Source organism: Arvicanthis niloticus, chromosome 29, assembly GCF_011762505.2.
Source record: "Arvicanthis niloticus isolate mArvNil1 chromosome 29, mArvNil1.pat.X, whole genome shotgun sequence".
NCBI classification, from domain to species: domain Eukaryota; kingdom Metazoa; phylum Chordata; class Mammalia; order Rodentia; family Muridae; genus Arvicanthis; species Arvicanthis niloticus.
The window spans coordinates 23497167-23602557 of record NC_133437.1 but is presented as its reverse complement, the minus strand read 5'-3'; the positions used below and the strand labels follow the sequence as shown (position 1 = coordinate 23602557).

The 105391-nt window shown below is 44.2% G+C and overlaps 1 protein-coding gene across 2 annotated transcripts; it reads right to left on the bottom strand.

Moving 5' to 3' along the window:
* Positions 1-699: 699 nt before the first annotated feature.
* Positions 700-70333, bottom strand: Mrps27 (mitochondrial ribosomal protein S27). 2 transcript variants are annotated; one of them, XM_076927272.1, is made up of 11 exons: positions 70211-70303; positions 66892-66969; positions 56076-56146; positions 53879-53937; positions 18138-18252; positions 15099-15177; positions 13845-13960; positions 9069-9171; positions 6133-6275; positions 3843-4013; positions 700-1561 (listed from the first exon to the last, which is right to left on the bottom strand). In XM_076927272.1, exons 1-11 carry the CDS (start codon positions 70281-70283, stop codon positions 1322-1324), a joined length of 1248 nt encoding a protein of 415 aa, XP_076783387.1. In that variant the 5' UTR covers positions 70284-70303; the 3' UTR covers positions 700-1321. The 2 variants fall into 2 exon arrangements, with proteins under 2 accessions (XP_076783387.1, XP_076783386.1); XM_076927271.1 differs by lacking the exons at positions 53879-53937; positions 56076-56146 and having other exon boundaries at positions 70211-70333.
* Between the last annotated feature and the right edge of the window lie 35058 nt (positions 70334-105391).

Below are 105391 nucleotides of genomic sequence, written 5' to 3'. Positions count from 1 at the left end.
GTGCTTGATCACATGTGGGCGGGATGTACGTGGACAGGAAGTATATCAGGATGTATGCTTGTCCCTGATTGGACCTGATGGGAAATGCAGTGGCCTTGTGGGTATGCCTCTATAAGCCTTAGCAAAATGTGACTTGCTATTTTCTAGGAACTCCGGAATGGTTCTGGCCAGAGCCCAATATCTTGGCTAGTATGAAAGATTACTTCAAATTTGGCTCAAAAATTGTGGAACTCAGGTTTAACACCATCCTCTCTTCCTTTTCTCCTTTAATAGAAATGTCTGCTCTAAAGTTGTCTATGTGTGCACATACACACATACCAAGGCTCATTTACACATTTGACAATGTGTGGAAAGTTATCCTGATATGCTGAAGTCAGGGGATAAGGGTTTCCCACCCTGGGCCAAGTTTCTCCCCCAAAAGCTTTTACATTATGTAAGTGTCACTGTGGATACGTATAATCAGAAATCTAGTGAGCTTTTGGTTTGGAGACCTGTGCTGGACTTCTCCCAAAGGGGAAAGAAGAGGGCAGGACATGATGGGAAAGAGGTAGTGGGACTGTGTGAGCATGCAGGGCCAGATCACCAGGATATTAGTTTTGCACTCGTGAGGGGGACTATGGGCACAAGGTCTCAGGTGTAAGGGTTCTTGAGGTGACCAGAGTGCCAAGGAATGCCACAAAATCACACTATGCAATAGGCCACATGGGAAAGATTTATTGGGAGGCAGGTATCAAAAGGCTGCCTCTGAGCAGGGATGGGAAGCAGGCAGTCCATGAAGCTGCAAGCTTTATAAAGGCTTACTATATGGTGCATATGCACAGGGAGAATATGAGACCAGCGTTAACAGTGGAAACGTGTCACATTTGACGGCTGGTCATGCTGCGTCACTGGACGTGGGCTAAAGGAGCACCTGGCTCTGGAATGTGGGTGGGTCTCAGTTTACCAACATCAGGACCTGAAGCCCGATGCTCCATGTACATGGGCAGGAAATCATTCAAACACCTGTGCTACAGACCCGATTCTTCAGCTACAGCCTCCCGTCATGCTCACCCACTATTTCCAGTCTGTGCCCAGGGCTCCACTGTAAGCCTTGAGAGCCCCTATAAGAGATTTAGCTGGTGGCTTCAGCCCAACCCTTTGCCACTTTCTTAGTTCCTTGGCCCTTGACATCTAGATGGGCAGACAGTGTCCTGGCATGTCTTGGCATACAGCACATCTTGGTTTTTGGGCTATGCACAGCTTCCTGTAAGAAGAGAAGAACTGGACAGCAGAGGCCGAGCCCCATCCTGTCCTGGCGGATGCTGGGATAGCCTGGGGCACTTTAGGCTGTGTTCTCTACGGAGCTCAGAGCCTGGTACTCTTGCTTTGCCTTCTCCCTCTGTTCCTGTTCCCTCTGGATCAACTGCATCCGCTCCAGGTGCCACTCACGAAGTTTCTGCTCGTAAGTGGCCAGGTCCTCGGCCTCACAGGCGGGGAGTTTTTCATTTACAAGCTGGGTGGTCAGAGTCAAAAGACTTTCGGACTCAACTCTGTTCAGCTCCTGCAGTTTAGACCGAGAGGCCTGTTGGAAACAAAGGGAAAACAAAAGGTAAAAGACAGGCAGGAGAAAAGAGGACAGTGAGAACAACGGAGTCCTCCACTCAACAACTGTGCCATCTGCTTGCAGGAAAAGGTGCCTTACACCTCTCCTCCAGGTGCAGCTGCCCCTTGCTGGTTCCCCAGCTCAGCTGTTAAACCAAGATGCGCACAGTGCAGCCCAGTACACAAGATCACCAGCTTGACTCACAAAACGCACCTGCCCCTCTACTCCCTGCTTCACTCATGTTCAGTTCTTATTTAAGCCACAAGGTCTCTCTCCACTCAGGCCCGCTCCTAACTGAGTAGTGAGGATGCAATCAAGATGGCAGCCTGGACTTTGGAACCCTGCCTTTTCATTTAAGTGACTTCCCCTGGTTCCTTTAAACAGATGGAAATCATTTCAGGGATTTCTCACTAATGCTAAACAGCTTTCTGGAGTGACTGAACATTGCAGGCCTCCACCTGCTGTGCTCCCCACAGGTCAGCCCTTACCTCCACCTGCTGTGCTCCCCCACAGGTCAGCCCTTACCTCCTGCCTGCTTACAGCTCCATCTGAGATGGCAGCCTGGTAGGTCAGTGTAGGATTCCGGAATACGGACTAAAAGCATTAATCTATTTAAGTGCTTCAAGATGCGGCTCACCAGAGAGCAACATTTAGGGCCCCAGCTGCAGCTGAGCTGCACATGTGTTCTCACCCCGAGGTGACTTAGTGTACAGGATAAAATCTGGTCAGGCAGAATGGCGAAAGGGGGACAGACCGATGAGATCCAAGGAGCAGACTGAGGTCTGATTATAAAAACAGACCTAAACAGATTACCTCAGACTAATGAAAATCAAGCAACAGGAAGAATATGTAACCTGGAAATGATTTCTTTCTGACATAATTTTCCAGGTAGTCTGAGGCCAAAGAGATACCCAGGGAATCTCAACTGTGAGGCCGTTGACTTTTGTCCAAATCCCAACTCAGTGCTGTGTCCTGTAAACGGAGACTCTCCCACCCAGGCCTCCTGTGAGGGTGAAGGAAATGGGGGAGGGAGGTTGCAGCTGCTAACATAGCTAAGGTCACAGATCACAGGCTACAAACATTCATTTCTGTTCTCTCTTGAATGCTCAGAAAGTGTCCTGTGGAAGTATGAGGGCTGCAAGTTAGTGAAGGCCGGGTTTCCATCCTCTGAGATGCAACAGACAAAAAAAAAAAAAAAAAAAAAAAAAAAAAAAAAGAGTCAAAAGTCAAAAACCAATCAAAACTGTGTATACAAATGTAAAAAAGCCAGTCAAAACTGCCAGCTGCCAGTGGCCCAGCAGCCTTAGGCAGCATGAGTGTGGTGATGTTTTCTTCTTCTTCAAGCTGTGTACACTGACAGGCAAAGTTAGGAGAAAGGACTGTGTATCAATTCTCTACTCTGCTTTGTTCTTGGGGTATGATAGGAACATTACTCTTTTTCTTCTGAGTTTCAAATTACAGGAGAGAAGCTAAGCAATGGCTTCCCGTACAGAAGAAGTACTGGGAAGAAGTACAGAAGAAGTTGCCTAAAATGCAATGGGATCCTGTTATAAGGATGCCTGCCATTGCTGGTTCAGAAGAACCAGACTTACAGTAAGAGTCCAGTTCTCCTACCTGCCGTGAAAAGGTACAGAGGAGCGGCTGGTGTGGGTGGGAAAGTCTCCTGCTCCTATAATGACGTCATAACCTGAAAGTACTTCCTTCTTTTTGTATTAAGGACAAGAAACAAAGCAGAGAGCAGGCTCATGGATTTTCTTCCCTGACTCTGACAGCAGTGCATTTGGGACAGAGCTCAGCGCCCGCCCGTGTGAGGGCTCAGTGCTGTTCTGGAAACCTGTCCACAGGCAGTTGTGTCTCTAATGGCCCTGCTGAATAGCACAACGCTGTCAGGTACGAGCCATAAGCCATGCCTGACTCTTATCTCTGCTGTAAGTGTGACTGATGTCTGTCTAACTGAGTGTCCAACCCAGCACATTTGGTATACTGCAGAGAAATGACCGGCCACTTTCCACTGAGTGGGAATCAGGCTGTTGTTAACAGAAGGCTTCATCTACCCATCATGCACCAATGAGGGACCACTGGGGATGCCATGCTGCCCCAGGGAACAGAACCGTGATTGACCAGCTCAAGCATGAAATCATAAAAGTCCCACTGGTTTCTTGAAAGGCCATGGCCTGTGGGAAACAATACAACCGCAATTCTTGATGTGAGTTTGTGTGAGACTGATTCAGGAAATGGCTCCATTTTGACTAAGAATCACCTGGAACCGCTCCAGGTATCGGGGAAGTTTGGACTGTTCTGGTTCCTCAATGTCAAGCTGCTCCACCAGGTTGGCTGAGCCCAAGCTGTCTTCACCTTCCTGGGGCTGTGTCTCTGAAGCCTGGCCATCTGGGGACGTCACCACCTTCAGGACTTCATCCAGCACATCGAGCTACAGGGCACAAGAGCGTCAGGATGACATCATCTGTTATAGTCTGGACTTTGTGCAGGCCAGAGACAAAGAAACAAGGGGGACCCCCAAGACTGAAGATGATGTTGAGGGGATAGCTAGGGGTTACTGAATGGCAGTTCATGCATGAAGTGCTAGGTTCAAATCCTCATGCTGCACACAAGGAAAAAGAAACAAACATAAGGATTACATTTTTATAACTGAGCAACGCCCTCACCAGTTTTCAGTATAAAACAGAAGCTACAAACCTTAGCTAAGGATGGATCACCTGTATGAATGAATCAGCACAATGGTAAAGTAGGTTTGTTTTTAATTAACCAGGTAGGAACCCAGGAATTATGTTTGATGGGCTTTAAAGGACCTCTCTCACTTTCATGTCTTTCTTTGGAGTCAGCCAGGAATTGGGACAAAGGGAAAGAAAGACCACCACAGACCACAGACAACAAAAGGCTACTCTGAAAGCACATTAAAGCTGCTGCATATTGGCAAGGCCCCCCCCAGAGCAAGATCCCAGCTCACAGAGTAGCTATAAATTAGAGGTCAGCCTAATCCACATAAGCTGCTGGCCACGGCCAGAGATGCACACAGAAAATTCACTTTAATGAGGTGGTTGTGTGACTTAAATAGTAAGCAACTGCAAACATGGGGGTTCCTTCTTTTCGTTCTCTTCCTCGTCCACTGTGTGGTACAGCTCCCGTAACTCATGCAGGGTTGGTCACCAGAGGTGGGAAGGGAACAGCAGCAAGGCCTGCATGAGCAGCCCACCAGTGTCACAGCAGAACGAAGCACCTACAGGGCTGCAAGGCCTAGCTGCTTCTGACCTTCACACACAGACTGGGTATACAGCACATTCTTAGTGACATCCCAATCACATTCCTATACATTAGAATAAAGACAACGTAAAGTTGGCGAAATGAGAAGGAATGTATCCCCAGCAAAGGATTTATGTATCATTTTGTGGGTTTATTTTTCAGTCACCAGCACTGAATATCAGCTTCGAAGTGTGTGTCCCTTGGTTACAATGACTGGGAAAGAACATTAATGACATCAGTCGGTGTCAGCATAATGTGCCATGGTAGGCACTGGATTGACTACCTCATGATGAAATGAAAGCTGAGGGGTGAGCCTCGGCTTTCAGGGTCAAGGCCACACAAAAGAGCAGCTCCAAGGCAACCTTTCATTCTGATAAGACCACATCTGGGCCTGTCTCTGGACAGAACAGTGGGGATGGGAGGGACCACTTCGACTCCATGTTGGGTGGAAGGCCCGCTGTGTTTCCTAGTCTAAGCTCAGTCTAGTGAACTGTGTCAAAGTGCTTAGGTGACTATGAAATGAACTTTGGCACGGGGGGGGGGGGGAGGATAATGAAACAGGCAAACAAAACACCTTGAATATTGACAGAACCATGTGACATGGATTCAGTATTACACATGTACTAAAGGGCAGTCCAATGGGAAGAAAGTAAGATGGCATCTTCTCTGGTACCCAGATCCTGTGTGGCAAGATGAGGAGTGAGAGGTGTTTGTGTGTGTCTGCATGTGGGCATCAACTTTATAGTCTAGGTTAGCTAGCCAGCTTCCAGCGGTTCACATCTCCCTGCTTCCCATCCTGCCATTACTGGACGGTAACTGCACTCTGTGCCTGGCTTTGTAAGTAGGTCTGGGGATCTGAACTCCGGTACTTGAGCTTGTGAGGCAGATACTTTACCAACAGCCAAGGATAATAAAGAAAATTGCTATGTAGTCTCTCTGTACTACATGAGGGATAAATCCATTAAAATTATTCAAGTTTTCTATTATACCGCCATAAATTCCTTTTGGATGGGGGAGGTGGTGAAGAGGGTGGTATTTATTGATCTGAGCTTGAATTTCAAGGGAGCAGACAGTTTTCTTCTTACATAATGAGGTATGAATCAACAATAATCTTATTTTCCATTGCCTTTTTGACAGCAACATTGAAAATGCTTGTGGTTTCTTTTCATCCTTTTAAACTGAATAAATACCAATTCTGTACAAATGCAGAAAGCAGGGGAAGGAGGAGGACAATGGAAACAAATTCAAACCACCCAGCCGACCCACTGAGTGGGGGTGGAAAAACATACCGATTCTCTACACAGCTTGAGATCTTCAGGGGAGGAGGCCACCCTTTCCATCACTTGAAGGGCTCTGTCGAGGTAGCCTGGTGTCCATATCAGAGGCATGCCACGGTAGACAGCCTGAAGCCCATGCTGCAGCTCTACCTTCCCTGTGGCCAAAAAAGCAACAGAGACTCCTCAGCTATGTCTCCCCACTGTGTCTGCAGCCAAAGGCTTGGAAGGTACCAGCAAACAGCAGCCTAGACCAGGACCCTCACCATGCACACATTAAATAGAATCCTAGTGAATTTGCTTTATGCGTTTCATCTGGCTGGAGATTCACCAGGGCCCATGATATATTGGGCAGAGAAATTTTGAGAGTCTGAGAGAGCTGTTCTTACAGAAGGCTACCCTTAAGACAGAAGAAAATGATACTACGTATGTTTCAAGGCCAAAACCTTGACCAGAAAAAGCAATGTCACAACTTTCCTACTCTGAGAACCCGTGACTATGTATGTGATGAGTTTCCTACTCTGAGAACCCGTGACTATGTATGTGATGACTTTCCTACTCTGAGAACCCGTGACTATGTATGTGATGACTTTCCTACTCTGAGAACCCGTGACTATGTATGTGATGACTTTCCTACTCTGAGAACCCATGACTATGTATGTGATGACTTTCCCGGACAGGAATGTCTGACTTGTTTTGAAAAGTGTCAAGCATCCAATCTATTTTCTTTATGAAAACAGAAAAGGAACCACCCCTGCCCTCTCACTCTCTTGAGTGTTATCAGTTCTTACATCAGAGTCCTAGCTACCTTCGAGGTCACACAGCCTGATATTCCCCTGGGTTGCTCAAACTGCCATGCAAGCTATGGCAGGGCAGCAGAGCCCTCTTAGCTGATGAGCAAAGTCACCTTGAGTGGCTCGTTCTAAGTCTGTCTCCACTCATCTTTCCTGGAAAGGAGGATTGGGGAAGCTGTAGGAGCTTTGTACCAGCAGACAAAGCTTATCAGGAGATGGCTAATATTAGATCTTTAAGGTGCTTGGGCTGGACAGGGATCATTCTGGGCTGCTGGCCTGAGGTGAGTGACGCTGAAGCAGGGGCAGAGATGGAGTGTCTGATGGCATGACTGTCTACCACAAGCGACCAGGGCATCTACTCATAAACAATAGTCAAGGACATTTTCTTAGCCTCACCAGCTTTCTGAAGGATCTGTGCAATACGGCAGTCCTGAACACTAATCTGAACACAAAAGGGGAAAATGCAAATCAGTGTCTAAAGCAGGGAGTAAATAAGCAAAATGTGGTTTTAAATAAGAGCCACAGGTGGGGCGTCTGTCATGCACCTGCAAGCATGGCACCCAGGGAACGGAGATGGGAAGAGTTTGAGGCTACCCTGGGCTATAGCCAGAACTTGTCTCTAAAGGTCAAAAGCCAAGGCTGGGGTTATAGCTCAGGTGGTAAAGGCCTTGCCTCGGATCCAGGGTTCAATTCACAGCATCACACAAAGCAGGAATGCCTGTAATTCTAGCACTTAAGAGGCAGAGGCTGGAGGATCAGAAGTTCCTCTGTGTACATAATGAACTCACAGCCAGTTGGGGATGCCTAAAACTTTGTCTCAACCAACCTACAGACCAACAAGCCAAAAATCTCAAACAAACTTGCAATGAAAAAATGACAACAGGAGCTGGAGAGATGGCTCAGTGGTTAAGAGCACTGACTGCTCTTCCAGAGGTCCTGAGTTCAATTCCCAGCAGCCACATGGTGGCTCACAACCATCTGCAATGGGTTCTGATATCCTCCTTCTGGTGAAAACAGTGACAGTGTATTCACATACATAAAATAAATAAAATCTTAAAAAAAAAAAAAAAGACAACAGAACCCTCAAATCAAACAACAAAAAGAGTGAACACTCCTGTGTGAGTTTGCTAGCCAGTCTGACAAACTGACATACTAAGACAAACTAAGGTCTCTCAGTAGTTTATATTAGAATCAGCATCCAAGAATCCAAACTATATTTTGTTGGCAAAGATCGGCTTCAATAGCAAAGAACTATCCCTCAGAAAGACGGGCAGGAGCAGGGAGCAAGGAAAAGGCACTTTCCTGGAGGCCTGGCTTCTGAGAGAAGCGGGACAGCAGTAAAATAACACACATCTGACAAATCACTGCAGTCAGGAGGATGCTTTGCCCAGACCAGGTGCTCAGGCTGCTCCTCCACACAGCTCCACTTCCAAAGCAGTGGGCACTAAAGCCACCATTCCTCCTAGACTGTCCAGTCACATGGGACCAACAGGTGACTGACCTCTCTTCCCTCACCTGGAAACAAAGCCAAAGACACAGATGGTAGTTGGCTAATACTGGGACAGTATTGGGTAGCAACCCTGATAGATTACCAGAAGTTTACATATGCCATCCCTTCCTCACACTGATCAAAAGTAAGTTTTTATTACAGTTAACGGAGCCACTTCTGAGCTGGTTGGTGGTGACAGGTCTAATGACATCCCTTGACATCCCTGGAAGGCTGAGCTCCGAGGAGGAGGACTGAAAAGAACCCAGACTACGGAAGCTGTAATTGTCTAATGCCCTATACAAGGAAAGAGCTGCAGCCCTTTTCCCGTGGTCTCTGCCCTAAGAAGCTAGAGATGGTCTGCAGCTGCAACTGTGCCCAGGGAGCGAGGCTCTGTGGTATTACAGGCACAGGTCGCCTGGTCAGTGAGGCTCCGCGGTATTACAGGCACAGGTCGCCTGGTCAGCGAGGCTCCGGGGTATTACAGGCACAGATCGCCTGGTCATGCTTCATGCACAACTGGAAGGCCTCTGAGTGCTATTTTGTTGTCTATACATGTATGTCATAACTGGGAGTTCACTAGTACATGAAGTTTTAATTTTATTTTGAGACCAAAGGGTGTGCCACATCATTCCACAGAGACCAGTATGAACAAGGCTCACTGAGCTTACCGAGGAGAGCACAGCCGTACAGTTGGGAACTCAAGCCCACTGTGTTCCTTTGTTTTAGGCCAGCAAGCAATAGGGACGAACCAAAGTCTCTTTCTTCTTCCCACTGCAACAGAATACAGCAGATTAATGTCTAGCAAAGCCATAGATATTTCATGTAAAATATGTTTTTTTAAATGACACCAAACAGCATGTATTAAGATTATGAAATAACAGATTGTGTAGAAGTTATCCCGATTCTATAAATAAAAATTATTTATATTAAAAAAAAATCAGAACAGAAATGCCCTTTATATAACTAAGGACTCCTAGGTGGTGAAATCGCAAAATGGTTTTGATTTTCTCCACTGTGCTTCTTGTGATTTTCTGTATTTTGGTAATGAGCCAGAGCCTTTTACAGTCAGAAAGGAGAAGAGAATAGAGTACTCCTGACCCACACTGACCGGAGAGAGGTCACAGAGGCCCGCAGGCTGTCAGTGTTATGTTTATGCTGCTCCAGAGGGAGGGAGAGCACTAACAGCACAGCAGACATAAGACTTCTTCACAGGGTTAAAGTAAGCACCATCATTAAGTTGCTTTTAGATAGATCTGTGCCTCTTAAAAACAAACCAGGCAATCAGAAACACTTAGTCACTGTGTTTTTCAACCTAGGGTGTAAAACTGCATGTCAATAAAATTGAAGCCTTTTGAGGAGACATGAAAAAAAAAAAAAAAAAATAAGGCAAAGCCACAAGCCTCACTGGGCCTGCCACACACCAGTGACAAATGTGACTGACTGGGGCAGTCCCTGGAAGGCTGAGCTCCGAGGAGGAGGACTGAAAAGAACCCAGACTACGGAAGCTGTAATTGTCTAATGCCCTATACAAGGAAAGAGCTGCAGCCCTTTTCCCGTGGTCTCTGCCCTAAGAAGCTAGAGATGGTCTGCAGCTGCAACTGTGCCCAGGGAGCGAGGCTCTGCGGTATTACAGGCACAGATCGCCTGGTCATGCTTCATGCAGCACAGGCACCAGTTCTTGGGATTTCTCTACATTTAGGCAAATAATGGATTTTTTTCCTAGAAAAGGAAACTCCATGGTGCTTCCACAGCATGGATAAGAAAGAGCTTCTAATTAAGGACCTGGTCACTTTTCTGACAAAACCATTCTAGCTTTTGGGCATGTTCTGGAGAGCAAACGCAGGGCTTTATGCCTGCTAATGACCAATAAACTACATCCTGAAAAGGTGACATTCAAATCTAGGAAGTTTATATCTCCCACCAATAGCCTGAAAAGTAGGTCTGATGCAGAATGAATAAGAAGTCTGACTTATTTTTCTTACACTTACTTCTTTTTCGATTTAATTTTGTTTTTTGAGAAAAATTTTATTATGTAGTTCTGGCTAGCATGCAACTTGCTATGTAGACCAGGCTGGCTGGCTTCAAATATTTATTTATTTAGTGTGTGTGTGTGTGTGTGTGTGTGTGTGTGTGTGTGTGTGAGAGAGAGAGAGAGAGAGAGAAAGAGAGAGAGAGAGAGAGAGAGAGAGAGAGAGAGAGAGAGGGAGGGTGGGGGAGAGGACAATGCATACAAGTCAGTTCTCTCCTCACACCATGTGGATTCATGGATTCTAGGGTCCCAACTCAGGTCATCAGGTTTGAGGGCAAGAATCCTATTCACTGAGCCATCTCACTGTCTGAAACCTTGTTTTTCCCCTCTAGAGAAAACATGAGCTACAGTATCAGGATGCACTGGGGACTAAAAGCTGAATAAACTGCAAATATACAAGCAGCTGCTGTCTGTGGCATGCTGGGAGCAGTCACTGTTCACAGGGACTGAGATGACACAGGTGAACAACACTAATCTGAAAACCCCAAATGTCCCAAACTCTAAAACTTTGACATGACACTGCTAGCAGGAAATGCCACATCATGTGAGATGCTCTGTGTATAAATTAAGCACAATACTTAACCATCACTCTTAGGGCATGTCTGAAGTATACATAAAACACGAATCATGTTGTGTTTACACTTGACTTTGTCTCCAATATCTCACTGTGCAAATATTCCACGATTAAAAAAAATTCTGAACTCCAAAACACTTTTGGTCCTAAGCACTTCAAAGGAGACCCGACTGGTAGTGTGGGCTAGGTCAGATGCCACTCTGGCTTCCCACTCTTTCTCTACAGATATAAAATGAACTACTCACTGCTCTGATGTCATTAAATTCAACAACCCTGCCTTATCCCCGTCTTACTCCTTTTCCTAGGCCAGTTTTCATGGTTTGTGCGGTCCAATAAATTCCAAACTTTCTTTCTTGAACATTGCTAACACAAATTTGTGTGTGTGTATTTAACATAGTATGCTGACACACGTATATGATACTGCCTTCCACTCGCTTTCTCTCCAGTTCATTTGTACAAATTACATATGGATACATCAGCTCCAAAACTGTCCTGATTGAGAAATCTTTGGATTGCCTCAAAGTATCTGAGTTTACAACATGGTCAGAGCCAAGTTAGCCATTCATTTCCTCACAAAAGCCTCTTTTCCCAGAGTTCCTTTTGCTGGGAACTCTGATAGTTGAGCCCTACCTCTCTGACTCTCTAGTTCTTCTTCCCCTGATGTTTACCATCCCACAAATCCAGGGGGATTCTAGTTCCACCTCACCAAGACTGTTAGACTATCATCAGCTCCTCTCAGACTCCACGAGTCTCTAAGCTGGTCTGACCACAGCTAACCTGCCGTGCTCCGATCTCTGTCCAACCTTACAGCTGAGGACGACTTTAAGATACAAATCTGATTATAAGCTTCCTCTCCCCCCACCCCCAATTTAAAATTTAGATAATTCACTATTTTTAGGATGATAGCAAAATGGCCTATGTTCTGCACTCTTACCTTACGCCCACGGCCTCAGGCATTCTCTATGTTGTGGGGCATCAGCCATCACGATCATGGTATCTCCCTTGTCGGTTAAGTACCTGTGACTCGGTCCATCTTCCTTCAGCCTAGTCTCCTCTACGAACCTGGGTCTCACTATGTTGCCCTGGTAATAAGTCTCCAGTGCTGGGAACTCAAGCAATCCCCCTGTCTCAGCCTCTCCATGAGCATAGAAATGTGCCCAGTCTCTTTCAGCACCTTCTTGTTGTTTACCACGTTCTTTTCTGCCGGTTGGACATATGCATTTCCTTTCTAAGTAGTTAACAACTTTACCTTTCAGGTATTAACCTTGCAAACAGCCCTTTAGGCATTTCCTCTGTGCAGTCACTTTATGTTTAAAATACAAAGACAGCTCTTTTAGAGCTTTTCATGTTATAGCTGCATGCTTGTTTTGCCTACATGTGTGCATGTGGACCACGTGCATGCCTGAGGTCTGTGGAGGTCAAAGCAGGTATCTGATGCTCTGAAACTAGAGTTTTAGACTGTTGCGAGTCACCACATGGCTGCCAGGATCTGAACCTCGGTCCTCTGCAAGGGCAACAGGTAATCTTCAGCGTGAAGCCATCTCTCTAGCCCCCTGTTGTGTTTTAAAGTGCTAGACTGTAAGTAGAAATGTGTTTACTATTAAATATGTAGTATTTGGCAACAGAATGAGTAAGTGGGTTCAATATATATTAATAGCTTAAATGCAATATGTCACAGTTAGGTGACTACATACACTTGCTGTACCATAGGCCATGCCACCGAGTAAAGCACAGCATCTCAGGTTTTCAGGATATGCAATATGTCACAGTTAGGTGACTACATATACTTGCTGTACCATAGGCCATGCCACCGAGTAAAGCACAGCATCTCAGGTTTTCAGGATATGCAATATGTCACAGTTAGGTGACTACATATACTTGCTGTACCATAGGCCATGCCACCGAGTAAAGCACAGCATCTCAGGTTTTCAGGATGTGGGTTGGACTGGGTGATATTTCAGCAACTATCCAAACTGAGATTTTCAGACCTGGTACCGAATTAAGGGCAGATCACAGGCCTCAATGCCTGGCATCACCTGTTAGTGCCATGGTTATTCTGTAATACCTCTATGCCTCTGTCTTCCTATCTCTGTAGAGTTATTGGGAAGAGTAAAGGCATGACTGTGTTTACAACCCAGGAACACAGTGTAGTGGAGAGCAAGTGCTAAAGTGCTATCTGAATATCAGTTACCACCGTTCTCACCGCTGTTTTCTCAGGACAGCAGTGAGCCATCAGTCAATGTCCTACTCAAAGCAAGCCAAAAACTTGGCATGCTGCGCATTCTAGAACACAGCTGGCGTGGAGCAACTGCAGGAAAACCCTGACACACACACACACACACACACACACACACGGTCAGAATTAAATACGCTAGCTCATGGTCAACACTGGCTGCCCACCTGCTCTTTTAGCATGCCATGTCTGGCTCTCGGTGATTATTAATGACTCATTTCTGAATTGCCTGAGGTCACCTGACCTGGCTCAAGTTTCAAATTGTGCAAAAGGGGCTAGGGTTGTAGCTCAGTGGTAAAATGCTGCCCTAGCATGCAAGAGGACCTGGGTTCAGCCCCCAATATCCAAACAAAAATGGCCCCCAACCACCACCCTGACAAATGCACATAAGGGCTTTTACTTGGGAAGTGCCCAGTACCACTGTTAGAAACCAGAAACGAACCACACTGAACGAATGCTCATTTCTGGTGGCGCACAGCCAGAGCCACACATGGATTGTCCCCAGGTTCAGAGAGCAAGGTTCCCCGCCAGGCCCTCATCTACTTTACTGGGCAGTCACTGCTTGCTTTCCTCAAGCTCTCAGGCCTGTGTTAGGGCAGATCACTTACTGTGAAGTCTGTCTTCTCTGCTAGGCAACGGTATAAAACATAGAGGGAGAGAAACTGGGTGGACGGCACTTCAAAGGCTTCTTGCATCATGATCTCAAAAACCACAGATAAAGCATCTGGCAAGGAGACGAAGGTGAGAACAAGGGGAAATTAGCTGTAGGGAGCATCACCAAGTCTCCAAATGTAAACACTTGTTTAGAGTGTGGCGCAGTGGAAACCAAGCAGAACCAAGAAGTAGGAAACATGGGCTCTAGTCCTGGTTTTTCTATGAAGCAGGTCCTTGTTGAGAGACCTTCTGCACACACTGTGTGCACGCTGAATCAGGGGCTTTTGCATCAGGGACTTCAAACATGGACCAAAGCCCTACATGTCTTTTGGCTCACAGTAAGTAGCATCTTCATAATGATCAAACACTATTTCCGCCTATGAAAATGCCTCACTCAATGTCCATCAGCTAGAAGAGCTAAGCAGTGGGAGAAGAGGGACACCACTGTCATGGATGCGTCCTCACTGTTGAAGAAAGTAAGACAAGGCTAGAGGAACTCCCAAACCCTGGGTATTAATTCAAAGATTGATTCGGGAATAATAAAGAACAGTTTAAAAGAACTGAGAAAAGGCAAAGGCAAAGGCCCTTCATAAGTTATAAACCACTGAGTACGGCATACGGCACACGTACTCATTTCTACACGAGCTGGTTACAGAAAACCAGGCCCCAATGTCTCTTACTTTCCCTTGATATTCTACAACACAGACAAAAGTCGAGAAAATCAAGTTAAACAACTTCTTTCCCTCCGTAATCTGTGGTCAAGGTAGAGAATGCTAATGCCAGCACTGAAACGCCATGCTTGCTCATGCCACAGCACAGCAAAGGGTTTCAACTGACGCATGTGCTGCCAAGCTCACCGCAGACGCTCAGTTACAGAAGTGTTACACGTGAAAACTAAGGCAATTTTTACTTTATTCTTTATATTCTGCATTTCAATCAGCCTGAGAAGTGTTATCAGATTGGCCCTTAATTAACTTTCCCCCATAGTTACTTATGTATGCTGACATTTTCCGTCCCCACAATAGCAAGGGTAATATTTAAAATTTTTGGCATAAGTGATAATAATCTTCATGTAAACTTTTCTGACTAAAAGAGTAACCTAAAGAGATGTAGTTAAGCAACAAAGAAGGAGGAAGCCATCTGCATTTATACACATCATTTGGGAGCCGAAAGCCTTGTATTAACTGAATCATGATCTGGTTTCTTACCTTTATAATTTTCTTTTTTTATGAAATAATCCATCAGTAAGTTGAATGTAAAATTATCTGGAAAAATTCCATACTGAACCTGTAATAAAAGTGAAAACAGAAAGAAATCTTCTTTAATTCCATCTGTAATACAACCTTATGCATCACTCAGGATGATGCTTGGCCCCACTGAGTTAAACTATGTAACTCTCAGTGAGACTGAAGCCGTGACTCACAAGAGTGAAAACTATAATAGCCCATCATCATCATCATAGCTAAAACAACAACAGAAAGAAAAGACCCAATCCCCCTCCTCCACAAAGAGCTGGTCCAATGACTCTTCACAAGGTCTAAATGAAAATTCAAAACAGACCCTAAGGAAAAAGCATGAATTATACAGCATATGGTCTGACTTCTAAATGCCCAAGAAATGTGCCAACACTTTACTGTAAACCAAGTGCCTAGGATTCTGTTTGCCTTCATAGTTAAGGTGTCAGAATCTAAGAATATTTTAGGAATAAACAAGGATGCTTCAATGTCTGCTTCAGGGCTTGGTAGGAATTTTCCTGACTAGGATCTCAGAGTCTCAGGCCCCAGCATTGGACCTGAGATGGAGTCTTGAAGCTTTAGTGGGCTTCTGTGATTTTCATATGCACTTGAGCCTGACTCTTTACTGCCTAGATCATGGTTACAGTTCTACCAGAAATTCTTACTTCAGTAGGGATTAACCTCTCGGTCCATAGTGTCACCAACTACCAGAAACAACTGGGTTGTTTTGCCACACCCACTCCCTTGGGAGGTTCCTAAGCCTCCGCAGTGAATCCCAGAACTAAGGGAGCACGGGCTCATGGGTGGGGCCTCTGATTCTCAGAGAACTCACCCCCATCACCTTGAATCCAAGGCAGGCTAAAGCCAAAACATTTTAGGACAGTAATTCATTAGAGCTAGAAAGGAACTTTGAAAGTAACCTGTCCAAGGCAAGTGTGGTCCCACCAGGCCTATAATCCCTCAGAAGGCTGAGGCAGGATTGAGGTGGGTTCTAGAGTAATTTGGGCTACATAGGAAGATCCAACCCAGGGTACACGGTAAAATTGGCAAAACAAAGAAAAAGAAATGAGCCAGTCTACAATTTCCAACTTGGATCATGGGTCAAGTGAGGTCTCTAGGAAGGATGAAAAGGCACAGTGACGGTTTGTATTAGGCCACATGTCATTTAGGATTGCATCCATACTCACAGGCTGTACAACATCAAGAATGGACCCTGACAGAAACTGTAGGTTCTGGGTGCTAATGCTGTGTCTACCACAGATGTCCATCCCAGGAGCAGGGTGTGTCAGGCAAGGCAGTTAGTGCTGGGACAGGAGTGTGTGAGAGTCTCTGCACTTTCTACTCAGTGATACTCTGAACCCCACATACCTAGGCCCAGAAAAGACATACTGAATCAGAACAGTAGGGGTTAAGACAAGCATTGTGCGTTCGTGAGTGTGTGTGTGTGTGTACACACATACAAGGATGGGTTGTCTTGCTCAAGTTTTTACATGGGTGCTGGGGATCTAGATTCAAAATATGGGGTAAGCATACCAACTCAGCTATCTCTCTAATCCCAAGCATCTGTAAATTTAAAAAATCCCAGGTAACTCTAAGAAGGCAGCTCAGGTTGTAAATCACTTACACTCACTCAAGTTGAATTGAGAAAACCAGACAAAGTCAGAGAAAAGTATTTGCCGGACATTCCGGGCAAAACCTAAAGGGTTAAAAGCTATATATATATATATTTTTTTTTTTTTTTTTTTCTGGCCCCTCATCTGGTAACATCTGTTTTTAAAGGCCTGGAAGCAACAGAAAAGAGAGCCTTTGCTCTGCTTTTCTAGACCCTTCTGAATCTGTGTCCACCAGCATCTTCATCTCTGCATGTCATTTCTGGAATGAAGAGAACAAGAGTTCATCTCTGTCTTCCTTTCTTTCTTGAGACTGCAGCCCTGAACCTGGACCATCCTTCCCTGACTCCGTCTCCTTGAAATACAGCATCACTGCGGACAGAGGTACCACATTCTGCTCCGTGTACATCTTTTGTAGCTAGCTTAAATGGCACTCATATCCTCTACTTCTTTCCTTCCAGCTGGATTCCATCACTTTAGTTCCTCGTGTGTAGTGCTTGGAACCTCTAATGTGAGGTTTACCAGAAAGAAGAGATAGCGCCTTTATTTCTGCAAGGTAAGGATGAGATACTGTTCATTTCTGTTTTCACTTGCATAATCAATCTGCCATCTCGCACCAATGTGTACAACATATGCTGATTTGATGTGAGACGAAGTTACAGATGAAAATAATTCTTCATAGAGAAGAATCAAAGATAAATCAGTATACTGTCTGAACTCTAATTTTCAAGGTCTGGTAACACTATGAACATAATATATTTTCATAAAAATATTGTTAAAGTTCTTTAATGGCTCATATCAGTGTTTGAGTTGACTCTGGCAGTAGTAACACTCTATACCTTGTGTGCTTAGTCTGAATATACTTTCATGTCATAAAGTCAATGGAGACTGAAGTGCTGGGTGGAGTGTAACATCAGAAGGAACATAATCCGAGGAGCTCTGGGGCTTGCAGAGAAAGAGCTATAGAGCTTAGGAGAAAGGACGAATTATTATCCAGAAATAACATCTTCTAAAAAAAAGTGTAAGATGGTAAAATGGCCACTACTCACCCAAATTTTCTGAGAGGGAAACAGACAAGCAAGGCGGGGCTTAAGGATAAAGACGAAGTGACCGCCAGTGCAGCATCCCACCATGCTCCACGGTCACATGTCCTCTCTTGAGCTCTATGTTTGAAAAGAGGCAACTATGGAAGGTTTTAGTGTTTTATTTGTTGGTTAGTTTATAACCAGCTCCAGTGTACAAACAGCACTGGAAGGAATCTGAGGGGACACCTAAATAGGAAAGTGGCTTCTGGTGGTGCTGTCACAGGTACAGATAGCGGATCATACTCACTCAGGAAGCACGCGGGGAAACACTCCCCTTAGGAACAAAGGTATACAAGGGATGGCCAGGAAAGCCTCACCTTGTTAACAAGTGTATACAAGGCTTTGTCTTGTGCTCCATATTTCAGACACTGTCTAATCCAGGTGTGGATGGTCCAGTCTCTCAGGTACCAGCAGTTGGGACTGTGTCGAAATCTAAATAAAACACAAGAAGAGATAATACTTAGTCTCTTCCATCAGCAGGCCCTTCTCTTGCAGTACATACTGAGCATAGTCAATGTGACCAAAAGTCACGAGAGCCGACAATTAATAGAAACTCGAAGTTGAAACGCTTAACTGTAAGTCTGAAATGGAAAGAGAGAAGGCAAAATAATAAAAAAGAAAAATATAAATCTACTTATTTATTTGTTTCAACATAGGGCCTCTCTATGTAGTCCTGGCTGGCCTAGAACTCACAGATCTGTCTGCTTCTACCTTCTACTGTGACTACAGGTGTATGTCTCCAGCTTCCGCTTTATTGTTTATTTAATCCCCTTGCCTCAACACCTTGCTTTAATAAGAGATCTATATGGAAATGATTTGGGGAACTATTATTCATGACACTATGTAAATACATATCTTATCAGAAGAGATATGTGAAGCTGAAGTTGATACTTTGGAAATGAAGCAAAACAGACGAGGAAAAGAAAAGCAGACCAGCACAGACCTCTGAGAAAATCAGCTTTAAGTCAGACCAGTATTTCTGGTATATTCAGGAGCCCCTGGGAGAGTACTGATCAAGAAAACAAACAGAGGCTCCACAGGATCCCCTGCAGCCCCTCAGTCCATTCCCTCTTGTTCCCATAGCAACCCTCATGATCTGTGACCCGGGCAGTCATCTGGAGGAAGGCTCCTGGGACGCTACTCTGGCCCGAGTGCTCACACAGAGCCAGTGCCTGGGCGGGAAGGCTCTTCTCTCTCTTCGCCAGCATGCAGAAGATCGGACATCAGGGGCGTGTCTCAACAGTTATCTGTTCTCCTTAGGGCGGAGCTTCGTAATCCTACTCAGAAACGGGGACCTACTTAGTCCACATGATTCCCCAGGTCGCGACACTTTGTGGCCCGTGGAGGTTTACAGCGCATAAAAGCAGAGCTTCCATCAGGACATTTACTAACTGCTACATACTTCTGTGCATGACTGTACAGTTAACACGTATGTATATATGAAGAAAGGAGCCACTTTGCCTGGGTCATTCACAGCCCTCTCACACACATCTTGTCTAACAATGTAAGGAGGGCATGGCCCATGAGAATTACTAGATGCAGGGTTTGTGGCTTTGGTGGTTTAGTCTAGTTCTCATTTAAAACAGATTAGAAATGTCAACCACCTCTTTCACCTAAGAGCAACCTGGTCTCCACCTTAATCTCCTGCCTTGAACACCTTAGATGGCAGCTTCCTGGCTGTTGCTGACAGACTTTGATGTACTCTGTGGCTACACTCATGGCCACAGCCAAGCAAGTACCTTTTCTCTTATGATCAGCAAGCAACTGTGAGACTCTGAAGACCGACAGTGGGACCCACACTACAGACCCTCAGAGCTTAAATTAAAATTTCATTTCAAGCACTTTGATAATATTCCAAGGCTGGAAGAAGAAGAAAATCTTTTCTCAAAGTCTTTCTTTTTCACTCTGCTTTTAGAAACCTAAGAGACTCATTGATCATGACTGCCTCTCAAAGCTCATTTAACTGCAGCTACCCAGCTCTTAGGAGGTCAGTGACCTCTGGTCTGTAAGACCTCACAATCCGTATGTATCGCAAATGCCTAGGACCCTTTAACTAACAGCCACCATCACACCACTTCAGGAATAGTAGTAATCTATCTATCTATCTATCTATCTATCTATCTATCTATCTATCTATCGAGAGAGTTTAATATATGCTGCTCAAAGTGGAATTCCAGTCTTTCCCATATAGGCAGTAAGTGAACCCCTTTCTAGAGCCTATCAGTGTTAAAACTAAAGAGAAAGAAAGAAAAGAGAATTAGTGCACAACTTCTAGAACATAAAGGCATCAACACAATACACCAAAAAAGGAGCCAAGATTGAATGGTATGAGAATAATTCCTCAGCCAATTTTACAAGCAGTTTTGTGTGGATCTTTTTTAGAACTCCAGTAAGGGGCAGGTTAGCTTCTGAGTGGGCACCACCTAGATGATTCTGTGGACTGCTGGCCAGTACGGCAGTCAGGGAAGGCAAAGCGAGAACACACTGACTTTTGTTCTCTGCTCCACCCAGCAGGCTGGCAGGTTACAGCCAGCTACTACAGGATGCCCCTCTGTACCTGATGCCATCAGCTGAGGCCACATCTCAACAGATGTCACTGCTACTGAAGCAGCAGGCTACCAGGACCAGCCAACTGTGTGAGTATAGGAAAGATGAACAACACAGCTCCAATAACCTGGGCACTGCTGTGCTCGGGGAGGCGGGAGGCGGCTCAGCTCTATGGCTGTGCGCTTGTTGGAGGAAGGAGGCAGTCAAGCTTTCACTCTGATTCTACGGTTAGCATCCATGGCCACAGAGACCTCTGTCCCCAGTGCTAACTGGGGCTGCCAGAGCTTTTTAGAAGCTCAAACCGTGGGTAAGCCAACAGCAGGAGCTGAGACGGGTCCTCTCTCCCTTAGCCAGGTTGAGGATGGAACTGCTCAGACATTCACCTGTTTTACTGCTCACCCAAGGCTGCAGCACCAGGAGGCCAGAGAACGGAGTCATGGTTTGTCAGACAGACAGGGATCCGAAAGCCTAGGTCACCTTTGATTTCTTAGAAGGGAAGGGAAGTCACGTAAAAGAGGTCGAAAGGAAAAGGACAAAGACCAGAGAGTGACTTTATAGTTATTTGTCCCCAATTGAATCATTTAATCAAAAACAACAAAACAGTGGGCTCTGGCTGCCCTTCCATAGGCGTCGAATGCCTCATTATCTTAGAACGACAAGTGGCCACATTCCCCAGTCTTTAGGATCACAACGACACATGCTGCAGGCCTAAAGCCTGGTGCTGGGCCCACAGCCCTGCAGCAGCTATCACTTAGCTACGACACAGGCTCTTGCACACGGATGAGCAAGCTTTCCACATGGTTTCCCTGAGTATATGAGCCACCAGCCAAGCCTAGGCATACACAGCCTCTCCCTTTCCCAGTGGGTTCTGTATCCTGTGGCAACAGGCTTTCCGGATGGCCACTAAGTGAGGCAGACATGGAGGAGGGGCAGTAGAAAAGGCTGCCAAAGAGAAGATTCAGTCAGTTCCATGGGCTGAGGTGTGGAGCGTGAATCAGTTCATGAAGCCAAGTTTGTAATTATTGAAGGGTCAAATGCTTCCTCCCACTAAAAGCTAGAGCGTTGTGTGACTGACCCTCTGTGATTCAGTGTCGCTGCCTACTTTCTCATCCTAAAAAGGTAATTAGAAAGGTAATTACTTGCTTTTCCATCCTGCAAGAAATTCTGCTTTCAGAATTGTTAATTTCAGAATTTACAATTCTGAAATTCTTCGATTCTTTCAATGATCACAAATACAAAATGGAAATATCACTATTACAGATTAAAATTCCTTTGTTGCTCCCCAAATTTTATGCTTAAGGAAGTTTCAGTTAATTTTAACTTTCAATAAACATATGTTGAGCCTCTATTAAACAAATGTACCGTGTTTTAAAAGATGTCTCCCTATTCCATTACCAAAGGCTAATACAAAGCCTGCATTTGAACACCTACAATTTACTAGCTACCCTGGTGTAGATGAAACGCCTCTGATTAGATATCTAGATAGGTTTCTGAGTTGGGTTTACAGAGCTGAGATGCTCAAGCCTGAAGTCCCAGTCTGTCATTGCCACTGCACTCGAGACAGATGACAGCTGGACAGACAACCACCACAATGAAGATATAAGCAAATCCCATTGTTCCAGAAGTTTCCTTTGCAGTAAATCTCGCAGGACTTTCTGGTCATCCTATAACTTTTATATAGGTCATGTCCTTAGGTCTTCTAGAACCAGAGTTATTTATAAAACCTGCAACAGCTGGCATGGTGGCAAATACTTTTAATCCCAGCACTGCAGAGGCAGAGGCAGGAGGCCAACCTGGTCTACATAGAGAGTTCCAGGACAGCCAGAGCTACATGGAAAGACCATGCCACAAAAAAACAAGAGCCACAGTTTGTATCTGCCGGCTGGCTATCATTTTTATTCTGCCAATTTCCAAAAAGAACTTTAAAAAATGACAGCGCAGTCTGCAGGCGGCCTTCTGTGTGCTCTGTGATCATTAGCCCGCCTGGTTCTCTGCTGGCCGGCCTGAAAGGAGGCCAAGCAAGGTTACAGAATTTTAAAATACATAGTGTCAAGTTCAGGCACACAACAAAGGGACTTCTTAGCCATCAAATCTATTAGAATCTATTACACCCACAGCTTAAAGCCTGGCATTTCTCGGGGAAACACACTGATGTAAGACATACGAGAAACCACTGCACGAGAAAGGCTCCGATGGCACGTGGGACCTGGGTCACTATATCTTATATTGCTTTGTTTCCCTTTTGTTAGAGCTGGCTGCTGAGTTATCAGATCTAGATTTCTAAATCCAGGAGACAGATAACACACCCATGAAATAACTGTCCATCAATACTGGCCCTGTGTGAGGTACAATGACCCAAATTCCACCCCTGCTGGTCTAATGACCCCTCTAACTCTAGTCTGGACATGAACTCCCACCCCCACCCCTAATACAGAAAAATGTTAACTGTAGACAGACTATGTGCTACTTTGGCTCATTCTTTCATGGGACCTAAGAGAGCTAATCAGAACAAACTCTGTTGTTCTTTGATACTGAGTTTATCTGCTTCCAAAGGGCAGGCAGTATGTACGGCCAGACCAGGGTATTACGGGAAGAGAAAAAGATATTTATACGGTGATCACTTATGCTCCTGGTGGTAGTCCCCAAAGAAGAAACACTTCTTTCTCTTTGGCTACCAATTGGAACTGCACCAGGTGCCACTATGAAGACTGTTCAGTCTCTGGCACATTGCTGTTATACAGGCTCACAGGTTAGTTTTACCCTGGAAGCCTGAGGGGGTACTAAAAGGAGAGGGTTTCTGGCTAAGTGAAGCAGGAAGCCAAGGAAAACTGGATCCTGGAACTAATCTTTATAAAAACATACAACTTGTGGGAACTGGCTTGGTTTGGGCAAAGTTAAGAGAACGTTCTTCAGTTTTGAGTATGAAACCTACAGTCGAGAAGCAAGTGGGTTTAAATACATATAAACATTTCCCGATGTCTTATAAAGCAGAGGGCTCCAGACAACACTACAAAGTCATGAAAGATATAACTAAGGCAGGAAACCCATACACTGATTAGTCATGGCTACACTGGAATAACTCTGAGGAAGGGGAAGGAAGACAGAAGGGAAGGTCAGTAGGACAGTGTTTCCAGATACTCTCGGTTTACCCAAGCAGACAGGGTCTGTCTGCCACATGGAGAAGGAGATGAAGCACACAGTTGCAATGGCACAGAAGCCCACACCAGCAGACCTGACGTGGCCGCGGCGGGATTACAGATGTCTTTGGCCATTTCTGAGGGGAGAGAAGCTCAGTACTAATCTAAATTTCTTAAGAATCACATTTTTTTTTTCTCTCAGATAAAAAAGAAAAGCATCTCTCAGAGTTCTCAGCATACTGACTCTCCCAGGATGAAACAGAGTCAAATCCCTGAGGATTTTCATTTATCGTGAAAGGAAGACTGAGCTCATTTTTAGCCTCACAATCCAGAGTCAGACTATTTCTGTAACGACCAACCTCCCCTATCCCCCTACTAAACTCTTAACCCCCCCACTAACCTCTTAGCCCTCCCCATTAACCTCTTCCCCCCCACATACAATAAGCTCTTAGCCCCACCCCAAAGCTCTTAGGCTCGCTCTCTCTCTCTCTCTCTCTCTCTCTCACACACACACACACACACACACACACACACACACACACACACACACACACAGTTCTCAGGCTCTTTCCCCCATAGTCCCCTCACTAAGCTCTCAGGCTCTCACAGGCAGGAGACATGTCATCTATCTTACTGCAAACTCTTAGGTACTTGAGGATAGTGAAGTAGCTAGGTCCACTAGGGTTCACCAATGCAAATCTCTATGCTGACATTTGTGAACACTGTGTATATGGAAACAGCCATCTGCTGCCAGTTTTGAGGATCATCCTGCCTATCAACAGCTGAAGCCCGGAGGAAGCACTGCCTTTTTCCTACAAAGCAGGAGTTTCAGCTCCTGGCAGAGGAAGCACACTAACAGGAAAACACCCTTACTTATTTCCTCCCTTACTGTTTCCTTTGCACAGGCCACAGAAGGAAAGGTGACAGGTTTCTGCCTTAGGGAACAGAGGTGCTGACAGGGCTGAACCAAATGGAATGCTGGCAGAAGACAGGGTTCAAGGGGTCAAAGAACCCTCTTAAACTTTTAATCAAAACCACTCAGACTCTGACACTGAACAATGCTTTAAAAGGGAAAGCTCTGGAACAAAAAGAAGAAATCACACCCAAAAGAAGTAGATGGAGAGAAATAATCAAACTCAGGGCTGAAATCAACAAAGCAGAAACAAGCAAAACAAACATACAAAGAATCAATGAAATAAAGAGTTGGGTTTTTTTTTTTTTTTTTTTGAGAAAAAAAAACAACAAGATTGACAACTCTTATTTAAATTAACTAAGAAGAAGGGAGAGACTATCCAAATTCAAAAAAAATAAATAAATAAAAGAAAGAAAGAAAGAGAAAAAAGAAAGAAAGAAATGAAAAGGGGACATAACAACACACACTAAAGAAATCCAGAGAATCATAAGGGCGTACACTAAAAACCTATACTCTACCAAATTGGTAAATATAACAGAAATAGATTATTTTCTCAATATATACCATCTACCAAAATTAAATCAAGATTATATAAGCAATTTAAATGGACCTACAACCCCTAGTGAAATCAAAGCAGTAAGTAAGAAGGTTTAGTGCAGAATTCTACCAGACTTTCAAAGAAGAATTAATGCCAATACTCTTCCAATTATTTCACAAAACAGAAACCAAAGAAACATTACCCAATTCATTCTATGAGGCTACAGTTACCCTGATATTCAAACCACCAAAGACCAAAAATTTTCCTTATAAACATAGAAGCAAAAATTCTCAATAAGTTCCTGCAAATTTAAACTAGGAACACATCACAAAAATCATTTATCATGATCAAATAGGCTTCATCCCAGAGACTCAGGGATGGTTCGACATATGTAAACTGATAAATGTAATCCATCATATAAACAAACTGAAAGACAAAAACCACAGGATCGTCTCATTAGATACAGAAATGCCTTTGACAAAATCCAACACTCCTTCATAATAAAATTCCTGGAGAAACTAGAGACACAGGGACATACCTCAACATAAAAGGAGATTTACATTAATCCATCGCCAACATCAACTTACCTAGAGACAAACTCAAAGCAATTGCACTAAAATCGGGAACAAGACAAAGTTGTTGGCGCTGGAGAGCTTGTGTTGTGCTAGGCAGATGCTTGCCCCCCGCCCCCCATACCCTTAGCCCACTGTCATAGATGATGGGGATATCAGAGCCTGCAAGCTGGCATCTAAAACTTTAAAATGAAATGATACAGTCAGGAAAGTTAACCCCAAATTCCTCTAAGTACATTTTAATTAAAGTTCAAGTTTTGTAGAGAATAAAATGTTTCAACAATTAACTATTCTGTTAACAAATCTCATTCTTTTCCAATTTCCTAACTGCATACTGTGTGTTTCGGCAGCTCTTCCTGTCCTCTCCCATGTCTCTCCTGCCCACACCAGCTCCTCCATAGCTCTACACACTTCTTCCCCCACTTGTTAGTCCACGTCTCAGAGTTTAATGAGGACTCTCCGTTTGATCCTCAGTTTGGAACTATCAGAATTTGTTGGGCTCCACAGTGGGTATGCTTCCTCCTCCTATGTTTCCTGCTCTCAAAATCCGCTGACTGCCAACAGCAGTATGTGGTATGGCCCCGGGGCCCTTCGCCTTCTAGGACTGACTGTCAGGATCCCCTGACTACTGTGGGCGCACTTCCAGTGTGCACAGTGCTGAGTCTGTCCATGGCTCCCGTACCCATGTCCTGATTACGAAATGGAATTTCACAACCCCGCTCCCCAGCTGGAGGCTCTTACTTTCTCTGTACCCTCTTCTGCAATGTTCGCTAAGCCATGAATGGGTCATAGAAATGTCCTGTCTAAGTCTAGCCTTCAATTGTCCTTTACTTTTAGCATCTTGTGCAGCCATGGACTTTTGCCTTTATCTCCATCCACTGCAAGGAGACTGAGAATAGCCTTTTCTGGTCCGAGTCAGGGCTTGAATCCGTTCCTGTTTTCACTCTGTAAGTAGACTGCTGACAAGCAGTCATAATCGTCACCTTCACTCACCTTAGTATGAAATTCCTGTTATCTGGCAATTCCTACAGCATAAATACTTTCTAGAAATGGTCTCAAGGTGGTGAGGATGGGCATAAAGACACTAAGAACTTACTTGAGAGCTAGCTTCTGGAACCACAAAAAGGGTGCAACCACTGTCTTTGGTTTGAAAATGAAGAGAGTTTGCATACTGAGATTTGCATGTCAGTTCAATTAGTCTTCAAAAAGTTTTAATTTGCCACTTAAAAAAAGATTCCTTAGTTGTTTATATATAAAAGCAGGAAAAAATCGACTGTTACAGCATTTATTTATAGTTTTTATATTTTTATTTTGATGTGTCTGTGTAAGTATATACTACATGTGTATGTACAGGTGATCACAAAGGCCCCCAAAGGGTGTCCAATTTCCCAGAGCTGGAATTGCAGGCCACTGTGAACTGTCTGCCATGTATGCTAGGAATCAAACTCAGGTCCCCCAGAAAAGCACCAAATGTTCTTAACCACTGAGCCATCTCTCCAACCCCACTGCCCATCTGTTGGAGGTACTTCTGGGAGGGGGGAAACGAGCTTTAAGGAATGGTGCCACTGAAGGGGGATGTGAGATCCTGCCCAGCTCCTTGCTTTTTTTTCAGATCCCAGGCATGGGATGAGTGGCCTCGCTCTGCTACAATATTGATATTGTCACCAGCAACCCTGCCAGAGGCTTAAAGGCAAAGGGTCCACCCAGGCACCAAAGACTAGAACTCTAAAACTGTAAACCAGAGAAGCCTCTCTCTTTGGGAGTTTACCCCTTATGATGGTGGAAAGCTCATTAACCTGTTTCCTACACTGCCAAACGGTCAGGATCTAGATGAGGCCATTTTATAGGCAAGTCTTCTGTTTAGCTCTAGCCAGATCCATATCAAAATCAAACATTTAAAACACTAAATATCTAAAAAATATAAACAAACATAAAATGCTAAGAACAGTTTTAATGATGAATATAAATGGGCTGGAGAGATGGCTCAATGGTTAAGAGCACTGACTGCTCTTCCAAGGTCCTGAGTTCAATTCCCAGCAACCACATGGTGGCTCACAACCATCTGTAATAGGATCTGATGCCCACTTCTGGCTTGTCTGAAGACAGCTATAGTGGACTTATATACAAACAATAAATACATCTTAAAGAATGAATGAATGCAAACTTTACCTCATGGGAGGATAAAGGGCACATACAACTCTTTCTGGCACTATGACAACCACCAGAAAGACTGACTACAAATTCTGAACACAGACGAGTGGTTTCTTTAGTGATAAACCAAATACAAAAGCCTGAGTTCACTGTTGGCTAATCTTCCATAAAAACACCATGCTTCAGCAAAATAAAAGCTTTTAGCTGGCCCAGAAAGAGGCAATGAACAATCTGAAAAACATCTTTTACTGCTTGGGAAAATTAAAACAGTGCCTGAAAGTGCCAGGAGAGCCGCTTCCCTGTGACTGCAGGCGGCCTTCCAAGGCCTGTGCTGTTCGGGGATGAGTCATCGGGGATGAAGGAGAACAGTTTGGCAAAAATCTAATCTTTCCTCTAGTCTCTGCCCTCCCCCTCTTTTATTGTACAGTTTAAGGCTTTGATGGGTAATAGATAAATAGATTCCAGAAATGTTTAAACAGAGCAGTAAGAAAAACTTGGGGACAAAATACCATCACAGGAGGGTGTGTTGTTTGGCACCGTGAGCTGCAGACACTAAAGATGCAGAGACTACTTACTGATCATGGCCACACTTTGTGGGTGAGGGCTGATAGGATTATGCAAACACCTTTGTTTCCCCGAGGTCCCTAGTATAGACTAGACAAGTCACTGGGCAGGAAGGGATGGAGTCTGTCCGCAGGAGTGCGTGAAGGGGCGGCTCAAGCATGACAGTAGGAAAGTTGTCCATGTGTGCGTGTCTGCCACAAGGAATGCACTGCTCTGGGAACTGGTACCAAGTTGGGGGCGGGGGGGTGGGGTGGGGGGGGAGAGCTTTTTTGGTTTCTGGCTGTCCTTTTAAATTTTTTATTTTAATTAAGAAAAACCTGAGTGTAAAAGGCGAGAGAATTCAGTTTCTGGACCTACTTGGAATTACTTGGTGTAGCTTACTGGAGCATTTGGTGAGGGCAAGCCTTCTTTCTTGTGGACTTGATCACTTACCAGCCACAATACTTACACTGGGAACTGCCTGATAAAGTTGAAGAAACATATTCCCTGCCTGAGTCAAGGTTACCCTCTGGATTATCAAAAACAAGTTATATGTATGTGTATTGTAGACATGTACATTAGTGCCCAGAGCCCTGAGAAGGAATAAACCCAACTGTTCTCTCCTTTTCCTGAGAATCTTTTTAATTTTCTAAGGCATTAGAGATGTGAATGAGACAGGGTCCTCCTTCCTCATACAAGTTTCTACTCTTTACAACTCCTGGAATGTGTCCTCTGCAGTTAATCACCTGTTAGAGAAGTAAACCAGACCAGGGCAGGGCAGGAAGAGAACCAATAAAATTGGCTTAGACATATGGAAGGACCAAGCCTCTTTCACGGGGAAAAGCAAATGGCATAGCCACCAGGAACTTGTTGACAAGATGCTACTCTGTGTTTGATGAAAATAGGCCCTCAGGCCCTCAATAAATAAATCTTTTAAAAAGGGGGGGGGGGGGAGAGCTTGAGAGATGGCTCAGTGGTTAAGAGTACTGACTGCTCTACCAGAGGGTTCAATTCCCAGCAACCACATGGTGACTCACAACCATTGTAATGGGATCTGATGCCCTCTTCTGGTGTGTCTGAAGACAGCTACAGTGTATTCATACATAAAATAAATAAATCTTTGTTGTTGTTGTTGTTGTTGTTTTTCGAGACAGGGTTTCTCTGTGTAGCCCTGGCTGTCCTGGAACTCACTCTGTAGATCAGGCTGGCCTCGAACTCAGAAATCCGCCTGCCTCTGCCTCCCAAGTGCTGGGACTAAAGGTGTGCGTCACCACCGCCCGGCTAAATAAATCTTTAAAAAAAAAAAAAAAGAAAAAAAAAAAAAGAAAATAGGACCTGACTCACTAACTGGCTTAAGGCATTTCTCCTAAGAATTAGTCTTGTCGGTTATAAAGCAGAAGTGATAATGTTATAATCATTGGGTTACTATGAAAATCAAGAGACTTAGGCATGTGTCTGACAGCTGGAACCAGTGTACGGAGTATAAACATGTACACATCCAAGCGTAAGTCTACTTGATCAGGTACTTGATGGCATTACGTCTGATACTGCTGATCAAAATCCTTCCTAATGCCAAGTCCACCGGTCAGCTAGCCCCTGTCCCTGCAATGACGCACCTGGTACAGTCAGCTAGCCCCTGTCCCTGCAATGACGCACCTGGCACAGTCAGCTAGCCCCTGTCCCTGCAATGACGCACCTGGCACAGTCAGCTAGCCCCTGTCCCTGCAATGACGCACCTGGCACAGTCAGCTAGCCCCTGTCCCTGCAATGACGCACCTGGCACAGTCAGCTAGCCCCTGTCCCTGCAATGACGCACCTGGCACAGTCAGCTAGCCCCTGTCCCTGCAATGACGCACCTGGCACAGTCAGCTAGCCCCTGTCCCTGCAATGACGCACCTGGCACAGTCAGCTAGCCCCTGTCCCTGCAATGACGCACCTGGCACAGTCAGCTAGCCCCTGTCCCTGCAATGACGCACCTGGCACAGTCAGCTAGCCCCTGTCCCTGCAATGACGCACCTGGCACAGTCAGCTAGCCCCTGTCCCTGCAATGACGCACCTGGCACAGTCAGCTAGCCCCTGTCCCTGCAATGACACACCTGGCACAGTCAGCTAGCCCCTGTCCCAGCAATGACACACCTGGCACAGTCTGTTTATGAGGAAAGGTTTAGTTTTGCTCACGGCTCTGGAGGATCTATGAGTCTGTGCTTTGAGTCTCTGATGAGGTAGCACATTATGGTGGGAATCCATGTGTGATGGTTAGTGTGTCTTGACAACAGGATCTAGAATCACCTGGGAGATGGGCCTCTGGGTACACCTGGGAGGGACTACCTCCATTGTGTTAGTTGAGATGTGAGTACCTCCTCTCCCTGGCTGGGATCCTGGACTACCTCAGTAGAAAAAGGAAAGTTAGGCTGGAGAGACGGCTCGGCTGTTAAAGGCTCGGCTCACAGCCAGAGATATAAAGAAAAGGGGTCTGGGCAGCAGCACACATCCGTCATCCTCTCCTCCCCTCTTTTGATTTTAGTTTTATTTTCTATGTATGATTATTTTGACTACATGTGCCAGTATGTACTATATGCATGCCTAGTGCCTAAGGAGGCCAGAAGGAGGAGCTGAATTCCCTGGAAATAGAATTATGGACAGTTGTGAACCTGCCATTTAGAGTCTGGGGACTAAATCCAGGGTCTCAGCAGTGCTTTTAACTGCTGCGCTGTCTCCAGCCCCGAGACCGTGGAAGCAGCGTGTCCTGTGGCAATAGCTGTGAGGATGAGGCCTTTCCTCCTGAGTGGCTTTGAAAGAACACTTTTATTCAACAGGAGGAAAGCAGAATGGCAGGCACAGCACAGCCGTCCAAGTCAGGAAGGGAAGATGGAGCACTGGCTGGGACATCTGCACTCCCTTCTTTTAGAATGGTGCTAAGCATTGAACCCAGGACTCACATCATGCAATCTGGCAGTCCAGCCCCCATCCCTTCTGATGGCATACCCCAATGTCGGAAGGACCTTTTGTTAGACCCCACCTAGTAAAGGAACGCAGCATCTTCCAAGACTACCCCGAGGACCAAACTTTTACCTATGAACCTTGCAAGACATTCATTCAAACCACAGCACTAAGGACTGTGGTATAACTGCTCTTGGTGGTAGACAAGTTAAGATACAAGACATGGCATTATATAAAGTTTGTTCCTACTAGTTCAAGAAACTGACCCAGGCTCTTAATCTATGAAATGAAATACCTACTTAATACAGTAGAACTCTGGATTGATAATGAAGATTGTGGAGATACTCCATATAAACCAAGCACAATACAAAGCCTGCTGCAAGCATTTTCAGATACCCCAAGCAGAGCATCATATGGTAGCCATATCCAACAGGTGACTAAATAAAATGTGAGCTCTTATGACTATCTCCAGCCACATCTGTACATGCTCACTGCACACATGCAGTAAGCACCTGGCTGCCACTAGCCAACGTGATGACACAGGGTAAGGAGGACAGAAGCTTTTCAGTCCCAAAGGCTCGCACAACCAGAGCAGATGTGAGCCAGCTAGGTCAGTCATTGGTAGTGGGGTTTCCAATTTATTTATGACAGAATAGTCAAAGAGGAGAAGGGAGTCGGGCTAGGGTGACCCAATAGGGAGTGTTCTTTTTCTCTGGACTTATTTCCAAAATTCATCTCTCTTAGAGATATAATTAAGATATAGAGAACTATGTAATATTGCCGCCATTTAATCATTCATTTGCTTTTTCAAGTTTTGCTATGTAACTCAGGCTGGCTCGGTGCTCACTACACAGCCTTGAACTTAGAGATCATCAGCCCAAGTTCTGAGATTTTAGGTTTAAGCCAAAGTGCCTAGCACAATTTCTTAATTTAAAAATTTCTTAATTTGAAATTTCATAAAAATTCATAGGACCTGTTCCCATACATACACATTTATGTACATATTTATATTAAGTGTTTTATCTATATTGGAAGGTCCAAGAAATTGGGGAATGACTCCTACAAGACTAAGAAAACAACACGGCAGGAACATCTACTTAAAATGAAGCCCAGGATACTTGTGGGTAACTTCTCCCAGATGGCTGCACAAGCTAGAGGCCAGGGATGCCATGGCTTTACAGGCCAGGTACTAAATGCGCATGTGCACACATGTGCGAGCCATCTACAGGTGGGAGAGAAGGAATTAAGGACTAAAAGAGGAAAGAGAAAAAGCAGAAGGGCAGCCAGCAGAAGGCAAGTAAAACTGTCCTTATGGAATATCCTCAAGGCTGATGGGAAGAAATTCTTTCCCGAGCCTAGAATGATGTGGGCAGACGCTGGGCAGAGGACACGGGAATTTAGCGAATTCAGAATCAACCAGAATCGGGAGTAAGAATCACAGTCCTTATTCCTATGAAGCTATGGCACATAATAGCAACTGCTTCTTCTAGGAAATCTGTTCAAATTGTTCGTTCCATGAGAAGCCACATGGGATGTGACATTACACACCAGCCATGTCATTAGGTACTTTTATTTTGTAACAATTCAAGGGATTAAAACGCCTCCAAGGGTTGAGTTAAAATTCTGCTTTAGTGAATTCGGGTCACTCAGATCTGAATAAGGGCTGCTGTCAGACTCGTAAGTCTTGCTTTCTGGCTACCACCATGCTTTCCTTTAGAAAAGTGCCTGCTGCCAAGAGATACAAATGTCAGTTTCCTTCACTGAATTGAAGTGAAATTCGAGATTTAGTTGCCCTATTTAGAGCTTACCTGCCACATCTAAAAGGTGACACATTTTTGGCATTCATTCAATAATCACAAAATGCCTGTGAGAGAACAGCAGAAATGGACCAACGGCTGAGAGCACAAGCAGGGGCGGTGGAGTGTGCCGATGGTGCCAGTGTTGAGGAGGCTGACACAGGAGTCACCTGAGCCCAGGACTCTGAGGCAGGCTGGGTAACATAAAGAGATCACATCATTAAACAACACAAAGAGATAGTCAGATGAACTAAGAGCCTACTTTAATACAGTGTTAACCCACCCTAATGGGGTATTCATCACACCTGGTCACTGCCTCATGCCCAGGCCACACAGAACCTGTTTTCCAGAGGCATTCAAACCAATAACCCACAGATACTTCATTCAGTAACACAACCAACATGTCACCTTTTTAAACTTGCATATCGCTGTAATCACCTCTTCTTAAAGACAAATTATTTATCGAACAACCTTTTATAACTAAGCATATTATGACCATTTTACAGAGGAGGAGCCTCAGAACTAAAACTTTCCCAAGGTCATATAGTCAACGTGAAACATGGCAGAATTCACACTCTTCTGGAGAGAGGATCTGGAGTTCTTAGCCATGAATTTGCCTGGTGCTAAATCAAGTTAGGAGACTGGAGTGGGGTGGGGGTGCTAAAAGCTTCTATCAACATTCTACTAACACCTGGGGCTCCTCCATACCCCAGCCAGATCAACAGTTTATCCTAAGGTATATTCTAATTAAATTCATCCTATAGAAAGGGACATTTGGCTAGAAAACATGATTTGTCATTTCCGAGGTTGAAAATAGCATCAAGTAGATTGAATGATAAAGAATGAAGGCATTATCTTGTTTTACTCCTGGTCCTAGAATATAGAATTCTCAATAGGCCTATGAGCAAGGCACCTCAGCTCTAAAATTTCCACTATGATGAATCTCCATCCTAAGGACGCCACAGATGTGCTTATTGGTACATGCCTAACTCATTGTGTGCATTATGGAACTGTATGGTGTTTCCTGACAGGTGTGTATACAGTCATACAAAAGAAACTGCTATCAATGGAGTAACAGCACCAGGTAAGTAAGAGCAGGTGAAGCTAGTCCACAATTTAAATCCTTACAGGTATTAATGAAAGGACAAATAAAATCCAAGGAAGGGATGGGAGGGGAAGAACGTAGGCTGACTCAACTGCAAACCATCCTGTGGTTGAGAACAGGAGGCCTTCACATCACCCACTGATGCTTTCTGCAGAAACACACGGGCCAGACCGGGAAGCAGCGGGATGACTCATCAAAACCAGGAAATTACAGTGTGATCTGATTTTAGTCATCTGCCCAAGTGAGCTTTGAGACAATGGGCCTGCTATTCTCTCATTTTATTGGAGTCTCTCTGCTGACTGTGTTATCAGATTTTCAGAATAAGATGAACAAAGCACATGGAGCTTACAGCCTAATGCACATGTCCTTTGGTCGTTACCACTATCTGTACAGAATGAGTCACACACACTCTTCTTTGTAAGGTTGGGATTTAAGAAAGTTCCTGGGATGACTTCCTAGACAAAAGGGGTGAAAGAGTAAATAGAGTGTAAGTGAGGGACATAGGAGGCCCCGCCCCTCACGGGGAGCTACTGGCACTTAATGGCTGCTGGGGGAAGGGTGTGGCCACATCTAGTAGAAATGTCTTGGGGATAGGGGCACAGAAGAGAGAAATAGTGTGAGCAAATATACTTAAAATATATTAGATACATGCATGAAATGAATACAAGCACTAATAAGTGAGCATGAATAAATAAAGAATTGCTTGTTGACTGTTCTGCAGTGTACTGCTGAGAATGCCGTGTAACATGTTTGTTTTCTTCTGAAATAATACATGAATAGGTGCAGGGGATGCACAATCATGAGCCAGAAAAGAGAATCAACTCCAGCACCAAGGATACCTCGAATCTTGGCTTTGATGCCCACACACACTTTGTTTTCAGTGCCGAGAACTAAATCTAGGGCCAGCATAGTAGTCAAGTGCTCTACCTCAGTGGCACACCTTCACCTTTTTGTATTATTTTAATGTTTTTAGTGGAATATTTATAGCACTTATACACCAACCTTACTACAGATACATTTGTATCTTTGACAAAATCTTTTATTTCTTCTCCATTATAATTTGAGCTCTGTGAAATGAGGTTAAATGAGATGACCTCGAGGAGACTGAGTATACAAAAGCCCTGCTTGTGCGGTCCACAGATACTCAGATCATTATTCTCCTATGTCACGTGGACCCTCAATCCACAGTGGTAACCCTGTGTCTTACACTGAGAGGCCACCGAGGCTGCTCTAGTTGCCTACAATCCCCACTCATGTGACCTGGCCTGCAATAGCTCCGCTGCTCCCACGGGGATTCGTGGACATGGGTTTTATGGAAATTCTACTTCAGAACATTTCATATTTTAAGTTGTGGTGGGAATGAAGAATAAGAGCTAAATGTGTGTGCCTTTGCTTCTTATTCTTAGTTCAGGGTGGACTGGCGGGGCAGAAATGAGGAAAACAGAGGCTTTTAAAATGACCGTCTTGCCCAGAGAACCCTAAACCACAAGATGGCAAAGAGACAAAAGCAGCCGATCCACCAGCTGAGAATTCGTCCGCTCCCGAGGCTGAGCAGGGCGGGGCTGAGTAAATGCCGGCTTACCATCTCTACCATCATCCGGTTTGGTCATCCAACAAGAAGAAATGAATATGAAATTCCAGCAATAAGAAATGAACAAAGATTGGAGCTGAAGACCTTAAGTGCTTGCTTTTTGCCCGTTGACCAGATAACATTAGAACTATCTGCATTATCTATGCAGCATGGGGTTTTTATTATTTTTACCTAAAGATGTCTCTTTTTGGTAATGACAAACGTGTTTTTTAAGAAAAAAAAAAAGGCCTGGTTTTTCTCAATACACCTTTAATGGTTTTTAAATTGTTTCATATCTGGTCAAGTTGAGATTTTTAAGAATTTTTAACTTCATTTTTAATTTGTAATAAAGTTTACAACTTGATTTTTTCAAAAAAGTCAACAAACTGCAAGCACCTGTTAATAAAGGTCTTAAATAATAATAATAAAAAAAAAAATGACCGTCTTGGTTGAGGTGGATGTTTAAAGGTTTCCTCTCCTAAGTCTCAAACTGGAACTCAACACTTTTTTTTTTCTTTTTTTCCCCCTTGTCTGTCTGTCTGTCTGTTTGTTTGAGACAGGTTTCTCTGTAGCCCTGGCTGTCTGGAACTCAATTTGTAGATCCAGTTGGCCTCAAACGCAGAGAGATCCGCCTTCCAGGGGATGGGAGTGAAAGTGTGCACTGCCATGCCTGGCTTGGGACTCAATCTTAATGCCAGTGTTTCAGGAACGCGGGTCTAATGGGAGGCTCAGGTCAGGAGGGCAGGGCCTCACCAATGGACTAACAGTACAATGAAGACAGCGTGGAGTGGGTCCTTCTGCTCTCACACCCTGTGAGGAGCAATACTTTTCTGACATAAATCTAATAATTTTATGTAAATTTATGTAAAATATAGAAGTAAAAATACTTGGGTTCATCCAGAGCTGATATTACATTGTTCACTTAACCAATTATTTAATGATTTATGGCATTCCTATTTTTTATTATGTAAATAAAACTACAGTTAATTTTCTTGAGTTATGTATCTATTTCTTTATAGGACAAATTTACCAATTTAGGTTTTTAGCCAGTTGGTATATTTCCTTCTGTGAGAACAGAATCATTAACTTTTCAGTCCTTACCATTGTGTTCTTCACTTACACAGCCATTCTTTAGAATGGCCTTTTCTGTTCTTTTTTTCCCCATTGCAATGTTTATATTCCTATGATCAATAGTTTAGAACTATTTCTTAATACTATTAATGGAAAACCAATAGTACAATTAAGTAGTTTCTCAGTTTTCTTATTATTTGACCTAGCTGTAAGTCATTTTGCTACATTTGATTTTATAATTCCTAAGACAAACCTAGTTCTTACTAAGGTTATTTTTGACATTCACATCATGTTAAAAAAGACCAAGCTTCTAGATTCTAAAACCTATTTCCTTGTTGCATTTCCATGCCTTGGAGGATTTCACTTGTTAAATCTACGTCTTTGGTCTGCGTGGAGCCTGTGCTGGAGGATCCAAGCCCACCTTCACAGTCCCGCCCACTATACACCTCCTGTCCTCGGGCAGTAGCCTCCCTTTCCTTGCCGCTTGCTTTCTTCTTCCCATTACAGACCCGGAACTTCTGGATTACCACATCTACTTTGTGGCTGCTGTGGTCTGGGTGCGAGGTACACAACACAGAACACGGAGAACAGCTTACCACTTGTAACCAGACGGCTCACCACTGTGCTACATACACTACACCTACCGGACAGCTTACCACTTGTAACCAGAGGAGACGGCCCACCACTGTGCTACACTACACCTACCGGACATGTTGTTTCATCCACTTGTACTTTGGTGCTAAAGACTGAAAATGAGTACTGGTTGAGAAAGAGAGTAAAAATCATTACATAATAAAAAATTTATCAGGTAAAAGCATTTGAACTAATGGTGAAGTAGTCATTCAGAATGTTCTAAGTAATTAGGTCACTCAAAATATGCATGAAATGCTGGGCTGTTTCCAGGACAACATGCCAAGCTTCACACTATTTTCTGCTATAATTAACTAAATAATCTACACTTAAGTGGCATCTTGCATATGTTCCTGAAAACCACTTCACTAGTGTGATATTAATGCTGATCAGAAGTTGACTGAACAACTAAAAACAATGAAACCCCACCACCAACTGAGTGCACCAGGAGTGGTAGTGCATCTTTGTACTATATTATAGTAAGAACTGTATTTTTTTAAATGCACTTATTTATATGCATGTACAGCCATGCATGCAGACATACCATAACGTGTGGAAGCCAGGTGCAACTTGAAGTCAGTTTTCTCCTACTGTGTGGTCTTGGAGACTGGATTCAAGTCCTTAGGTTTAGTGGCAAGTACTTTTACTCACTGAGCCATCATGTTGGTTCAAGAACAGGAGTTTTAAAAACCTGAACTACTGAGCAGTTGATGGTTGAGAGTCTAGTATTTGAGTTTCATAGTGATGATGCAATGCAATATACCATAAGCAATGTCCATACCATGAAGACGAACAAGAACTGGATACCATCATCCATCACTTCCTTCCTGTCCCATCAATTGCCCACTGATCTACTTTCTGCTACAGCCTAAAGACAAGTAGAGTGAACTGTACTTTAGGCCACTGCTGGTTCTGGTTGCTGTACTGAGTACTGAGTACTCCATGCAGTACAGCTGCACTCAGTACTTAGTACAGAGTGCAGTACAGAGCAGTGTTCTAAGATAGAAGTACAACTGCTGGCTTAGGGGCAACAATAAACTACTTCTGCTCTTAAAATCCAGAGGACACTGAGCTATGGTACGGTCCGTGTTTGCGTGAGCTATGGTACGGTCCGTGTTTGCGTGAGCTATGGTACGGTCCGTGTTTGCGTGAGCTATGGTACGGTCCGTGTTTGCGTGAGCTATGGTACGGTCCGTGTTTGCGTGAGCTATGGTACGGTCCGTGTTTGCGTGAACCCTTTCATGCGCTGACAGGCAGACTCCTCGTGGAAGCATCTTCTGACTGTCTCCTATGGCTTCCTCTTACATTTACAAAGCGAATTCTAATAAAGCATATTACTGTGGGGGGAGAGTATTTCTCAGTACTGGGGCACAGCATCTAGTAATATGCACAGTACTACCAAAAATTCAAAATGCACCAGTGACCTAATCACAAGGCTCAAGACATAAAGCCCTCAGAAGAAAAGACAGGTTAAGTCTTCTTAGCTCACTCACTCACTCACTCACTCACTCACACACTCACTCAGTCACCAAATGCTTATTACTTCCTGCCAGCATTTGAAGATAGAAGACCTGCAAATTTTGAGGTTTAATTCAAGAAAGTTTTCTCAAAATACCGCTATTCTCATAGCTTGATGATGTCACACAGCCAGGCCCATGTGATCAGTGTACCTGGGAAAAGTGAAAAGAGGTAGCCATGCCTGCCAGAAGGTTACCACTGGCTGGAGTGATGTGGAAAGGCCTGGCATTCATTTAAGACTTGGCAGACTTTAAAAGGATCAAATCCCGGTATATAGAAAGTGCAATACTTGCTGAGTGATAACGGAGGAACCAGGAGACGTGATTCTCTATGTATGGGGATTATATGTCAGAGACACCTGGCTGGAAAACTTGGTTGGAACACCGTTAGACAGTGTAATCCTCTTCCAGAAAGACCAGGACAGCCTGGGGACCTGAGACTGGATAATCATTTTACTGCTCCTCTAACTTTCAGTGAGTGGCAGTGGACCTACTGCTGACAGGTCACAGAGCAGATGAGTCACATTGGTTTGTCACCTCAATAAGCAAAGTTGGCTCTGACAGATGTCTCAAAGTTATAAAACAACTGGGTAGTGATAGTCATCTGTCTGTCTACAATTGGGAATTGCAAATCTAGGAAATCATGAATATAACTTGTAACATCTGAGTCCTCAGTGAGACAGAAGGGGGGTTCTGTTATGAAAATCAAGATTCTGACTTCCTTATTTAGTGAGACAAGACCAGGCTCTTACAATGTAGCACTGTGTCCCAGTGTGCTCTGTAGACCACAGTGTCCTTGAACTCAGAGATCCACTTGCCTCTGTCTTCTGAATACGGGGATTAAAACTGCACATTACCACATCTGGCCCCGATACATTGGTTAATGACCTTATTTTCATTATCTTTAATGGTGCTATAAATAAAACAAATAGATGGTAGAAACAAAATCAGAAAATTGTCTGTAGCTTGGCCTAAGATAATATCCCACCACGGGCAGAGTCAAACAACAGAGGGAAAAGCAACTGTCTCTGAAGAGCCAGATACAAAGGCAGTCATGCCCACTGCCTCCCTGTCCTCCTCCAAACCACCACCAACTCCCTGCTGGAACAGTCCTAAGCCCAGTGAGGAAGAGGGACAACCACAGACGTTTCCTATAGTTCTCAAGATATGGTATTCACATGGCTGCCCTGCACCTAACTGAGAAAAGGAACCTAAGAGCAACACTCCCTGAGCTTGTACTGAGTGTAAAAGAAGATCCTCAAATAGTCCTGGACTTCCCCCATGCTCTGTGAATCTACAGCTGGCATAACTGTAGGCAGAAATGACAAGGAAAACTGTACTGAGCTGGGAGAGGGAACATACATATGGGACCAGAAATGTGCTCCCATTGGGTTCATGAGTCTTCTCTCAGCAAATATGCTTGCTTCTGAGCATGTCTCCCCAAGTGGAGCTCAGCTCAGAGCCCGAGAGACAGCCCCACAGAGAACACGGTTCCTCTGTACCGGGCTTTACCCTTCCCAGAGCATTTCCACATGCAGGGGAGAGGAGCGTCCACAGTTGTCTCTATTTACTTTAAAGATGAAGAAGCTGAGATCAGCAAGGCTTAAGCAGCCTGACAAGACTCAGACTGTTTACGTTGGTGGAACCACACATATCTTTGGGTTCCAGCCCAGTGCTTACTGCTAACCACACCACTGCCCTAGATTGATATTCTATACTTCACTATGTAATTTATTTCAAAATGCACCCCTAAATTATTCTCATTTGCTCATTAAACGAGTTCAAACAATGTATGAACAGAGGAAAACAACATGTATACAATCAGAATTTTAAATATTAATTGGCTTATAAATTTCACTCGGTCACTCACTCAAACAAACATTTACTGAAGACCAGCTATGTTCCAGTGCAGAGATTACAGAGTCACTATGATATAATCATCCTCAACACGTGAACCATAGTTGGCCGTTCTCTAGAGATATAATACATTCTGTCCACAGGAGAAGGGTCAGATTTATTGCTGCCAAAGATGAAGATATCAAAACAAATAAAAGAGACTCTGTACTATCTTGCCATAATAAGATATCAAGATTCTGAGAAATAAAGTGTTCCAATGTTGTTTTCCAAATAAGAATCTAGGGAACTCAGAATTACCACAAAATACTTGGCTAGAAGGATCTAAGAGTGGAGTCCAAATGATTATTATCTACAAAGAAAGGTAATACTAACAAATAAAAGCCAAGAGAGGAGGGTGGAGGGGGAGGGTGGGGGCACGGCATTAGAACGCCCTCAGCGATTCCCACCTCAGTAAACATGTACATCAAGATCAGCCCTAAGATGCAGCCTGGCCCCACATGTACACTCTGTCCAGAGGTGAACGCTAACTTTACATTGTGGCGGGGAAAGAGCCCATCGCTAAAGTCTTTCACTCAACTCCTTCAAATAAAGTCTAGGAGTCATAAATATGATAAACTTACAGCACTATTATCAGAATACTGCCTTAACTTGAAAACCATCCTCTATTAAAACAGCTTCCAAAAGTCCAAAGGTTTATAGACCTCTACTGACATGTGAAAATAAACCCAGGCTCTTTCTGCCTCTCTTTAAAGAGATACTGTTCTCTTTATACCATGGGTGTTCCCGGATAGGAAGGAGCGTTTTGACACCACCACAGAAGGTGACATAAACACGCCAGACATACCAGAGTGTGCTTTCAGGAGCAGCACACTGCTGAGAGGATGTAAAGCTAGCCTGAGTGGACATTTGTTGAGCTGGCAAACAATGTTTTTATGAGACTGGATGATATGGAAACAAATGTTCCCACAGGCATAGAGGAAGAAACAAACAAACAATCCAGGGTAAGGTCTTGGTCAGTCTCTAGCTGTTCGGCCTTGGAAAGGTGTCTCTGTTTATATCCTTCGTCTACAAAAGAGGGGGGTATATAGTGCCTCCCCTTGGAATCTGCAGGCTCCTCTATTAGAGGATGAAAATGAGGACAAGGACATTTGATTATGATTATGATCAGCAAAAAGCCCTATATGCTATCTGAGGTTTGTGGCAATATCTCCGAGGAGTTCAGCTACTATCTACATGTCCCTGCCGGGAGGACGATGCAGGAACTACACACTCAAACCAAGCATTTGGGAAATATGTCTGAGAACTGAGGAGGCTGTTAAACATGCTTCATAGTAGAAGTTGAGCAATGATATGGGCAGAACTGGAGACTGTTTCCTATGTCAAAGTACAACATGGATCATGGATTCTTCAACAGATGCAGTAAGAATGACTAGGGGCGCATGTTTTATGTATATAAGATATGTATAAGTATAAATCTGTATCTTATAATTAATGTAATTCCACATGAATCACATATACATGTTAAAAATCACATATACATGTTAAAAGCAAAAACATACATTAATTGTGGGTTAATTTACTGAGCTGAAAAATATCAGCTTTGTATAAAAACAGAAAGAAATGAGAAAATGTCACTTAATTCAAAGCTATTCTATAAACATTACAAGGGGCCCAATAAACGAGAAAACCACCACCACCAACAACAAAAAAAACCCCAGTAACCCAGCAAAATTCTGAAAAGGTAAAAGAAAGTTCATAGAAATACTAATGGAATATTAAGGAAAATTTATTACTAAGAATAAGTCAATCTCACTAACACTGAGCAAGACAAAATAATACATTGATAAGTCATGGACCTATTAAAATACCAAATTGTAATTTAAAATAAAAATCCAAGCCCATATGACCTCACTGGTGACGCTACTAAATACTGAGTGAATAATATGTTTTATATAAACCTTAAAAACAAAGAAGGGAATATTTCTGATATATTATATGTAGCATTATATACCCTTGATTGTCAAAAACAACAGATATGAGCAAAACAAATAAATACAATCACAGATACTATTGTTAAATAGATGTAACTTTACCTTCCCAAAGTACAAGCCTAACTTTGACACCACACAGAATAATAAACTCTGCAAGTGCATCACTACACTCTCCTATTTGGTTGTCTTATCGCTGTATTGTTCCAATTTCAACATATGTGCTGCCTAAGCAAGCACGGCCATCTTATCTCAAACTCATAGGTGGACTCTAACTCTTGCTTGTCTTCCAGATGTTAACATTCTCTTTTATAGAATGTTTAAGATGTCACACATTGAAATTACCAACCTTCAATCAGGTGTGTTTTCCTTACATCATATTCTATACACATGGTCACTATCATATCTCTGGTATTACCCTTTATTTCCAGATAGAAATACAGTGTGTTTTTCTCATTTAGACTACTGCTCTACCTTAAAAAGAAAAACGTGCCTCTGTGCACATTTCTTCATCTAACCCACTAAGCAGCAGTGATGACCCCGCCTGGCCCCTCCCTTGGACACATGACGCATCGCACATTTCTGTGTGTAGATGTAGGTCTGGGTCCCCTCTGGTCTGTCTGTGCCTTCATCGGACTGTGTGCTGACATATCACTTTTCCCCAGCACAACAGCCTAGCACGCCCTGTTACCCATCAGCAGAGCATCCCAGCAGTTCTAAGCTGTAGACATTCTATTCTTGGCCATTTATTCTTTCACTTGATTTACGATTATCTTTTTAGATTCTCAATTCTGCAAAAATTGCATTAACTTTATAGGTGAAATCTTGAATTAACTTAAACAGATTCATTTAAAACAGATAAATGGAGATATAATTGAGGTTGCCAGGACACATTAGAATACAGATTTTTTTTTTTCCTTTACAAGTTAAAAACATTAATCACCTTTTTCTAGTTTTAAAATATGGAAAATGTCTGTTTCATCCTAACCTTGAAGGCCACAGTAGATCAACCAACCTTCCATGTCACAATGGGCAACAGGAGCAGGTTACTCGGCTTCTCTATCAGGGACAGGGGAGTGCTGAGAAGAGCTTCAGCCACACGGGCTGCTGTCCCTCATCATCAGAAGAGACACACAGGTTCTCTCTCAGTTGTGTGAATGCCTGCAGCCCAGAACCCCTAGTCGTATGATACCTCTCCTGTGCTTTGATTACCTACTCAGTACCATCTGGCCAAGGCTGGGTTTAGGGAGGCTTTTACTTCTTGGGAATCACTTCACACACCCTTTGCATGCAGACAGAATGCAGATGACTCTCTGCTGCCCCCTTTTGGTCTGCTATGGCTGCCATAAAGCTTGGCAGTATGGACTTCTCTCTCCCCATTTCTGAATCCTGATGAGGCCTGGACTGTTGATGGCTTAGTAAAATCTGGCAAAGATCATTACGGAATAATGGGTTTAAATACAAAAATCAGAATTTAAAGCACAATTTCCCTGAAAGAAAAGTGAAGAGAAAAATAGTCCTTGATCTTCAAAGACAAAGCATAGCTAGTATTTAAGCTAAATCTGAGCAACCAGCTTTTAAACAGTTTCTCCAAGCTTCCTACCCACCGAGACAGGAGTATTATTTTAATATCAATTTTATTAGTGAAGAAGAAGAGGTGGAGGGTGTAACAGTGTTACATATGTTATTTATATGTTAACTATGTTAGTATATGCCATACCTGACTCTCAAGGCCTGGCACACTGACCTCAGAGACCACAACTGAACACACATTTAAAACTGCTTAAGTAAAGAAAAATCAATTTCTGACAAGTCAATAAGTAGCTGAAATATCATTTTAAGGAAGGATCAGAAATTACATTAAAAGTCAGGGCAAATGTGGATGAGGGGACAGGAAACAGGCCAGAAAGCACAGGGCACTCTTGGGACAGGAGGCCCCTGTGGCTGTGCTCTGAAAACACTGTATACATATGAGAGGTACGATTCCTTTCATTACCTGCCATTAACTCAGCAAGCTGAGAGCTGGGGTGATCTGTACCTATGAGAACACCAGAGTCTCATTTTAACATGCTCCCCAAGCCTTTCCTATCAACTGTGCCAAGGCTTTTAGCAATGAAGACTAATGACCTCCTGGAACATCACCTCTGGGCCACCCTCCCTTCCAAACCCACCTCTGCCCCCAAATATGGACCATGAAGCAGTGAGTATTTCCCTCACAGGCTGCTTAGTCCAGCACTGAAAGACTTAGTTTTAAGTTCCAAGAACACCTAAAAAATAGGGATGCTGTCTTAAAAAAAAAAAAAAAGTTGATATTTAAAGGAACAGAACAGGCCTCAAAAAAATCCTGCCTGTTTAAAACAAACATAAAGGGAAATCTATCATGAGAATCACAGCAGTCACGATCAATGAGGAGAATTCACAAAGGTCCTCAGTGTCCACTTCCCTAGACACAGAACATCTGGAGATACTTAAGAATTTATTTGCTCTTGGCCTCAAAAGTCATGATGCAACCAACTGTAACTCCTGCTCCCTCCCACAAACTCCCCCGAAGCCTCTGCTCATCTGCTCCTCTCTGACAGCCATCGTGTCAGCTCCTAGGAGCTAGCTGCAAACTCATGTGCACATAACCAAAAGGCTTTAGTTTGTCTACAGGCTTGGTTCAAGGATCCTGACTATGTTACAGTCATGAAAACAGACAATAGAAAGAGCTGTTGACAAAGAACTGTACTGCAAGAAACAACTCAGAGAACATGTGCTTTCTGAGCCTTTCAGAGCTAGAAGACATAAAGACACACAGTGCACAAACCCAGCTATCTAGAAAGTACGCAGCGATCCCTATAGCTGTCTATGACTAAACCCACGGCAAATCAGAAGCCCCATTCTTTCTGTAGTCTACTCTTACAGCTACTGCTTTTTTGTTTGTTAATCATGACAGAACAGACTGAAATTTGATAACACCATTTACGTGAGCAGTGTTTCTGAGAAGCTAAGCAGACCAGGCCTCATGCTCACAAGGTGTGAGGCTTTGGGTTAATGGGAAGGCCAGGTGTTTCTCCTGGTAGCTGGTCTCTACAGTCAGCTTTACAGGCTCCATGTCGTACATCAAACTGGAGCTTAAACTCTCTCTACCGGTCTGATATCAGGGCTTGTAAGCACTTACCCTCCACAGTACAACAGGCTGTTGTATCAATGTTGATCTTTACATGTTGGGCTTTCTTTAGGTCTGACTGTCACTCTGTCATAATTTAAGAACTCATTCTGTCTCTGTTCTTGCTACTACTGAGACCACCTCTGAAGAGGCCAGGCATAGGCAGATATGCTGACCTGCTTCCTAAGCCCCGGGTTTGAGTCAGGTCTCTGAACCCAGGCCTCTAGAACCTGTCTCGCCCACCACAGACTTTACAGATGTCACTTCAATTTCAATTCAGATTCTAAAGTTGACAAGCCTCAGAGGCCACCCACACTCCTGATTCCCAGCTGCTGCCACAATGCCAGGAAGACCTAATGGTATGCTTTGGCAGTTGTGCTTCCTCTATAGCTCTGCGGCCAGCTCTCCTCTAGCCGACTAAGCAAGGCCAGTAGGTGTATCTCCAACAGCACCTTACAAACACGTATGTGTGCATGAAAAGGTGAGCTGTCAGCCTCTTCCTGCCTCCCAACTGACTCCCACGGCAGCACTCCGGCCACGCAGCACTCCAGCCACGCAGCACTCCAGCCACGCAGCACTCCAGCCACGCAGCACCCCAGCCACGCAGCACCCCAGCCACGTTCCCGTCCTTTTCCCATCAGCCAGGGCTTCATTTCCAACCCTCTTTGCTTTCAACTTTTCATTAACTCTGTTGATTTATTTTCCCCTCCTGTGTATAACCCATCTCTCTCTCCATTTCTACCGCTGATTACTACACGTCAGATCTTTATCACTGCAAGCAGGGAAAATTAATTTCCCTTCTACCTTTAACCATTTAAATAAAGAAAAAATTGTTATTAATCTTCATGGAATACCTTTGTTATATATTTCTCAAGAGTCTATTGATGATAATTACTTTGTGGGTCATTAAAAAAGTTCTTCTTGACTAAGAAATATGCACTTACAACATGAAATTCAAAAGGCCCAAGACAAAATTCAATGAAAAATTACCCAGGAGTATTTTCTGAAAGAAAGCACTGTTAACAGCTTTTGTATGACAGTGCTTACCACTCAAAGACATCCTGTGTACACACGCATAGTACATATACACACATGTATCACAGACCATGCACACATGCCACACAAACCATAACTTGTCACCTAATAATTCTGTAACTTACCCCACAGAAAACAGAAGTGCACACTAAGCCCTCATCCTTCCTAACGCTTCTGCAATCCTTTCTCCTCCAGCTAGCAGTCTTACCCCTCAGTCGTCCCCACAGGCCCCTCTTTCTGATGGCAGGCCCCACAAAGTCAGTTCTAACCTCAACTTACCACTCAAGTTCTACCTTTTTAATGCATATTTGTGGATGACAGCATCAATCCCTCTTTCCGTTTACCCCAAACAGTGAACTTATCTATTATAAGTGGGAATTGTCTGAATTTTGGACAGTTCCGCATACAGACTCATCCTTAAGAATCTGCAATGTTTTTTATTTGTATTGATTATACCATATCCTTCCTTTGAATACAGTACAGTTTTAGTGAATTAAAAAAAAATTGTTCTTCTATCTCCTACTGGCTTTAGAATGTCCCTTATAAACAGAACAGATTCATCTTATGGGCACAGTAGTTGGTTTTTGTCCTCACATCATCTCATTTTAAACCTTGTCAGAACAGTTGTTTCAACAGAAAAAAAAAAAAAAAAAAAAAAACCCAGCTAATTGACAAAATTAATCTTTCTCTCCATGTTCCCTATATTCACTCCCTTACCCCCTTTCAAAACTAGGGAGATACAGGTAGGCGGATCTCTGTAATTTTGATGTCAGCCTGGACTACATAGCGCTCCAGGCCAGCCAAGGCTATACATTAAGGCCCTCTCAACAAACAAACAAACAAACAAACTAAACAAACAAAAAGAAAGAATGCATGTGTGGGCTGGAGAGATGGCTCAGCAGTTAAGAGCACTGGCTACTCTTACAGAGATGAAGGTCTGGATCACAGCATCCAACATGGCAGCTCATACCCAACAATAACTCCAGACTGTCTTTTAAGAACAGTTCCCTTTAACACTAACAAAATGGGATCTGATGCCCTTTTGTGGCCTCTCTGGGTACAAGGCACACATGTGGTGTGCATACATACATACGTACAGGAAAAGATCTCATATACAATATACATCTTAAACCACATGGAGATGTAAATGTGTGCATACATGTAGCTAAATATAGGATGAAAAGGACCTTATTTGACAAAAGAACTTTGATAAAGCAGAGGCAGGTTAGAATATCTGTATTATCTAATGAAAATGCATTAAAAACTATAGCCACCAAGACAATATATTTGTACACCAAATAAAGCAAAAGAGAGATCCATAGAACAAAAGGTCATATGAAAATTATTACCAAGAGGTTCAGGGCAATGTGAAAAGAGCTTACAGTAAATGGCCTAGATAAAATTAAGTGTTTTAATAAAAAAACAAAAAACAAAAAGAAAAAAACAAGCCGTTGAGTCTTATCTTCTATTCTATTTAAAAACAAACAAAACTTTAAAAAACAAAGCAAGCAAGCAAGCAAACAAATGAAAAAAACCCTCAATTACTTATAGATATAACTCTAGAACCTAAAATTACAAAATTCTCAAGTAAAATATCAGAGAAACTTATCTATGGTGTTCAGTTGGCAGAGATGTCTTAGAAGACACCAAAAACAACAACAAATCCAAGAAGAACTGGATTTCCGTCAAAGGTAAAACCTTACTTTGAAAAATACAATATGTGAATAAAAACAAAAGACTCAGGAAAAGAGTTTCAAATTCAGTCAAAAGAAAACAACCATCAAGACAGGACAGAAAATTTGAACATTTTGTCAAAGGAGGAATCATCAGGCAATTGCAAATTTAAACCAAAATCAAAATACATCAGTTCAGCTCAATCTGCCAGCTGATGTGCAGAGGATTGAGATTTATTTCGCTATGATTATAAAATCAGCTGAGTACTTTGTAAAACAACTATCAAGTTGTTTAAAAGTTAAAGGTGTATCAGGGCTGGAGAGATGGCTCAGCAGTTTAGAGCACTGACTACTCTTCCAGAGGTCCCGAGTTCAATTCCCAGCAACCACGTGGTGGCTCACAAGCATCTGTCATGGGATCGGATGCCACCTTCTGGTGTGTCTGAAGACAGCTACAGTGTACTCACATACCTTAAATCTTTTGAAAAAAAGTTAAACATGTATCTTCCATGTATGTTCCAGCCACTCTACTACAAATTTACCCAGAGAAACAAGGACACTATACAAAGATGGACAGACAGCTATTCTTGGAAGCTGAACTTCTCTGGCTGCTAGAACAGAGCCCTATGGGTGCTGAGTCATCGTCCCATTGTAACAAAGATGGCCGTCACCTCCGAGCACTCTGGCAATGGTAAGCCAGAGCTAGGGAAGCATAGGAGCTTTATTCTTGTTACTAGCTGCAGGCTAAGAGACCAGAGGGAAGAAAAGTAGACTCTAGAGTAGTAGAGGCCAACGCTTTTCTTATTACCAAGCCCTCGGGATCTCTGGGGAGGCATGAACCAAGTTTGTCCATTTGCTGTTGTCTAATACGGAGCACTGACTATAGTTAAGTATCGCAGTGAGGATTAGCCAAGAAAGAGCCACAGCAGCAGCAGTTCAAAGCTGCTTTCCTGAAAACACTCTAGGAACCGTTTGCTGCCCTCTGACCTACAGACTTAAAAACAAAGTTGGAGTTTCATAGAGACCAAGCAATACATTAACAGAAAAAATTAAGACAGCTGTAAAAAACAATCTCTAAGACCTCAAAAAGCTATTCCTGCGTAAACGTGCATGCAGCACACTCTTAAGGAACCCCGACTTTGCCCTCTCCCCACAGCCACAAACATCCCACCACCTTGCAAGGAGCCGTCACAGCATTTACGCTCACTGAAAAATGAAGCTATTTTGGTCCTCGGCAGGCTGCCAACCTAGGACCTAGAGACATGCGGGCTGCCATCTGTCCCTTCCCAGCTGCTCCTGACCTGTCATCCGTCTCCACCCAGGGACTCCTGTTATCTGCCAGGTCAGCTAAGCAATTGATGAAGGAGAGGCCATGATACAGCAGCCTTCCTCCCATTACTGGGTGGCATGTTGTTCTCCATGACAACACAGGGGTCTGATTCTGAGAAGAAGGCCCTCCTGGAGCTCCGCAGCCTTTTCTACAGAGTGACAGCAGACTCAACGTATTTGCCATGCCGTTTTTTTCTAGAAACCACAGGTCGCTTTAGAACTGTAAATTCTCAGCAGAGAATATGCTGTATAACTGGAGATTCCTGTCACCCTTCAGGAATGACCGTTGTGCTGCAGATTAAATAAGCACTTCTGATCATTGATGCCCCGGGAAGTTTAACTTCACCACCACAGTCCCCCAGATGAGCACAAGGCCAAATAAGCTGTTAAAACTGCAATTTGCAAATATCCTCACTAAAGAGATCACCAAAAGGGAGGGCAGAAGTGTGCCGGCTCGAGCTGCATGCCATCAGCGTAGCCATCGGATGCTGACACGGGGGCTGCTAAAGCTCACTATCATCATCCAGACGGTGGCTTTTACTAATGGCATGTAGTTTTGTCTCCTAAAAATGGAGACACATTCGGCCTCCATGCTCGCTTGTCTAAGTGTGTACAGTAAACATGGAAGAGTGTGTCCAGCTCAGAACCTGAGTAGCAGGCCAGGAAGGGTGGCCTTCAAGATGGGAAAGGCGTGTTCACTGTATGACACTGTATGGGCGGTCACCATAAAATAATGCTAACCCCCAGCAGGCAGTGCTCCGAAGGAGATCAAGAACACTACAGTTCTCAGTATAGACAGTGGGGTAGTCCACAAACTCCGACACTCCAGGCACTTCCTTTTATCTGTAATCCCGATTTCCCCATCACACCGAACTCTGTATCACACTCTTGAATCTTTCTCCCACAGTCCACAGTTCCCTTCGGAGCAATCAGACTCCAGCCTCGTCCTTCACAATAGACTTGCTCTGGGTGACCCTCGGCCAGCTCCTGCTTCCTCCTGGAGCTTGTGGAAACCTGCTCAGGACAGGCAGCACCTTGCCCTCAGCACTGATCACCCCTTAGGCAATCTGTCTTAGGCTCTGTGTCAAACAGAGCTACAAAGCTAATGCTTATGAAGCCTGCAGGTGACAGTAAAGGCAGGAAGCCTTCTCCCTCTCAAAAGGCAGCAAAGTCGGCAACAAAAATCCTCTGCCCAGAAGAAAAAGAAAATGTTTGTAGCTTAGTTAATTTAAAAATTAGCAGAGGGTACAAAAGTTCATAAGACAGAAGAATAAATGTCCTCCATCTACACTGACCACCGACTGGCCTTTGTGTCAGCTGCTGTTGGCTGACTGTCCTCGAGTCACAGTCTTCACCTGCGGCTGCGGCTGCTGCCTCACCTCACCGCACACCAGACACTGGTGATGCCAAAATAAAGCAGAAATATCCCCACCTGCCTCTCCCCAGCCCTATTCTCCAGACAGCGGTTTGGGGCCTGAAGAATCTTCTTACACACCCCAGCTCCAGGAGACTCACTGTACCTAACCTTTCGTTTGGAAGACAGAATACCTATCAGCCACACACGTGTCCTCCTTCACAGGGCAAGCTAGAATAAGGGAACCAAGTGTTTGCATTAAAGAAATCAAAGACAGAGTGCTTCAGGAGGGCCATCGAAGGAAGCAGGAAAACCAGGCAAAAGAGCCCACTGCTCACAGGCCTCACAGGAGGCCCTTGAGCTGTTGTGTTCCACATCCGAGCTCTCTGGACATGGGACTGTGGATCCCGTGCCCAAACTGGTTTTCATAACTGAAACCAGTTACAAGAAGTTCTGGACGAGGCAGCATGAGCTGCATCCTTGGTGCAGCAGACCCAGAGCAGGAGCAGTGTAACTGCTGACTGCAGTGAGCGCAGTTGTTAGGGAGCTGTCACAAATGTGATGTGGAGAGAGAGAGAGGGAGAGAGAGAGCGAGAGTGAGAGAGCGAGAGAGAGTGAGAGAGCGAGAGAGAGCAAGAGAGAGAGCAAGAGAGAGAGAGAGAGAGAGAGAGAGAGAGAGAGCGCAATGATTTTGATTGGTGCAAACAAGCTCTACAGACAGTGCAGGCATCGTCAACTCTACTCATAACAGAAGAAAATGCTAAGCATTACTAAGATGCTAAAATGTGATTTTTTTAAATGCTTTTTCAACTTGCAGATCTCTATAAATGTTCTCTGCAGACTCCAACATAGAAAGCAGATGGAGGCATGGCTTCTCTGGCAGAAGCAAAGGGCCCGTGGCAGCACAGCTGGACCTCTCCCTCTCTCTGGTTCTCTTTTTCCCCATGCCTCAGGCTTCTCAGAGGGCCTGAAGACCACTCCCCGAGAGAAAGTATTAACCCTTGAAAGAGCAAGCCAAACCACACCCATCGCATAAGGTCTGTCTCGGTCCCTCCCACTGGGTCAGTGTTTCTTTTAAATGCCTTACTTCAGCTAAGCTTCAGTTATAACCACAGCTGGTGCTCTGAGCACGCCCTGTTTTCAAGTCTCAGTTTTAACCTTCCCACTGACTGAGTCACCTTTATCCTTACTTTTTGAATTTTCCCTTCAGATGCAGAGTATCGCAGTTTTCAGACTTTTGTCAATGAACTGACCACCTTAAAAACCTGCAGTAACCATGGTAACTGGACCATCTCCTTTCCTTCACGTTTCCTTTCCTATCATAACAAGTGGATCCCAGGATAGCCAGCTCCCAGAGAGTAGTGCACAGCCCACACAGTCTGGATGTTTGTTGTCCCTTCAGCTGCCTCAAAAGCAGCCTTCCTATAAAGATCCCTGGTACCCTGCGATACTGGCGTGCCCACACTTTCCTATCTGTAATGTCTAGAGACTTCATACGTGCTCCTGGGATGAACTAAAAAGATGCTATGTGCCACAAGTCCTGGGAACTGTTGGAGCTGGGACTGCTACCAGTGCCCAGATCCACAGCACAAAGTCCATCAGCTTTCTCCTGGTCAGTTAAAATGTGGTGGTGGCTACAGGCTGTGACAGGGAAGGAGGTCAGCCTATGCCATGGTAGCAATAAGCATTACTCTGAGTCAGTGGTCCTCAACCTTCCTAATACAGAGCCTCATGTTGTGGTGACCCCAATCATAAAATCATTTTCATTGCTACTTCTTAACTGTAATTCTGCTGTTATGAATCGCAATGTAATTATCTGTTTTCCAATGGTCTTAGGTGACCCCCCATGAAAGGGTCATTTGACCCCCAAAAGGTTGGAGATGGAATTGCTCAGGGAGTAAGAAATGCTACAGGCAGGAAAGCCAGAAGCTGTAGGCTCTGGCTCGATATCCCTAAATGGTAGGCCAGGGTTTTTAAGGTCACTCTGAGGTCAAAAGTCCCTCTGTAAGGATGTCAGCCACAATAACCACAGAAGGCCTACGGTGAAGTCTCTGATGTCCCAGCTTAACCCCTGATCTCAGTTTCTCCAAAGGAACTCCAAGAGTAAAGCGTGTAACTTTTCATTTTTACAGACCTTTCCTGAGGCCTTAGTGTGTTCTGTACATGCTCTCAGACTGGAGGCTGGAGTCACTTAAGCAATGAGAGAACATCAATACCACTAGCCTTGCATGGCTTACCCGGACTCTTAAGACACAAAAGTGTCCACAGAGTCATGAAAGTGTTTCAAAAAAGCTGAGAAAAAAAGCTAATTCTGATAATGAAAAGCGAATTTTTTAAAAGGTATCTTAAGAGCATTTGTTCTGACTGGAGCAAATCACAGTGGCTTGGATTTAAAGAGTCTTTAAATTACACGGTTTACATGGAAACAGAAAACAGCAAATACATGAATCTTTTGTTTTACGTTATGGACTGCATGCAACTGGGTTTATCACACACACACACACACACACACACACACACACACACACAAATGCATTTGTATGTGTATGCATACACACTTCTCAGTACTACAAAAGAAGAACCAAAACCCAAGACCCCAGATGTTGAGACCAACGGTGAAACCAGAGGTGAACGTCAAGCTTACTTGTAAAGATAGTACTCTGCAGAATCTATATCTTCTCGAGATGAAATGTTGTCCACAAACTAAAGGAGAAAAAAAACATTCCTGGTTGAATACAAATGATGCCACGCCTGGTCTGGATCCTTCACTGCTCTTTAACAGATATGTACTCTTCTTATTGAAATGATGTTTCTGTGGTAGGGCTCCATTCTGAGAACCATTCACAATGGGAAAAACAAAAGATATGCCAGAGCTTCTCTTCTGTGTGTTTCTACATTTGGTCCAAGACAAAACAAACAACAACAAAGCACCCATTAAAAGCCAAACCCAAACCTTGCTCATCCGGTACTGTTTACAGACATCATCACCTTTATCTTTGTCTTTCCTCTCCATCCTCTGCCCCAAATACATGCAACACAAGGTGGAAACGGCGGAGATTCATTTTTAAAATAAATATAACTCATTTTTATTTTATGTTCACTAGTGTTTTGACTGCACGTGTGAGAGTGTCAGAAGCCCTGGAACTGGAGTCATGGACAGGTGTGAACCACCATGTGGATACTGGGAACTAGACCCAGGCCCCCTGCAAGGGCAGCCAGTGTTCTTCACCACGGAGCCACCTCTCCAGCCCTTAGAGATTCTTAACTCTGGAACAATACTGTTCAGAACATTTACAATCTAAGCGTAGGGATTCCTTTTGTAGCAGCTTTCGCTCTGATTTTACTGTTTTAGGATTGAGGCTCCTTCAAGCTATAAAATCTACTGACCATCGGTGCTGGGGACACAGCTCGCTGGTGGACAGTACTATAAAATCTACTGAGCATCAGTGCTGGGGATGCAGCTCGCTGGTGGAGAGTACCCAACCAACATTCAGGAGGATGCAGGTTCAGTCTCCAGAACTTGACAAACAGCCCATGGAAACTGAGTCTGCTCTCTACCTATGATCTAAATGAGCAGGAAATACTCTCCAGGGGTGGATTCTGCTCGCAGGTGGGAGATCACACAGGAAGACAGGATAAGAGATGAGGCGCTGTGACTAAAGCCTCATAGAGAGATTGAAGGGAGAGAAAAGGGAGACTTTCTAAAAATAACCAGGCCTGTGGGTTTGATTTAGAAATCCATTAAAGGGCAGATAACATGAGGTGCAAACACCAACCCCGAGCCTGAGAAGCAGCTCTCCTGATAGCATGCTCTGGCACAAACAGATGGCACAGGCCCTCAGGGACTGAGCCGCTCCATCTGGATCAACAGCTACAGGCTTCTGCCCCAAGGAGTATGAAGTTCAGGTTGGAACATGCACACAAAAGCTCTTTAAAGTTCCAAGTTTTGTCTAAATGAAAATCAGGTATTTCAGCCCACAGAGGGGTGGCCACCCTGAAGCCAATGGCCTCTCAATCTTCTCCACTATGGGATATGAGTCCCCAAGTCTAAAAAGTGACAGCTCAACTGTTTCTCTACTAAGAGGACAAAGAATCGGGGATGGAAGGAAAGATTCTCTCCTTCCCCTCGTCTAGATTTCGTAGCTCCTGACTGAAGGACCCTGCTCACGTCTACCAAAGGCGTTTCCAAGATCTCATCACTCTGAGGAAGATACAACCACCCTCAAACTGCAAACGGGGAACTGAAGAACACTGATGCCCAGTATGGTGACCTGGTCTTGTCTTGATGGTGATTTCAGGTGGACTTTGACGTTCCAGCCTTTCTGCCTACAAGCTGTGTGCATCTGCAAAGTTACCTCATTGTTTGTGCCTTACAAATACAACACATATCTCCCAGCTCCCGTGGAAATGAACACACATGATATATGATGAGAAGCTAGAAGAGTGGCTGCCATGGAGGTGCCCTGTGGTGGTTCCTACCAATCACTACTCCGGTTGCTGGCCTTGACAGTTCTCCTACCCAGTGGCAGTCAGTTCATCGTTAATATCTATTCTTCCATGTTATCCAGCTACTGCTATTAAACCCAAGGATATGTTAACTTAAAAAACCCAGAATAATGTAACCTGAGGAAAATAAATCAATCAGTGATTGCTAACTGGAGTCTGGTATATTTATTTCCTTGCATTTCAGCCACTACATCACAGAATATCTATTGGCAATTATACAAACATACTACACTGCGAGACGTTACTTCCCATGTGACTACTATTTCTACAGCACGGCCTGTCTATACAGTCTTGCTTGCTTCCTTCTTTGAAAGTAGGTTTAAAAATGGTCTTACCCGTGATATTGATAAAGAACTAACAGGCAACTTTCTTTCATACGCTTTGTCCATTAAGGATGCAAGATCAGCTGTGAAGACAAAGGAGAAAGAACCCTGTTTAATATACACACTTCTCCAGAAAAATCTAACAGATTTGACTCCTGCCAGATGGCTGAGAACGTTACAAAGTCAGTATCTAAACAGATGCTCATTCTTACTCTTTTTCAGAAGTTGAAGACAACTATTTAGTCACAGTTTTAAATAATGTGTTGAACTAGAGAATATAAAATAATAATGCAAAAAGTACAAATTTAGCTCTTAAAAAATGGACCGATAAGGTGCCTCTGCAAGAAAAAACAAAGCATTAGGTTTCTCAGTCTGTAGGAAAAGGAACCAGGTGTGAGGCAGGCCCGTGAGCTGTCACTACTTCTTATTCCCTAGCATGTACACCAGTCACATATGGTAGCCACTCCAAAGGTTTATAATGGTCATTTACCAAGAGACTTCATGCTAAACAAAGCAGAGAAGCCCCGCCCCTCCTCCTGATTAGCAACCTCCACCGCCCAGGTGTTGGCTCCTCTCAACAGACCCCTTGGAACTTGTGCCAGTACACTCATCTCTAGCTCCTCTCAACAGACTGTCCTTAGGACACTGAATGGGTGACATCACACTCATCTCAGACCCTAAAACCACCTTGATCCTAGGCAACAGACACTCCAAATGGTTTATGTCACATCATATCACTGATTCTCAAGCTTACGGTATTTCCTAGCTTCCCGCACTCTTAGCTCATGATTCTACCCCATTTCCATGGAAAGACACTCGAGAGCATTTTCTTGTATCAAATCTACCAGGCCAGTGCTAACTCTGTCTTCATTTGATCTCTCTATCTAGAGAGATCCTTAAGGAAATATTTATCCGCTCATCCCCACCCCACCATTTCTCAGGGTCCATTAAAACTGTCTTTTCTGTCTGTCCCTCAATGCTGGAATGCCCACCTCTCAGTAGTAGAGTATGCTACGGCTTCACGCCTGGGTTCAGGTGCTGTATTAGAGCAGCCTCTCCACAGCTGTAATCGATACACAGTTGGCTCGACGTACATCTACCCCAAATCTCACCTTTAATTCCAGACCTGCATTCCCATTGATAGGGATATCTCCATTTGTGTGTTCAACAAGCCTTTCAATCACATGTCCTCTAAATTCTTCAAGTGTCCACTCTAAATATGCTTTCCCTATCCCAGTAAAAAGACATGGCTGGCTGGCTGAAAACGCAGGAGTTATCCTTGATCCCACTGTTTTCAAACTAAGTAACTGGTCAGCAACACTTACAGGCTCCAGGTTTGAATATAGACATATTTACTTCATCAATTCCATTGCTAGACTTCTATTCTCTTACTTCCTGACCACACTTTAATGACCATTAAAGGGCCTAAGGGATAGCTCAGTTGGTAAAGTGTTTGCCAAGCAAGCATGAAGTCTGATCATCAGCACGAATGTAAAAGGACAGCCATGGTGGCATGAGCTTATGATCCCAGTACTGAGCAGGCCACAGGGGCTATCTGACCAGCCAGCCAGCTAACGTGCTGAGCACCAGACCAGTGAGCAACCTTGTCTCAAAACACAAAGTGAAAAAAACTTGAGGCTATCTGCTGGCCTACAGCCACACATGCACAGGTGTGCACATGCAGCCAGCATCATGCACACAAACACGCATGTAATCAATCACCTCACACCCACACATGCACAGGTGTGCACGTGCAGCCAGCATCATGCACACAAACACGCATGTAATCAATCACCTCACACCCACACATGCACAGGTGTGCACATGCAGCCAGCATCATGCACACAAACATGCATGTAATCAATCACCTCACACCCACACATGCACAGGTGTGCACGTGCAGCCAGCATCATGCACACAAACATGCATGTAATCAATCACCTCACACCCACACATGCACAGGTGTGCACATGCAGCCACACAAACACACATGTAATCACCTTGCCCTTACAACTGATGTTCTGTCAAGCAAGCAGGTTGAGGGAGGCTTTTAAAGATAGTTCAGATCCTGTCATTCTCTTTCTGGACCAAAATATTTTCTACTAACTACAAACACCCATATAAGATGGTGCCTCTTGCCCTTATAGTGAAAGTGTCAGGGAAGAACTGAATTCACAGACCTACACTCAGTTTACAGGACAGTTCTGTGAAAAGCATCCAGGAAATATCTAAAGGCAGGAATGAAAGGAAGACAGGATAAGGAATAAACTGGTGGTACACGTCTCAGGCGTTCTCTCGGTGAAATGAATAGCAAATCTTGAGACATTCGGACACACTCAACTGACACTTGTTCACTGGTGATTTCTTACTGTGCATTTAACTGTTTTCTCTTCTCACCTCAGGAAAATGGTCCCTATGACTTATAGCAATTGGGGAGAAACAACTTGGTAAAACTCTGAAACCCTGACTTGATATAAATAGCCTTTTTAAATGGCTATTTTAAAAGTACTGGTGATTACAGCATCTGTAAAACCCACAAATAGATCCTTAAAACCCCTTCCTATCAGGGATCAATAATACTGTCAAGTGCACTTGCTCATAATTAGATCCTCGTGCTACCAAGTCTATAATTATGAGTTAATGATCAATATGAAGAATTACTTTCCTTTCTTCAGAATTTATACTGTATTTTTAAAAAGCCAGAATCAGGAGCTACTGGCCTAATTAAAACAGCCTGCAAGGTCCTTTCCGTTGTCCTTTTCACACAGTATACAGTGTCTCACCCATCACAGGACTGAGACAGCTTGCTGATTACCTCCAAGCATGGTAACCAGATTCTATCTGAAGACTTCACACCAAGGAGCCTTCAGTGAAGTGGAATTGGCCAGGGCTTCTAAAAAGACAACAGCTGTAGAGCCCCATCTGATGAAGAACATTTACATCCTGCACATCAGAAAGGTTTGCTGCAGATACACTATGTGTCCAATCACCTTGCATCACAGAGTTGCTATGATGAGTGAGGCAGAAAACAGGGAAGAGCAGGAGAGCCAGTTAAGCAGGACAGCTGCAGCATATAGAGGGCCAGCACCGCAGGCTCCTGATGGTGACTGCCACAGCCAAAGCCACACTTCATGCTTTAGTGAGGGGCCGACAGATGCTCAAGTTCTGTCCAATAGGTTGTGCCAAAGACGTTGTTTTGTTGGGTTCTCGGCTCCCCAGGACCACTCGCTAAAGCTGAGGCTGTGGACAACACAGACTGTGGGAAACAGACCTGCTACACGAACTCTTCACTTAGCAGACTTTTCAACTACACAATGTGGAAATACGTTTACAAGATGAAACACAGGACAGTATTAAAGTGTTCTTGTTTGAAGACAGCAACAGCACTGAGGAGCTAAGGACAAAGAGGATTTATTGAGAACTTTTTATAACAACGAAGTGAACTCCCAAGGGTTTAAGACTAAATTTCCAGGTCTGACACCCAGAGTGAGGGTCATGCTCTATAGAAGCTGTAGTAACCCAGGGCATCTAACTCTATTAGCAACAGACCCAGCAGCTGATGGTGCAGCCTCTCAAGAAGACTCAAGCTGTGTAAGAACTTCCATGCAGAGGAGGCAGGATTTGGATGTGGTGTTTAAGCCCACAGACGATACTAAAAACATCCTATTTCTGGAATAAGATGAACTGTATTCCTTTAACAACCCTTCGTACCATAAAAATAAAACTGAGCTTTGAAAAAGGTAAATAGAATTGCCAGGGGCCACATGGAAACTCATACTTGGAGGACTTGTGGGAGTTAAGTGTAATGTTGGTCACCTCAGGGGATCAGGGAGATGCTGTGGCATGGACCTTTGGTTTTAATAACTAGTGACATCACAGAAAACTCAAGACTCTGTAAGAGGCGAAACTGCTTAGGAGGCTCTCATGTAGAGTCAGGCTGGAGCTGCCTGTATACTGAAAGGAGAAACTGGAACAAGGACCTCAGTTCTCTGAGGATCTGACACAGTGATCTCTGGTGCCCCTGAAGCCCTGATGTGAGCCCAAGTATACCAGGCTAAGTATTTTATTCAAAGAGAGGTTCTTTTACACAAAACCTAGAAACAGCAAACTGATCTAAACAAGAAGAAACACATCAATCATTTCCTGGGGGCCTGGGTGTGGAGCAGAAAGGAGTAAGGGTCCCAGAGGACCAGAGACAACTGCCTTTGGAGGTGGCCTGACTATGATGTATACGGTCACACAAGAGTCCCAAAGGACCAGAGACAACTGCCTTTGGAGGTGGCCTGACTATGATGTATACGGTCACACAAGGGTCCCAAAGGACCAGAGACAACTGCCTTTGGAGGTGGCCTGACTATGATGTATACGGTCATATACAGCTCCACATTTGTCAAAACTTACTGAACAGTATGCCTTAGGTATGGCTTGTTTTTATGTAAATACTGCAATAAAGTTCAAAAGAAAGGGAAGATAGGACAGAACAGGAAACAAAGTCAGGCCTAGGGCTGCATGTCTACATTCCTAGCACCCGGGAATCTGAAGCATGAAGAACACAAGTTTGAGGCCAGCCTATGTTGCACATCATAAGCCTGTCTCAAAAAAGCAAGCGAGTGAGCAAGCGAGTGAGCAAGCGAGCAAACAGTTAAAAAGGTTAGACGTGAGAACTAGTGAACTGAAAAATCAGACAGAAGTGAAATTACACAGAAAGCAACAAAGATACGTGAGAAGAAAGACACTAAGAGACACTGAAAACAGGATGATTTCTGAAAGAAACTTAATTTCCAAAAAAGTAGACCAAGAGAATGAGGTGAGCTGACATGTAATGGAAAAACACACACGAGTGCACACATAGCCTATGGATATATGTGCACAGTTTATATTGTGTGTTCGTGGTCCATGAGTGTGTATGGAGGCCACAGTTCAGCACAGGTCTCATTCAGCTCCTCAAAGCTGTCTAGGCAGGAAGTGTGCACCCACCATGCATGCTGCTCAAGAAAGACTCTCACTGTATTTAAAGGAACTAAGCTCCCCGAATAGCACTCTTAGAGAGCCCTCAGACCATCAGCACCTGCTACTGTTTGGTAGGAAGTGACTGCTCAGCCAGGCCAGAATAAAGTGCACACTGTAATCGTCCACTCTGAATTAAGGCTGGAAACGCCCGTCTGCCTTCTGGGTGGACTCTCCAGTGATCTACCAGCCCAGGGCCTGCAGAGACCACTTAGGTAGAGATGGCTGCACCATAAATTTTCCTCTGTGTTTGCTGACAGGCAGGAGGCTGAGACTGCGGTGGGGGGAGGGAATCTAGGCCTTGAGCTTTCCCACCCTTACTTCCACAGCAGCTCATGTTTCTGGACACTTGACCTTGACTTTGTTTCTGCAGCCTTCTCCTCCACTCAGCTCCATGCTGGACCACATCGTCTCTCTAAGGCATAAAGTAACAAGCAGCAAAAGCAAGTACCCAGAAACCACCACTTGGCTCTTCTGTCAAGGACTAAATCTGCAGTAACTATGGAAAAGGACGACAGGTACCCCATGAGCTGAATGACCTCCTGAGCCTTCCTAGACCGGTAGGAAGACCTGTGAGAGCCGGCGCTGCATCCGCTCCAGAGTTGGGGTGTGTGGACCTCCTAACAATACTGACTCTTCCAAGCCCTGACAAACAAAGATAAAAGCAAAAGCTGCAAGATTAACAACAGCAAAACACAAGGGATAAGACCAATCACAACCAAAATGACCAAAAATAAGTCCAGCTAGACCATCAACCGTGGAAAAAGCAGAACAACAACAAACAGAACAGGTCCTGAACCTCATCAAATTCTTTTTCACAACTAGGACAGATGGAAAAACCAAACACATCCAACACCAGCAGAAAGATGAAATCTGCAAATTAAGAGTGTGAGATGGTCTACAAAAGGTGAGTCTGCGAAAGTGTGACATGAGGAGTGTGACATGTAAGTCCTCTATAAGTGACGAAAACATGTTTAAGACATGGCGAAATGTGAATATGCAATGTTTAAGGGTGGCATTATAATTGTCTTTAAAAAATCGCCATCTTTTGGAGGTGCTATCAAAATGCATATAAAATAATTGAGTGACAGATTTACTTAAAAAGCAATCTTAGGAGAGGTACAGGGTACAGATGAAATCGAACTAATAACTGTTGAATCTGGCTTACCCCCATGTTTCTGCAAAAAATAAAAAAAATAAAAAAAAAAAAATAAAGAGTCAAGAGAAAGTACAACAGCATTTGTGTGCTTCGGTTGGGTCCTTGTTCAATTAGAACATTAAAAAATATGTTTCTAAGAATACCAGAAATTGGTCAGGTGAGTGGTGCACACACTCAATCCTGGCGCTTGGGAGGCAGAGGCAGATGGATCTCTGAGTTCAAGGCCTGCCTGACTAGCAAGGATTGTAAGGTGAGACCTGGTCTCAAAAAACAAAAATAGCAGAAGCTGGTTATTTCATGTATTCATGCGACTACTTTATATATAACAATGGCTTTAAAAACATCTTATCTCTTTGAAATATACAACACACGCACACATGCACGCATGTGCGCGGCGCCTCCCGGGACTGCTTCAAAACAGTTCAAAGGATTAGGAAGAGGAGCAGACATAAGCTGATAGCAGCTGAAAGCAGCGGGCAGGTGCTGGGGGTTCTTTACAGCATTTCTACTTTCCTATTTTACACCCTCTCGAGGTACTAAAGTGCTTTTATAAAGCACTCTCTGGTGTTACAAATCAGAATTTCGGGTGTCTCTGAAGAAAGCTAGGCACAACCTGGCCTCCAAAGCGTGAAGAACGTTCCAGCTCCTATGCAGGTGTGCTGACGTGGTGGTAATTCACTGCATATGATCTGTGCATCTTTTTGAGTGCACAAGGCACTCAGGCATCCCTGAAGCAGCCCTCTCCAGGGACCGAGGGCGGAGTCAAGAACGCCACACCCGCACTGGCGCCAATGGGGGGCCACAGGAGTAAAAGCCTCATATCGGCCCTCCTCCCTCCTCCAATCAGCGAACCCGAGCCGAGCACCTCACGGCCCTCCCAGCGAGATGTCCAATCACGGCGCTCCACATGAGCGCGCGCTCTCTGATAGGCCCGCGCCCCAGCGCAGAAGAAAGGGCGTTTCTTGCAAGGCCCACACTGCCCGACCTGCGGAAATACAAGAAAGGAGCTCCTGGAGCAGTCGGCAGTCTCCCTGCTCAGAATCAGAGCTCAACCCTTGCAAATCGCAAGCAGTCATGCTATACACAAAAATATGCATCTATGAACCAGAGGCGGTAGCAGCTACTTCCTGTTACACAATGGCAAAGGCTCCATTTTCTTCCAGGCAGTCTGAATTCCAAACTTTACTTCACATCAAATATACTCAGGGACTTACATACACAGGGGACCCAGGGACTCATCCATTCCGCATATTTCTAGTATGAATGTTTAGGAACTAGGGCAGACACGAACAGTGACAGCTGGAAATGGTAGCATTGGGACACAAACCCAGATGCAGAATCCACATCACGTTACTGAGGGAAGGCACCAGACTATATACAGAATAGGACAACGGTTCTGACTGGAGGCAGAGGAGCAGCAATGGATGTGTTCAGTAAATGGTAATTTCCTCAAGTACTGATCTTAACAGAGAAAAGACAGTTGGCTCCCTGTATATGTGTGTGTCACGGAATATCATCGTAGTCTTTAACAAACAACTTGTTTATTCATGTGACCAGGACAAAGACCTCTAGATTCCTGTCCATACACGTGCTCTAACTATACCTAACACAAGACACAGACAGTGCCTGGCCCTATTTCCTCATCTTTCCTCCACACCTAGAAAATTGTTTAACAAGAAGCTTTCCCAGAATGCATTGTTCCTTTATTTATATTTCCGCAGCACTGTGGATAATTCATGTATGGTACATGAGAATGATCTTGGCTATATAACTATCTGAAGCTACACTGGCATTATTCTAGCACATGGCTTCTAAGAGAAGAATAACTGAATTCAGAGGGCATCTTAATGTATGTATAGATTATCTGTGACTTTCACGATGACTGGATAGCTGGTACTTTCTGGACAGAAGACAGAGAAATTGTATAGCATGCAATGGTATAGCTCCCCACAAAACCCTGCCTCTGTTGGGAACCAAGCTCTAACCATAGAATGGAGACCACAGCAAGGCCAGGGAAAGCCTCATGCAGATGAATGGGAATCGGAGCTACTGGGTAAGAATCAATGGCATCTAACACCTAGCTCCTGTTTCTAATATCACTCATGCCCCATTAAAAGGAACAAGAATTCCCAAGGAAGGGCTGAGTCCAGGCTAGGGAGGGGAAAGTAATAAGCCTAGAACACACAGTTAAATGAAAAAGCAAGCGAGTGGTGAGAAAGAGAACGTGGAAAATAACTGGGAAGCATTCATATTAGCCAGGCAGCATGGGACACTGGACTCCAAATAATGACAGCAATCCCACCAATCAACAAATGTCTACAGAATGTATGGCCACTGCTAAAAGAAAAGAAAACAGAAAAGAAAGCCAGGTCTGCTGCCTAAGGGGAACACTGATGCCAACAAGTGAATATGCAGGGGTCATGGGAGGTGGAGAATCGTCACTCTGCAACCTTTACAGTATAGACTGACGCAGGCCAGAAGCATGGATGGAAAAAATGTAAAGGAAAACTTGAGAAGCAGCAGAAAATCATTACTATGTTAAAGGTCTCCCTACAAGTCAAGAAAATCAGCCAGTGTGGTTGCAGCTGAGAATTCAGATGTGACTAGGAGATCAGAGCTGACATGCCTAGTGGAGGCATGGAGACACCAGCTGTGTCCACTTCAGAAACCCAGACAGGGTCATGTCATCACAGAGTAGTCTGCATGGGGAGGCAAAACTGGGATCAAATCATAAAGAAAGGTAAGGAAGTCATAAGAAATAAAAAAGGATAAGGAATAATTTCATTGTAAGAAGACTTGATTTAAATGCAACACGAACCTGGAATGCATCCTGTATTAAAGGAGGAAAAAAATTTGATAAGGGGCATTTCAAAGTCAAGTGACAAAAACACAGGAAAAAAAGTATTAACGACTAAACTCAATAAATGTGCTGTAGTAGATGACATGCATGCATACTGACAAATATAAGACAGTTAAAAACAGCATGTGCACACCTCTCTGACAGGGACATAATAGATCACACACACACACACACACACACACACACCAGAAAGAGAAAACAAAAACAAACACATCAAAATGAAATTAAAAAGTGAATATGGGCAAAGGACAGAGAGGAACTCATAATATTTTGTCAGTTGAAAATTACTTCCAGGGGTGAGGGTATGGGAGAGTGAGGAAGAACGTCTGCTGCTCAGGCGTGAAAACCTGAGTGTGTCCCCAGCACCCACATCAGCAGGCCAGAATGGCTGGGTGCAGGCCAATCATCCCATTCCTGGGGGGCGAGGTGGGAAGTTTGCTTGGATTTGTTGGCGGCCAGGTCACCTCCAAGTTCAGTGAGAGACATTTTTACCACTTTAAACCCTGTTTCTAATTAATAAAACTAATTTAATTTCAACACACAAAAACAAAGTACTTCTTTCATACTTAAAGATAAGCTGGATTTTTTTTTTCATCAATGCATTCTTCAATAAAAATTGACTGAAAAGAGACCTTTGAGTTACTTAGACCTTTACCAAAACTATTTACTGTTCATTTTTTAAAATAAAAATGTCCCTCAGGCACACTTGTGATATCTGACTTCACCAGTATAGTACATGTGTGCCCACGCCTGTTGTCCTGTGGGTCAGGGCTGGACATGGGAAATGAAAGCGTGTAGTGGCTTCCTAATCCTGAGGCCTAAATACTTCAGTACATTTCAAAACACTACTGTAGACCACATTACTTCATTTTTGTTTCTGTTTTTATAGCATGGAAACTATGTAAGTTTTAAAGGGTTATGTTTAGATAAGTATATTAGCTCTGAAGTTAATCTCCAGATTCAAGTGTTGGATTAAAAGGCTGTGCCAACCCTTAAAAGTGAGAGTCAGACTTTAAGTTCCCTGTGGAGGGCTTCACCACTCACCTTCAGAACCTGCCCAGCTCTGCTGTGGCTGGCTGTGGCCACACGCATTCCTGAGCTCCTGGCCATCTCTGCAACTCACATTCCCAAAGGAGACCATGATAGCTCTGAAACATCCTAATGGTAGCCACAACCATCAGCTACCTCCTGCTCTTCTAGAAGAATCCATCAGAGGAGGACTTTGCTCTTATCTAACACAAGCACAGAGGAACTGTGAAGAGTGGGCACGCTGGAGGTGGGGGGGGGATGTGTAGGTGTGGGGATGCTCAGGGGTCCATGCACACAGCACTAGGGTCTCAGAGCCCTTGGAAATGTGCTTGTGGGATCAGTGATTTCTTTTAGGCCTTGGTAATTTATGCAAGGAAGGCTGCTTGCTCTCTGTGAACTATGAAACAAGGAAGAAGGGTTCTTTGAGCTCACTATCTTTCTGTGGCTTCCAAGTCTGTCTGTCACCTGGCAACGACACTGTAAAACAGAGGCAAGCTGCATGGACACTACAGTGAAGTGAACAAAAGTCAAGAAGGAACAGTTTTCACAGCCTCAGTAGTGCATCATCAAGGGAGACACAAAGACAGCTTTGGGAACGCAGGGAACAGCAAAGGTGATCCTCCATGTGTGGACATAACTCTTTTTAAGACTTAAATGTACTTCTGTGAGATTCGTCATCATAGAGGTATCTTTTATGCATGCGCCATGTGAGCATATGATACGAGGTATGTAACGTGAAGTGACCGAAAATGACAGTGTATGGCAGAACCTACCCAGATGGTATTGCTCCTTCTCTCTTGCTTCCCACTGGTGACTGTCCACGTACGCTGCAGAAAGCAGGCATCTTTTACCTAAGGGAAAGACAATCAGCTCAACAGGCATGTTTCACAGATCTTTACTGAACACAACCTCTGTTGTATTTGCAACTGCCAGCTTATGTATTTTTAAAATTCAAATGTGATACTATAATGACTCCTGCACAGTTCACAGCAACACACATAAACATCTGAGAAGCTCCACAACAGCTTTACCGGCGGACATGCGGGCCCTTCTCATCTTCTAATGTGAAAACTGAAAGCCGTTTATACTATTAAGTTACAGCTCAGCTTTTCAGAGCCCTAAAGTCTTTAGATCCCAAATAGCCTGTCAAACTATGCTAAGTCATTAGCTGGATGTGTTATGGTTATCAATTCTGAAAACATTTCCATTTGACTTGGATTAGCATATTTGTCAGTATTTTGCATAAAGCAAAGAGAAGTATATACCAAGACTTGGTATATTATTGTAATGAAATACTATTTAGCAATTTAAAAATAAGAATCAGGAAAATATTATATTAAGTGAAAGATACCAGCTTCAAATTATGTCCTACTTACATGAAGCCTCAGAACAAGGAAATCTAAAGAGAGGAAGTAGGCCACATGTCACCTAGAACTGAGAATTTGGGATTGAGGGATTAAGAGTGATTGGCAACAAGAGATATAGATAGAGTGTGATAAAAATATCCTGAGTTGGTTGGAAAGATGCTTGCACAACGCTGAAAGTCACACAACTGTGTACTTTCAATGAGTAAGTTGCACGGCATGTGAATTCTATATCAAGAGAAAGGAAAGAACTCTAAAATAAAAGGCAGATACCCAGCGACCATAACAGACTACACAAGGATTACAATCTGAGTTTTATGTCAGTGAAGAGTGACTGGAGATGACACCTAACTTTGATTTCTAGCCTCTACATACATGCATTCATATGAACATGTGCATGCAAGCATGCACAAACACACACACACTTTCTTTTAAGTAAAATAAAATAGCACACTCATCTTCCTATGATGCTTTGTGCATGTTATAAAGATCAAAGGTTTTTCCATCACTGTGCACAAACTGAGGTTCTGTATAATAATGTTACAACCAAAGAATTTCTATGGCCAGGGGCAAAAGATGAAAGGAGACCAGAAACAAAGTGGAAAATCTAGATCAGACTTAAACTTTAGTATGCATATGAATCTCATTAACATGCAGATAGTCCCTTGGTAGGCCTAGAGTGTAGAAAGATTCTGGTTATCTGACAAGTAACCTGGCAACAACATTCAAAGTGCTCAAACCACATCTGAATGAGTAAGAGGCAGACTTCAGACTCTCAAGCTTAGGTCTCAGACTCCCCATAACCTCTCTGCACATGCCATTCAAAATATTTGCTTAGCCAGGCTGGAGTGTCTATAAATTCAAGGCCAACCTGTTCTATTCAGTTTCTAGCCAACCAGACCTACATAGTGAGACCACTCTAAAACTAGAGTGTTTAAAATTTTCCCAAACTGATTACCCTTAGATCAGTTACTTTGGAGCAACAATATTCTCTAAAATAAGTACCCCCAGTAAAAAGAAATGTTTCTCCATGGAATTCCGTACTACTTTGAAGGACCAGAACTTCACATTTGGTGGCAAACATATTTGTTCCTACAGCCTTATACATTTTCTTGTCACTTCAGCCTTTTTGTTTGTTTTTTGGAAACAGGGTTTCTTTGGGTAGCCCTGGCTGTTCTGTAACTCCTTTGGAGACCAGGGTGGCCTTGAACTCAGATCTGCCTACCTCTGCCTCTTGAGGGTTGGAATTAAAGGCGTGTACCACCACATCTGGCTCTATTTGGGCCTTTAATTAAACGTCTCCAAGCATTATCTTTGTGTTTGTTTTTAAAATCAGGAAGTAATGTGATCGTGACTAGACAAGCTTTAACGGCACAATTTAACTTTTAGCTTTTGCATTGCTAATAATAAATGCTATAAAAATGATTCAGATCATGCCACATCTCTGAATCTCTTTCATCATACACAAAACGAGGGAATACCACCTACCAGCATGGTAGTTAAGGCTCACTGATATCTCCTAACTATGTCTACTAACTATGGTGCCCAGTAAGCTCCCTTCCCCTGCCCCTTCCATATGCCGGTCTCTTTGTTGTTGCCCGATCTCAGTTCATTTTTCTTCCATCTCTTTGATTATTTTAGCTGTGCTCTTTCATCCTATTTCAAGTAGACTGTTTCAAAGTCTCAAAGTGTTGCATAGACTGACGGCTCTGCCATGAATTTGTACAAGCTGAGTACTTGAATCAGGGGATTCATACACATATCCAAGTCTATCCCATGTACTTATGTTGCCTTCCTAGAGCCTCCACCTGTGGTCTAATGCAGTGTCCAAAAAGCTTTCTGTAGAAATGAAAATGGTAGATTCTAAGCTGTCCAGGACAAAAGGAACCCTACTTTTCCTACAACTATGAGGCCTACTTTTAAGTGGCTGTACACTCAGTAGTGTGAGCAAGGGTGTATTGCTTTTCTTTTTGTAATTGGTGTTAAGGGAGTGTGATTGAAACTACGCAGCAGTGGAAACAACCAAGTGTGGTTAGTTCATCCTACTCCTGGAATCTGGCACATCTTCAAGGATTATGAGGTTGTAACCACTACAAACTAGGCTTTTGCAAATACATTTAAAACATCTTCACCATGAGGTCCACTAAAAAGGGTTTGAGTAATGCGCGACTCAACTCCAGACGTCAAAGCGCTCTGCTGGTTTACCTACTTGTGGAAAACTGTAACAAGAAAGAAATGTCAGGCAGAAGTTGTGACCAAGGTCACCAGGTAAAATGAGGCTAGTATTGAAAAATTCTTTCGGGGGATGAAGATCAAGGGCTCTGGTCATCAAGTACGAGGCAGTGAGGAAAAACTTTTGCCTGATGACTTTCCAAAGAAATCGCAGGGTAAGAAAACTGTTCTAGCCCACGGAGTGAACATATTCGGGTTTTTCATGATCACCAAAGTATCTACTAGTTTAATACATTAAACTTGCAAGACATACGCACAACCTCATGTCACACAGCCTTCCTGTATGTTTCAAAAGTTTGGATTAGCGGGTACCAGCCTTAAAGGAGATGAGTTATTTCTTCCTTTCTCTGCTACCCAATACCCTAAATCGCTTCTCTAGCAACCGGATCCCAGAAGCATTTATGCTCTTCCTGGAAGTCCATCGATTCCCTTCATTCAATAAACAGCGTGCTGAGAGGCCTAACGGAGCTGCAGCGCTAAGGAAGCAGCCACCAACCTGCCAGGGAAAGGCGAGACGCGGATATTCTCCGAGCCAGGAGCATCCCACACCGCACCATGGGGGCCGACATCTTGGAGCGTACCAAGCAGGAAGCCGGTCCGGGGGTCAGATACAGAGGAGGGACAGCGCCCGCCTCCGCCGGAAGTGGACGGACCACCTTGGGCGTTTCCCCCTGCCGGGGTCCCGCAGATGGTGCGGTCCGGCCCGGAACAATATGGCTACGGTATTTCGGCCCTTGGAGCGCCTGCGGGTGCCGCGTCCTTCGCTGCATCCCGGGGTGACGGGCTCAGGCTCCGCCTGCTGCCGCTGCACTCTCGGAGGTACCCGCGGTCGCACGCCAGGAAGGAGGGAGGGTGGAAGAGAAGGGGGCGCGAGACCACAAGGGCCTCTCTCTTTGGAGAAGGCTCGTGCGCCTTTTCCCCTTAGCTGCCCGCGAGAGCAGCCCGGTTTGCTTGGGGGCTGCGAACCCCTCCGCTCGGTGCCTGGAAAGCAAAGGCAGCTAGAGTCCAAGTCCCTCTTTGAGAACATATCTTGTTTCCTTTTCTGCAAGGTTTTGGTACGGAGTTTAAGAGATGGGAACCCAAGCTGTGCCCCTTATGTTCTAAGAGACTCGAGGCGGGCGTCCTCGTCCCCCAAATTATTCCTTACCGTCTTTCTGAAAATTGTTTAACATTCTAGTGTGATACACACACACACACTTCCTTCAGTCAGCATCCAGTGACACAGGCACCCTTCTTCATTTACAGAATAGGAAGTAGACAAGGTTGTCACTTGCCCAAGGTCACAGGGAGCTGGCAGATGCAGTATTTGAACTAAAGACTTGGGTCTGACAGCTTCCCAGGACTGCCTTTCCATAAACAACTATTTTTGTTACTACTTTATCGTATCAGATCTCAGTGCAGGGTTCATCTGTTATTAATCTCACGCACAGCCAACGATGCAGAAGAAGGATACATTCCAGACTTGCTAAGCAGTGGTCAGTGATTTCTGATTTAAGGCTACTGAGACCAGATCTGAAAGGCTATCTTCAGTTCGGAGTTTCCAAACTGGAAGTCACAATGTAGCCTTTTCCCAATATCTCGTGCTTCGCTTCGCTTCGCTTCGCTTCGCTTCGCTTCGCTTCGCTTCGCTTCGCTTCTCTTCTCTTCTCTTCTCTCTCTCTTTTTGTTTTGTTTTTGTTTTGTTTTGTTTTTTGTTTTTTTGAGACAGGGTTTCTCTGTGTAGCCCTGGTTGTCCTAGAACTCACTCTGTAGACCAGGCTGGCCTCGAACTCAGGAATCTGCCTGCCTCTGCCTCCCAAGTGCTGGGATTAAAGGCGTGTGCCACCACCGCCCGGCTCGTGCTTCTCTCAAAATAAACCAAGCGAAAGTTTGTGTGCGTGTGTGTGTGTGTGTGTGTGTGTGTGTGTGTGTGTATGTGTGTGTATGCATGCATGTACCTATCTGTGTGGTGTGTCTGTGCATTGCTAGCCCCTGACTAGGTGGCAAATGCCCATTTGTTCTTCATATCTCATCAACCAGTCCATCAATCCCTACCTCCTTTCAAATGTAAGACTTACCAAGACTTGCATTCAGTAGTTGAGTGGAGATGTTTGTTTCCCCACCAGGGATACTATCTGGATGGGTCATTTAGAGGCAACCAAGCTCTTACTTGCTGGGGGGGGGGGGGGGAGAGCAAGTGATCAAAATGACTTTATTTTCTTTTTCTAATTTTTAGCTAAAAGATACCTACTCACAGATAGCGTTATGAAATTAAAGGAATTTCAGCATAAGAAGATGGCTATTGCATATAACCTTTCTGGCACCAAAGGTAATACTATCTGTTTTATTAATTCTTTCATTGTTCGCCATTTATATTTTTTCTTTGTCTCTATTCATTCTTTCAAGACCTATCTCATAGGGAAGAAAAAAACCAGAGTGATCATTTGTTTAGTTTCCTAGTCTACCATTCATCTCATACATTGCTACTTAAAGTCTACAGCTGTTCTTTTAACCCTGCCCCGGGATCCCAGGGAAAGAGTGAAATTAGCCCTCTGGCCAGTCCCCTAGATCTGTGCCACTCAGAATATGATTTGAGGGCCAGCATCAGCATCAATTGGGACATTGATAGAGACAATTGGGACATCAATAGAGATAGAATTGGAAAGGGAACGATTCGAATAGACTACATAGTTCAGGGATCCAAGTGACTGGCTTTCAAATGTTGGCTAAGCCTTGTTGAAACATAGAACTGTGATATAATTGTAGGTCAGTGAGGCCATGGTGTGGTAGTGCATTTGGCATTTTTCACACTGTAGAACCTGGGATTTACTTTGAGAAGCCCACTGTGTTTAGGGTGCATAAAAGAATCAAACTTAGCAGACTTGGCATTTGTTACGGCTGATTGGCAGTTGAAGGTCATTATATTGGGGTTTTGTCCCCCCCCCCCTTTGAGAGGTACTTCAGGAGTTAAGAGTGCCTGCGGCTATTCCAGAGAACCTGAGTTTGGTTCCTAGCACTCACACTGGGTGGCTAACAACTGCCTAGAACAGTCTAGCTTCAACCCATCTGAGGCACTCTTCTGGTCTTTGCAGGCAGAAATGTGCACATACCTATGTGCAGACATGTATGCATGCATATAATTAAAATATTTTAAAAATGTAAAAAGTACTAAAACCATAAGGATACCACTGAAATTAATCAGGTTCTTTAGATACACGCCCAGTACTCCTTCCTCTTGCTGCCAGATCCTGCTGAGCAACTGACTGACACTTCATGCCACCATCCCTCCCATCCTGGTCCTTCTCACTGCTCCTCAGGAACAGGCCTTCGCAGTCAGGGAGAGTGCTTGTATCTCCACTTGAATACACTCAATGTGGATCCACTGAAGGTTTTTCACTTTTATTTCTCTTATATATATTTTTTTTAAAGATTTGTTTATTTTTACTTTATGTATGTGGGTGGTTTTGCTTGCATGTATGTACTATGCACTTGCAGTGCTGAGGCCATAAGAGTACACTGAGTCCTCTGGAGCTACAGAGAGTTGTTAGCTGCCGTGTAGACCCTGGACACTGAACCTGAGCCCTCGGCAACAGTAGCAAGTGCTCTCAACCACTCAGCCATCTCCAGTCCCCAGGCTTGTCTTTTTATCTTGGGTATTTTGGGGCTCTCTGAGGTTTGCATAGGAAGGACCCCCTGCTGTTGTCTGATGTCTGATTGCTGAGGTCTTCAGAAGGCTGTGACAGCCATGAACATACTCAAGACGCAGGCTAAAGGTCAGCCCTGTCTACTGCACTGTCAGATGCTTATACAGTCCTGCCACCATTCCGTCATTTCAGGAGCCCACAGTGTCACTTTGTCACATACCACACTTGGTACAGACTTTTCCATCACTGTATTTGCTGATACTCCTCCGCTTCCAGGAAACATTATCTGTCCCGCTCATAGTCACGACAGATGTCAAAATGCTACTCTTCTGACTTCATTGGTTTTGTTCACATGCTAGTTCTACAAAGAAACCTGTCTTCCTGGGCAGACTTTAAACTCCTAGGGAGGAGCTGTAGCTTTGTGTGAGAGACACATCACTCTGGACTGTGACCATGTGGTAAATACTTGAAAGTCAAACTATTATGTCCTAATTTATATTTTTAAAACATGTTTTAGATTCACTGGATTAACCATTAAGAGGTGCAGGATGTAAAATCTTTGCTTTAAAATCTTTTAGCTGAGAAATTACTTAGAAATCTCTAAAATTGGATTGGTTACTTCAGATAGGGCCAGGATGGAAATGAGGTGGCTAGTGCCATTACTTCCTGGCAGTGACTGTACGGCAGGCCTCGGGCCAGATGCTCTCTGTTTATACCTTCATGTAATCCCGTGAGGTGTAGGCATCATAGTCCTGGCTTTGTGCATGAGGAACGGTGTCTCACAGACAAGGGTCTTCTCAGAGCATGTAAGGGCAGGACCTAGGTCTGCCCAGGTCCTTAGATCCAGTGCCTTGGTCACTAACTATATAGGGATTTTCTCAGACACCGAGAACGGAGTGACTTGGCTTGTGCTGTTATGTCACAAGTGTATATCAATGCATCCCTTCAGAGCCCTGGGCCTTGTAGCAAATCCTAGGCAACTCCTGAACTGACAGAAGCCCTGCCTTCAGCTTTTGGCTTCCTGCGCTGTGTCTCACAACAGTAGTGAGGAACTGTGTTCCCATAGAGCCTAGAGATTTCCATCAGTGCAGAGACATCATAGACAGTGGTGACCTGCAAATGATCCTGTCGCTAGAGAGTGCTAGTGTTTAGAGAGTTGTTGTTGTTGTTGTTTGTGGTAGATTTTGTCTTTTTTTTTGTTGTTTTCTTTCTTTTTTTTTTTTTTTTTAAACTTTTTCTGCTTATCATGTAGTATGGTTACTTTCTTGCGTCACAGTAAAGACAGGATAGCCATGAGGATTGAAGAGGAGGAGACGCTGACTCAAGTGCAGGGACACAAATTAGTCCTGATCACATGATCTAGCTACTGGCTAAATCCATCATGAAGTCCCATTCTCCTGCTTCCCCTCTTGATATCCTGCTCATTGAGAGTTTGAGGGCCTGGCCACACTGTATCTTTTCATGAGTTATTTGTACTTTGATTTATTAGGGCTAGAATAGTACTTGTCTAAATTTGAGTGTGCCTGAATATCACCCAAATAATACCAGAGGCACTGCTACCCCCTCAGTTTGTGTTTCCAGAGACTGGGGTGGAAGGTGACCCAGAATTTCCTATGACACAGTGTGCCTTACAGACCGTCATCAGTACCCACTTCTCTAGAGGGAAGCCATGACAGGAAATGCCTCCGGTCCCTCTTTGCAGTGAGCTATGGCTGGCTTCCTCTCCCTTAGGGCAGCCTCCTTACAATCCCACCCATCCTGATTGCCACCACCCTGTGCTTTCTTCCAGAACTCTATTTCAGAAACTTGGAGGAGAAGTTGACGCAGAACAAACTCATCTTGAAGGAAGAGTTGAAAACACTGCTGCACCTGTGCCAGTCCTTGGAAGATGTGCAGCTGGCAAAAGTGGTCATTTATAGGTGAGGCGCTTCCTGAGAACCCTGGGGCTTCATCACCTCTCTACCTGCCCTTCCCAGAGCAGTCACCTCTACACAGATGACTTCCAGATATCCTATGGATGTTGATCCTCGCTCAGGGGCCAAGCATAGAACAGCACCTCATAAACTACCACACAGTGGCCAGTCCCTCCAGTTACCTATCCCCTAGCTCCTCAGCATACACCAGTGTGCCTCTGGCAGCTACTGGCCACACAGGTATTTTTGAAGCCTCTTTACTTCCTCTCTCCCTGGGTCCAGTGGCCTCCTTGCCTTCCTTCCTCCTGCCTTCTGCCTACTACATCTTTTTTAGGTATTACCAGAGATTCCTTTTCCAGAAAGGGGCACTAGATAGTCCATGAAGATCCCCTTAGATTTCTGTTGCTTCGTGCTTCTCCCTGTGGTCTTGCCCTTCTCCCTCTAGTACCCCACTGTTAGCACGGTGTAAGCAGCACAAGCCCACACAGAGCTGGAAGCTGCTGAACCTTGGGGCAGCATCACAAACAGCTCAGCGTCTCCTAGCTAAGGTGATTTGTCTGACCACACTACAGTTGGCTGTAGGGAGAGGGATGCAGTGCCGGAGGGTTGGAACAGCAGGCACGTATGTGGAGGACTGGGAATGATGGAAAGTTTCTTCAAAGCTCATCTGAACAGTTAGAGATTTATCACAGACTTTTATGCAAATATGTTACAGTTTTGGTGAGTTTTTGTTTATATGGTTCAGGTGTTTTTTTATTTGGTTGGTTTTTGAGACAGAGTTTTGCTTTGTAGCCCAGGCTGGCCCAGGCTGGCTAAGAGTGTTCAGTTTCCTGAGTACTGAAATTACAAGCATGTGTCACCACACTGAGCTCTTTTTAGTCCTGGTGATTGTTGTATGAAAGATAGTATTGTCTAAATTAATACAACATATGTTAGTCTTATTTATATGTTAAGGAATTATAATTTGGTGGCACCAGAGTATTCCACCACATATTACATATTTTAATCAACTGGTCCCTGTTGTTAGACATCTAAATTACTTCTCGCTTTTCTTCAGCACAACTACCGTCGTGGTGAGTAACTCTAGAAAACGTAGGCACTCTTATTCTAGTTGTGGGTCAAGGGGTATATTAGCTAGTTTTTCATTACTATAATATAACACCTGAGACAATCTGCATATGGAGAAAGGAGATTATCTTTGATTCACAGTTTTGGAAAGTCTAGGGCGTGACACTGGCATCGGCTTGGCTCTCCTGAAGGTTCTTGGCCGTCTCACACTGCTGGTCAGTGCTGATAAAAAGAAATCACATCTCAATATAGGAGGCCATAATGCTGAGTGGGACAGACTCGGCTTTTATAGTCACTCCTCTAGGACTTGAGAGGGGCACATGAAAAATACCAAACCCCTTTTTGAGAGCAATATTCTTAGTTGGTCTGAGGACATCCCATTAGACTCCACATTGGACAACAAACTTGCAATACTTTGGGAGATAAACCAAATGCAAACTGTGACAAAAACTACCCATAAGCCGACAGGTCGTGTCGCAACACTAACTTTGCTTTGTCATTTGAGAGCCGCTGGTTATTTTCCTTACTTTCCTTATTAGTACCCTAAAGCCAGCAGATGCCTGTAATAATAACACACCGGGATAAAGAGGGAGAACACTCGGAGTGCTCGCTCTTTCTGCTTTTACATTCACCAGCACATCAGAGTGCGGCACCAGCCCTTCACTGAGCTCACGACACAACCCAGTTGCTTTTCTTTACCGCTCTTGTGAGCAGCTGGGCAGGTTGGAAGGCCTGTCTAGCCAACCTGTTCACTGTCTTCCTGAGACCGGCAGCAGGCTGCTGGGAAGGGAGGGCCTGAGCTGAAACAGAAGCTTATCCTTACTGAGTCACAATGGGGTAATAACTTCATCTCCTCATAAGCTTGCGTCAGTGCTGTTCAGTTTATGGGGAGATTTTAGATCCTCCCTTCTATTGGTGTTAACTTTATTTTGAATGTGGACATCAAATCAGGGAAACTTTTGCTTTCTCTTTTTAATCTGACACAAGTTCCTCATTTACTGAAATATTTATAGATTTTGAAGATGCCTCACATAGTGCAATAGCCAACATGAAAGAACTGTCATGTGCCGAACAAAGCTTACCCAGTTCTCACAAAACTACTTGAGTTCCTATCTCCACAGATGAGGAGGTGAAGCCCTGAGTGGCCAGTTGTCTTTCTTACAGTCGCGTAGTGTATAAGCAGAAGAGCTGGATTTGAACCATCACACAGAAGCAGTGAGAAGTCCTTCATTACTGTCCTCTCTTCAATAACTCAGTTCTCAAGTCTAAGGAAGCAGGGCCCATATTTACCGTCACTATTTGGCAGCATGTGCTTACAGCACTTCAACCCTAATGCCACTCCAGCTTTCCTCTGTTGTTTCAGCAGAAGGAGCAGTGTTTCCTAGTAAAGTCAGCTTTTCCCGCTGGTATGCTAAACCAGTTACATCCTGAAACTCTGACAGTGACATGCTCCCTTGGTCACCAGATTGTCCTCTTAGGTGCCGACAGCAGCAATGGCTGCTTACTGAAAGTAGGTTGTGCTGGTCATTGTCCAGTGCCTGACTGGCCACCTGTAGAACTCACGCCACATAGTAAGATGTCACTGCCATTAAAATTGGCCTTTTCCCAGGACTTACATTTTCAAAAGTGTAGGTTTTTTGGTTTTGTTTTTGTTGTTGTTGTTTTTTTGTTTGTTTGTTTGTTTTTATCTAACAGTCATAGCTTACATAGGCATTTCTCTGACCTTAGAAAAGCAGAGGTGATGTAAGTTACAGGTGCCTGTTGGTTGTGTGGCACCCTGTATGAGCACACAGCCACCTCTGAGAAGGCGGAGCACCTCCCAGCTCTTCTCCTTTGTTCTGTGATGGGGCCCATTCTAAGGAGCCCCTGCTGCTTGGACTCCTGGCCCAGCAGGTAGTTGCTTAATCTGGGGGATGATCTCAGTGTATATTTCACTTCTTTATTTCACAGAGTACGTTGGAGTTGGCCTCTAAAAAAACTTTGTTTCAATGCCTAGTATATTAAACTCTGCAATTCTTGATTTTATTCAAATTCTGTTTCTCCCAAACTGGGGGTTCCTTATTCTTTATTGTGCTCCCAGCATCTAGTAGCGTGCACCCTATGGTCTGTGTCTGTCCTTGTGGGTGTGTGTGGGATCAGCTATGTTTCTCACTTGCCCTAAACATTGTTTTTTGGAGAGTAGGTTTCACTGAACCTGGAGCTCAGTGATTGACTACACTGGCGTCCTGTAAGCGCTGAGAATCCTGACTGCATCCCAGACATTGGCTCCAGATGAATGAGCCTGACTTTTACATGGGTGCAGGGGATCCAGACTTGGGTGCTTCTGCTTGCTAGTTGAGATCTACTCATCCCGTGTCTGGTTTTGCTATGCCCCATCTTTTCACTCATAGACTAATCTTGATTACCAGGTACCACGCAGAAAACAGAAATTTCACCTTGGGGGAGTATAAGTTCGGACCAGTTTTCATGAGGCTGTGCTATGAGCTGGACCTTGAGGACTCTGCAGTGGAGCTCATCAGAGACAAGGTTATTGTTTTTCAGTTCCTTCCCCTGCTGATGTCATCTGGTATTCTCAGTTATTAGAAAAGACATCTTTTTCATTACGTATTTTTTCCTAGGTAAGACTTCCAGGCTAAATAAATAAGCTCTCTGCTTTTCAAATCCTTCCTTAAAGTTTGCTCACAAGGAGACTTACAGGTGTCTTTGGAGGCATAGCACAGTACAGAAACTGATGTCCTGGTATATTACCTTGGATGTGTGTGGCCACCTAGAACATGTATCCTGTCTCAGGAGTTACGACTCACCATTGATTTCCTATCCTGCATCTGCATACTCTCTTGTTTTCGTGGTTTTGTTTTGTTTGTCTTTGACTAAAGGTTGTATTTATAAGTAGTCAAGTTTTAAAATGCTTTTATATATTCTGTTTTTCTTTTTCTAAATAAAAATATAATTTTGCACACTAGTAGGATAACTCAGTGGATAAGTGTACTTTCCAAGTCAGCCTGAGGACCTGAGTTCAATCTGTGGAAGCCATTAACTGTGGAGGGAGAATCTAATCCATACAGTTGTCCACTGACCTCCATGCATGCACCATGGCACCTGCATCTGCACACATGCACACAATAGTAATAAATGCACTTTATTAACATTTTTAGTTACCATCAACCCTTTCCAATAATAATAATAATAATAATAATAATAATAATAATTTGCAGAACAGCCAGTCATCAGATGTGATTATTATTTTTATCTCACAGAGGGTGAGACTGAATAAGAAACATTATAAATTCACCCACAGCTGGAGACACTGTGAACTTGGGCCAGTGCCCATCGTGTACAGGTTACCATGTTTAGGGACTCCAGAGTGAGCTGAGCTGTTTTACCCACTCCTCTTTTTCACTTACTGTGTTCTGTACTCTTGGAATGAACCCTAGGCTTTTTATCTGACACAGGTAACCCAGGATGCTAATTTGTAATCCTCCTGCCTCGGCCTCCTGAATGGGATGACTCAGATAATGTACCACCATACCTAGCACTAGAGTTTTAAAGAACACCATCCACTAGGAAGGTGGGCATAGTAGCAAGTAGAGAAAAGTAGTTTAAGACCAGTTTCAATATTTGTTCTTGCTGTTGTTGTTTTCTTCTGAGAGAGAGAGAGAGAGGGAGACAGAGAGAGAGAGAGAGAGAGAGAGAGAGAGAGAGAGAGAGAGAGAGAGAGATAGGAAAAGAAAGACAAGGGCTAGGGAAATACTCAGGGGAAAAAGTGCTTGAACAGAACCTGGGTTTGCTCCCCAAACTCACATTTTAAAAATATCCGGCACGGTGGTGTGCGCTTACAGTCATAATACCAGGAAGAGGAGACCTGGATTCTTGGGTTTGTTTGCCAAGCAGCCTAGCCTACTTGTATGTTCCAAGCCAATGAGAGACAAAAGCAGTAACGGCAACTAAGCAGTGATATCCAAGGTTGTTCTCTGGCCTCTACATACACTGCCATACACGTGCACCCATACCCACACGTACACATGATTACATGCTAGTATGTGTGTATTAAAATCTGGAAAGTAAACTATGTCTATAGGGTTAGAATTATTAAAATCTTGCTTTTCACTTAATTGGTATTCTTTTAATATTTTAAATATTTTAATGTTATAGCTAAAAGAAAATTAAAATTTTCATTGTCATAAGTCAAAGGTATGCTTATGACAGTAAAATAAAAATGCAAGTAATTTTTAAGCCTCAAACACGGAAACTGTGTGTGTCAGGTCTGCTGTAGAGAAGGGTGAACCGAAGTGAGGCCTTGCCTAACCCGGCTTCTGTGACAGTGCTTTCTCCGTCCCCTGTCTCTTACTCCTGTCCGTGTTCTGGTCATTGTTTGCCATCGCCCAGTGGTGACTGAGACTCTGGCTCTGTTTTTCTCAACCCTCTGACTCTGTGTTCACGTCTCCCTGACTCGTACCTGAGCTCTCCTGGACTAAAACCCAGCCAGCATCTAGAGCAGACGTCGTTTGTCGTTCCTCAGTCTCGGCGTTGTCTGCATGGTAGCTCTCAAAAAGAATAAAGGAAACGTGATATTTGAATATCACGCAAAATGCTGTGATGTAAGAGAACCGAACTGTTATAAAACACAGCGGTTATGGCAACATAATTTATTCTTTAAAAATTACGATGGGAGTAAATCTTAAGTTTCTTAAGTAGATCTTAAGTGATAAATGTTACCCGATTTAGCTATTCTCATGTACGTGTTTTTTAAAACCAAATATAATACAGAGATGGTTTTGTTATTAAGATAAATAAAAGTTAAAAACAATGTTGTGAACAATGTTTTAGCAGACTATTTTCAAAAGTGACCAACTGTATTACCTGCTTGTGGCCACTACAGTTCTGTGAGACATCCTTGTCTTCCGTCTAAAAGCTGCTCTGATGTCATACTACTAGTTGGTACAGGCTCATGGCCACCCTCCTGACTCTTCACCACTCGAGAAACAGAGAGTGTCCATGCTTCTTGTCCAGTGTATCCATTCCCAAAGCTGTAACAGTGCTCAGCAGTTAAGCTTTAAAAAAATCTTTTGTATACCAGACTACTAGAGAATTTAGGAAGCTACAAAATAAAACGTGTAGAAATAAGATATGGGCCCTGTATAGTAAGTAGCTCATGCCTTTACTCCAGCAGGAGGGAAGCAGAGGTAGGTGGATTTCTATGAGTTTGAGGCCATCCAGTAATGTACATGATGAGTGACAGGACAGCCAGTGCTACCTACTGAGACGTGGTCTCAAAAAAAAAAAAACAAAACAAACAAACAAAAAAAAAACGGCATCCCCTTAATAGTTGTAACTTCTGACCAAACTGTATTGTTTCTGTTTTCTAGCATCTACAAGGCTTCTTCCTAGATTCGACGTCATTCAATATTTTGATGGATATGCTATTTACCAAAGGCAAATATGAAAGTAAGTGTTACATACAGTCTGAGGTGTGGAAAAACTCCACTGGCATAGCAGATGGGGGGGGGGGCTTAGAAGTGACCCTTAGACTCCTACTGAGGAGCCCCACTGTGACCTTGCTTAAGTTGCAAACACCTCATTGTGTGTGGTGGCACCCCAGATTATCTGAAACCTTAGCAGGTTTTGTATGCATTCTTCCTAGTGACCTGATAATTTAATTTAACATTTGGATAAGCACTATTTGACTTTGAAAAAGGGATTTTCGGCCTGTGGTGGTGCACTTGGAAGGTGCACTTGGGAGGCGGAGCCAGGCGGATTTCTGAGTTCGAGGCCAGCCTGGTCTACAGAGTGAGTTCCAGGACAGCCAGGACTACACAGAGAAACCCTGTCTCGAAAAACAAACAAACAAACAAACAAACCAAGAAAAAAGGGATTTTCATCATGCTAAAAATCTGCTTTCAGTAGGTGGTTCTGAACTGAGTAGAAGTTTGGGACCTGCCAGTGGGTGCCTTTAACTGCTGGCCTCTCTTTACTTCATGCAGGTGCACTGCAAGTGTTGATTGAAATGAAAAACCAGGATGTGAAGTTCAGCAAAGACACCTATGTCCTCGCGTTTGCAATCTGCTATAAACTGGTAAGACTGTTCCCCTGACCCTCAGGGCTCTAGGAACACTCCCTCCCTTCCCCCTGTCTTTCTCTCTCTCTCTCTCTGTCAACTTTCCATCTGGCACAAATATTTTAATTTTAAATATCCATTTTTAGAAAAATTCAAATTAGCCTTGTCAGGTCTTCTCACCATGGGAAAAGCAATCATGTTTTGCACTTTGGCAAGCATGTAGATTGTGAACACAAGAGTCAGGTTCCTGCTAATCTCTAGAGTCTCTGGTAGGTTAGCCTGTACTAGGTCTGTCTTGCTGTTGCCCTCTGAAGTCATCCCATCCTTCTGGGGTGAACTCTAAATGTGATGGCTGTCATGTATTCTTTTTGTTATTACCATTGCTTTCTATGTATGGGTGTTTTACCTGGATGCATATCTGTGCACCACATACATGGCTGGTGCCTGTGGACTAGAAGAGGGTATCTGACCTCCTGGAACTAGACTTGCAGGTACTTAGGAACCATCATGTGAATGCTGGGATCGATCTCTACAAGAGCAGTCAGCTTGCTCCTAGCACTTGGCCATCTCCTAAGCCCTGCTACCACGTAGTCTTGATTTGTTTTTATAAGCCGTTATAAACCTTTAAACCTTTCTAAGCTATAGGTTAGACTGGGTCCAAAGGCTGTAGTTTACTGACCTCAGGATGAGGTAATCCTTCCCAGTCATACAGCACTAGAACATGGGTCATTCCAAATGGTGATTCCCAGGTAGGATCCTGCTCAGGCATGCTTCCCTGGGTGCATGGCCAGGTAGGCTCCTGCTCAGGCATGCTTCCCTGGGTGCATGGCCAGGTAGGCTCCTGCTCGGGCATGCTTCCCTGGGTGCATGGCCAGGTAGGCTCCTGCTCGGGCATGCTTCCCTGGGTGCATGACCAGGTAGGATCCTGCTCAGGCATGCTTCCCTGGGTGCGTGAAGCATAGAGAATTTAGCTCTGCTGCTTAAGAGGGGCCAGAGGATGCTCTTCCTGTGTTGTATCCAAGAGGAACTTGTTTCTTTAAGTGGAGACAAGTTGAGAAACAGAGCTGCTGAGATTTCCAGTCATCCAGTTATTCCAGTCACGCCCCACATAAAGTTCAGACTCTGGAGGATTGAGTCTCCAGTCTCACAGACTCACAGAGGTAGGGCTGGTGCTGCCATTGTAAACCTGCCCTCTGTGGTGGCCCGGGGGTGGGGCTAGGTTTACATCACTGACCTGCTGATTGGTGTATCACTGAGGGGTGGGGCTAGGCTTACATAGTGTCCTGCTGATTGGCGCCTTACTGAGAGGGTGGGGCTAGGTTTACATCACTGACCTGCTGATTGGTGTATCACTGAGGGGTGGGGCTAGGCTTACATAGTGTCCTGCTGATTGGCGCCTTACTGAGAGGGTGGGGCTAGGTTTGCATCACTGACAGTGCATCACAAACAGTGCATCATCACTGAGAGGATGGATGGTACATCACTTTCTCCGATTTAAAAATAAGGTTTTCGCTGGGCAGTGGTGGCGCACGCCTTTAATCCCAGCACTTGGGAGGCAGAGGCAGGTGGGTTTCTGAGTTCGAGGCCAGCCTGGTCTACAGAGTGAGTTCCAGGACAGCCAGGGCTACACAGAGAAACCCTGTCTCGAAAAACCAAAATAAATAAATAAATCAAGTTTTCTTTTTTTTTTGATGTATCTATTTTATGTGTGTGGTTGTTTTACCTGCATGTAAGTATGTGTACCATGTATGTGCTTGGTGCTGACAGAGATCAGAAGAGGGCATCAGATTCCCTGGAACTGGAGTTACAGACAATTGTGAGCCACCATATGTATGCTGGGAACTGAACTCAGGACCTCTGCAAGAGCAACAAGTGCTCCTAACTGCTGGGCCATCTCTTCAGCCCCCTTGAATTTCTCTTTCTTTTCTCCCTTCCTTCCTCTTTCTCTTTCTTTCTTCCTTTCTTTCTCCTTCCTTTCTTTGTTTTAGCTTCTACTTTTATAGGATTCTTTTATAACCTATGTTATATTAATATTAATATTTTTAAATATTTGGCTTATCTGGAGATTTTCAAGTTGGAAATTTTCTAAAGGAAAGCCCCCCATGTTACAGAGCATTGCAGGGATAGTTAATTAACAGTCAGTTGACTTCATTGTGGGGCTTATGCCTAGAAACTAGCCCACTGCTAAACAGAAACTTAGGTGTTTATGAGTGGAAACTGGTCTGCAATGGAAATAGACAAGCTGGAGAAGAGAAAACAGGGTTGAGCAGCTACCATATAGATAGCCTAGTTTAGATAGATAGATAGATAGATAGATAGATAGATAGATAGATAGCCTAGTTTATATATATATAGATAGATAGCCTAGTTTATTTGCAAACAGTCTCTGGATAGCTTAATTTTTTCTTTTCTTTTTGAAATTATAATGGAGAGATGGCTCAGAGGTTAAGAGCATAACTGCTCTTCCAGAGGTCCTGAGTTCAACTCCCAGCATGGTGGCTCACAACCATCTGTAATAGGATCTGATGCCCTCTTCTGGTGTCTGAAGACAGCTACAGTGTATTCATATAAATTAAAAAAAAAAAGTCTTTTTTAAAAATAATAATTATATCATTTCTTCTTCCTTTTCCTCCTGCTAAGCCCTCTGATATACCCCTTTTTGCTGTCTATCAAATTCATAACTTTTTTCACCAATTGTTGTTACATGTAGTGTGTGTGTGTGTGTGTGTGTGTGTGTGTGTGTGTATACATATACACACACAATACAGCCTGCTCAGTCTGTGTAGTGTTACTTGTATGCATGTTTTCAGGGCTGACCATTTGATATCAGATAATCAGTTGGTGGCTCTTCCCTGGGGAAGACGATTTCTTCGACTCTGAGTATCTATCCCTTAGTTGCCTGTAGTTCTTTGTGTAGGGTAGAGACCTGCAGTCTTTCCTTAGTCCACACTGTCATGTCTTCTGAGCGTAATTTCAAGTGCATTCACGTAGGCTCTGGGAGATTATTACAGGAGAGCTGAGATGCTGAACGCTGTCAGCCATCTTTGCACCTGAAGGTTCACAGCACTGACTGAGCAGTCTCATCTTCTTGCAGAATACCCCGGAATCGCTTAAAATCTGTACCACATTAAGAGAAGAAGCCCTAATTAAGGGAGACATTATCTCCAGGAGAGCATCCTGTTTTGCAGTGGCATTAGCTCTGAATCAGGTAAGGCCTTGGGGCAGAAGAGATGCAAGTGGACTGGCAGGGGGCAGGACATTATTGCTTTCTTTTGTTCTTGTTTTTCATTTATTTTTTTCCCTCCAACTGTACTGTAAGAAGGTTTCATAATTAAAGCAATGCCTTCTATGCCTATGTCTGTAAATAGTGCTTTCACTTGTAACTGAACCCCAGAATGCATTTCTATTTCGAATGGGTGGGCCAACATCTTATAAAGAATCAAAGAAGGAAGCTGCAGTCTAAGGGGAATATCTTTGTTACAGTAATGACATCACATGCTTCCTGTGTAGCAGGGTTTTTTTTTTGGGGGGGGGGGTTTCAAGACAGGGTTTCTCTGTGTTCACCTGGCTGTCCTGGAACTCACTGTGTAGACCAGGCTGGCCTCGAACTCAGAAGTCCACCTGCCTCTGCCTCCCAAGTGCTGGGATTACTGCCCAGCATCTATGTAGGTTCTTAGAGAGCGCTGTAAATTAGTTCTCTCCAAAGTGCAGATGAGTAAGGTCTTGTTAGTTAGATAGCTCCGTCTGCTACTATTTAGTTGAAGCCTTAGCATCCCCTTAGACCACCATCCCCTCATTGACAGATGGAGCAACCAAGACCCAGAAAGACAGTACAACTCTGAGATTGATCTCAGTGAAGGACACTGGGACACCTGTTGTCTTAAAGAGCCCGCCTCTGAGATTGGCACATTTGCTATGCAGAAAATGAAAAGCTTATGATACAAAATTGTAACCAAGCTAAGTTATTACCCAGTTAGCAAAACAAGGCTGGGGAGCTCTTACTTAAGACTAATTAGAATAGGTATTTAGGACTTCAGGGGAGGTGTTTCCTTAATGCTGGGGAAGGCTTATGAGGATATCCTCCTACTGGGCACCAACTGGGCATGATCAATTCTGGCTTACCAGCATCCCTGTCTGTCCAAGAAAGTTGTTTCATGTCCTCCTACTCTGACAGGGACTGAGGGACAGAGACCGAAGTCTCATGTAGCTCTTTGCTCTTAGGAAGCAGAAGCCATCCCAGTAGGAACTCACATAGAGCCTCCTGTCATCGTGACTCTGAGTTGACGGCTGTGCAGGACTCTCCATGGTCGTAGTTGTCGCTTTGCCCTGACCTCAGCCTTCTCTGGTAGTGTCACCGCCTTTGCTTTTGTTTCTGCTCACTTTGAAGGCATTTGCTTTGGTGTGCTAATACCTTTCAATCATTTCATTTGAACTCTGAATCATTCTGGTTTAGGTATATATCTCTTAAGTGTTGCAGAACTTCAACTTGGCTTTATAATATGACACAAGTCTTTCCTAATATGCTTAGATTCATATGACATGCATGATCCTAGTGGAATTTTATTTGATGCCTTATATTTTTATAACTTAAAATATTTTCTGGCATGGGGCTTTCATTGGTTTGTACTACGACTACCCTACTAGTTACTCTTAAACTGAAGTTTCTGAATAAAGCCGATGGACAAGTGCTTGAAGGGGGACAGTGCCCTGTGCTGTTTCTCTGAAAGGGAGTACAGTGTTTTCCTCTAGGTGCTTTCCTCAGATTGTAGATAACTGGGTGCTAGTCAGGGAGGCAACTGGGTGAGCAGGCTCTCTCTTGTGTCCCCTGTATTGCCTCGCTAGCTACTCTACCTCATTAACTCTAAAGGCCCCGAGAAACCTTGTATTGGGGGAACTTACCTTCTATCTTAAATTTTGGCAAGTTGGGTGGAGATGCTGCTCTGAACAAGCTTAGCACCGCCTCAGCCTGCCTCAGGTCACCGTTGCAGGTCTTCCCTGTCTCGTGTCCTCTCTGCTGGTCGTTCCAAAACCATGTTGTTACTTAGTTTTCTCAATCTAATTCCTGTGACAGCAGCTACTGATAGTCAAGTTGACGTGTTTGGTTTTTTTGAAGAAAAAAAAATTTTAGTGGATATATTACCTTTAGTAGTGCTTGCTTTTCCTATAAATATGCCCAGTTTATTGGCTTTAAGGAGGAAATAGAGGAGAGGAGATGGACCCTGTGCTTTTAAATCATGCCCTTCTGTTCCTTTTGTGTATCGATTCCTTCCTTTCCAGGTGAGTAGTTCTGCTCTCACGCTGTTCTATAGTCCCAGCTGTAGGACCAGCTGTGGTCCTTTCTGGCTCGGTGGTTTATTGCTGATGCCATGGTATGCTGTCCTCCCAGCGCTCTCTACTTTGCCTACAACGTTGACTTCTGTTGTGTTTTTCAAAGAAACTACAGTACCTGAGTTCTTGGTGGCTTAAGTTGTTTTATTGCAGTTTTGCAAGGCTTGGCATTTTGAGATGGCCCTTGCTTTTCTTGAGTGTTTTGTTTGCTCTGAGCCCTGGTCTTCTGTTACACATCTTGCCCTGCTGCTGTGGAGAAGTCTGCCTGATTTCATCTCTACGGCTTGTTCTTGTTCTTTATTTTGTCCTCTGTCTCCATGAACACAGCTTCATCCTGGAGTCTCCTCCACTAACTATTCTCTCGGTTTGTTTTGCTGTGTCCTTTCCCTCTTTTATTTTAAACCTCTTTTATGCAGTTCTTACACTGATTCTCTTTTGATTACTCAACACTCAAAACTATGAATTTCTTTTAGAAACCATTGGCAGGAAATTCATGTCAGTGGGACAGAAACACTAGAATCCTAGTGTAGATGGGCAGGCTAAACTGCGGTCCTGCCGGTGTATGCCCACACTTGTTTTTCTGATCTGTGGCAACAGGATGCCAGGACACAGCCTCCTCTCTACCACCTCCTGCAAGTACAGCTTAGCCATGAACCTGCTCCACTTCTCATCCTTAGAGATTAGATTTGCCCCTTACAAGTCCCAAAGCTCCAGTCACTGGGTAGGTGCTTAGGTTGTGCTGGTGGAGAACCGCCTAGAACCTAGAATGTGGAGTCTCATTGTATAACCTCTGCCTGCTTCTTCCTCACCTTTGCTGGGTGCCATCTCCAAGGGTCCTGACGGTGCACTACTTCAGGGATTTGACACTTCACTGTTCTCATTATACCAATGATGAGTTTTGCTTTGTTTCTCATTGTCAGTCTTTCCTTCAGAGCTGGCTCCAGTAGGAGAAGGGAGAATATTTGCTTAATGCCTCCATCTTAAACCTAGGTTCAGACAGACTGCTAAAATATAGGCTGCCATGTCACTGGGTAAAACCCTTCATTGTTTAATTTTGGTTATTACAGAAATTCCATTGTTGGTTTAAAACCCTGAGGCTCCATGCGTAGGAGCATCCTGCTTTAAGTGACCTGCAGGAGCACAGAGTGATGGTGCACGCTTTGGAGTATGACTTTTGTTTTTCTTTTCAGAACCAGTTGGAAAAAGCTGTGTCCATTTTTTCTCAAATCATGAATACAGAAAGCATAGCGTGTACTAACTTAAATGTAAGTGATTTCCTTATAGTTTAAAGTGAGTTGAGATGTGCTAAAATGCCTACTGGTTTTGTCTGTGTGCAGAGACCTGGTTGCCTAATGTCATTCAGGTCAGAACAATAGCCATTTACCAAGCTTTATTCTGAGAAGTCATCATCACCACAGGGCTTCCAGGAGTTTATTAAGGTGGTGGGGGAGGAGAGAAGGAGAGAGAGGAGAGAGAGGAGAGAGAGAGAGAGAGGAGAGAGAGGAGAGAGAGAGAGAGAGAGAGAGAGAGAGAGAGAGGAGAGAGAGGAGAGGGAGAGAGAGAGAGAAAAAAGAGAAGAGAAGAGAGAGAGACAGAGAGAGAGAGAGAGAGAGAGAGAGAGAGAGAGAGAGAGAGAGAGAAAAGAAAAGAGAAGAGAAGAGAGAGAGACAGAGACAGACACCATGGCTGGACCTACAAGGTTCTTCCCCAGGCCTTGGGTGAAGCCTGTGTGCTCATTGTGTCCCATCTGTGGTAGCTAACTCGTGGCATGCCTGTGACTGGTAAGCTAGTATGCTTGCTGTGCAGTCAGTAGGCACTGAGGAGATGGTATCTATTTCATTCCTGTCACATTGTCAGTCTGCTGAGGGACATCTACCCTGTGACCTGGGCTTCTGTGCTACCTGTTTGGGGCCTTGTGTGGGTCTATTAGGGGCTGTACTCATTCAGCAAAGACATAAAACATTCCAGCTGAATATGAAAATTCTCTCCCAGAACACTGGGAGCAAATCCTGTCACTACCCCTGGTTTTAGAGCAGGGAATCAACTGGGGCAGTTTGGACCAGTGCAAACAAGGACTGCTTTGGCATTAAAGAGAGCACCTCCTTTATGCAGCCAGCCCATTTGAGCCCTTGCCTGAGTACCGAGTGTGTGTGTGCTGTGTGGAGTTGTGAAAGACAAGCTCCCAACTTTTTGTTAGGTTTATTTATTTTCTGTGTGAGTGTTTGGCCTCCATCATGTCTGTGTGCATCATGTGCTTGCCCAGTGCCTATAGAGGTCAGCCAGCAGGGCATGCTTCAGTCTGAACCCCAGCAGGTCTCCTTCACTCTCTTTATCTCCTGGGGTTCATCTTTAGCCCTGCAGCCCAGCTTTGTCCTTCCTGCACTTGCCTGTCTCCAGGCACTCAGTGCATGGGTGTACCTAGCACATATCACACTGGGGCTTACATATCTCTATTCCAAAAACTCTATTCTTGAGCCTAGCCCCTGAATTGCTTTAGAAGACCACAGATCTTGAGAGTTGGGAACTTGAAGAGGTCGAGATGGCTCATTGATTAAGAACACTTGTAGCTCTGTTGTGTGATCCACAGTTGACTCACAGGGTAGCTCCAGTTCTAGGCCCTGATGTCCTCTGCTGACCTCTGTTGCCAAGTTCTCACAGTTAAGTAGACAGCAGAGTCAGGGTATTAATACAGACAGCAGATTGTAAAGCCCAGGGTCTTCCATCTCTTCAGAAAGGTGAGACCCTTGAAACTAGAAAGGCCCTGTCTGTCATCCGGGCCTGGGATTCACTCACTACTCTTGATAGTCGTGGAAAGATCACAGGACTGACTAGCATGATCCACTACAGCTGGTCTCTGGGTTTCAGTTGCTGTTCATACCTGTCTCTTGCAGTTGTTAACAAAAATGTAGCAACTAATTTTTCACAATCAGACAATGTTTTGGTAGGAATACACCTTAAGCCTTCTGAGATGGGAGAAAATGTGTTGTCTTAGGGTTTTACTGCTGTGAACAGACACCATGACCAAGGCAAGTCTTATAAATGACAACATTTAACTGGGGCTGGTTTGCAGGTTCAGAGGTTCAGTCCATTATCATCAAGGCAGGAGCATGGCAACATCCAGGCAGACATGGTGCAAGAGAAGCTGAGAGTTCTACATCTTCATCTGAAGGCTGCTAGCAGAATACTGGTTTCCCCGCAGCTAGGATGAGGGTCTTAAAGCCCACACCCATAGTCACACACCTACTCCAACAAGGCCACACCTACTCCAACAGGGCCACACCTTCTAATAGTGCCACTCCCTGGGCCAAGCATATACAAACCATAACAGATGTCAGCCTTGGATAAGGTATGGAGCTTGTGCACATGCAAAGCAGTGTCTGTCCTCTGACGTGGGAGGAAAGCCAGCCAGCATATGAGTAGGATCGGCATGTTGTGGTTAAGGACCACATATAAAGAACCTTGAATTGATGTAAAATTCGATCCTCTGCGTGAATACAGTCAAGGAATTATCTACTATCAGGAAACTTTATTAAAATGGTCTTACTCTTTAAGAAATCCCACTTGGGAAACTTCAGATGTCCAATCTGAATTCCTCATGTAGCATATAAACCTGCTTTATCATCCTCTGGGGTGATGAGAAAGAGACAGTTGGCACTCCCTGAGGAGGCTTTCAGATCCTGGGTCTTTTGTTCCATCATGCTATTTTGAATGACAAACAGGGTTCGGCTTTCCCAAGGCTGTTCCCGCCTTGGAATCTGTTAGCAGTTTGTTAGCCTGACAAAAGGCTGTCCAGAGATAGTACACCAGTCAATGTCTGTGAGCCAGAGGACCTGCTTCCTTATTTTCCCAGCTGGTACTTGCCACATACTGCATTCATTTAGCCTATGATCTCATCAGGACACACGCATGTTGACTGCCCTGTCAGACTCAAGAGAACCACAGGCCTTCTCAGCAGTGCCACTTGACGTCACAGGATGAGTTCCCACTGTGGACACCTCTGAAAGCAGCGGAGGCCCGGCAGGGCACTCTGTGATTGCATTTGGATTCCTGTCATCTCTCCAGACATCTGGCCTGACTTTAGAGACTCATTTGGGAGACAGTTTCCCTTGCAGAGGTGCTGACAAGTGGCTAGATTGCCCACCGCACTTATGTATGTGCCAAGACAGGGCAGGCATTTAATGCTGTGAGGACCAAAATAGCCCCTCATCCTGATGAGCTGCTTGGCTTGAGATTTTTTTGTCTCTTGGGAGTTTGTTTATTGGAGGCTTGACCCTACTGTGGGCCAAATGAAATGAGCTAGGAGGCCTCTAAGAGGCAGTGCTTACATGTTCCCTATGTGAGCAGCAGTTGGCAGTTAGTGGTGGTTGGAGGAGGCAGAGGCATTTTTCTTCAGGAAATGTAAGCTACCTGTGACATAGTGAATAATCCATGCACTTGCACACTTAGTTAAACTGGGGGTGGGGTGGTGGTGGGGGTTGTTTTTTAAAAGAATGAGAAGATAGGAGAGGTGTGTTGGGAAGAGGAAGTGTTTTAGGGGGAGTGGCCTGGGAATAAGAGAAGGCAATGGAAGGTTGGATGTGGCCAAAATTCATTGTATACATGTGTGAGATTGTTTAGAGGGTGGCACTGAGGTTGGGGCGTGTGCTCTCAGGAGGGAGGAAGCCAAGCTAGGCCCCACCATCTGCTCTCTGGTTTCCTCTTTGAGATACAATCCCTGCAACCAGATGCGTTTCTCGTGGCCATCTGCCCCGGTACAGCTTGGGTTCGAGCACCTTCCCGAGCTGAGCTCGGGCAGCTCCATGAACTGGGAGTTAATAAGTGTCTTCCCTTCCTCAGTATCGGTTTTGTTGCGACAGTAAAAATGCAGATATCCCAGCAAACTGACAGGGCAGAAGAAGTGGGTGAAACAAGATAGCTAAGTTTAGGGTAGAGGGGAAACACTGCCTCTCATAGGGACCAGGGCTTCAAAAGCAGTTATACACATCAATCTTGTAATACAATATGGTATATTTTCATGATTAATTGCTATTCATTCATTCAGTAGAATTTTTTTTCCAATTATTTCTTGTATTACACATTATTTAGTAGCTGACAAAGGAAAGAATTAGTTTTACAGAAAATACTTTTGAAAATAACATATCAAATTATAAACGGTAATTAACATTGATGATGAATTCTCAGTTATTCTCATTTTTAAAACCTTTTTTCTGTGTCTCAAATTGTCCTAGTGAGTACTGATAATTAGAGGGGAAATGAGCCTGGCTTTTCCCTGTGCTGTGGGTGTCAGGCTAATGGGAAGTTGTTAGCAATGTCATTTTGAAAACTTGTTTGGCACCTAGTTTTACAGGGTCTTTAATGGGTATGGTATAAACAGGCTTCACCGAGACTTCAGCCAGGGTTTAAAGTAGGGGTACTTATTTTGTTTTCTTTAGTGTGTGTGTGTGTGTGTGTGTGTGTGTGTGTGTGTGTGTGTGTGTGTTTCTTTTGGTGGAATTCAGGAATCAAACTCAGGCTGTTGTGTCAAGCGCCTCTGATGTGTGAGCCACCTCACTATCCCCCACTATGGCAATGTCATTAGCTACAGGAAAGTTCATTTTGGCTGGTGAGTGTACATACAAAACACTTAAAAACATATATATGCTAACGAATTAGGGAATTGTATTCAAAAGGGGGTGCCTGTCAGCTCAGGCTCATCTTAACATTGAAATGCCAGCTCAGTCTTTTCTGCGTTTTTATTCAGATCTTAATCCACATCCAGTCAAATGTGTTGGAAAGCCTGATAAAGATCTTAGAGGATGCTCTTGACATAAACTTATCGAAATTTGTAAGAAGACACACATTCTCAGAGGAAGTGGTAAGTGTGCCAGCACTGCAGGTGGCACCGAGTACAAGTTCAGGTGCTCACCTGGTGTCACGTCCAGAGACCACCTGTGCAGCAGGAGGTCAGACACAGCAGCCTCTCTTGTGCTTTCAAGACTTGCCTGCGTTAACACAATGACTCAGATTCCTTCCGTGTTGCTCTCTCTCTACTATTCTGTAGGTCCGTTCTCTCCTCTGAGTAATGACTTCATGCCTTTTCAGTTTTCTCTCAAGTATCCAGCACCTTTCCCTTGCTCCTCACTCTCAGTTAACCCTTGCTTCCTCTGCCCGGAGGAAATAGAAACAAACTGAAGAAAGCGACTAGTACACCATCGGCCATTCTGATTTTGAGATGACCCATCTTTGCAGGGTTAGCGAGTCTCGCCCCTACCTGCATCTTAGCCCAGTATAGCCAGTGGTCTTGGCGTGTCCACCCTGCTGTCCACCCTCCAGAATAGAGTTCCAGTTGTCCACTCGATTTTGGATCTCCCTCTCCTCCCTGTGGCAGTGATTCTCAGTGTCCATCGTCACGTTCCTAAGACCCAAGTTAGGGTGACATTGACCCCCTTCCTTCAGCTCCTTAGAGTGAGTCCTTCACTGTCACCCCATGGTCTGCCCCATGTGCAGTCACCTCTGCGTCTCTCCTGTGCCTTTCCCATTCCCAACCACCATTTGTTTCCTGGGCTGTGGTGGGGCCTCTAGAGTTGTCTACACACACACACACACACACACACACACACACACACACACACACACCCCGCCCCTTATTCTCTGTGCAACTTGTTAAGCCTCCATCAGACAGTAGCCGTTGTCATGCCTTTGGCTTTTAGGGCAGATTCTAAGCATCTTTCCATGCACTATGTGTAAAGCCCTGTATAATCCACCCCACCCACTGCTTTTACTGTACTTTGTGGATTCTGTTGGCGACTGACCCCAGTTGTGTCTCCCTGTAAAACATGTGCTATTTGAGTTGCCTCTAGAAGGTAAAATAACATGGCTTGTGTGGCTTACAGAGGACAGACTCTTATAGTCAGTCATGCCTGTGTGTCCTGGTGTTTCTCTTATGTGTATTCTCTACATTTCTACATGTCAGTTTCTGCTTCTAAGAGGATAGGAAGACCTCATTGTTATGTCATGGTTACTCTTTTCCAGCTGTTCAAAGTGAGGGAAAAACTGAAGGACAGCCCTAGGCTCCTAGCCAGATTTGATGAGGTCTACGGGAAACTGCACATAAACGGTCAAATCACCGTCTACACTTTGGATGCTCTGCTCTGTCACGTTCCCCGGGACAAGAGATCCAACACACCGCTGTTAAAGAGGAGGACAGTCAGCCATCGCACCTTACAACCTCTCAGCCGGTCCCTGCTGACCGAGTAACTGTTTTCCATCTCCCTGGTCTGGAGGAGCTTCTGCTCCAAGTGATTACTGGCTTCTCCAAGCCAGGTGTCTTACCTCAGGGGCACTGTGCTGACTCTTGGTCTCCCTAAGTCCCGAGTGGTGATGTGCTGATCAGAGAAATGTGAAGAGCTAGCTCAAGCAAGGCTTGCCACAGAAAGGCCGCTGCCCCCGTTTCAGAGGCTCCAGAATGAGAACCGCAGCTTCTAATGCAACCCAAGAGAGTGGAACTCAGTAAGTACCTGCAGAAGGAATTTCTCATGGTCTGTTCAACCTTGACTGACCTTTTTCACGGCAGATGTGACTCGCAGGTTGGGGAGAGGTGCCGTGATGAGCTCAGGAGATCTGAAACCCTCACCTACCATCTTTGGAAGTGGCCAGGGCCTTCCTCATCTCTGCCATCATTATTCCATCTGTGACTCGTGCTGCCTGTGTGTGCAGAGGATCTCACACTTCCATTCGTGGTTCAGTAGAGTCACACTTTCTCCGAAATAAGAAATAAAAGGTACCTGTGCAGGCTTGGGTTGTGTTTCTTTTCTCAGCATGTGAACAAAGCTAGAATTTAGCCTTTAGAACTGGTAAGTACGCTAGGTTTTAAATGATTATTGCCGTTGTCATTGGCAAGCCAAAAATGCCAACTAAAAACCATGGCACGGTTAGTTTTCTACTTAATATAATAAATCCTCAGACCTGTGTGTCACTGTGTCTGCTGTGCACTTCTCCTGCGCATGCTTTATTATTGTTACTTTATCACCAGTTATTGTAAAACTCTCTTGACAGCATGTCCAGTTTCTGTGAGTTTGAGACACAGCATTGGATGCATTGTGCATGTGTGATCATTTACAGAAAGCACCAGGAACAGTCTTACGTATTCTTGTTTCGGAAACCCAGCAGTAGAGCCATGCACGTGTGCTGCACACTTGTACCTGAGGCCACACCCAGCATAAATATCACTTTATTGCTTTTCTCAGAGAAGAACTGTCCATAGGATCAGACGTTTTAGAATTAGAGAAACCTCCTGAGTCTCTTAACTCCCTCATCTTTCAGGTTGAGGAAATGACTTAATCAAATTAGCAGAACTGATTTGGGATAGGACACTAGATTCCTGTTCTGGTATCTTTCCCACTGTGAAATATTATATATATTTATATTTTATAAAATATTTTAATATATAAGTATACATTTATATACATATATAAATATATATAAACAGTATATATAATATTTATATGCATGTATATATATATATACACGTATATAAATAATATAGAGGTAGATATAGAGATACCTCTTCTGAGGCTAAAACAGTTCCTCCTAAGATATTTCCAGAATACTAAGGATGCCTGAGGTTTATTGGGTGGCTGCATGTTCTCAGTTTGCTCATTTGGTAAATGGGTCTAATAGCCAGTGCACGGGCTGGTAGTGAGTGTGAGCTCACACTGAATGTAAAGCAGGCAGTGTGTCTGGCACTTAGTAAGTGCGGTACCTCGTGTTATGAAACCTTAACTCTGTAGCCACCTAGCTGGTGGCCTTAAAGTATTCCCACCTAGTTGAGGAGTCACATGAATACATGAGGCCTTCTTCCTGCTCTGATCATACACAGGAGCCTATCTCACAAATGTCAGAAGGAGTTTGCCTGTGTTCTGTAAAGCGTTAGCCTCATTTTAAAACAACAAAATATTCTGTCTTCATAGAAAATAATGGCTTCTGTGTGTGTCTGGTCGTAATGCGTTAAATACGTGTGGCGCTCATTGTTAGGCCACAGCCGTTCAGTAACAAAAACAAAAATGGAAAAAACACAACTTTGTGAATAATAAATACCAACCTCCCTACCCCCTGCTTCCCTCTGCTGATGGAAACAAGCCATCGTGCCTGTTTGGAAGCCTCAGCACCAGGGTAACTAACTAATGCACTGTTAGAGGTAAGCACTTCCTTAAATATATTACTTAGTATTTTTTTTTTAATTTTATGTATATTGGTGTTTTGCTTGCATGTGTGAGGGAGTCAGATCCCCTGGAACTGGAGTTACAGACAGTTGTGAGCCACCATGTGGGTACTGGGAATTGAACCTGGGTCCTCTGGAAGAGAAGCCAGTGCTCTTAACCACTGAGACAGCTCTTTACTCCTATTAATTACTTTAAAAAAAAAAAAAAAAAAAAAAAAAAAAAAAAAAAAAAAAAGAATGCTTCCTTGATCTATAGCAGTGGTTCTCAACCTGTGGGTTGCAATGTGGCTTCTTTGGAGACAAATGGCCCTTCCACAGAGTTACATATCAGATGTTTACGTTATGATTCGTAACAAGCAAAATTATGGTTATGACATAGCAACAAAAATAATTTTATAGTTGGGGGTCACCACGACATGAGGAACTATATTAAAGGGTTATTAGGAACTATATTAAAGGGTATTAGGAAGGGTGAGAACTACTGATCTGTGGGTGCTTGGATGACCAGGTGTTCAACAGAAGCAGGGCGACTTATGCCAGAGTTGATTAAAAGAGAGAAATGACCCAACACATAGCAAAGGTTACTGTTTCTCAGGCTCCAACAGAGCAATTGGATAGATATCTCACTGAATCATCAGGAGAACCCTCTGAGATAGCATTACCCTGCCTCTCAGAGGAAAGCCTGAAGTTCATAGATTGGATACCAGGGAGTGGAAGACAATGGTATTTAAAACAGGCTGTTGGGAAGCACCTTTGGTGAACATGTTTCTAATCACATGTCTGTATTTCGTGCATGCGTGTGTGCGTGTGTGTGTGTGTGTGTGTGCGTGTGTGTGTATGTGTGTGTTTTGTGTGTCTGTTTGTATGTGTATGTGTGTACCTTTATTCATGTTGTGTTCTGTTCCAGCCTACAGCAGCAGAACTTAGTTGAGACAGCAGAGGGCGCCCAGAGTCTTTCTTTTTTTAGGGTACCAGTTTTCAAAAATGTCTTCCATTCCTGGAACTCAGAGCAGAGATTCATACTGAGGCTACATGGGAAAGGTACCCAGGCACCTCACAGATGCAGAAAACATCCTCGCACACACAGAAAGCACCAGACGACTCGCTAAGAGCATTGAGTGTATTTGGGTCTGACCAACTCCAAGAGTTGTTCAGAGGTCACATTTCAGTTCCATGAAAGGTTACATACTGAGTCTTCACAGAGTACTGACTATGATGATGTTGGGATTCAAATGAAACACACCCCTGCCAGAGACCAGAACACCAGGGAGGAGCAAAGGGACAAAGAATATTGCTCAAGAGAACTTACTGAGAAATCAACACGCAATTCTCAAAATCCTCCAGTACACTGGAAGGAAACTGTAAAGCTGAATAAGGAGGCGGGTCTCCGAAGGAGCAGTCTCTGTAGGAGAGCAGTCTTCAGGCTGCCCACGCCTTGGGGACAGAGCTATGGTGGACATTTTCTGCAAACATTGATGCTGGCACTCAGACCAGAAGGGAAGGCTTTGCCATTCTGCTGAGCCTAGCCCTGGAAGACTGGCATTTTCCCATGAATCTGAGGCTTTGATCCCTGACATGGCTGTGTTCATGTCAAACAATACATATTTTCTCAGGACTTTACTCCCTCAACCCTTTGCTCATTCTCTACAATCTAGCTATATATCTACATATCCCTACCCCAAATCCAATAGAAATCTGAAGTTAAGTCTGAAGGTCAGAACTATTTTTGTTTGTATAAGGCATAAAGTCTATTGCACTGTTTATAAAGAGAAGATGACTTCTTGGTCTCATGACCTCTTGTCACAAGCAATACCATGAAGCTTACTTCTACAAGATCTGTCTTTTCGGTGTGTGGGGTAGGAAGTGGTCTTCCTTTATAACTCAGTGTGAACTGAAGATCCTCCTGCCTTGGCCTGCCCAGTGCTAGGATTACAGGTGTGTGCCACAATGCTTGCCCAAGCTCTTTCTTGACAAAGGGACAAGTGGAAATCAGTACTTCATAGGGTAGATAGCAGCCCTAGGCTACCATTCCTCCTGTTATGACCTGAGGCATGCTGTGATAGAATGACTTTGAAGGCTGTAGAACCTGTAGGAGGCATGCCCTGCCTGGCAGACATAGGTCACTAGACCAGGCCCTTGAGGGTTAACCTGTCCCTGGCTCCCATCCATCTACACTCCCTGTTCCACTGTAATGATTAGAGCTACCCCCACTGTGCCTTCCCCACTGAGATGGACTTAAATCCCTCTGAAGCCATGAGCCAGAGTAAATCATTTCTTCCCAAAGCTGCTTCTACCAGACATTTTACCAAAGGAACAGAAGAGACACAACTCTGTCCCTGCATGTCCCACAGCCTGGCCTTTTCCACCTGCTTGGGACCCACAGTGAACTCAGTGGGCTATAGATGTAGCCCAGAGATGTAAAACTTACATAGAGAGAGTACTCAGGTCTGCCTTTGTCTTTTATTTATTTTGAGACAGGGTCTTGCAATGTAGCCCATACTGGCTAGCAACCCACTCTGCAGCCCATGCTGGCCTCTCACTTACAGTCTTCCTGCCTCAGCCTTTTAAAGGTCTCCTTTCTCCAGACATTTCAGTGTTTGCGTATGGACCTGACCCTCAAGTTATGTTTTCTAATCCCACTGAAATCCTCTTGTGCAGAACCTTTGTAGAGCTGTGGAGGATAGGATCCGAAGGAGACAGCACGCTGCTACCCTCACAGTGCCAATTCCCTCCATGGTGGTGGGTAATGAGAGCTCCCTTGTCTTTGAGCTGCAGGGTCATTGAACAAGGCAGTCTAAGGCAGATCAGGTGTGCCAGCTTTTTGTTGCATGTCAGTTGAATGAGGTCTTTGAGTTCTTCTGTACTTCCTCTTTCCCTTCTCTCTGTCTTCCCGTCATTCTGATAATGTCTCTTCCTTTGGGGTTATGTTGTGACAGTTTTTGCCTTCCCATGTTTTCATCCTCCTGACTCATCACAGAGAAGCCAGGTCACCGAGGTAATTAGTAGGAACGCACAGTCCACTTCGGTCCTGTGTTTTCCCTCAACTAGCCTTATTTGAAAGAACTGGATAGGTCAAGATGAGAAAAGTGACATCTCTAGCTGCCACAGGACTACATGCTGTGGACGGTAGGTAGCGAGGCCACCTGGAGTTGCCAGGTTATTCTCAACAGTGTCTCACAGGCCCAGCATCTTGTGCAGCCTTTGACGTGAGTTACACCTCTCAGAGGAAGACACAGGCAAGAATAGCCAACTCCTATTTTTATTGCAACCTGTGGTACATTTTTGTTTTCCCAGTTTGTTCAACAAAGAATATTTAGCAAGCATTTCTTTTACCTGGAAATCACACCGAGAGCAGATGAAGAAACAGTGCAATGTGTCTGCTAGTTCGACATTTCCATGTCTGATGCTCAGGTCTCTTAAAACAACCCCAGACTTTGGTGCAGCTCGCTACTCTGGGGTGCGCCCATCATCTCACAGCTCCCATGATGCTCAGCACACCTAAACTCAGACTATCTGATTGCTTTTGCCCTTATTAACAGTCTGCCTAACTTATAATACTATATTTGGCGGTGAGGAATTTTCATTTTTAAACGGATCCAACTTATTCTTAGAGCTGAGGATATTCGGTCACACTGGCAGGAAGTGAAGAAGAGCATGTACCTGCAGTTACGGCGACTCCAGAGCTAACGAAGACCATAAATAATGGAAGAATGAAGCCCCACACTAACTATACTCAGTGGGCCTCACTTCACTGCCAGCAATCATCCTTTCCAGGACGGCAGTCTCCCACAGCAGATTGGAAAATGGGAAGACATGGGTATTGTGGAATGCTGTCCTCTGGTTATGCCCATCACTGTCTTTTGTGTGTCGTGATTACAAAATCGGGCACACTAACATCCCCTGACAGAGAAAGTGGGCTGACACAAATCTTCAAGAGGCCCATGAGTGGTATAGAAGGTAGTTCAAGAAGGCTGTGCCTCTTCCTGAGTATCTGCCATATGTAGGTCTTTGGTGGTGTCCAACTGTAGGCTGGCCATGTTCCTGTAGGTGCCTCCTTACCCTTGCTCATGTGATGGCAGTTTCATTGGTTCAGCAAGCTGGCCTTGTAATCATTCCCGATATCTGGGATGGTTAGACATTTTCTCATATCATCTCCCCAAGGAAAAACCCACAACACATGGGTTTACAGTACACTTGTCTAGAGTGGTTTTGGAAGCATTGTCGCGACCAAATATTGTAATTTAATGATAACGACCAAAATCCCTTTCATCTTTTCCCCTTAGTTATACTATACATCTAAAACAATGGAGGCTAGAACAGCCAATGGAGACACAGCTCCTGACCTGGCTCACTACCCGTCAGTTCCAGCGGCTGCTATGGCTGTAGCAACAGCAGCATGTGGCTGTACACGGCTCTGCTCCCACTCTTGACCTCAGAGCCAGGGATGCTCACCATGCTGCAAATGTGTGGAAGTGCTTTCCTGGCAACCAGTAGTTTCACAAAGAATAAAAATGAAAACCACCATTACCACTGTAAGGTTCCTTTTCATGGGTTTCTATACGTGGGAGAGACACCTCTGTTTCTAGCAGCTGAAAGTCTCAGGAATCGGCTGACACTTCTCTTGGGGTTGGGGGTGGGGTGGGGCAGGGCACCCGTAAGATCAAATCTCTTTCCATTTTCAATACTAATTTGGAACCCCTGAAGTCTCATTAGAGAACAACAGTTTCCATACACATACAGCAAAGCCCTAGAGAGCGTCAGGAATGCCGTTCAGTTTAAGTAACCTTGGCCACCCTGAAGACCACAGACAATGGTGCACAGCTGTGCAGCGAGTCTCCCAACCAAGGGCATTTGACAGAGAGGAGCTGGGGAGGCTGAGAGGCAAGGCTACTCCTAACAGATAATGCAGCCTCCTTAGTCACCCAAACCCACTGTGTAGACCACAGGGGTTGTGAACTACCATCCTGCCCTCTCTTGTTTGTTAGAGAATGTCTTAGTTAGGGTTTCTATTGATGTAATAAAATACCATGACCAAAAGCAAATTGGGAAAGAAAGGATATGTTTCAGCCCCACCAGGTAGAGTAGAGTGAGTCCTTGCCCTGAGCAGGCAGCCACAGTGCTCCGTGGAGCACCATCTGAGAGCATCAGGGACATGTGAGTTGTTCAAAAAGAGGCTTGGACAATTCATGAAATTTGAATAATCAGTGTATTCATCTTTCTGTCTCTCCTTCCCTCGTTGTCATTTAAAATTTAAAGCAAATAGATTTTCACTGAAAGGCAACCATTTATTTATTTATTTATTTATTTATTTATTTATTTATTTTCCTGCAGAGGGTTTCAGATTCAACACAAGACACTTTGTGAAGTGTCCTTTGATAGGTTAGCTTATCCTATCACTTGGGCCCACATGAATATTTGTTGTGAGGGAGCATGTTGTGTATTGGTCATGTAGAGACATCTCTGGTCTCTACCACTGGATGTTAGCAGCATCCCTTAGTCAAGGCCAATAGTGTCTCCAGACATTGTTGTATATCAACGGGAGATCAGTATCATCCTGTGCAGCGAGCCATTACTAGAGAGTGCCACCAAAACACAAACCCTGGCCACCTGCAGGTGGAGTTGTTACTATCCAATGCTGACTAGAGGGGAGTGTGGGGACCCTGAAGTGCCGGGCCTTCTACTTTCATGCCTGCCTTTCGATCTTCAACCAAGCCAGCTTGTTCTCTTCTATCCCCACATGATCATCCAACACAACTATGACACACAGCCAATGAATTTGAAGAACAAACCTTAGCTACTTCACTTGAAGGCCCCATGTACCATTTCTTCTTAGGACTCATGGGAGTGTGTGTTCTACTGAGACATGCTATCTTAAATACATAATAGAACAATAGAGCACTACTCTGCAGTTAAAAGGAGCTAGCTATTATTAAAACACAAAATCATGTATAACTCTGAGAAGCATGATAGTGGGGAAAGAAAGGCAGTCTTGGAAGCTGCACACTCTTTGATTCCATTCTTGGAATTTCCCAGAAAAGACAAGACCAATCTGAGGTTGGATTATAGAGACTAGGAGATATAGCATGGGGTTAGCATGCCTGTTTTGTGGTCAGAACTGTCAGGCATCCTGATTGTATTGTTGGTTGCATGAGTCCATACATGTGTAGAATTCAAAGTGGCATACCAGAAATTAATTCTACTATAATTTAATTGATGAACACCTCCCCACCTAGTCCTTCAAGAGGATGAGCGTTGAGTAATTGAGTGCCTTCTACTAGACACAGAAAATCATCTAAACCCAGAGTTGCAGCCGTGGGCTGTAACTGCAGCACTCACAGAAAGGGAAGAAGAGAGCTGAGCTTCTGGAACTAAACGAAGAATCTTGGTTTCCTTGCTTCAATTCCTCTTCTGCTTTCTGTAGAACAAGGTGATCATTCACTTCTCAATCCAGGGTTACTAAGTTTCACCCTAGAATCATCTTGGCCTCCTTGCCCAGAAAAGAGAAAATGTTCCAGAACTCAGAGGTCACTGGGACAGTTTGGCTAATGTCCTTTGGGGTATGTTCAAAGTCTCTGCATCTCATCTGAGGCTCCTCTGAAGGTGAAAGGAGCTTGAGGGTGTATTAAGAAGAGCCTGTTGGAGCGTGTGGTGCTGCCTTTCTACTCCAGGCACTCAAGGAGAATAACATAACAGGATGATGGCGGCTTGACTCTGAAGAAGAGCAGCATCCTGTGTGCATTGTTAGATGGACACTGGCATCAGATTTGCAAGTGCAGTAATCTGTATATCTGGGCATTTAGTCTGTTACCTGCTCTAAGGCTTGTGAGGACACTGGTGGGGGCTGTATAGGAGGAGCAATCACATCTCTACCTGTCATTTGCCTACATGCATCATTTTACAGTAACACTCCTCCCCTCCCTCTCCTGCATACACACATAAAAGCACTGTTTACAAGAAAACCATTGTTCATTTGCTTCTGCAGTAACTGTTTCAATTCAGAACATTATGAAATCTGAAAAGAATGTGCCTAGCTTCTCAGAGAACAAAGTGAATGGCAAAATGAACACCTCCCCCACGTGGTCTTTGAAGAGGATGACGGGCTTTGAGTAATTGTCTTCTACTAGGCACAGCTGTGATGTGTTGCCTATTGCTGTCCTGAAAGAGCTACACAAAGCAGGAGCAATGTCACAGTTGCAGATCCTGTGCTTCTTTGTCTTGTGTCATGCAACATTTTCAGTAGCATAATTTCCAAGGGACAGCTGACGCACCTCTGAACTTCTCAGAGATAGTTGGGTACATCAGCACCTCGGGAGCTATTGATACAGCCCCTCATTTTCTGAGTGTACACTTCAAGATGAGGTAAACACTGAAGCTCCTATGCGCCCTCCTCTGTGAGTGGATTGATGAGCTAAGGCATGCAGTGGTGTAATGATCCTGTGGCTACAGCCCATCTCAGAAGGAAAGCTCTGAACTGCAGAGAACTTACCTTGCATGTCCTGCTGTGTTTGATGCTCAGTATCTCCCTGCATCCCACCACAGCAGGAAAGATTGTTTTAGCCTCATTTCAAACGCCATAGCCATGGTATGTGTACGGAGTAGAGTGAAGGAAAACCAGACCCCTTTGACCACAGAGCCCACACTTCCATTCAGCCAGTTGTGGTAAAATACCACTTGGCTTCACCAAACAGACTGAGAGCTAAGCGATGCAGATGGAAGATTTCTGTGTGCCCGGTGAAGCTGGTGGAACTCCCTACTCCTGTCCTGACCTGTTTGTGATGCCAATAAAGGATGAAGGATTTTTTTTTTTTTTTTTGGCTCACGGTTTCTAAGGGATCCCTTCATATTTGCTTGGCCCCATCATGAATTTGCTGGCAGAAGGGCATGACAAAGGACTTTCTTCACTACAGAGAAAGAGACTGGAAGACACCAGGAACAAAAGGCCCCACCCCAGTGACCTACTTCCTACAGCTGGGTCCCATTGTTTTTGAAATTTCCAGAATTTCCCAAAACAGCAGCAGCTAAGGACCAAGCATCTAACACATGAGCATATGAGGGATATTCCCTACTTAAGCTAAAACGGTAAGATCACAGCGTACGGTAATTGACAAAAAACTTACCTCACACCTCCCAAGAGATTGTAGCTCTTTGCAGAAGATGGCTTTTGGGGTGGCCAACAATGACTTTTATCTCCTGGCATCCATATCTGTGGGTAGTTCCATCTTAACACCAGATAGAGCTGAGCTTGTGACCAATATGAGGAATTCCAGAGTGTGCTTCTGAGACAAGAACCTAAACATTATCTAAACTTCTGCCTTTCTCTCTCTCTCTCTCTCTCTCTCTCTCTCTCTCTCTCTCTCTCTCTCTCTCTCGGTATTCCATGATATGAGGTAGCCAGATATCATGATGCTTCAGCAGCCCCGTAGAGGAGTCCATGTGGCTAGGCCTCCTCCCCACAGCCAGCATCAAGTCACTATACTGAACAGCACATGAG

What these genes read in the sequence shown, in the direction of transcription:
- Mrps27 (XM_076927272.1), bottom strand. Translation starts at nt 70,283, where the DNA reads ATGTCGGCCCCCATGGTGCGGTGTGGGATGCTCCTGGCTCGGAGAATA. An exon ending in GTTCTTTATCAATATCACGG is followed by an intron (nt 53,938 to 56,075) that starts GTAAGACCATTT and finishes TTTCTCCTTTAG; the next exon opens with TTTGTGGACAACATTTCATC. An exon ending in CAGAGAAGACAGACTTCACA is followed by an intron (nt 9,172 to 13,844) that starts GTAAGTGATCTG and finishes ATTCTGTTGCAG; the next exon opens with TGGGAAGAAGAAAGAGACTT.